General features: G+C 39.9%; 1 protein-coding gene and 1 long non-coding RNA gene across 4 annotated transcripts; both read left to right on the forward strand.

The window, feature by feature from the left end:
- The first annotated feature begins 1,293 nt into the window (after nt 1–1,293).
- On the forward strand, nt 1,294–111,434 carry BMPR2 (bone morphogenetic protein receptor type 2). 3 transcript variants are annotated; one of them, XM_061378029.1, is made up of 13 exons: nt 1,294–2,366; nt 56,416–56,589; nt 57,842–58,021; nt 84,439–84,549; nt 85,062–85,153; nt 87,192–87,422; nt 91,268–91,382; nt 93,112–93,272; nt 94,993–95,140; nt 96,089–96,225; nt 99,859–100,031; nt 101,088–102,367; nt 104,061–111,434. In XM_061378029.1, the coding sequence occupies exons 1-13, from the start codon at nt 2,291–2,293 to the stop codon at nt 104,306–104,308; spliced, it is 3,126 nt and encodes a 1,041-aa protein (XP_061234013.1). In that variant the 5' UTR covers nt 1,294–2,290; the 3' UTR covers nt 104,309–111,434. The 3 variants fall into 3 exon arrangements, with proteins under 3 accessions (XP_061234013.1, XP_061234021.1, XP_061234004.1); XM_061378037.1 differs by lacking the exon at nt 104,061–111,434 and adding an exon at nt 103,715–103,795; XM_061378020.1 differs by having other exon boundaries at nt 1,297–2,366; nt 104,058–111,434.
- Nucleotides 73,109–74,636, forward strand: LOC133225456 (uncharacterized). The gene is made up of 2 exons (XR_009729167.1): nt 73,109–73,873; nt 73,941–74,636. It is a non-coding gene; the product is annotated as an uncharacterized LOC133225456 (long non-coding RNA).
- Nucleotides 111,435–120,358: the final 8,924 nt, after the last annotated feature.

Below are 120,358 nucleotides of genomic sequence, written 5' to 3' on the forward strand. Positions count from 1 at the left end.
AAAATGGTGTGGGAATTCAGGTACAGGGAAACATTTCCCATAACCGACCCTTCAGAGAAGGCCGAACAGGAAGGTACCTTTTTGTGTGCAGGATGTTGTTAAGAAGCTTTTTCTATGTTACACCCAGTAAAACTTGTTTGAAAGAGCCTTGCTAGGCCAGAACATCAGACGCTGCATACCAGTCACAGCTCTTCAATCAGCCAGTCAGCTGCTAGCCTCAATTCTCTCTTTGGTCCTGTGTAATATAGCAAAGGTTAAAGCATAGAAAATGCTCAGCGGGATAACTTGATCTTTGTTTTGAAATCGTAAAATCTCTTTAAGAAGCAGATATGCTTGGGAGAGTCAGGCAGAGCTGTATGAGCTGGGGAGACTTGCCTGGGTGCAGTGAGGAGCAGGAATTATTGCCAGTGCTTGTAATGGAGCTCAGAACGTATGATGCCAGCAGGGCCAGTCAGGATGGGGCTTGGCACAGCCTGGTCTAGTGGAGGGTGTCCATGCCTGTGGCACGGGGTTGGAATTAAAGATCTTCAAAGGTCCCTTCCAGCCCAAACCATTCTTTGAGCAACTTGGAGGAGTGGACAAGCCAGCAGCTTTGGGGTTTCTGAAACGAAGGCCATGGTGTTCACAGGCGATGCAGTCTCAGGGCCTGCCCTTTCTGTTAAAGGCGGGTTTGTGATCCTGGAGCTCACAATTCCCGCTGACAGGCTCAGACGCTTATCCCGGAGGCTGCCCGGGGGTGGCCGCCCGCGGCCTTCCCGGGAAGGGCTGTCGGGAGCGTTCACTCGTGCAGGCGCGGGGAGGCCGGGCCTATCTCATAAAGCCACCCCTCGCTTTCGGCTTTCCTACTCGTGTCGGTGTCCTTTGCCTTACCGACACCGGCCCGGCCCGGCCGGCCGCGGCCCAACGCCCCCTCCCACAACATGGCGCGTCCCCTCGGGTCGCGTCGCCCCACCACCTTTCCCCTACCAGCCCTTCTGTCCACGAGGGCCCCACTCTACCTACCTGGAGGCCCACCTCTATGGTCAGGGGCGCGGCGGCGGGGGGCGGGCACTGCCCGGCCCCTCCATGTGACGGCGGTGGCGGGCGGGGCCTGTCCGGCGGGGGGCGCGGCGCGGCGGGCCGGGCTGGCGGTTGGAGCGACTCCCCTTTGTGTCTGGAGCCGGCGGGGCCGCTGGTGCTGTTGGGGCGGGCCGGCGGGAGGGGGCGCGAGCGGCGGCGGGGCGGTGGCAGCGGCAGCGGACCTCCGGCCCTCGGCACCCGCCCGCAGCCGGCGGCGGGCAGGGGAAGGAGAAGGAGGCGGAGCGGCGGGGAGCTGGCAGCGCGGAGGGGCTGAACCTTTCCTCGGGCGAGCGGAGACTTGAGGGCTTAGAGGAGGCCGGGCTAGGCCGGGGGGCTGCCTGGCGCCGCGGAAACTCGGGGAGGGAGGCGGAGGAGCGGGAACGCCGTCCCCCGGCGCGGAAAAGGGCCTCGGCCGCGCTCTCGCCCGCGGAGGGCAGCCGGGTGTCCTCGCAGCTGGAGTCACCGAGGAGGGGCCTCGCTCCCGCAGCCCCGCGATCCGGGCCCCACCTTTGTCGGGGTGGCCGGCGGTGGCGTCGCTTCTGTGGCCGGGGGCGCGCGGTGGAGCCCGCCCGGCGCGGGAGGCAGATGGGTCGGGATGCAGCCGCAGCACTCGCCGTGAGAGCAGAGCAGGTCGCGCCTCGCCTCGGAGAGACTGAGAGGATCGCCGCCGCCTTCCCGGGAGCGTGAGGCAGCGAGCCGGGGCGGCGAGAAGACAGACAGACCTTTAACGGGATGGGACGCGGCTTTGCCGTGAGCCCGTAGAGCCTGTGGTGGCCGTGCCCCGGTCAGCCGGCGGGGGCTGCTCTGACTGACACTGCTGTAGACGCGGGCTCGCGTCTGGATATGTTTCCTCCTCAACCGGGCTGTTTCTTCGATATCGTGAAGCTGCGTGGGAAATAAGCCTGGTTCCCAGCTCGGTCGGGAGCGTGCCGCCGTTCCCCGGCGGGGGGACATGCCTCGGGGCTGGGAGGCAGGAGCAGGCGCATCCCCTGGGTCCGCGGAGCCGTGCCGACTCCCCAGGCATGAAGGCAGGCGGGTGTAATGGAGTAAGAGCGAAGACGGCTCCTCTCATCTGCCATTTGCCTTTCCAGACAGGATTGTAAACCGAGAGAGTCGAGGAAGGCTGTGCGAAAGAAGGAGGAAATTCCTCTCGTCGGGTTCCCACCCCCCCTTTCTTTAATTTCTTTTAATTTTTTCCCTCGTCCTGCCTCGAACCTCGGCTTCCCCAGGTATGACTGCCTCACTGCAGCACCTTGTGCTGGTGCTCCTGCTCTCCAGTGCCACCCTGCTGCTCAGCACTGCGGCTGGTAAGTAGCCAGTGGGTGTAACGAACTGGCCATTTTGGCAGAGGGAGATGGGGGTGGGGTCGGCTGGTATTCGGGCACATCTGGGTCTCCTTAAAAAGTGGTGTGCATCTCTTCCAGCCCGATAAAGTTTTTGAAACCCCGATATATGTTAAGCGTCTCGGAGAATAAAACCTGCTTTATTGTGTAAATGACCCGCATTCAAGACGTATGCTTTGCCTAAATCTGCATTTCTTGTCTAAGAACTTATTTCAATTTTGGAAAAATACATAATCTTTTTGTTTTGCATACCTCGCCCTTTGTAAGGTAATGCAGGAATTTTTAATATATATTTTAATCGTCAGCAGAACTGTGCCCGTTTCGCTGTGGGATCTTTGGGCACAGCCATTTTTAATTTTATCAGCATTGGTGCTTTTAGGGGCCTTAAACATGTGCTGCAGTTTCAGACCATTTCCTTTTCTTGGAAGAGGGATCTGAAGCAGAAATGTGGGTATTCCTATCACAATTATAGAACAGTAATACAAGACTCCATTGAGGAATGTTGAAAGGTCTTGAAGAGTATTCTTTTTCTAAAAAAGAAGTTGTAAGCATGTATGTTAAGAGGTCCTTATTCATCTTTTTGGACACACAAGCCTATTTTTAATTTTGCTCGGAAGCTCAGTGTCAGCTATGTAGGATGTTTGGCCGTGATACTGCAGGAGAGATGTGTATTTGTCTGGCATCCTTTGGTTTTCTGTCATGGTGACAAGATTAGCATGTTGGAGCCTTCCGAGTGTTACCCAGCTTTGTTAGGCACTAATACCGATTCCTCTTTAAAGTGTGAATTTCCCAGCAGTTTTGGAAGAGTCTTAGGACTTTCGTGTCTTTTTACTAATGGGGATTTAATTTGCAGTGCTTGCCCTTTTTTTTTAGTGTTATTTTTGTAATGTGTATAATTCATAAATGAATCTTTGTAAGAAAATTGCTGCATCTTGCTAAGATGACCCACCAAGCTGGTGGCAGTTTCCATGTTCCATTTCAGTGAGGTCTTAAACTGGAATTATTTGTCAAAGTTGAAGATACTTGGTGTCATTAGGAAAATCCTGTAAATTATACATGTTTAAGCAGTTTCTTCATCACTCTGACTGGCTAGTTCCTGATTTTCTTGCTTTGCTTTTTAAGAGGTTTCTTTCAGGAAGATATTTAAATGAAAAGATTGATGCTGCCTGTATCACCCTGACCTTTGACTGCCATTATTTTAGTCGGATGTCTGCAGCGTCTCGCTGTGGTAGTTTCTGAGGAGTGGTTTCTTTTTTCTTTTTTTTTTTTGCTTTCCTTTTTTCCCTTTTTTTTCCTGGAGGAAGGGACTTCTGAAGGTCAAAAATCTCAGGATTAAAGCACATATTAATTAAAATGCTCAGTACCTCAACTCTTCTTTCAGATAGGGTTTTTAACAAGTGTAGGCTTTTTTTCCCCTTTGTGAAAAGTCCGGTGAGTTGGTGATTTCTCTGCCCTGCTGGAGAAGGGTTCCTGAAGGAGCAAGTAGGGATTTGAACCAGGCCAAGGGCTGGGCAGGTGCGGTATGAGCCCATTTGCACGATTTTGCCAATTCACCTCAATCCTGACCTGGCAACAGTATTCCTGGTGTTTCAGTTCTGGTTTTCCCTTGTTAAAAGGGTATTAATGATGCCAGCTTGTTTGGCTGTTTTGTGAATAGGAATGTAATTTCCCACTATGATTTATTTCTTAATTGTGAAATTTTAACAATCCACATGTTAAAAAACCTTGCTCATAATCCTCTGTAAAAGTAATTACATGAATGATTTAAGCTTTAGTTAAAGTAACTAATGGTTGATTTTAAGTTTACACTGTATTTCAGAAAAAAATATGTCTATACATGGGGAAGCTACACTAATGTGTAATTCTGCCCTTTTATGTTCATGAAAGAGCCAACACTCTTTCTTCTCTTCCCCTCCCCCAGAGTATGAACTGTATGCTCCCATCAGAGTGAAAATGCTGCCTTTGTAGCTTTGAAACCCCCTATCAATTCTTACTTCTGATTAGTGAATGGATACTATATCAGCAGTGTGTAGAATTGAGTGTTTATAAATGCAAAGTCATGACATCAGAGGGGAAAGTATTTTCATAACAGGTTTGTAAGTTTCTGTCTGGAGGAGAATATCTGGACCTCCCTGGGGAGAGAGCTCCACAAAGACCTGGGTTTATTATGGGCAGGAAAGGAAAGATGATGACAAAAAAACAATCTGAACAGTGAGGCTTAGATGACAGTTTGACTCATAATCTGGAATAGAAATGAAGAAAGAAGGTGGTTCTTCCTTCACATTTGTAATTGAAGATACAATAAAGAACTAGCTCTGGATTCAGAATTATTTGCTGATTATTAAGGGGGAAGTATTATTGGCTTCCTCCATTAAAATCTTAATAAGTATCTGATAGCTCTGTACTTAGATCATATATTAGCTCTTGTAAAGAGAAACACTACCGTGAGAATATTTTACCAATACTAATTTTAGGTAAAAATTTGAGGGGGTTAAAAAATTATATTGGGGAAAAAAAAAGGTTTGTGCTACTTTGTTCTTTATTTTTCAAATTACTTGAAATATCTCTTTCTAGATAGTATGAGACATATTTATGTGCCCTTATATTTCAGAGGTTTCACGTTAATTCAATGTTGCTTGTGAGGGCTGTACCTGAAGCCGATGGTTGGTGAACCTTTCAGCTGTTCCCCAGTATTGCTAAAGAATTTTGTTTGGGTGTTTGTGTAGACCTGATATTAAAGATACAATCTTTCCCTGCTTCACTTGATTGCCTTGTGTGATATGCAGTACTAAACCACTTTTCCTTCTTTATACATACCCAGGGTAGACAGCATTCCATTGTCTAATGTGTAAATTGTTTGCGGAAAGTATGAAGTGAAAATTAAAGCAAACAGAATATGCTTTTATGTTTGGGAATCTTTTCATAAGTCTCTATCTGTGTGGTTCAGCAGGGCCTCAAGATTTTCAGTGTGAATGGAATTGCATAGAGGTTGAAGTATTTTTTTTTAATGATATTTTAATTATTAATTAAAATGAGTGAACTGAAGCATCTTTATCCAATTCTGTCTTGCCAGTTACTTTCGTATCTCAACATAATTAATTTAAAATATGAATTGTGTGACATGAGGAAAGGCCTCCTTTGGCTATTCAATTAGGATTTTCTAGTTCACTGTTTTGAATTAGTAATTGACTTTTTGTATCTTGCATATTAAACAGGGTTGTTGGGGGTTTCTTTTTAACCTATCTGCACCCCATTTTCTGCTTCTCATTCAGATGTAATTAAAATTCAAACTTGTTTTTCTGTTTGACTTGGGAGCTGTCTCAGAAATAGTAGCCTAGCAGATAGAAACAGACTGTTTGCTTGAGGAGCACGACTGGTATGCTTAATGGATAACCACACATACAAGTGCAGCCTGTATGCCAGACTAGGGCTTCGTTAAATGTGTGGTTGTATAAAGAAATAGTGTGGCTCTGAAAGCGCAGGATTCTGCACAGAGCCATTTACCCCACTGAGAAGAGCCTTTTTTCCATTAGGTAAACCAGCCTGTATGAACTCTCTGATACTTCATCTAAGCTGCTTCCAGTTTCCAAGCAAACCTCCGTACTTCTGTACTGCACTGTGCAGTGTAGGCACAGCCTGTGAGGAAGTGGAAGCTACACTCATCCAATGGCCAAGGAGCCCAAATTTCAAGCCCTGAGACATGGCATAGATAACCTCGCTTCAGTATGAATGGTTTTACCCTCAAAAGAATCAAGGTTGGCTAAACTGTCAGCCTATGCTTCTCTGGTGAAGGAAGGCAAAATTCACTTCACCTTGGACAAAAAGGGAAGCGTAGCTGTGTTTCTTATAATTCTTATGGTGAACTTTGTATAAAGTGGTTGTTTTGATAACATCTCTCTAGCGTGTATTATGATCTCTAAAAAACCTTCTGTTGACCATTACACCATTGTGCCCTCGCCCTTTTTATGTTCCTAAGGTATTTCTCAATAGTCTGTATAGTCAGTGCCGTTGTTTGCTTCGCAGATACCACCTTCCGCTGCTTTTCTCCCCAGAGGGATGAGAATGTTGTTATGTTAGGTTTCTTCAGAAATGTTTTATTGCTACCAATAGAGTGCATAGCTTACTGTCACTGGAGCTGTATTGTATTTTGGACTCAGTCTGACTGCGCCATGAATATGTGCTGTCATTTTCAGAGCAGAATCTAATTTTCCCAGCCAGGGCTGTAAATGATGTGTAAAGTTTCATTTGGAACAAAGTGTTTATGCCCTGAATAAAACAGCCTTGGTGTTGGGTATGACTGGCATCTGTGCGTAGCTTGCAAGCAGTTTTAAGCATTTATTTTATTAAGCTTGTAGACTTGGTGGAACTGCTCAGTGCTTGAATTTGAATTAAAAATAAGTGAAATGGAAGAACTGTTCTCCAAACACAAATGTTTCAGTACTCAAAATGATTTTTTGTGGGGTCCTTTTTTTCTGGTTGATACTGTTCTGGGTTTGTTTTTTTCTTTCTCTGAACCATAAATTTACAGAAGTGTAAGGCTGGAAGTGATTTCTGTTTCCTCCATGGTCTGGTTGCATAAGTACAGATAACAGCATTTGCCTAACATCTCGAAAATCTCCAGTGAAGAGGGATTTTGCAGTCTGTCTAGGTAGTCTGTCCCGTTACAGTGCTTAATGATCATGTTTTTCATAATACAACAGTAGTAGTTTTTTTCCCCCTTCTATTCTAATGTAAGATTGTTTAAAATACACCTAAATTAATATGTGGCAATGCATCTGGACATGTAGTGGTGGAGTACATGCACAGACACTTGGCAGGGAGCATCAGTCTGATAAGTTTGTGTGTTGAACTTGGCTATAGGAATTTGAGGTTATGATCAATGCTTTAAAATGAAATTTTTGAAATTTAAAAACTTGTGCTCTTCCTAAAATTTTGATTACTGACGGTACCCTTCTGCTGGTGGTTGCAGAGGTGGAAGCTGGTCTGAGCAGCAGGAGTGGAGTCTGTTAGGTGAGCTTGGTCTGGGTGTGTGACCAGGAGGAAGAAAGGCTAGCAAGACAGGAGATATTGGGAGGAAGGATTCAATCTTGATTTGCAGTGGGATGAAAACCAAGGTGTGTTAGACAGCCAGACAGAGATAGTGTGTTAACTTTGTCAGACTTCTTTGCAGTTATGTGGTGGAATGAAGCTTTTGTGCTGGGGGAGAGAAAGAAAGAATAGTTGTGGGTAGCAGTTTAGGAGATTTTTGTGTTCTGTCTTGTGAGAATGAATGAGACCTCTAGTCATTTAGATAAGGCCTTCATTCTTCTTGTTTTCCTTCAGTCTCCTGAGTTTGGAAACCATGAGGTCTTTGGGTGGTGGTAGCATTTTATTCCAAATCGTCATTCTTGGGTCTGCAACAAAATCACATTTTTTTGTTTTGAAGTGTCTACCTTCTGCAGCTTTCAGTACTTTGTGTTTTTTTCTTTTGTTTCTTACTTCTGTGAGAGAGGAAGGGAAAAAATAGGCACTTTGGACACAGAAGACTGTCATTACCATCTGTGAACCCTTCCGTCTCCACTGTTAGCTTTTGAATCTGCTGGCCAATTTCTGCCATATGTGAAAGATGCTATCTTTCACATCTCTCCAGAGATTAATTTGCTACTGTTTTCATGCAAATTAGGAACTGAATAGAGGAGACCATGTCAAGGTAGAGGTTTCCCAAGGAGGAAACAGCGGAACTCAGCCTAGGTAATTCCCTTTGCTTAGAAGTGGCTGCCCAGTCAGGGTAGGGATCCTGGCAAGCATGCTGGTGCATACACCGCTCTGGACAAAGCACAGTATATTTAGTCTTCTGTTCACTTTGTGTGCCACAAGAGATTCTGGGGAGAATTGGGCATCCCTTTTGTGCAGTGGGTGGGAGTTGGGTAAGAAGTATGGGAGAAGGGGCACATTTATAGGCAATAGCCTGCTGGGTGTGGAACACATTGTGTTTCTGAGACTAGGTAGTGAGCAATCTTTTAAGCTGAACTTCCAAAACGATGCGCAAATCACTTTACTGGATGGCTATCATCCATTTACGACTTCACAGTGTGTATGAGTAACTTGCAGTTTATGGTATGCGTTAATTTTTCACACTTTCAAAACTGGATTTAATTGACTATCCTGATAAAAACTTACTTTAGTTCAGATATCCCACACATTAAAGCTCTTTATCATCTTCTTTCAACGGTGGAGTAACGTACACTTTTCCTGTGGTCCTTTTGACTGTTTTGTTACATACTGTATTTGCGTGAGTCTGTGAGGTGCATTAAAGTGATTTTATTATTTGTGTTAAGCAGTACTAGTGGAAAGGCAACATTCTGGGTTGGAGTAAATGGCAGACAGTGACACAGATAGTGGTATAGTGAACCTCTGAGCTGCTGTACTGTTACCAGCAAGCGGGTTAGGTAGCTGCACAGCAGCTTACTATTACATTTAGCCAAAAGCTGATACTCCATTTATACTCCTTGTTCTGCTAGATATACTTTTTCTATTTTGAGTTGTAAGCAGAATGGGTGTGAGAAAATATGGGTAAGAGGCTTTTTTTTTTTTTTTTGAGATGCCTGTAAGTATAGTATGTCATATATGTTAATTGGGCTCCTTAAGTTATACATTAGAGAATGCAGTACTTAATATCGAAGTATCGGGTGTTGGCAGTGTCATCTGCAGCTCATCATTCATGGCATGAAGTACATTTCCCTCTGCATAAGTCACAAAGGTCAGGTTTACCTGGTGTGAGAAGCGTTAACGTAGTTCAGTGACAAGAATGACTGACTAAACATATTCTGCTGCTCTTGCTTTTGCCTTATCAGACCTAGTTGGCTTGGTTTCTGTTAAAAGTGAAATGATTTATTTCTGCAACCAGAGGGCATGGGTACGAATATTTGGAGCAAAACTCCTAGACCATCCTTATTGGAGAGCCTTACTTAGGTTTTCCGAGAACTGAAACTAATCCACAATCCGTTGCTATTCTGAAATTTGTTAAGACTTTGCCAACATTTGAAGAAAAATAATGGGTCGTGTTACTGTTCCAGCTATTTTCTATAGTAATGATTATATTAAATGATCTTACAGGGGTCTGTTTAGTTGCCCACTTCTAAAAGATGTTTGCCTTTGTTAGTCATGGTGCGGTTCTGTTGTAGTTAGTTTGTTTCTTGATCCACTTGAAAATGAATCCTTCCTTCTGATGCTACCCTTCAGAGAGAAGTCAATAAAATCTGTTGGGGGCTTTGTGTTCCTGTGCCTTGTAAGTTGCAAAAATCTTTGTGTGGTCATGCTATACAGTTGAACTTCACCAGTCCTTTTGTTTGTTTAAAACCTAAACAGGAGACGTTATTTTTCTGTATTTATTTGCAGACAAGGGAACTTCTTAACTGAAGATTAGGTAGGTTTGTGATCACCAGTTATTAAATATAAATTGTCATTAGATTTAGCTGTCTGATATATGATATGTAGAGCCAATATAGTAATCTGAAGAAAACTAAGACTGTAGTAGGAAAATTATAGCACCTATCTTCTTAGTTAGACTGTGGTGTGCCATATATATGCAAAGCAGGCACTTAGCCCAAGAACAATCTTTCTGTATGAAAATAATTTCAGTTGCAATCGGAGAAGGATAAAAGGAACCTTGTAATGAAGTTTGTCTGGATGCCACCACGGTGTCGGTGTCTTATGTTTGCATGCTTAAAGTTCTTTGCCTTTATTTCTAGCTGTAATGGCCTAGGTCTGGGAGCTGCAGCCGGAGCAGCTGCCATGATTGAAATAGCCACACAAGCTTGGGCTGTGCCAGCTGTAACAGGAGACAAGTGCTGGGTCCAGGGCACACACTCCTGTCTCACAGGGCTTGCTGCTGGTATTAGAGTAGGACTCTGCTGAGAAGTGGAAGAACTTGTTCCAGCCTTCTGCGCTATTCTTACTCTGCTTTGCAGGCTGGGATGAGTGACTCAGTGAATCTAAATGAGTGAAAAAAAGATGTGGAAACAGTAGGGTAAATCATTCCTCATGCCCACTGTAGCAGTGTTTGGATCTCTCTCTAAACTTTTTTTATATAGAACATAATGCAATCCCTAATTCTAGTGTCTGTCGCATAGATACAGTGAAGATGACTTGTGATACATACGTGTGTATGTATACATGTGTGAGCATACCAATCTGCTTCACTGGTAAAACCTAGTATTTTCATATTAGCAAATTAGCTGTTTGCTTGGTGTTCTCAGTTTCCAAGAAGTCCTTATAAACAGCTTATTTTGTGTGACTGGTAAACTTTATACTTATTAATTGCATCCAGATTCTACCAGAACCTGTTAAATAATTTCTCTTTTAGTGATACGAAGATGAATCTGACCTAATTAAATTTTAGTTAAAGTTAGTCTGTAGTAGCTAATGCTGTTGCAGCAGAACACAATTATTTGGCCACAGTTGTTTAACATTGTTTCAGCTAAGAATTTAAAATCTAGTCAGTGGTTTTTTTTTCCTGATTTTTTTCAGTACAAACTTAGAAGCATCTTAAATGGCAAATAGAGAGACTTTCTTTGCTTTTATTGTTTCCTGTCAGAGAAGTAGTACCATTAATGAAGCTGTCAGCAAATTTAGCTTCCCGTATTTTAAGAAGTAGTGGAATAGAATGTTTGTGTGCAAAACAAGTGAAACCCTAATTACTGTTTTACTTATCTGTATGCAGACTATGTAACGCTACTCAAAATTGAAGATGTGGCCTTTGGGTACAGGAATATGCAGTCCACATGTGACACAACATAGTAAATGAATTAAAAATGGGGAGAAAGTGTGTAAAATAAGGAAGAATAGTGATACAATAATAATATAATAACTCAAATCCATGGTTTCACTTTGAGAACGCTAGAATTCTTTTTTTTCTCCCTTTCCCATTTGCAGAAGAGGAAAAAAAAAAAGGCAGTGAGGTCCTAAAATCCAAAGACACTTGAATAGTAACTAGTGCTACAATATATGAGACTGGCAAGCATATTCTGAGCATAAGTCACTTCACTGAGGAAATCTAGAGGAGTTTTAAGAGGGAATGCAGTAAAAGGGATGTCAGGTTGGGTCCTGCTGAGGAATGGAAGGGTTAAACGTGAAAGCAGCTATTCAGATGTCATGTACTTTGAAGCAGTGATCAAAACAAAGTCCTTCATCTTGAAGCAAGCATATGTCTGCAAAAGGAGGCAGATACTGTCAAAGTGATATCATGGACAACAACTTGATTTTCTCAGCTGGTTTTAGAAGGGTGGGAGAAGGGTTAGTAACAAAAGAGCTGAGCTGAGAACATAATAAGGTACGCAGATGAATAAAGAATGGGCTTTTAACATGGTGTAAGCAAAACTGTGAAAAGAGGTGGTGATCCAATAATCAGGGAAGAAGAGAGGCAGAAAAGTCAAAAAGCACCATGGTTAGTTAAGATTCTCATTAAAACTGGGGAACCGGTTGAGAAGAATGGTGAATTATGTGTAGCACACAGAGCAGTGTGTATGACACTTACTTCTTCTGTATGTTCTGATAAAGAAGGAAGCTTGCACTAGCTGAGAAAGCACCTGGAAATGCCAGTAAATCAAGAATTATGTCCCCAGGAATTGCATCCGAACTGCATGATGCGTAGCTAGTATCTATCAAAATAGCAGCACAGATTTGCGCTCAAACTTCTGGGAGTGTTAAGAAACCAATGACAACTAAAATTTTAACTTAAAAAAAACCACGTGGCAAATAACGCAGAGCTTTACTCTGTGTATTTTCATACAAAGAACCTGAATAATCCACAATTGTACTAACTGAAATAAGAATTCGTGAAGAATCAGTGCTTTTTATGACTTCATCTCCTTGCATTTGATAAGGATTAATCTTCCATAACATTGTTATTAAATATTAGTGAAAATCAGTGCAGTGTCTTAGGTAATGCTTAGTGTAAGTGATTGAATGGCTATGGAGTTTTACAAATAGTACTTAAGTGTTAACGTTGCTTTACTGCTAACAAGTAGAGATACAGCTCCTCTTTGCTGGCAGGTTTCATGTATTTGTCATGCATATCGTATCTTTTCTGCCAAATTCAAATCTTAAAATGTAGTTAAACCCATGTTTTTCAGACACCAGTGTTTGACGTACATTTAATGACGCTGTTATATATCACTTCCAGTCTTCCTGCAATATGTTCATGCATATAATGCAAAATAAAAACCAAACAAAAGACATTGACAGCCTTTAGCCAGGCTTCTAATTAAAGTTAAACAAGGTAATTCTTAAATACTGAACTTCTTACTGTCTCAGCTAACTTGTTTCCTGCATCTGATTACTGAGGGAAAAAATGAAAATTTATGTGAATGTTCTGTATTTAAATGGAAATTTACACAAGTCACTTTTCCCTTTCTGTGCTGACATGATGCCAGTTGTGAGCCTCTCAGTGTTGCTTTTCTCACTTATTTTTGTCTACATGCTGTAAGCTTAAAACCAGAATCAGTTTGGGACAGTGAAGTTCAGTACAGTTCTATTTTCAAGTGCTTATTGTACAAGATACTGGTGAAATCTCACCACCCTTTGTAGTATCACAGTATTTGGAGTACTTTATTCATTTGTACAGATTTACAGTTCGAGTGGTTTAGTGAGACTATCAGAGAAGTAAACCTATTGCAATGTCCCTGCTTCTGCAGACAAAACTAGACATCCTGGCTGGATGTTTACCAGTGTTATTACAGGACAAGATATTTGTGTCTTGATTCTTTTCCTAGATTTGCCCACCCTTCTTCTACCCTTGGGTTTATTACTCTTTATAGGATGGTTAGAATAAGGATGTAATGAATTTACCTTTATGTTACCGACATGTGCTTTCAACATGTAATTGCAACCAGTTAAAAATAATCTAGGAATGCCATATACAAACTGTTATTACTTCTAGCTGAAATGTATAATAACAAATTAGGATGACGTATGTGATGGAATCTGATAGTAAATTCCTTTGTGGCAATTACATAAAGCAGTTAGTTTCAGCTCTTAATTGATAACACCAGGGCTTGCTTCACTTCACTTCCGTGAGGTGTGGGAATACAAGGTGCAGAGGTAACTGCATTCCATCAAGTTTCAGTCTAGACAGGCACTAGAGCATCATTCATCCTGTACCAAACAAGGAAGGCTAATCACCTTCTTAAAAGTGACCTTGCAGCTAAAGAATGTGCTGTGGTGGGCACACGGAAAGGCAAGTCAAGAGCTCGATGCGATCACCAGCACTGGTTTCTAGAGTTAAGGGTCCTGACTTGCCAGGATGCTAGCTGGATTGCAGAATGTTGATTTCTTCTCATTTCATGGGGGAGTTGGTTTTGAAAGGAATTGTTTAATGAAGTGCTGTGAAGTTAATTGTATTTGATTGAAGGAAAAGCTTGTTATCTGGTTGAGGTGGGAGGAAGCTTGAAGTACACTTTTATAGCTATAAGTATTAGGAAACACTATTAGAGACTCCTCTCCCTCTTTAATTGAAGAGTAGTACTGAGCTTTGATTTTACAAATGACATTTCCAAGGAAAGGGCTTATTTTATTTTTTTTAAAGGGGATGTGTCACTTCTGAGACATATAAAGATTGAAAGGGAAAGTGTGATGTAGCACAAGCTGAGCCCAGTTTAATTAGTTCTGAGGGATTTGTTAGCTTGATTTCTCTGTAGACACTACCAGCATTAGGTGGGGAGGACTGCCAAGGGGAAGAATTGTGGAGCTATTGAAGAAAGTGTGGAAAGGTATTGTCAAGTTTCCTTGGGGATGTGAGAACAAGCAGTGAGTGGCAGATGCCCCTCAGCACAGGAGGCACAAGCAGTGAGATGCATCTTGACAGTTTGAGGATAAATGTTAAGAACTCATGAACAAAGACATGTAAAGGAACAGGGTCAGTTCAGATGAAAACTTAATAGTCTGTCAACTGCTTTGCTTTGATTGTCTGTGTGCATGCTTCTAACCTGCAATAAGTGTAAGATAGCTTTTGGAAAGAAGTTGGGAGTGTACACATGCAATGTTGCTGCAATATAAATAAAGTAAATTCCCACTCTAATTTCAGGTTTTATCTTACCTGGCTTTCTGGACTTTGCTCTTTCTCCCTTACCAGTTGTTCTGCTTGAGCAGGAGAGGATAGTCCTTCCGCAGTTTAAGATCCAAGTGGATCTTAGAGAAGGGAATCCTCAAGTGCTGTTTTTAGGAGAGGATGAGCATGATTCTTTAGTTTCGTTTTCACTAGGAAAGCCAGAATTACCTAAACACCTAAAATTATATAAAATAATTCATTATTATACATATCATACACGTCAGACCTTAATTCAGCTGCTTTGTGCATAATTTTGACAGTTCTCAAAGTATTTTTTCTCTGCAGGATTTCTGCCTCGTTTGCGCAAACAGGGATAATTTCAAGTTCTTGCAGAGCGTAGACTTCTGCAGTTGCAGATTTTCCTGCTTCTCTCTTCCCCTTGGATGCTGTATCTCCTAATTCAGAAGTGGTTCTTCATGTGTGCTTTTTTCATGATGTTCTCTCTCCTTCATTTTTACTTATTCCCCTTATTCCAGTGATCATAAAAATACATTTTTATTTCCATTTTAACACTGCTGTCTTAGCACATTTCTTCGTTTTAATGAAATGAGTTGTATCATGTTACTAAAGAGAGATCTTTGATAAGTGCTTAGATCAACTTAGATGCATAAAGGAAGTGCAGAATACTGAAGTTTATTCTTCCCTAAAGGAATGCTTAGCTTTCCGGACTCTTCTGACACACTCTCTAAAAGTGGGGCCCTTTTATTTTTCTGCCTTTGTTGTCTTGCAGAACACAAACTCTGAGGATTGTGATTGACAGGTGACAGATCTTCTGTGAATGTATAATCGTTTCTGGGGAAAATGCAGTGGGGTGAGATTAGAGGCAGCAAAGGACGGTTGTTGCATACATAAACTTGGCTCAGTATAGCCCATGAGAGGTGGCTCATCTACTGAACTTCTTTTAGACATGCATGAGCTTGAGTGAATAATTGAGGAAGTGATTTTAGATACATATTTAAATAATGCTGTCGGAAGAATCACATGGAGTTTTGGGTAGGATTAGGGGAGGGGGACAATTAGGGTAAAATTGTGCAGAAATTGGGCTATTCCAAGTCTTTGGGGAATATACAGGTTCCATGCCATAGATTTCCAAACTGTTTCTCTTGCAGTGCATTTTATTAGAGGGCTCCAGGGCTTCTCGAAGGCAAGCTGGTAATACAGTTTTTTCACTATGTGTAGGAGAAAACCATAATTATTCTCAGCGTTGTCAACTACTGTATGGCAGGGGAGTGAGGGTGTGACAGTTCCAAACCAAAATCAACAGAGGTCCACTTGGGAGATCCGTATCTGGTCATTAGTGTGATAGAAGATACCTTTCCTTGTAGTTCTGCTAGAATTATTTTGAATTCTCATCTTTGTGTTTAGAGTTGCATTGTGCAGGACTGATGAGATCAGGCTTTGGAAGTTAGCTTAGAATGGCTGTAGCCTTTGCTTGCTCTGCCCTTCCTATCCTTCCGGTTTTTATTCACCAAATGTATACAAATGTGAATAGAAAGACTGTCCTCATCTCAAAGTTCTCCGTCTGAGGAAAAAAGAGTTCCTCTTTCCTGTCGCATACCTGGAATATTGTAACATTTGCCCAGTTCTGCTAAGGAGTGCAGAATGTTTCTTTTAGCATATGATAATAAACCTCTCATAGCTTTAAAATAAAAAGAATGAAGCTGGAGTCAGAGTTAACTAGGTCTTCAGCAGTGATACTTCTAGAGAGAAGCTCTTAAATTCCTCTAATGATCCACCAAATACTTGCTTTTGGTCATCAGGAGCTGACAAATCATACAGTGCTGTCTGTCTCTACAGATTTCCGTACTTGAGTTAAATTGTTTCAAGTGCAAATGATCACACCAAGTAGCTGTGCTTAAGGAGCACAATCAAAATAAGTTTATGCCAGAGCTACATCCTCTTTGTACTTACTAGTCTAAGCATCAGCAGCATTAAACACCAGCAGTCTAAATCTGGATCCCCCGGCTGGCCTGCTGGTTCGTGTTCGAGGCCTCACCTCACTCAGGCTTGCTATTTCTATGTGGAACAGAAGTAGATGCGTTCAAAGGTAAAGTTGCCTGCTACCCTTCAGGGCAGAAGTTAGTTTGGAAGTAGTATTCATCTTTTGCTTTGAACCTGTGAAAGTATTGAAGACAGTGCATTGTTGCAAGCAGCAAGTCCAGATACTTTGTAGAAGCAGCTGAGGAAAAAGGAAATAGTAGTTATGGCAGCTACGTAAGATGCAGAAAGGAAATGGGAGCCTCCCTCAAGTGCAGCCACTAAGCAAAATAGTTAAAAATAGCTGCTTTCCCCTTCTAAGCAATTATCTAAGTTGCCATAAATGTTGTTGATTCCTGGGAGCTGGAGACAAGTCTCATTCCTTGGATTTTCTGTTCTGAGGCACCAGTTGTGTTTTGAGAATTTGTACTGCACAAACCGCTGGTTTTTGCAGTACGGATGTTTAAAAGAGAATATCACTGGGGCCTAACTGTGATTGTAATGGAAAGCAACAGAGTAGTTACAAACTGTGTAGACAGTGGCTGGAAGGAGGACCATAGTGAAATGATGTATTTTGCTGTTGCTAGCATGCCACCAGCAAAGAGGTGGCATGCTAACTGACTCCTGATCCGTTGTTACCCACTTTGCTGTTTTGGGTTTCTTTCACTGTGATCCCAAACTGATGTTTTTCAAATGAAAGCTGGTTATGATTGCATAGTACTTAGAGAGAAAAGTTGTGAAAAGTTGTGATTTTATTGCAAAACACACAGTTATTAGATATACCAATTTTTAAATGGAATTTTGTTTTCAGGATGTTTAGAAATGAATTTAATTTCTTACCAACGTTAACTGCTCTGTTTCAATTCTATACAAATAGTTTCAAAGAAAAAACATTTGCATTTGAAATATATTTTGGAGGGTTTACCTTGCATTTTACTTCACTGCTGTTTGAATTCTGCTTAGTTAAACTGATTTGTTTTATTATCATTCCTGACCTCTCAATTGCTTTGATTTGTTACCCCAAGCAGGTCACAGATTCCAAATGTCGGTTCTTTTGTATCATCCACTAATCCTTTCTGTCTGTTTGGTTGAGCTGCTCCTGTGAAGTTTAATAAACAGCTAAGACGGCTGAACAAGTGACTAATAGTTTTTTTTAGTGGTGTGTACAATTGCCCAAGTATGTGAATGCATTTTAATGATTCAGCAAAAATGTGGTGCTTATTTGGTAGGTACATGAAAGATGTTCCTTATTTAAGATGAAAGTGAATTTCTAATCTTAAAATGCACCTATGTTTAAATGAGCAAATCCAAGTGACTGTACTCTGAAATGCTTGCACTGCATTTCTTAGGAGCAGCAGTGGACTAGAACATTCCCTATGTAACCTTTTCTTTTGACAGTGAGTATCCCAGTGAGTTTTTTTAATTGCAAGAAGTAACAGAGTGTAGGGGCACGAGCACATTGCTGAAATCTCATTACTCTTATTTCCCTTTTTCATCTTTGTGATTTTCCTTTGTGTGTTTTCACTTTTTTTTTCCTCTCCTGTCAAATGTTCTCCAAGTGTTTGTTCTGCCTGTGCAGGAGAAAAGTAATTTGAGCCTTAGCATTATCCAGCTATGTTGCTGGAATGTTTTGCTGTCTGATACTAGTATATGTAAAATTACTTGCAGCTCTGCTTAGCCTGTAGATTTTTAAGAAACTCTTAGACAAAGGACATTTAAACAAGTATGTGAAACTCTAAGAGTGTTGGGTGAATTTTAAAGTGCACACACTCTGATGAAACTTCAAGGTAATTGTAGCTACTGTTTTCTTGTAATAAACTGATTCCCATTCCCTTCCTATTTCTAAGAGCCACTATTTTTGCTAATAGTGACCTTTGTAAGTTTTCTTAAGGCTCGTTTTATGTGAGAGAGGGAGAGCAGGGCGATTTTGGTCTTAAAATTAGCGATGGTGGAATTAGGAGACAACTTTTTAAGCCATCTTCAGACAGCTGGAATTTTTAGCTTCAGAATTCCAAAAAGGAAGATGTAGTAGTTGTCCAACATTACGCTATTGCCCTATTAAAACCATTATGAATGGACTATGGACACTGAACTATAGTTTTTTTACTGTGGGAGAAATTTGCTAATTAGGTGCAGATTTCAAACCGTATTAATGAAAAAGTACAGTAGAATTAAAAATATTGAAATCTATTGCATGCAAGTGAATAGTGGATGAAGATAGAAGAATGTATGTTATAATATTGGTTCATAGATGAAGGGAGATGTGTAACCAAAGGTTATTTCAGTAATTTACTGCTTTGAAGCACAAGAAATGTGCAAGAATGCTGATAATGTAATTGGAGATAAACTTTTTTCCTTCCTAATTTTCTTCTGTGGATGAATGCTGAAGATCTAGGCACTAGACTGGTGTGAAGAAAGTTCTCCTCACAAGAACTATGCAATAATGACCTCTTTAAGTATATGAAACTACCCCCAAACACCAAGTTTGAGTTAGTTGATGGAAAAGGTTGAACAGAGGGATTGCTTCCTGCTTCAAGTCCTTGTAGATTTCTTACTAAATCTAAGCAGTTAACTTTTGATGGTAGCCTGACATGTGCACACAGTTTGTACATAATTACCTGTCTGTGCCATAGTATGAACATGTTCCTTCTTTCAGCTCTGTTTTCCTTGTACGTAGTTTTTGTTTTGTATGAAACACAAGAATCTGCAGAGAGCCATTTACAGAATCACAGGATGGTTGGGGTCAGGAGGGACCTCTGGAGATTATCTAGTTCAACTCCCTTGCTAAAGCAGGTTCACCTAGAGCAGGTTGTGCAGGATTGTGTCCAGGCACGTTCTGAGGATCTCTGGAGAAGGAGTATCCACAACTGCTCTGGGCAGCCTGTCGCAGTGCCCCATCAGCTTCAAAGTAAAGTTTTTCCTCATATTCAGATGGGTCTTCCTGTGTTTCAGTTTGTGCTCATTGCCCCTTATCCTGTCTTTGGACACCACTGAAAAGAGCTTGCGACTTCCTCTTGGCACCCGCCCTTCACATATTTGACCTGCTGGTCACACTCTTCCTAATGCAGCCCATTGGCCTTCTTGGCCTCAAGGGCACATGGCTGGCTCATGGACAACTTCTTGTCTTCCAGGGCCCCCAGGTTCTTTTCTGCAGAGCTGCTTTCTAGCAGGTCAACCCCTAAGACGTACTGGTGCATGGGGTTATTACTCCTCAGGTGCAACTCCCTACCTACACTTGCCTTTGAACTTCTTTAGGTTCCTCTCTGCAATTTACTTAATAAAATTGTACCTTACCGTTTTTGTTTCTTGATGTAATTCACTAAATACTGCTGAATACAAATATAAGATAGCTGTTGAAGTAGATGAATTGTCTCTTGAAATCAGACATTTGAAGCATTGGGATTGCTCTGCTCAGTTAAATATTCAGACTCCATGTGGTCCTTTCTCATGTGAAAGATTAAGCCTTGCCAGGGATGGGCACTTTCTTGATCAAACATCTGTAAGCTTTTGTTTCCTTTAAAACAAATATTCTCTGCTAGTGCTATCCTCACGGATGCTCCAGAATAATAGAATTCTTAGTTGCTGTTATTCTGAGTGCCAGATAAGAAGCAGGGAATATATCCTGATGAGATGGGACTGTGTTATCTACTAATTTTTCTGATGAGGAATCGAGGCACAAAGTATGGTTTACTTCAGATTGTCTTTGATTGTCTTTGGTGAAATAGTGCTTGAGTTCTGCCATTCCACGCTTATCCTGTAGCCAGTGCATAATCCTTGTGTCCCCAGTTCTGTCCAAATTGTTTCATCCTATGGGATAAGAAGTTATTTTAGTTTCAGTTTGGAAATTACTGCTCATCTTGTTGGGAAATTGTTTGGTTCCACAAATGTACACAGCTAGAAACTACAGAGCCTGTCCATGTTTGCAAAGACTTTCTCCCCAGAAGTGTTGCACCTTCTTCCATAATGCTGATTCTCCTTATACCATATTTCATATCACTTCTTTGGATGAATTAGAGAAGCATTTAATGATCTTAACGTTTTGAGATTTAAGTTCAAGGATTAACAGGAAAGAGATGATCAAGAGTTCTAAGGAAGAAGAGAGGTAAAACTGAGAAATCAGACTTACAGGCTGTCTTGCATCCAGGTAGCCTGGTGAGAGCTCTCACAAGCTGCCTGCAATAAGGATATAGAAGCAATTAATTCCAAAGAAAAAAAAAATAGAAGAGAAAAAGCTTAAACCTTTATACATTGGATACAAGTTATCATTTTAGAAAAAATCTCTTGCTGCATGCTTTGAACCTAGCAGTTTATTTCCTACTGTTTTTTTTGATGCACAACATTGTGACCAGAATCACAGAATAAATCCTGGCGACCTAGAGGATGAGAGAAGTTAAAAAAAGGCAAGCTGGTTCTACAGAGCAGAGTTACTCTTAAGTATAGACATTTATATACTTTTATATATGTATAAAAATATATAAAAGAATATATATAACCATATACATTTTTATATATATATTCTTTAGCATAGGCATTTCCAGTCTCTCTTTTCTCTGTTTTAGTTGCATCTTTTCCATGGCTTTTGATCTTTCCATTTGGTTTTGACCTCCTTTGCTTTGCTACTTCTCTGAGCAGTGGCACCACTGCTACTTTCTCCACTGGCCTGTCTTCTCTCGGCTTTTCACATACTCTTAATATTTTGGTTTCTTCCTGTTTTGTGTGCTTCCCTGGCAAGAGCAGGGAGCTTAGGAGGGAGTCGTGCTTTTAGTTCCAGTTCTACCAGAGCAGGTGCTTGGTGCTGGAGGAGGAGCTGAAGGTAAGGTAACCTCAGCTCACTCATAAAGCAGCTGAGCACATTTTTACCTGCCTATGGAAGCAGCATGTGCGAGAACCCAGTGTCCTAGAGAGACTATAGAGCACGTCCAGTGCTGCTGGTCTGTGAAAAATTGAGTTTCCAAGCTAGCAGCCTGCTGTTAAGTTTTTCAGAGGCCTGTAATTTTGGTACTTTGTCAAGAAAATGAGCAATCGTCCCTCTATTCCCCTTCCACTTCCCCAGAAGAAAAAAAGAGCTAGCCGCAAACCAACCAGGAGCCACACCCGTGGTAGAGGCAGCTCGTCTGCCACTTCTTAAATTCAGCTTCTTCCAGTTTTAGAACTTGTCAACAGAATACTTTCAAAAAGTATTTTAATATGGGCTTCGCAAGCTATTTTTTTTTCTAGTTTTATTCTCAGGCATGACAGCAGCATTTTAGCAGACTCTGTTTTTCACTTCTGTGTAAAATAGTCAAACACTTGCTACATGAAATCTGTGTCCACACTGATAGTTTGGGAAATGTCTTAAGCAACCAAAAATAGAGTTCTTTGGAGATGTGTCAGATCCTTAATTACAGGCAGAATTCCAGGCTTGCTTATAATAAATGTAATTATTCTCTCCCCTCTCAATTTAAATTAGAAGTAAGTAAATATAAATAACGTCAACCCAACTGTCCCTCAGTGCTGCCCTTAATTGGCTAACATTGAAAAGATGGTTAGCAGTGCAATTAGTTGAGAAGAAATCCTAAAACTTGAATTTCAGGTTATATATATGAACATACTGAGCTGAAATAGTGTGAAGATAAACTAGAACACGAATACTTGTGGTGATAGTTAGTTTAACAAAACCAAATGATGATAAAAGGCCAATGACAAATCAGACCTGGCATGTTAATGCAAATATGTATAACCTATTTGATGTGAATTCCCATCAGGTCTTCCAGTATTTTGCAATTTTGATAAAAACTTTTCTTCTGCTCGAATTTGTTTTGTAACATTTTAAATAAATTTTCTAAAAATCACAAACAAATCCAAAACAATGCTTGGTAAAATAATTTAATGGTGTTTGCAGGAAGAGATCTGTAACTCCTGGCAAAAAAGTTTTTGAAGATAAGCAAGCACTCTGTTGTCTAATGATAGAGAATTTATATCACTGCTGTTCTGCAACTTGTCCCCACTCCTGATGCTTCTCAAAGAAGTCGCTGGCTGTGACTGCTCTGTCTTGCTTTCTGTTCTGTAAGCAGAAGGACATGTATCTAGGGAGGTGTTTGTAATGGATCTATTCACAAGTTACACATATTTCTGCAGAGCATAAACTTCTTCAGAGTTGCACGTGCTCTGTGAGTTTTACAGTCTTTCTTGCAAATAACAACCTTACATCCCAGTGGAGAGAGATTTTTGCATTCTCTCTCTGGGGCTGCTCCAGTGACATGAACTGTATTTGATGACTAGTTTTACATGTGAAAGATGTAAAAGGCCTGTACAGAAGGAGTAAAAGTTTGTCATAATTCCTTTTGTGAAGACCGTTTTTAATGGTTTATGCAGGTGAAGGTGTGCGGTTGGCTGGTGTGGATGAGGTACCTCCTTGCCCCTCCATATTTTTAAGAGCCTGCATGTGGCAGTTTAGTTTTCCAAGAGGTTTAATGTTTTTTAATTGACTTGAGGCTGTCTTCTCTGGGCACAGGACATGTTGACTCTTAGAAGGAATATAAGAGACTGGCTCAAAGACACGGGGGAAAATCATTGTGGAGTGTCCCCTCCCCTTGCTTTATCAGTGTACTCCATTTGAAGCTTACATTAGCTGTGTTGAAGTATTTACTCTTCTTGCAGGGGAGTTTCGTCCCCCGCTTGGTGAAACATATCTGGGGGTTCCTGCAGCAAGCAGAGACCTGCTCAGAGCCTGCCAGACCCTGCCTATGGGCCACTGACAGGGCTTTGGCTGCTGGGAGAATTCTGGTAAGTGGTTATTTTGACACTAATGTTTTATATTCCCTGATACTGCAGTTCCAGTCACTGCTTATGATGAAATCATGTAACCAGTAAATTATTTACAGAGGCAGGGCTAGATTGGCAGAGGTGCCCTCATTGTGAAGTGAAAGCTCCCTAAAGCATCGAAACAATAGAGAGTAGAATTGGAGCAGAATTTAAATGAAGTAAAGATTTTTGTGGCAGCCAGCCAGAAGGCCAGATTGGGTTTTCTGTAGTACTGGCTGGGTTTGTCTTCGTAATCTGATAATGAAGGCCTGGAAGCTTGTAGAGCTTTCTGCTTTTGTCTATAAGGTGACTAAAATATGTGATTGTTATAGCATCTTCTAATAATTGCTGCTACGGCTTTGCATATCAAGAACTTCGGAGACATTCACAGATCCTCTTAAGTAATATTAGCAAGGTAGGGAGGCAAGGTCACTTCACGCTCCTTCAGAAACTGGGTATGCTGACCAGTTTTCATATGATTGAAATAGTATGTTTGAAACAACTACAGTCTCGCCTCTCCGCCTCCAAACCTGTTCCCACCCTCTGCACCCTGGGCAAAAACCTCACTGAGAACAGACTTGTTAGGAGATTAAAAAGTTGCATTGTGACTCTCATGCGTGGATTCCATAGGCCTCCCAAGATCCCTGCTCAGTCCATATCCTCATCTGAACAGAGCATGAGGCAGAGGTAGCTAGCTGTCTTAGACTGGTATAAGGGAGAAACCCAGCAGAAGAAACAACTGTGTTTTAAGGGAAATTACAGAAGAACCTCAATTTCGGTATTTCATGTATTCTTACAGCTTTCAGATATTTAGTTACCAGCAACTTCAGTTTGTTATCTAGTATTATCTGTACTGGCTTTAGGTAAGTCAGTACATCTTTAAAAAGTCTGTGGAAGTTTCTAGGTGTGCAGTTGAAGTTAACTTTGAGATCAAATGTTTAATAGTATTTATTACTATAACTTCCTTGTCTGTTTTTACAGGTTTACAGAGATTATGGGTATGATATACTTTCAGAAGTTTTGTGAATCTGAGAGAAATTAATTTTGAAGGTAGATCCCCCTTCCTTCCCTAAAATGGCTGCTGAATCCTGCAAACAAACTCTTCTGGGCCTCTCTGAACAGCATAGATAATATATAGTATAGTGTATATACAGGTAGTATATATAAACTCTATAAACAGTAATAGGTATCTTGCCTTGTTTTCTAAACCTTAACTGTTTAGTGTGGTTTCTTCATGATTTCATTAAAAGCAAGCCATTATTCCACACAAAACAGTTGGCATCAGAGCCAGTATACCACTGAAAGAGTATTTTTTCTGACTTGTCATGGCTTATATTTTAGGTAAGACTAGATACTAAATTTTCAAACAATTCTGTGTAACATATCCTTCTGTGAATGAATTAACTTTGTCATATTTAGCAGCTGCATCAGAGCAGTGTTCATTGAATATACAGAATAGTGCATCATAGCTAGAAAATACTGTAAATCCTCACAGCTACAGATAGTCACCTGGTGAGACACAGTCTCTGCATTTCAGTGTCTGAGAAATGTAATCTCTGCTTCTAATGCTCTTGTAGAAGATAGGGCAAAATGAAAACTTCAGGGCTGATACGTAAGCTAGGCAGCTAACTGGAAGCAAAGGTTATTTTTGACTTAGAGAGTAGAATCGTGCTTGCTGTGGTCAGTGCTAGCATCATAGTTTGCAAATGATGTTACACTGCTACCGTTCATACCGTTTTTGTTTTAGTGAGCAGTTTGGGTTGGTAGAACATCGTTCATTGTTATCTTGAAAATCAAGCAGCTCATGAGATAGTCTATTCCTCTATTCCAATATGCAATTCTAGCTGTACTTAACTCTAGGTGCACTTCTTTTAGGTAGATCAGTTTTATCCAGAAATATGTTTCTCTCCTTCCCCCCTCCTCCCCACTTCATTTTTCCCCATTTCAGGGCAAATAGAAGTAATTTCTCTATGGATATGTATTTAATGTGGATTTAAATATGTAACTATGAATATAGAACTTGATTTGTGCACAGGATTTTTTTTATTTATTTTTTTTTAGGAGATGCCTGCAAGTAATGATAGCTGAGATTTGGTCAGTAGGTGCCGTTTGAGGTATTGAGAGGCAAAAGAGTACTTACAGTTCTTTTCTTACTTGTCCCCAGTTATTTGTTGCCTTCTGGCAAGGGTCTTCAGGAACCAAAAAAAGACTGCAGTTCCCGGAGCTGATGATTTAGTTATCCTTCTACAGCAGTAATTCATTAGGAGATCTGTCTCTCCCAGCTTCTTTCCTTCTCATAGCTATGTATTCCTTTCTCTTGCTTGTACTCATCTGGAACCCCTCATTAAGCAGCTTTAGGTCACTAACCTGGCAGAAACTTTGTGTGTTCGTGGGGCTACTGACCTAGTTTTTCTGCCAGACTGGTGAGTTACAGCAGCTCGTGGGCGCTCCTGCTGTGGGTCAGCTCCAGCTCTTGTTAAATAGTGAGAGTGTGCAGTGCTTTTGTACCCTGCTTTGAAATATTCCATGTTACTGGCAATTATTCTGAGAGAGAAATTCAGCTCTGCCTGTTCACTGTATTTATTCAGGAACTTTGGGGCTGTTAGATGTTGAAACAGTATCTGTGTATGCACTTGGATTCTGCAAGTGGCTCAGTTCCTTAATAACAACACACATCTATATACTATTTTAGGTTTAAAGAGCCTGTGACTCTTCCTTCTGCTGCAGAATGTACTGTATTTCTTCTTTCATATTATTGGACCAAAGTTTCATAGCTGCCTACATAACCTCCTTAAAATGTGCATCAGACTGACAGACACAACTCATATCTGTTTGTAAAGCGTGATTCTTCTGGATATGAGGTGAATGATTGTAACAATGTAGAGTATTATGCTATAAATGAATGCTTCAAATGTGAAACTTAGTTTAGAATCTTGTAAAATAATTCAGTATTTGTGATGTGCAAAATAGCTTACAAGGTGTAAGCAGATGAAAGAAATGCATAGTGTGCAAGATCCAGGGGATTAGTTAAGTTCGTAAGGTACAAATGTTTAAGGCTTAAAGAAAAAGGTGCCTCAGCTGCTCTGCATTTTTCCTGTAACAGCAGATCTTCAAATCTGCATTTCCTTCATCTACAGTTACAGTCATCTGCCTTCCAAGGTGAAGTATCCACCTGCTTATCTTTTCATGTTTTAATAACCATTTATGTTAGGTAGATTGAAAAGATGTTCTGAGTGATCAAACGCCTTTTTATCTTTCATTGTTGCCAAGTTCATTCTCATAAAACTAAGGTTATTTTTGTTGTGATACAGTGCAATTGTCTTGGTAATCTGTCTTTATACATCAGTTCTATTTGAAACTCTCCCTCTCTGCATTGCTTTTACCTTATCTTAGAGGAAGACCTGAGATGTTTGCATTGGACTACAGCACAAGTAGTCTTGGATTTCACAGCTTGTGTATAAGGAAAGGCAAGTCTGATTATTGGCAACACTTGAAATTCCAAAGTCCACTGGTATTTGTCCAGGTCATTAGGAATGAAGTTACTCAAGGTCAGCACAAAGAAGGAAGTAACAGATTTACTGCTAAGAAATGGCTCGGAAATATCTGTGCAAAGTAATTACACCAGGAAACTGTATAAGAGTAGGAAGTCTGAAAAGGCCAAAAGCTGGTGAGTTACAAGACTTGGGGAGAATCCAGGCACCTGTGACTAGCAGGGCCCATCACTGTTTTTTTTTCTCTTCAGCTTGAATAATTGTTGCCCAACAATTTGGATTTAGTTTTAGGTGTTTTCGTGTGGGTTTGTTTTCTTTCCCCCCACAAATGTTTGTTTTCAATCACATAATTATGGTAAATTTCTCTACTTTTTACTTGGCTTTTAGGGGTTTCTAGAGGCTTGTCAGAGATGAGTGTAAAGTGGTTTTCAGGAGGGAAATCACATTGCAAGTAAATAATCCTATTAAATTTTAATGCAGAGAGTGTATGGGTGTCTTAATTTCTGTGGGACAGCTTCTATCATTCATAGTTACTGAAATAATGAATGTTTTCTCTGTAGTTTATTTAAAGGGATCTTCAGAGAACCTCTTTGCATATTCTGTCAAAATATATGCAAATGAACTACCCATAAGTCCGTTCACTGAGCTATCAAAAATGTATTAAAGCACTTCAAAAGAATTGAGCCAAGTGAAGGGTTTTTTTTGTCCTGAAGTGCTATCAGTAACCTAGCAGACTCTTCCTATTTCTCCTTTCTTAAAGAAATTTGGAATGTCTTCATCTATTGTTCAGAGGTACTTGGAAATAGGTTGACATGAAGTAGGCAGTGTTGCCTTTCACCTCCACAGAGGTCAAAGAATGAAATGCTGTGGAATTTACTCTGCAAAGGTTTAGTAATTTTACCTTTCTTTGTACCAGTCTATACTGTAATCAGCACAAAGGCTGCAGTTTAAACATCTGTAAAATTCTCATAAAACCAACTGTGACAATGAAGTCAATGATTTTAAGAATAACTTCCCCATGAAAAAGTTCTTGATTTTTTAATTCTTGGGAATGTGGATGGTATCACATAGTGGGATACTGAAACAATCAGCTGACAGTGACAATTCATTCTGTTCTCTAACACTCCTCCCATCAGTGTTTGGTGAGCACAGGTTTCTATTTCAGTGATCTGACCGCTGACTCCACAGTATCGGTTTCTTTGCATTTGTAGAATTGTTGGCATGTTTGGTCTGCTTTTGAAGGAAGCACTTAGCCTAGGGTGACAATTGAAGTGGATTTAAACCTTGACCTGCCAGGAACCACCTTTCTTGACTTCCACCTGCCTTCAGCATGCCGCGTTAGCTAACCGGCCTCACCTTCTCTCCCCTGCTGGCACCAGTGCTTCAGTGTGTAGTGAGACCCTTTGGAGATCTGAATATTCAAAACTAAGCTCCCCCTGCTCCCGCAGTTTGTTCTTCCCCCAGATTGTCCCTCTGAATTGATTCCCTGTGCAGTTTCATGAGTGTCGGCGCTGGTTCAAGAGAAAAGGCAGTAAGTAAGGGAGGGGAAAAGCTGAAATGGTGCTAATCCTACTTCAGTTTGGTTTAAGAGGCAGTGTAATGGCCTCAGGAGAGAGAGAATTATTCCTGGATTACTGAATAACAGGGTTGTCTAGAGTTATTGAGCAGCTGATGAGAAAAACTCTTTGTCTAACCACAAGTGGTCCATGGAGCACTAGAGAGTCAGTAGTTCAGAACTGATGTGTAAAAACCATATTAAACAATTTAAAACTGCATTGCCTCAATTAAAAGCTTGGCTTGAGGGTGGATGTTTTGGGAACTTGATGTCTAAAGAGAGAGATTTTTCTCCTTTTTTCATTCTCTCCTCATTGGTAGTTTCCTTGATTTATAGGAGAAGGAGGCTTGTTTAGGGCACTATATTGTGCTTTTCGGTGAGCTTTGGGACAAGGAAAAAGGAGCTGATTGTGTGTGATATACTGGCTTAAGTTAAGGCCTTTTGAATTTCTGGAGTGATTTTTTTTATTTTAATAAACTCTGCTTCTGTCACTGGATAAATAGCAAGTGGTGTGAATGCATTCCTGTTGTTTTTTTCTTGGTTTTTACCCTATCGTTTTATTTTAAAAGACCCATTTCTACTTGAGAAGCATTGCTTTGTGATGCTTCCCAGCCCTTCTCTTTTGTTTCACGTGGGCCTCCCTAGAATGCTTATATGCTAATCCCTGGCAGCAGGAGGGTAAAGGCTTTTTAAACTTTTGTGTTTTCTGAGCCTTTGGTTACTTAAGATAATAAGAAAATGTAAATAATAAAGGTATGTAAATGATGTGCATAATTATTTGCTAAGAAGTATACTGCAGATATAAAGTGACTATTAGACTACTAATAATAAAGTGAGAGAGACAGTAAAAGATAGTAGGAGGCATTGGAACAACAAACTTGCAGAGCTCTGTCGAACTGTTTCTAGCTCTACTGAATTGTATTTGATGTCTTTTAAAGTGTTAGGTGATGAAAAAGCTAATATTGTTGCTGTTCTAAAAAGCTGCTTGTTTAAATCAAATGGTCAGTTCAATTTTATATAAGCTTATACTTAACCTATTTATAATTTAAAGAGTTCCTGCTGGAGAAGATCGTTCTGACTTTTTTTTTTTCCTTCCCCCCCCCCCCCTTCATCTGTTGCTCCTTTTTGGATTATTTGGTAAAGTGATAGCTGCCTTATGGGCTCAAGCTGTTACTCTGCGGTTTTGCATCATGTTTGGATAAGCTGTAAGCATTACATGGAGAAGAATGTGCAAGTAATATCTTAAAACCCTGAGATTTTAAGAAAGTCATTTGCATGTACAAAGAAAATAAGGGACTAATACAGACTTGATTTTTAGAGATACTGCTGTGAAATAGAAAAAAGTGAAGGAAATAAAGACTATTGTCTTATCACTGTATTTATGATCTATTGCAAACTTGCCTAAATATCAGGTTCAAAATCATAATTCCTTGGGGCACGTACAATGGAAAATTAACAAATCCTTAATGTTAAGCACAAAGGTAAGGATATGCTTATGTTCTGCTGAATACTTGTCTTGAATGTTAAGCCAAACTAAGACGTTTATCTTGTGTTCATAAAAAACGGCTGGGATTTGCATAAAGTCAGATTTTTCTTGGCACTTAATTGTGCCTGTATAAAGTAATGCTTCATAATGGACTTTTATACAGTTGGAGAAGTATTTTTTTTGTGTGTGATATGGTAAACACATTGTTTTAGTAGTGAATTACAGGCATTTTTAACAGCAGCTTACATGTACTAAGGCTGTAATTGTCTATTGCAACCCTAGAAAAAGATGTCAATCTTTTCAAGATAGAAGGAGGTCATTGCTAGCAAAATGTATTATTGTTGTTGTTTTTAATTAAGCTATATTTCATGCCATTACTTTCCTGAAAAGAGCATTGATTAATGAAATTAAAGGGTATTGATTTGCATTTAAAATTTTAGATTGTTTTGACATCCGTATTTGCAGTTGAGGTGGATAGAGCCCATTGCTGCTTTTCTATGAAAGTTGTGATTTGCTGCAGTTGATTTCTTTTTAAAGATGGTGATATGCATGTGCACGATAAAATAGGGTGATAAAAATGAGAAATACTCTATGCATATCTGTGGAAGAAAACTTCTAGAGATTTTTCCATGCAAAATACTGTAATCTCTGAGAGTCCTGAGCTGTTGATGTTCAGAAAACTACTGGAAAATATTATATGTTTGTGTGTCTTAACATCTGAAACTGGTCAGTATTGGAAGTCATCCAGAAAACATATGCAGTGTTAAGTATAGGGTTTCAAAAATACTCTGTTACTGGCACCATGTGAATAGCTGGAGGGAAACTAATATAACAGCCTGAAACCTTTTCATATCCTGAGCAGTCAGCTAGCTGAAATGCCTTTTAACCAATGGGATAATCCTTGTAAATTATGTTCATTGGGTCACTGGGAGAAACCTTCTGTCTCCTACTGAAAATAAAGGTCTTCTGATTATTTTGCCCATACGTTAGGAATGCTGAGCCATCAGTACTGCACATTTTCCCTGTCTGCTTCCTGTTAAACATTACACAACGGATTCATGCTACGAAAGAGCGGTGATACAAATAAGTAAGTGCAATTTTCAAAAGCACACAGTTGCCTTGTGAAGAATGGAGACATGGAAGATGAATGGTCTTAACCTCAAGCCTCAACCACTGTGGTTCTTCGGTGTGTTGTCACGTAGGCACCGGGTGCCATCCTGCCTGCAGTGGGGGAGGTCCAGTTTTCTCTCAGCTCCTTCGCTCTGCTGCTGCTGATCCTGCTGCTTTTCTGCTTCATTACCCTGATGTGGGCATTGTTGATGCCTTTTCACTCTCAGTCCCTCAGTCTGATTCAAAGGCTACTTTAGTGTATCTAAAGGAAAAGGTCTTTCACCTCCTTCTCTCTCAAAATATAGCCTGCATAGCAAATATTCAGTGGTGTGATTATGGAACTTTGTTCAGCTGCACCGTTACAAAGGCAGATTTAAATGAAATCCAGACTAAAATTTTAGTCCAGTTTGGTGAGAAAATGATAAATGGAATAACAGGTTTTTCATGGTAGCAGCTTGCCAAATTAAAGGTTGCTGGATATTGTTAAGAAGAGCTAACATTTTCGTCTCCTCCGTGCTGTTGATTATGCAGAATCAGTGTCTCTTCTCAGATATCCTTACATACAAATCCTTATTTTTGCATTTCCTAGGTGTTAATTTGTATATATTTAATAATATAAAATAAACCAAGTGAGATTATGATGTTAGTACAAACCTTTTCTGCAATACTGTGTGGTGACTTGCTAATTCAATTTAAAATTAGTGACATGTAATACACTAAATCATTAGTGATATTTAATATGCTAGAACCACATAAATGTGGTTTTACATTTCAACTGATAGCAGTGTTATGCACAAACTGAAATATAGTTTATGATTAATGTAGGAATGGATTGGCACAGCAGTGGAAGCTAGACACTGCTTTACCACTTTTGGGTGGATGGACCTGTTATCTGCTGCCTTCCTGTGTTGTTTCTGTCGAACCCTTTGCCGTCCCTTCTTGTACTCTTATTCACGCTCCTGCGTTCGCTGGTTGGATTTCCCACACCCTGTTTGTGCTGTTACTGCTGTTTTTAATTAAATGTTTTGCCCTTGCAAAAATTACCCAAATGCAGTGCTTCACTTGAGAACATGCTATGAAATGCCTTTCATAAGAAAAGTTGTCTTGCCAAGTGTCAGTTGGGAGAAATCTGCATCCCTTTTCCATCTCTCCCAGCAGTGGGGAGACATTAGGCTTTATCTAAAGCATTTATTTTGACTCCACTTCATGCTTGTAAAAGCTCATTCACGTCTTTTATTAGGTACAGTCTCTTGCTGTATTTATGTAATAACAATGTGAAACACATGAATCTGGTTCCCTTGTTCAGCTGTACAAGATCAGGCAGTAACCCTCTCCCTTACCTTTGGGAAAGGCTTGCTCCATTTGGACAGGGCTTGCCTGGGTGGAGGGAGCAAGTGCCAGTCCTAACCTAGGATTTACTTGGTATGTTCATTAGATATTCCAAACAGAATGTCTTTTAATGTAAGCTTTGAAGAGTAAGTGCCTTCGCTAAATACAGTATACTCACTGCACATATATAATTTATCTGTGTAAAACAAAAAACTTGGGCTGAGAACTGCTTTCAACATGGGATGGCAGAGGGAAATACCAGTGATAAAGGGAGTGAACTTACATGTTAGTTTTGAACTTGGACAGTGCTGGCATTGAGCCTGAGGAGATAGGATTCTTTGTTAGTTCGTTGCTGTTAATTTGCTAAACTTAAACTTTTCAGGTGGAACTTGGCTGCCAGTAGGATCTGAATGTATGGTTTCACTCGGGGTACCTCCTGTGTGCAAGTTATCTTTTGAAAGGAAATGTTTTAGGCCTTGTTAGCAAGGATTTAGGTTATACCCTGTAATGTGATAGTAGGTCAAACTCAAATTACAATTTTAATAATGTTTGCAACTTAATGTAGAGAAAAGCGATACTTTTTATTAAAAAAAAATAACCCCCTAACCCAAACAGGAAAAGGTCACTCCATAACTAAATGAGAATGAGCACTTTCTGTGTGTACTTAATTATATTCTGTTTTTTTTAACTTGAAGCTGAATGTAGAGCAGCTGGGAAGCAGAGATACTGCTGTCTATTGTATACTTAGATTGTAGTCAGTCGGAAAAGGAAATAATGCAAAATACACATGTGAAGCATGAAAATCATTGTAATTAAAAAATGTGGCAGAATGAGTGGTCATTACATTCTCAAGCAAATTATATCAAGTGGTGTCACTGATGTGTTATTGTGGTATTTCTTTAGTTGAGAACTTTGGTACTTGGTTCAAAGGAAGAATCTCTTCCTGTATTGTAGAGCTTGGTTCCTGTCATAGTGATTTTTCTTATCAGTGATGCTTAGAAAATAAATCAGAATTTAACTACTACTAATATCTATATGTGTATTAATTTCCAAATATTAACTATGTAGCTGTATTTCTAACAATTTAAATTAGAAGGGCTAAGGACTTCTTTTGAATCGAATGTTAGCTCTCTTGAATGGCACTATATGTAAACTTTGTTAATTATTGTGATGCTTTAGCACACGTTTTTCTTGGGAAAGAGCCGAAGTGATACTGGATTAGCTGGGATGTAAGATATTCCAGAATGCCTGTTTGTCTCTTTATTTTGGGAGTAAAAGCTGTGCTGTCAGGCGCAGCTTTGCCCGCTGTTCTTGTCTATTTGATGAAGGCTGTTTGCAGTGCTGGAGAGGCGTCTGCAGTGCCAGGGAGTTGCCAGGACCTCATTAAGTGCAGCTTGGACCAGAGCCAGGCATTCAGGGCAGGGGAGCCTCAGCGTTTTCTCTTGCAGCAAAGAGAAGCAGTTCAGAAAGGGAGGGGAAGAAAGAAAAGGCTGCTTCACCCATCAACTGCTGTGTTTTATATTGCTAAAGGGGTTAGCTAAGTTCTTGGAAATAAACTTTAGGCCGTAACTTCTGCAGGCTGTTGTAAAAGTTGAATGTGTTCCCTCCTGTCCCCTTGCTTCTCTTTTTTGCGTGAGACACAATAACAGTAACAGGATGTTCAAAGGTCTCTCTGTACTCTTAGTAAAAGTGGCTGCTCTTGTGTTGTATTCTAAATCAGTTGAGAAACAATCTATGTTACAGATGTAAACATTGCCACCTCAGAAAAACGTGATGTAGTTTTCACATTTCTTCTGTTTTGTGAGCTGTAAATTATTTCCTAAAAAGAAATATTTCAGTCTGTTCGTTTTCTTAAACTAGAAATTATTGAAATAATTTCTATAAGACATAAAGCTGTCTTTTCACTATATTGAAAGTATAGTCTTTCTATCAGTTATAGCAAAAACTTAATTTGTCACTTTTCTGGACTGCTCAGTAACTGAGGCAGTGGTAGTCCAGGAGATGAAAAAAGAACTTCAGCACCTTTCTAAAGTGAAGTTCTGCTACCCAGAAGGACTTTCAGCTCTGTTGCCCGTTTCTCCTTCTGCATTTACTCTGTGATTTTGAACGGGGTAAGACGTAAGAGTTTCTAAAAACACAGTAGGTCTGAGAAGGGCCAATATAAAAAGCTTTTTGTTTAAGTGCTACCCGGCTGAATGTTTTCAACAACTAAGATGCAAAACTGTGCCCTGAGATATCTAAGACAACCCAGCAGAATTTATTGCAGCTGAGCCATTGTAATGTGAATTGGTTTCAGCAATGGATTGAATGAGTGGGTTACATGGATGTGTCTGGATCTGTCTCTTCTTTCTCTTGTATTTTACCCAAAAGTGCCCCAAAAGCTTGCAGGGAGGGTGGCAGAGAGAAGCATGAAAATGAGTTACAACCTGCTGCCAGCCGGGGCTGTCAGCTGCAAGAGGTGGTTTGCTCATGTTAGCTGACTTGTTTTGCAGATTTGCAAAACCAACTCTTTTCCAGACTTTTCTTTAGAAGTTACACTCTCCTCATCACTGTAACAGTTTATTTAGGAAAGTGATGGCATTCTTAGCACAGCTGGGGAAACCTACCTGAGAAATAAATGGTGGCTTTTGTTGATGGTTGTACTGGGTATCTGGCAAAATTTATACAGTGCTGCTCTCTGTTTTGAGAACAGAACCTGATAATGAGTCAGAATATTCATAAAACCAACACATGGCCCCTCAGACTCCCCAGGACTTGCGATTTCAGCAAAACCCCTTTGTGGAGATGCAGTAGACAGACTGTCATGCAGTTTACTGGTTGAGGCCTGTAGTTAGCTTTCGGTATAGCAGGGAGTAGGTTTTGAAGGTAGTTGTTACTGTTTTTCAGACGCTGGGCTTATTTAAACTCATGGAAATGCTATTGAATGAGATAAATTGTAGTGAAGGAGACTATATGGTGAAACACTGCTGTTTGTACAGCTGCAGATCAGCTAATAGGGACATAAAGAAGCAGGCCAGAGTGGGGATCTGAATAGTCCTATATTGTCTGAAAACTGCCTGCATCCTTAGTTAGCTGAGCTGACTATGAAGGAGGGAGGCAGCCTGTCCCATACTATGTTAATCACTTTCTTGGGAGCAGGGCAAAGCAAGCAGCAGTACTGCTGAGTGGTTACAGTTAGCTTTTAAAACAACAATTTGTTTTACAATGCAGATAAATTGCCTGTGTTGTCTGAAAGAAAATGTGCTTCTTGCTTGCTTTTTCAAAGGGATTTAGGATTACTGTAAGGATTGCACAAACTGATGTTGAGTCAGTGCAATGGTACTGTCTTTTGCTTGTATGTCTTAGGAATACAGGGAGAAAGAAAAGAAGAGAGTAATGAACACAGTCTAGTCGGCTGGCACATCTCTTTGGTAGTTTAGAAGGTTGTAGCGTTCCTTGACATGATGTAAATCATGCTGCAAGTCCTCAGAGCCATTTTTTGTGACCTGGGGACCTCATGCTGGTGCTGCATGCCATCTTTATAACTAAAAGTAGCTGAGATAGTTAGAAGGAAGTACTTTCATTAAATTTCATTAAAGCACTTTGTGCTTTTTTCCCCAAATATCCACAAGTGAGAAATTATTTCCTTGAACATGTTTAGATAGCTCAAAAAGAAAAAAAAGTTTTAAAGATTCTGTATAATTAAGAGCTGAATCATCCCTAGTTAAAGTTAGGCAGACACATATAGGTGGCATTTTTCTGTGCCTTGATGGCATGCCAGAACTGTGTAATCAAATTTGCATGTCTGGATTTGCATTTAGTAACTAAAGCTCCATGTATATAATTTAGAAAATAATTTTTGTTTAGATACTCTAATCTTAAACCATTAGATAATGGTTTAAAAAATGCTTCTTGATGTTCTTCTTGGTCTCTCTTAGTTGCTTGCAGGTTAAATATGGGTACTGCTTGAACTTTTTCTCAGTCCTGAACTTCGTGTCATAGGACATCCACTGGAAATTGCAGACACTCCCTCACTTATGGTGTTTAAAAATGAAAAAATACTCTTCATGAAAAATGATTAGAAGTTCCTTCCTACACATTTGTCAAATGACAGTGGCAACTTAAACCTTTTTCTTGCACTTTTCCCTACTAGTGACTGTCAGAGTCCTCCCTGCAATAGATGGACTTCACAGGGACTCCAGATAGTTGGCAGCTGAGATTATGTTGACTGTTAAGATCCAGGGCTTTAGAACAGAAATAAAGATGTGCATTCTATCCGGTATGTTTCCAGTATGGCCTGGACAGTACTGGTTAATAACTTGGCCTGTGTTGCCCTCCATTATTTTCAGAAAGAGAATTCATACTGTCCCCATTTTCCTATTCTTGAATTCTTCAGGAGGTGTGCCAAAGAAGCACGAGTATTTGGGGTCAGCTAGGAAATGGTTTTTCTTCCACTCATAAGAGCTGAGCCATCTGTCAGCTATAGCAGAAACTTGTGATAAGAACTAGAGAAAGCATTCTTCAATGTATTGGTATTTGTTTTCATTTTTGTGAATTGAAGGACAAAGGGCTGAATCTCCAGGGCGTAACGATGTTACTAGTACATAACCATAGTGCTATTTGAAAATCAAGGCCTGCAAGAATCCTGTAAATGCTGACTTCTGTGCTGCCATAAGCAACGGTAAGCTGCTTGCCTTTCCTTGCACAACACTCGTTCAGGTCAGGAAGGTGCAATAAACATTGGAAGTTTATCTTAGAACTGAAGGATGGCTTCTGCAAACTTAGGGATTAGACAAGAGCTGGATAAATGTCTTCTTAATAGTTTTTCAGAGAATTTAGCAGGAATTTTCATTGTTTTTTTCTTCCATGTGTTTTTGGCAGTGGGAATACAGTAGAGAACTGATGCATTTTGATGGAATATTAATTTTTCCTTGAATGTTATAATATCAGTTATAATTCGTAGTGGCACTGAAATGACCTTGTGGTTGTTCTTGCTTCCACAATGCTGAATTTCATGCTGAACAGTGGAACCAATGAAAAAAAAAATCACAATGATCTGTCACGCATCCCTGGTTTGCTGTTTAAAAGCTATATACCAATGTGATATCTTTATTCCAGTCTTTATTCCAGTCCTGTGTCTTTTCCAGGTTGATAGGCAGCAGGTATAGTGAAAATGTTACAAAATACTCTGCATGTGTAGTGAGTTAAAGAGCTGGGCTACGAGAGAAGTCTCCCGTGGAGGGTGGAATTCTGGCTCTGCTGTATTATGTGGCAAAACTGCCACTGACTTTAATGAGGTCAACCCTTGGGTTGTGAAGGGACTTGAATAAATACCTTGCGTAATTTCTTTTCTTGCTCTAGTGATATTTCACAGGCATTTGAATGCAGATGTCAAGATATTGATTGCTTTATTTGTTTTCAGAACTGCAAAAATAGGTGAATTTATCCTTAGTCTGTGTGGTCTTTACAAGAGCAAATTCTGTGGCAGATGTCCCTGCTGGTCTTTGGAGGCTTTGTAGGAGAGGCTCCTTGTAAAAAGCAAGATAGACATGGCATTTTGTTCCATCTGGAATCTGAGTGTGTTGCATCAAGGAAGCTTCAAGAGCTGCAGTTGCTATAGTGATGCTTGCAGTGATGTTTTTTCAGTACTTATTTGCTTTGAACACATACAAAAAGTAAAGCTTAAGAAAATAAAAATTGACAGCCTCAGAATCATTTAGCTTTAAATGGTGGCTTGTGTGGACTCTTTTAAATCAATTTATGCATATGAAGAAAACTGTATAAAATGTAAAGAATGTCAGTTCTGTTCGTCCTACTGCCAAGAGTAAGTTTCGGTTTTTAATAGACAAGATTCTTGATTTTTAAGATGCTTGTGTCAGCGTATGCTTCAGCAGAAGGCGATGGGGGTTTGAATGTGTAGATCCCATAGGATTCCGTTGTTTATAATGCTTTATAAGCAGACGCTGCTGTGAGAAGCTTATGTCTGATTTTAGATTAAAACACAGCAAGACACTGCATGTTGCACTGCTTCCTTTCCTCCCCTGTTCCACTGCAACTGGTCTTGGTCGGGAAGCCGGTTGGCTCTGCTGAAGAGGAGAAGAGGGACCACCACAGTGTTTCTCAGCTTCTGCCCTGACATCATCTCTGACTCTAATGCTGCTATTTGGCACTTGACTGGAATTTAACAACTTCAGTACAATTTAAGTGTAAATAGTTACATGTGTGTACTAAGAAGTTATAGAAGTGAGAAATGTGGATTAGATCTGGTGATGGGACAAGCTCTGGCAGAATTGAGAGCGTCATGCTTGTCAGACATCCTCTGAGAGCTGCTGTGCTGGTATTAAGTAGGAGGCTCTTTTAAGTAATCTTTTCTTTCAGTTGTAAAATCTCTTGTGTCTAATAAGCACCTCTTCTTTCCATTGGAGTTGTTCTGGCGTCTCTGGCCTTTACCCAATGTGCTTTCATTTGAACTCTTAAGAAATTAGTATCCATGAGGTCTTTACATTTCTGTCAAATTTGGTTGAAAATAGCAAGTGGGAAGTGTTTTATGAGCTTTTTGCTCTCCTGCCATCTGGTGTCTCTGGGTTATAGAACAGACCTGGTTAAGAAGAGGAGTGCCAAATTTTTTGAGCAGGTTAGAAACAAACCAGTACAGGAGGAATCTCCATTGCCGTCATTCTTGCTCCAGTGCTGTGCCCATCTGCTGGTTAACTCACATGGGCCCGAGCTCTTCTGGTTTTCTTCATGGATTTGGCTAGCAGGAGTCACCAACAAGGGTCTTCTACAGCGTGTGCTTGTGCCAGTCCTATTACTGTAGCCCTGCAAGGTCTCTCGAATATCCTCACCTTCTTTCCTCCTAACTCTGGAGTTACACAACTGCTATCCCATGAAATGAATATTCATTCCCCTGGATAAGGACTTTGAGAGGCACTTTGTAGTAATAGGCGAGATGACAGTAACTAGGGTAGTTTTCATCTTTCTTATTATTTTTGATACACACTTGGATGCAAGCATGAGTTGGTTCCTGTCTCTGTTTATAGTCAGAATAAAGACACAGTGTAATGACTTGGGTCAAGAAATGCCAGAGTGTGGAGGTCAGGTCAGAGAATGAAGAATTCTAAAGAAGCAATGGAACTGCATATCGTTTCAGCGTAGTGCATGTGTTAGTATGGGGGTTTCGCTGATATATTTTGAATGGTTAAAGAAAGGGGAACTAATTTCTTCACTGTGGACATTTATTTTGGGTTGAGATTAATTTCAGCCTAAGTATGAATGAAGAGAGTGACGGTGGGACCTGGCAGCTGCTCATAGGTGCTGTACCTACAGAGTGACCTAGAAAAAGGTGTATTGGTGCTTATGGGAGAAACTGGTGTCTGCTGTCAAATGCATCATGATAAGCAGATTGAAAAAAATCGGTGAGAGACTGAATGCTGTAGGACTTTGAAAGGCAAGATGGGAAGTACAATGAAGTAAAGTATTAAGGGGAGAAATAGCAAGACTGAGAACCTTACTGCTTGAGGGATGCAAAAGGAACATGAAAGGGAGCATAAAAATCAACTCTGCACTGGAGGAAACCTACCTATGTCTTTAAATGTTTTGGGACAAATTCTGCAGTCACTGTTTCAGTAGCTTTCTGAGTTTGAACACTATCATTATAATGATGGTATTTTACGAGTAAACTCCGTGTATTCAGAGATTGCTTAATTTCATCATACTTGTCTGTGTTTTTCAGTTACAATTTAATTTTGCAAAGCCTGTGAACAGTTATGTCTTGTTAACATTCTGTAATGTTGAAGATAACCTCAAACCTGATTTTCATATGGAAAAAAACAGTTCCTTTTGTTTAGGACTTTATTTACATTTTTCCTTTGCTTCCTTATTTGGCTTTGTGTTGAACTGAAATAACTTCAGCTGAAGGGAATGGTGGCTGTCTGCTGAAAGACTTACTTCAGACATAGAGAAATCAGTGAATGATTTCTCTACTCATTGGGTAGAGAAAGCTTAGTCATGACTAAATTAAATTCCTCTTTTCTTCATCGCTGGAACGCTCCTTTCCATTTGCAACTGATGATCACTGGCTTGCTGTCACTGATGGGAACAGTTGCACATTTTTCCTGTTGGAGTTTATTCATTTGCCTTTGCTGTTACCCTGCAAAGATAACCTGGTGTGGATTTTTGTTTTCTTGTTTTGTGTTCTGTTCTCTCTACAGAGAAGAGACTTGCATACCTGCTAACATTTTCATTATTTTACTTCCAAATTTGCATTGATACCTGTGTCATACATCCTTACGGTCCGGTGGTCTTGGAGAGAATTTATATCATGCTAGCTAGAGGTTGGGGGACAGGAGAAAGGATTAATGAAGTAGACCATGAGCTGCTATTTTACTTCGTTGTGAAGTCCAACTGATTCTGGTTTTAGGAGCATCATCACTTTTATTTCTGTTAGTGTTTTCTGGTCCGTGAATAATACAGTGACTGGGTAACGTTAAAACCCACATCAGTCAAAGTATTTCCTGTTTTCTCGTCCTCATAGTCCTTGGCAACCTGCAACTATCATTTAGAAAAAACAAGATGTAATGGAAAATAAAGCTTTTAAAAATAAAGAAGCCAAAGATGGTGTGGATGAACTTGGGTGTAGGCCCTCTTAGCAATCGTTAGTTGGGTTGATGGATAGGGAGGAGGATTTCAAGAGCTTTTATATAGGGGTGAAAAAAGCTTGCAAATCTGAGAGGTTTACCTTTCAGTATTATGGGATAGAGACAGCAAGCAAGATTTGGAGAGTAACCATATTGTAAACAAAGAAGCTGAGGATAAAACTATGGTAAGCTTCTTTAACAACTCTGCCTCATTCAGACACAGCATTTGAAAACTGTGAATGGCTGTTGTTTCATCTTCTACAGAGGACGTTCAAAGACCTTTAAATCCCCGGAAGGTGAGGGAAAGAAGGCAAACTAGGGAAGAAGCAAGTAGGGGAGGAATAATGTATCTAATCTAAAAGCTTTCTGGAAAGCCGTGTTTTGAATAACCAGTGCATATTTATGCTCCTGTACTTACCCCTAGGCAGTTGGTCCTCTCTTGAGTGGCTGTGAAATTCTGATTTTGGCTTCCTCTGAGAGAGGCCATATCAACAGCTAGAAACTACAATCAAGATGATCCTGTTTTTCTCCCTGTACAGGAATCCTAGGATTCAACATGTAATTCCAAATGACGTAGACCAAGCCAGTGTTAGTCAAACCAAACCATATGCAGCAAAAAAATGCCACGTCCATGCTTCTTATAATGAGATACAGCCTCTACTCTGTCTGCTGAAATTACTTCTTTTGCGAGTTACTAGAGGGGTGACCTCAATTGCTTGCTAGTCTAGGGTTTGCTTCAGCGTCATCTGAAAGGAGTGGTTTTACCAGATAAATGAATCACTACTATTATTACCTTCCACATCTGAATTTTCTTTATAGTTAATAAATCTTGAATTTCCTTTATCCTATATCAAGTTAGAGTGATGCAAACATTCTCCCATTACCAATAGTGCAACTTGTAAAGGTGTTGAAAGAAGACAATGCTGAAGTATTAGTAGATGCTAGTAGAAAACTAAAGATGTTTCCTGGTTTTTTTCTTTTTGTTAGCAGTGCTGTAAACACTTCACTATCTTGTTAAATGCTGGGTTCTGCTCCTTTCCTGTTTGGTAGTAGCTCAGTCTCCAGTCAGAACAATAGTTCTTTCTCATAGCCTTAAGAAGGAAAGTGTTTGGGAAAAACAAACGATTTGAACACTCTTTATTATTAAAGACACTGCTTTTATTGAGGGCTATTGGAAGTTTATTTTTTGTGAATTCTTCTACACGTGAACTGAAAAACTATTTGAAAATATTTTTAATATGAACCTGTAACTTCTAAATTGTTCAATTTTTCTCTTTCCATGGTTTTATCCTAGCATCCGATAAGATGTGAATTTTGGCATGGGTTTAGTTTTAGGAAGACTTGGAGAGGCAACCGGAAAGTCAAACCTTTGCTGCTCAGTATCCTTAGCTCTGAATGGCAGGCAGTCTTCTGTAATTCTCTTCACTTCTTCATTTCATCAGCTTTTACTGTAAATGTAGTTTATAACTCAAGATTTTCTAAAACTTCAATGTGATCTATATTCCATAAGTTTCTAATTTTTCTTTGTTTCATAAATAAAATGAGTTAATATATTATCCTGCCATACCCTTACCTCTGGCAACAATGGAGTATTCCTGAAAGCACTTTCCAAGTAAGCTAGCTGTCTACAGTCTATGATAATCAGCTGTAATGGCACATAGGCAGCTGGTTTGCTAATCCTTTGATTGCAGTATTAGTTTGTCTCAGAGCCTGAAAACCTGTCTGATCCTGCAAACGTGTTCAGTGAATATTGTAGAATAAATCATATCTTGCCTTAAGACTCTAAAACACATATTCATGTTATTTTCACTGTGCTCCTGGGTTTTTCCCTTTCTTGATATCTGTGTTTATGTTAAAAGAAAAAGCCCACATGCCTGTTCTAAAGCTTTTTAGCAAAAAAAGAAATTGAACTTAAATTCATTTCACATTGGCAGGATTTGTCTTCTAATCACCAGAAATTGTTCTTATCTGGCTTATCACCATGTCAAGTAATTCAGGCGCTGATCAGGATCTCTTATTCAGGGAAAGATTGCAAGTAAGATTTGCCCTATACAAATCTATTTAAAAGAACGGGGAACTTTTTATCTATGTGTATCATATCTAAAATACCTAATATTCTATACAACACTTTATTTTTAAAAGAAACATAACTTTAATAATGCATGTGCGAACATGAGTTTTTCCATGTTAAAATTTAATTTTCATAAATTAGAGCCAGTTTGCTAGAAAAATAAGTACATGAATTAATAAACCTGGTCTGAATTCCTCTAAGTTGCTATTTAAATGTTTACTGCAAGTTATATTACTTTCTATTGCTTCTAGTTGAAATTAGAGAGATTTACTTTATTTAGTTCATAAATGATACTGTCAGCTACAACTGAGAATGTTTCTTGATCGTAAGGGGTTTTTTTCTCCAGACACCTAAACCAGCTAGCTACTATTTGTTCAGTGTCCCTATGATAAATGTACGTAACACTTTGTGATTTTGAAAGACAAAGTATTTCAAAAAAGGTGAAAGCGTAGCGGAAGAAGAAGCCTTTTTACTACTAAATTCTGCCATTGTGAAGCCTCTGGTTTTTTTTTCTTTGTTGGATGAAATTTGTCTTTGTTCCTTCCTTATTATTCCCAAATGTCAAGATGCTATTTGTGCTCATTTCCTGCCATTGAAGCATGTCTGATTCAGAAAAAAGTGTGAACTCAAAATCATGAGAGTAACGTGTACAGGGGGAAGCCCCCTGCGCAGTGTGGTTCTGTGCTCACCTCTGGAAGAGCTGGTTGGTGGGTTAGGCTTGCTAGTGATCTGAAGAACCTGATGGTTTCTGCTCATCCTATCTGTTTTGTCTTGTGAGATGTTTTAACCCGTGCTACCTGGCGTGTTGGGTGAGGAGTTAAGATGGTCTTCCAAGCATAATTGTAGTCATCATCTTCACTTGTGTGATGCAAAATGTTAAGCAAGTTGATTACAGTCTTTGCTTTGAGTGTCTGTATTTTGGGAGTGCCCTTTTCCATGTTTCCTGTCATTAACATCAACAAAGATAATTAAAAACAATCTTGTACTGTTTAAAATTACTTTTTTTTTGTTTTGTTTTTGTTTCCTTGTCCCCAGAAGTTTGTTTCTTTGGTGTGACGTCGTATACTTCAGTACATGAATGCCAGTCATTGAAACAAGCGTGTTCAGTAATTTGGGCTTGTCTGCATGTACTAACCATACCCTTTTTAACTGCATAAGTTTAGAAACCAGAAGTTAATGAAGAGCTTGTCTTGACTAGACACTGATTTTTCCGACTATACAAAGTTTGCAGGAGTTAGCTTGTATCACCTTTTTAGCTGATGAAGTTAGTTTTGGTGCAGCAAAGATTTAAATGGGAAAGAATGCATGGAGAAAAAGATATGAATTGATTTTTAAATAGTCCAAAGCTTTGCCCATAAATTTCTAACCATTTAAAGCACTGTACCACCAAGAAATGCATGAACAACGACCTCTGTTCAGTGAACTGATAGCCTTGAAGTCTAGCAGAAGCAAAAGTCAACATTTTCTGGTTTTGCTCAGTTCAACAAACATCCATAAATACCTTTAGCTCACAGTTCTTTCCATACTTTCTTTCTGTTGTAGAACACAGTGTAGGAGTGTTTGAAGTAGGTCACAAGTTCTTGCAGCAGCAGCCAGTCTCTTACTAGTCCTTGATAATACTCTGTCCTCTGCATGAATTGGCTTTTACCTTACACTGGCTAAATTAAGGTGCCTAGGGAGCTGTTGTGTTGACTGTGCTCTTGACTCGAGGTGACAATGATTTGTGGGATATTGTGGCATACCATTAAATACCTTGATGATAAAGGCTTACAATGGGTTTTGAACTTAAACATACATTCTTTGAGGCATTCTGAAAAGGCGAGAGGCCCAACATGAAGTATGTCAGGGTGGAAGCTAGTTCCTGCCTTTTGCTCCTTTTGTCATTTTTTTCAGAGTTTAAGGTTCCCAAGCCAAATAATTATGCTTCTGCAGGCACTCAAAAGATAATAGAATGTATATTACTGATGGTAAAACATGATTATGATTATTATTTTGGAACTTAATTTCCTTGCAGCTTCAGATCACAGAATGTTTGCCAGTTTTCAAACGTTTCAGCGTATTGCCAGTAGTGTAAGCTTCCTAAAAATGTTTATGGGAACAATTTTTGTAATATAATATAAAGGACAAGCTGTAGGGGTGCTATCTTTCCCGAAATCTAAGCTACTGAAGAGTTTTCAAGAAAACATACACAATAGAAATGGTATCCCTGCTTACTAGAGAAGGGAGTGTGTTACATGTGGTAGGGGAATATCCAGTAACAGACATTCTTCAAGGGAATCTAAAGTAGACTCTGAAATAACAAATTTTGCTCTGGGAAGTTTGTTACATCTAAGTTTGGGGAAGAAATACCACATCACTAATTCGCTTTACTTTTGCTTTTGCTGCAGTTTCCTGTGTTATTCCATGCAGATACTTCACTTTGACAGCCCAGATAAACAAAAGCCAGACGCTCATACCCAGAAAAAAAGGTCCCTGAACTCCAGTCTAGGGCAAAGATAAAGAATTTGGGCTTTTCCAGTTCTGTGAATAGACACTGGCCTCTGGAAAAGATTATGTGTGACTAAGGCTGTGATGACTTCTGTTCTGACATAATTGCTAAACAGTAACATGAACATCCTTATTTTTCTCTGAATGGAGATGCAGTTGTTAAGGAAGTGAATAAATAAATAAAAAAAAAAACTATTGGAAAAATGCTAGGTTTGTTTAAATCCTGCTATATGCATATTCATGCTTTCAGAAGGTTAAATGTAGGCTTGGATTTTTCCAGGAGACCTCGTGAAGTTGAATGTCCAAAATCTCAGCGAGTCAGTGAAAACTAGTTCTTTCTTTCCTTATGTTTTACCAGAAATCTGGGCTTAAATGACCCTTAGCTTGAGTTGGAGTAATAGTTAAATGAAGTGGAAGGTGTACTTTAAAGCTGGCTTGCAAATTAATTTTTGTGGCAAATGTATAATTTTCTTTTGCCCAACATCATGAGTCTGTGAGTAGATTCTGATCTGATTCAACTATGTGTAAAGACTGGAGTTCCTGTTTGCTCGTGGGGTCAAATAGCAATCATTTCATCTTGAGACAAGCAGACGGTGCAAACTGGACAGTGATCTGAAGCTGCAGAGATGCTTTCTGCCATGTGAATCCACACAGAAAATACTCTCCTTTAACTTTATTAAAATAGTAGAAGCTCTAAGGTTATCACACAAAGCCAGCATTTGGAGTCTAGAGTAGATGGGTTTTATACTTTGTATTCCACTAGCATATTTAGGTTAGATTCTAACTTAAGTAAGTGTTAAACATATTCCATGGTTTGACACTTTCATGATATTTAATGGTTTAATAATTTAAGTTTTATGCTAATTTACTTCTGGTTTCCAGTATTGCACTTCACAGCTTTTTCAGAAGGCTCTTTATGCTTGGACCTTTACATTTCCACAGAGGACATGCTGACTGGATTTTCCTTTGATATGGAATGTGAAGGGTTTGGAAATGACTTTAAGTTGAAGTCTGATGACAGAGACGAGCACTTTAGTGCCAACAAAGTGAATCTTAAAATGCCATGACATTTTACCATTTTTTACAACATTAAAACCCCCTAAACCTGCTGTAATCTCTTCCTGCAAAGCCTTTCACTGTTTCTTAAGTGAAAAGTTGTGTGATAAAATGTCGTCAGTCTTGCGTAATCGTTGAACTAAGATAATGTTATCATTTTTTAACAAACCAGAGCGAGGTTTTCACTGCTAGTAAGTGATATATTTAGAAATTTCATACTGGACAGATTGATAACCTTCCTCTACTCCCTGTTTGTTACACACAGTTTGTATAATGCTGTATTGTTAAAAATCAATGGTAATTTAGCATAGGGGAAAAAGATGGAAGGAAGAAACCTGCTGAGCTAGACAGGCTTACACAATAAAAACAAATGTCATTTTGGACATTCTGGAGGAAATCTTGTAAGGCAGGAGAAGAAGTTCTGATTAAGGGCCAAAGTAGAAGTAGTCAAAGGTCAGCTTGTTAGGGCTCTAATTGAGGCCTCAGGACACTTGGCTTTAGTTCTGTAGTTTGTCCTTCTCTGATCCTGGCTTAGTCATTGAGATATACCCTCATTACAGATTCAGCTTGAACCTCTTCCCTTATCGGTTGAAAAAGGGTTTATCCTCTTGATGTAAACCATGAACCAGTATTAACTCTGTTGGTTCAAATTTTCTTGAAATTCTTGAATTTTGTGTGGCAGGTTTAATGCTAGAACAAAGATGTTGCTAGCTGTCTTGGCACTGCATCTTGTGCTCTTGATTCTGGGATAATGAGTGACTCTGATGAGGCTTGCACAGCGAGGTGGTCTGGTTATCCTGTGACACATTTAGGAGGTTGTAGAAGTAAGGCAGTGACACGGTTGATGGGTGATAAGCTCAGGTATTTTTGCATAAAATCTGACAGTGTTTGGGGACTACGTAATCTGTCAGCTGCTAGCAGTAAATCTCTGCCATTCTGCTGAGGTCCTGCATCGCTCCTCTCACTTAAGCTGGGCTCTTCTAAGGTAATGCTTTCTTTGAGCGTAAATTTGGGGGAAAGGAGAACAAGGCCTTCACTAAAGAATTGGAGTTGACTATTTACTTTATGGCCACTCCATACCTCTCTATTTGAATTAATTCCAAATTTTAAATTCCTGGTGCGGTGAATGCATTGGGCAGAGGCATATAACACTATTGGCTGTGAGGGGACCATGTGTTGGTGGCCCTGTGGCAGTGAGACTGTGCTGAGAGGGTCAGTACATCCAAGGTGGGCCCAAGAGGAGTCCACAGACCGTGTACCACAGTGGTGCAAGGCAGCAGTACCTGGGTGGGAAGTATCAGCCTCATGTGAGATACAACACAGCTGCTATGTGATCTAGTTCTGTTTTATTCATTTAGTGCTAACAGAGCACTGGTACTTCAGAATGAAGCTGAAACACCAACATTCTAAAGTACTGTTGAAGAATACACAACAGAACAAGGTGGGTGCCTCTGTCACTGTTGGTAGTGTTTATCAGTAGATAGCAGTGTGTTAGAAAGGGAGTAAGGAAAGAAAAGATATTTCAGATTTACTTGCTTCCTTAAAGAAAAAAACTCAAGTATATCCATGTACAGAAAAAAGACGCTTAAATTTTCAAGTCTCATGCTATTTTGATAGAGAGGGGTCTTGTAATGACTGCAAAGTATTTAGTCAGCTGCATGTGCAGTCAGTCACTTTGAAATGGGTATCAATACAAAAAACCGTTTTAGTTTTGGCACTAGTTCTAAATCAAAGCTTGGGTCCGTGTCATTGTCAGCTTTTGAAACTGTGATGTTACGCAGCAAAAGCAGACAAAACCAAAATCTTCATCAATGAAGGCTAAGGACATACAGTACTGTAAACAGATTATTCCAGACTTTAACACTGGGTGTAAACTGTAAGGGGTTTATTGTCAAAATATGTTTTGCAGTATATCTAGAGGAACATGATATGTCTTAAAATGTAGGAGTTGTTTAACGATTGTGAGATGAAATAAACAACTTTTTATTAGAAGGAGGGGAAAGCTTATGATCACAGATGTAAATTTCTGAAGCATTTTTCTTTACATTCTTTCTGCTTTCCTGGACATTCCACTGTATTCTGTCATGCAAATTTCCATTCCTTCTTATCCATGTCTTTATTAATCTAGTGGTTGAGTTTGTGGATCCCTCCTTGAGGACTTCAAGCATAGGAGTTTGCTGTAAGGCAGTAGGTTGTGCAGTCTGCCTGACTAAGGGTTCCCTGGCTGTGTGTTGAGCTGTGCTTCTCCTGACTTCTTGCTCAAGAAGTCTCAGCCGTTTCTGGTTGGTTGGTTTAGACCTTCAAGCTCTCATCCTTAAGCTGACAATATATTTCTCTTCCTGACCGGTCAGTGCAGCTCTCTGCTGGGCAGTTGTTGGGTCAAACACACTAGAAAGCAGAGTACTAGAAGTGTAAATAGGTGGAAGATTACCAGCAGTTTAGCTTTTTCCTACCACTGTAAGTTAGTATTCACTGGGGTCTGTCTCTAAAAGAATGACTTTCAAAAGACGCCTGTTTGTGATACTTGTGTATAGGCATTTAGAAATTTTTGTAATTAAAGCCTATGAGGAGAAGATGAAAAAAGCAGCAGAGTGCTTGCAAAGTGACAGTTTCCTCAAGATTCTGTTTCTCTGTGCATCACACTAGAATTTGGCTATTAGTAGTTGAAAGGCTATACTCAAAGGAGCCTCCTGATGTGCATTACTTCAGTCGCCTTCTTTTAAGAGTTTGCATTATGAAGACACGTGCTATCTCATAACCCTGCCTCGAGGGTGATGATGTTTCCCTGTATTGTGTAAATAAAAGAGCTCCACAGAGAGCTGACAAGGCCAAAAGAAAACAGGTTTTGTGTCTATGGCTCTTCCGATGGAAATCTCACTAATTGAAAGGACAAGTTACAGGTAGAAAAACCTTGAATCTAAAAAAAAATCAGTTGCAGCCTAATGAGGTTCCCAGTTAAATGTATGGGGCCTGGATTTAAAGAGATCTCATTACAGGCAAACAAATGCTCAGAAAGCTCTTTCATTTCTTGCTTTTTTTTTTCAAGTCTTCACCTCTATGGTCATGAAGGTAGTTGGATGTAATTACCAACATGGTATCTATGGATGTGGTCTGTGATGCTAGCAAGCCTGTTCTTGTAGGTTATGTGCAAGTTCGTCTTCTGACTGTTATCTTGGATTCTTCTATTATGAATATAGTGTCACAAATGTACTGCCTGGCAGTAATTGTAAAGTCACAAATGTTTATTTGCTTATTATTTTTAATTCCAAGAATTAGAATAATTCTTCGTAGCATTTGGGTAACATTTGAGTCCCTTTTCCTTCCATTTCTCCTCCCTTCGCACTTGATGCAAATTCCATGTACTGCGTTGAATAAATGTACGGTCAGGAAGCGTCGATTAAGTACTAATGGAGCTGACTTCCTATGCTATTAATGAAAACATGACTCACGTTCTAAGGATTTGCAGTTGGATTCCTGTAACTTTTGTTATTTCTGTTGTAATTGTTTTCTGTAATTATGTTTTCCTAGAACACAAAGCGATCATTAGAGACCTGGTATGGAAAAAGCAGTAACAGCATATTTATTTGTTTAAACCCATCCTAGTACAGATGAATTGTATATTCGTAGCACACAAGATTTCTAATACAAGCAGTAAATGCATGTGTAGTTTTCTTTTGATCTTTTCTGTCCAGAAATCTCTTTAGTGGAGAATGAAGGCAAATACTCATATAGTAAACATATCTCAGGGTGGGTTTTGTAGCAAACCACTAAACACATCCACAGTTCGGTTATCTGTGTGAATCACTTCTCTGTTCCTGAGCAGTTGGAAATAGCAGAAGGGTTACAGGGAGAAAATATCGATAACATCATTCAAGTATTTTTCTTATAATAACTTGTTTTTTCAGCTTTTTTGTTGACGGTAGAACTGCTAAATGTCAGGATTGTAATTGTATCAAAACCTGAGCTATATGCCAACAGGAAATTCCTGAGGTCCTGGGGCTTTTTCTTGAGGCTGTGTAGTGGCATGGGGATGAACTCCATGCCCCCCCGAGCACTGCAGCAGTAAGAGTAAGGCACAGGGTGGACCTGGGACGCTACAAGCAATTCCCAGTTCCTTTATGATTTCAGGAAAGTAATTTAATGTAGCCTGTTTCCCCATTCTCCTTTTGGAATATGACATTAAGGTTTCACAACCTGCTTCAAGCTATGTTAATGTGCGTGTGGTGATCGGGCACACCAGTAATGGCAGCCAAGCAAGAAAGCTAAGAATGTTCAATGTTTGTTAGATTACTTCCTGAAGCACCCACACTCAGTTGTAATGCTGCTTATGTATTAAGCATATTTTTGAAACTGGAAAGTAAAGTGTATTTTTATATAAATATAGGTATAAAATGAGGTGAGTTCAATAGACCACATGTTGTAGACGAGGTCCTTAGTGCCATGGGTTAGTGGTGGCTTTGGCAGTGCTGGGATAAGGGTTGGATTGGATGATCTTAAAGGCCTTTTCCAACCTGGTTGATTCTGTGATTCTGTGTTTTTCTGGTTTATGATAGGGAAGTGAAGAGCTTGCCCCACTCCTGTTGTTTTTTCCATTGGTAGAACTTCTGGGAACGGTGCCTTCCCTTCTTGCCTTTGTTGGAAATCTCTGCTGGATGAGAAGACAGAAGTTCGAGTTAATTTCATTATGTTTTTATTGAATTATTTTTGACATAGTTTTTCTGGTACAGAAGTTCAGGAGGAATGGAAAATAGGCATTTCATTATAAGACCTTCATGATTTGTTTACTTTCTGTCTTTTTCAGTGTCAGCCTGCCTGTTCCTACTACAGCTGTCTGTAGTAGCAAACTTTTCAGTGGTGTGTGACATGTAAGCCTTCAATTGCCATTTGCTTGTTCCAACATCTTTCTCGTAGTCTTTCATTAAAGGTGAATTAGAAAAGACCTGAATGTATAATCAGTTCTATGTCATGAACAAATATAGTTCATTATGAAATTTACCTCATAAAGGTAATAAAAGTACCAAAAGTCCTTCTCGTATGTTGTGAAAGAAATAATAGAGATGTTTTCCAGTTTTGGAGGTAGCCTTTAATGTGACTTTCTCCTTTTCACAGTCATGATTTTCATACTTCTAAAATCACACTTTTGTCACTCACTGATTTAATCAGATAATTGCATTTAAGTAGAGTCAACTCTCCAGAGCTGTCCCTACCTCACCCCCACCTCACTCCACCAAAAAAAGTCATTGTTGCTCGTTTGATTCAACAGACTTCAGTCTTTGGGGGAATACATGCATCTTTGGCAGTTTTTCTGTTTGTTGTGCTTTAGACCTAATGGTGAAAGAGTCATTATAGACTTGCACATCTGCAGAGAAACTGCAGTCCAAATTAATTTTAATGATTTCACTGCAGTTATTTTTGTGATGCTTAACTTGTGCAGGAATAATGAGAGGGATAGCTTGGAAGGACATGTAAAAGAGTTGAAACAATGTGATTTCTTTTAGGAAGAGCAGGGCTCTGAAGGTACTTCAGTCTTGCAGCAGATGTCCTGTGAAACCTGTGCTGCCACTTATTTTGGTGCTAGGTTTTGGTTTTGTTTGTATGCTGGGACATTTCATGTCTGGGCAAATATACTGAATAACTTGATCTGGAAATGGCTTCTGCATTTTCACAGTTTGGATTTAAACTGCTGGTGTGTCTTGGGTCTGTGAAATCTGTAAGGAAGGGACTGCTGCACAGTGACCTCTTCATGGGTCCTTATTATCTGGGGAGCACTGTCTGCAGGGGCTTTGCCCATCATTTTTCTGACATGAGTAATAAATGAATATATCAAATGGATCAGCTCAAGAGCCTCAGTTTTCATAGGATAAATAAGTTGTGTATTTTAATTGTGCATGTTCATCAGTAAAGGTCTTAACATTAAGATATTTCCTTGGGTTGGATCTATTTGAACTGCAGGCAGACAAGAGAATCCAGTAGTTCCAGTCTTACCCTACTATTTCATCTGGCTTGGAGATAAAAAATATCATGTAGCCCAACTGAGGAATATATTTTTTCTGTCTAATTACTACACGTTGAGTATCTTGAGACCTCTGTCCTGCAGGAATCGCAATATAGTTGAGGTTGGAAGGGACCTGTAGAGATCATCTTGTTCAAACCCCTGCTCATGCTGGGTCACTTGGAGCCAGTTGCCCAGGCCCATGTCCAGATGGCTTAAAGGATGGAGTTTTTGGAAGAAGCAGCTTTGGAATTGGTTTCAGCTAAGTTACTGTAGAGAGCATTAATAGCTGCCCTTGCACATCACAGATGCAGAGCTCCCAAGGGACAGGTAGATGTATTTCAGCTCTGAATGCACCATCATAGCTGTTAGCTCCCATAATGACTGAAAACTGAATTAAGAGGTCATCCATGAGGAGCACATGTAAATGTAAATGAGCAACTGTATTTTGCCTGAAGGATGAGATTTCTGTTAGAATAGGTAACCTTTAGAACAGTCACCCCAGCACTTCAGTGTGTTTTTGTAGTAGTATCTCCGTTTCTTTTGGGGAAGGTTTAGGGTATACTCATCTGTGCTGGAGGTTGCTTTCAAGGCCTGACTTAGAAGTATTCCAATGCTACAAGTTTTTAGAGCTGATTAGTTTCCACTGACTGGAAGAAGGGAACCTGACTGCCAGATTCCCAGAGCAGGAATGTGACAAAGTCATGCAAAGAAATTGAAGCAGCTCATCTATTCTGTTGTTCTTCAAGAGAGTTTCTGGATGTCTGAATGCCCTACCCAATTTTCTTCGGCATTACAGCTTCCACAATGAACCTACAGAGGCCAGAGAGAAAAATAAAGTAGCTTTTGTTATGTGTCCCCTGTTCTCCAGATGTTCCATGCCATCAGGGAAGGGGCAGGGGTCAGCCGAGTATTGCAGTGGGTACTGCTCCCACAGGGGTTGTACTACTCTAAGTTATAATCGAAGCAGGAATGTGCAGTGATCAGCATGAAAACTGTAGTTGCTGGGTGAGTAACCTTTATATTTTGCTGGAAAAGTTTCCCACTGAGATCATCTGACATTAAATTGTGGCAAGTTAACTTGCATTTTTATTAGTTTGCTAGAAAACTGATACAGACAGGCACTCAGGTGGCGAGCAGTGGCTGTTGTACTTTCTCATGCTTGACCCTTCCTCCCCTCTGCAGGTATTCTTATAGGGCAACACATGTCTTTACATCAGAAAAGCCTTTGGTAGCAACTGCTATTTTCTGTACTGTATGGTTGGACAGCAGCTAGCACAAGTTAGCAACTTCTCTTTTTTGAAGTGTCTGCTGCATGTTCTTGCCTTCTAACCTTGATCATAAAGGATTTATAGAAAGGTGAGGAGACCAGAAAAGTAGGCAATTAAAGCTATCTATGTCCCTGCAGCACAGACATGTTACTTGTAAGTGCATTACTGAGAAGAGAACAGAAACAAGAGGTTTCTTTGCTTTTTCTTCTGCTAATCCAGAGGTTAAAAGACTTAACTTATGGAGGTCTTATGAAAGTAGACTTTCCTGGAATTGCTTTTTAGTTTATACTTCTTTTCTAACCACAGTTTTTTGATAAGGAAACCAAATCTCTATGGTTGTTCTATAAATTCTGGACTTCTTAAATTAATTTTCACAATAATGGGCTTATCTTGCAGCAGTTTGAGCATTCTGTAAACAACCAACATCTCAGATGACCTTAGTCCCACTCAGCTATCACACACAACTGATTTAAACCCCTTTGTAATGTCCCTCAGAGGAGATACGTTGTGTTTCACAAGGCCGTGTAATTCTGTCCTGTTCTCTCTTGAAAATTTCCGTTCTGTGATAATTTGTTTTCTCCTTTTGATTTTCAAAAAGTTAGTCAGCTCCAGGCCCCTTACAGCACTGGAGTACTGTCCTTTCATACATTGTTTCTTGGCCAGTCCCATGTCATGGAGCAGAGAATGTAGGACAGATGCTTCACGCCTGGCATACTCAGCTGTTCCTGAGAATAAAACTACTATGTGCGACTGGCAAGTACTGCTTGAGGCAGCATATGCTAGCTGTTAATGTGTGACCTTTTTGTCCTCAGTAACTTGACTAAGTGTATTCATTTAGAAAGAAAAAAATTAGATATGAAATTTAGGTAACTGAGTTTCTCAACGTCAGGCCGCTGCTATATAATAAATATATTTATCACTTCAAAACTCTAGTTCCAGGTGTAAAGTGTTAATTGTACACTGACTAATGTGCAGAGAGGTGTGTGAGTAGATAGCATGGACTGCTGGCCAGGTTATTGGAGTACATGGAACAGCAAGTGATTGAATTGCAGCAGCTTAAGAAGTTCCTGTCTCCTGAGCTGAGAGTTTTACCACCACTGAGCTGATACACAGCTCAGCTGATCACACATGTACCCTAGCTAGGTTATGCTATTTTAATTACTGCTTCCACAGAATAAACTGGGAGTAACTGACAGACTGCTTTTCTGGATGCTGCAGCTATCTGTGGTTGTCTTGGCATGAAAGAATTATGGATTTTGACTCCTTAATGAATAGTAACGGCCATAGAAGTGAGACATCTGTGAGTCTTTTGGTTTGTCTTTCTGTTGCCCAGTCACTGTGCAGGTGACACAGTGAAACACCATTAGTATTTATTTACTTTTTTTTCAGTAAGTCTGCCTTGCTGAAAGATGGCTTCTTTGGGGCCAGTGCTGCAGAATGATCAAGTAGATAAATCCTCCTTGAGGAGGTATTTTATACACAGACCATACCTTTAATAATTTACAATTACATATGCTATAAAGTTCAAAATCTGCTTTCCCAGAAGGCCACCTTGCATCTTTTTGTTACCAGTGCTTTTATGGGAGTTAAGGAACTGGATTAAATCTAGTTGCTGAGATACAGAATACAAATTCTTACTGTGATTGGAGTTATACTGCTGGGTAATACTAAATGCCTAGCTTTCCATGCATTTTATGAAATCATTCAAGGGAAGAATGAAGATATTCTATACCAATGTAGGATTTATTTATCTTGGACTTGATGCCTTTCTGAAGAATTTCTTGTTTGAATGTGTTTACTCTTCCTGAAGAAATGCTGACAGAGGTGTATTGGCATGTGTGAGTCCTTTCACTGAAGTGATATGAACAAAAATGTGTAACCATGTAGGTAAAACATACGAGCTCTTCAGACAGGACATTTGTGAAGTACACTGATTAAATATTCTTGTACAAATCAGAATATTTTTGGGGGTGGTTTTGGTTTTGTTAAAAAAAAAACAACCATTTTTTGAGATGATAATGTGTATTTATTATTGTACTCACTTTGTATGTTTTGTGATGTTCCTGCTGGACATTCCACAGGGAGACTTTATATGGGAGCATTGTTCCTGTTTACAGGCAGTGTTTCCTGGAACTGCTGGTCAATCATATGGGTTTTACTCTGCTGTTGGTATTTCTGTTGGTGGTCATTAATGAAGTTGTGTGAAAGAGCTCAAACTGATAGGTTGAAGATGTAGCAAAAAGAGATGGGTCAACAGAAAGATAGTGGAGAAACTCCTCTGAATTAGGTAGGCATGGGTTGCATGGCAGTCTGAGAAAGATCATCTTGGTTTAGGATCTGGAAACAATTAAAGCATGTGGTTGCTGAATAAACCAGGTAACAGTTGCTTAATTTACGCTTGAGAACAAATGATGCAGACTGTGCAGTGAAATTTTTATGCTTCACCTGTGAACTTCAAACACTTGCACATTCATTTGGAAACGTTTGCTAAAGTTTGGGATTTTTTTGTCTCTTTATGAAAGTAACTTCAGGATAGACCTTATTTTTATTTCTGACTGTTGAAGTACAGTTTAAAGAATGGATACATGTAGTTCAGGATAATTTTGAATATGTATTTTCAGAAGAGCTTATTCATACTTTTATTAAGGTTAATATTTTATGCAGAAAATCGCTGACAAAAAACATGTTCCTTTCTTTGTCTAAAGCTACACAGAGTGAGGAGCGTCTGTGTGCATTTAAGGACCCTTATCAGCAGGACCATGGAATCAGTGAGAGCCGAATCTCCCAGGAGAATGGCACAATTTTGTGCATGAAAGGTAGTACCTGCTATGGACTTTGGGAAAAAACACGAGAAGGAGACATACATCTTGTAAAACAAGGTATGTAACATTTCAGTGTAAGTGCAGTAGCTTTGCTGGTCTTTTCACTTGTTTGTAATCTAGCCAGCTGATACAAAGATGCGTAGCTGCAAAACTAGACATTTTGCTTGTGCCTTGTACAAATGCATAATTTTAAACTTCCCATTTAGCAATTTTAAATATGAACACACAGTTTGTTTGAAATAAATGCCTTCTAAAATAGATCAATGCACAGTTGAGTCGAAACCACTCAAGTTGGCTGTTACTTAGGCTGTCCAGAGGAAGATGGCTTTCTTGACTGTATCTCAGTATATGTATTGATTTAATGATAAATTTAGAAATGTGTCTCATTAGAGTAAAAATGTGTATTCAGATTGATTGGATGTTGATTTGCAAAGGAAATTGCAGCTATAGCACAAACTGTCCCATGTCAATACCGTCATTCACAGCTGTTCTGCAGGGAGGGGTGAAAGGTCTTGCCTTCAGAAATGGGTTTTGATTGCCATTCTCGGGCACTCTGTTCTTGGTTTCTTGGATAAGAGTTAGTGTAGTATAAGGCTTAATGAAAATTGTTTTTTACCAGTGCAGAGATCCTATGCAGTTGTACTCATTATTGTTGTTTCTTGTTTAATCTGTTGGAAGAAGCAGTCTGACTGCTCACCTCTGCCCCCGTGCTGCCTCTTTTCCTTCCAGGCATTTGTGCATAAATGATGCTTAACTGCTGATGACCATACTTGGGAAGAAACAATTGCTGCAGGGATAAAGAGCCTGCATCAACCAAGAAATAAGAGTCCAGTGATGCTGACAATGAGGAAGGACAGAGTTTTCAGAAATCATGCAAGAAGCACCACACTATAGATGCATTCTTGTGGCTTAACTTTAAGGAGGGAGCTAGGTCACAATTCCATCTAGACTGTGGGCCAGAAGCTGGTAGTATTGTCTGTGGTATCAGAGAAATGGGGAAAGGCATACTTCTGCTTAGAGACTTAAGAATTCAGGTTTTGACTTGTTGAGGCTGACAGCTGGATACCTCTGATACTGACTTTCAGTACTGCCCATAGATCTCCTTCGCTGTGATGAACTGTGAAACAAATTCTTCAGGTTTTGGTTTAAAAGGTGGTAGTGAAGTCAGACACGCAAATTATAACAGTTTTCACCCCACTCTAACATTTAATTAAATAATGGATGGGTTTCTAGAGGTGTGTTTAATTGTCCATGCAACAGGTTTAATTTTATGCCTTCTCTAAAAAGAATAATGTGCCTCTTTTTGCAGGTTGCTGGTCTCATATAGGAGACCCACAAGAGTGTCACTTTGAGGAGTGTATAGTTACAACCACCCCTTCCTTGATTCAGAATGGAACATACCGCTTCTGCTGCTGCAGTACAGACTTGTGCAATGTCAACTTCACAGAAAATTTTCCACCTCCTGACCCTACTGATACAACACCTTACAGTAAGTCAAATGTTTCCATCACTGTCATTTCATGGTTTAAATAATTTAGAGAAATATCTTTCTTTCATGGTACTGTAAAATGTGAAGTGTGCCTTTCTCATTTCTATGCAATGGAAATGGCAAACAGAACAGAGCTTTTTCCATATGAAGTTTATCACATTTCTATATTCCACAGTGCTCTGCAAAAACCGAGTTAAATGCTTACAGAAGAATTATTTGTATAGGCAGCTACTGAATGCAGATTACATTTTCCAGAATGGTCTCTAATCTTGGGTACTTTGGTATTTGGATGCCCAATTTCAGAATCCTGTGCGGATATTCAGAAGGATTCAGACTTGTGTTAAAAAACAGGCCAGTAAGTTCATTAACATTATGGTACCTTTGAAAAGTCTGGCGTGTCTATTCAGTCATGCTCCACAGATAGCTCTGAGCGGTGGAACCGGTCTTGTATCAGGCTGTTGAGATTCTCTCAGACAGTCTTACAGTGCTTTGAAATCTGACTTCTTTCTTTTGCATATCTCTGGTAGAGATTAACTTTGATATAAAATTCACAGAGCACTAGTTTGAGCAATGTAGTTTTCTTCCAGATTAGATTATCTGCTAAATTATGTATTATAAAATCAGCTTGGAAAATGGGTCCGAATCAAGGGATCACATCCCTTAAACTCCTATAACAGAAACAAGATTGTGAGTAGCAGACACACTGTTATGCTGTGTTCTAAAAATTCAGAACCTGTAAAGAAGCTGAGTTAGTGGCCTAACCTAAACATTTGGATAGCCTTCTGGAAATAAAAATTGTGAAAGAAATTGAATTAAGGCAGGTACGTAAATGGAGGTGCAATTGTTTCTGTATGGTGAGAGTTCTTTATCAATGGAAAGTGTATTGTGAAGACGTCTTTGACAGTGGCTATAGCTATAGGATGCAGAAAGAATCATTTGTGTTTAGGAATGATATTATTTGAATTAACTTTAACATAGTGAAGATACCAGTGCTTTCAAAAATAGCTGTAGGATGGAGTCCTTGTAAGCAATTTTAGTCAAAATGGGGGTTTGACATTCTAAGAAGAAGAAAATACAAGAAAGCAACTTTTTACTGGAGCAGTACGTACATATAAATGGGTAAAGAAAGTTGATAAGAAATGGTGCCTTTTGGTTGATAGTATTATTTGTAGGACCAGTAAAAAATCACCACTTGGAGTCAGTGCCTGAGCTCAGCACTGTGCAATGCAGAACAGACTCTACTTGGTAATAGTCATCTGGTCCCCAAATGTGACTGGAGTTAGTGCTGTGCAGGCAATTTAGGCAGGAGGGGAAAAAAGGTGTAAAGATAATTCCTTGCCCCATTTTATTTCCTCCAAATAGGAAGCCAGAGTTCCCACAAAATGATTTCTGCTCATGCTTCTCCAAGGGCTGAAATTACAAGCTGAATTAATCTAGTTATTGGCTGATAAGATCTTCAAATGATTTTTAAGTGGAATTTTTAATATTGAAAGATCTAACTTGACTTGCAAAGTGGTGGGGGAAATTAAACTTGTAACATAGTCCTTAATTCACCCAGCTGTAATTGAGTGCTGCTGCATACATTTCTACTGACTCAAACTGTTCTGTGTTATTGTGTCTCCTTCCATTTTCATAATACACAAATTTGGCTTTAGGCACAAGCATAAGCAAAGTTAGGTTGCTGCTTAGCACAGTTGTCTGTCTGCTTTGACTAGGTTAAGAGATGGAGATTGGCTGTTCCAGCAGCAAGCATGGCCTCATTTACCACTCTGGTGTTTTATTTGTAAAGCTCTACTGCTGCTGCATTTGACAGATGAGGCTGCTCCTGGCAGTGTACATGCCGTACATATGCAGCACCTGTGGAGGTAGAGGAAGTTCTAGGAAGCTGGAAGGGTGAAAAAAGAGGGAGGCTGTGGCACACAGACCCCTGCAACATTGATGGCCCCTGTTCCAGGCACTGGAGTCTCCATGGTCCCTTTTGACTCCTTCAGAGCCCATTTTGGTACTGTAAGGTTTAGTTTTGCCATCTCGACATTAAGGACAGAATTCTTGCTTTGGCAAAGTTCAGTTCTTATGGAATTGTTGGGAAGTTTTGAATTACCTGTAGGTGCCTTACTTGAGCACACTTCCAGCCTTTCTGTTATGGTTGTCAGAATGCTTTAAAGACACTAGTAAGTTTAGCTGTACAGGCTGTGTCAATCTATATTACTTTATCTTTTAGATTATTAAATATATTATTAATTAGATTATAAATGTGTAGTTTGGGAACGACAAAGTAAGGCACATGGCCTCCTAGAATTCTATGTATGATCCTGTAGCAGGTGTATGGTTGGTTATGTGAAACCTGATGAATTCAGCCAACAGATAACTAAGCCTTTGTAAAGGTTTCTCTGCTGATTTGCAGTAAAATAACCCAGAATAAAAGTTCCTGGAACAACAAGTGGAAATGGGGCTGTATTTTAAAAACTAACAGAACCTGAGCACACTGCTGATGAACCCGGTCAATTTAAACTTAATTCTTAAGGAAAATTGTAAGTGTTCTTTTAGAAGTATTTCCTTGAAGCTTTATGAAGGATCTGTAGCCAACAGCAAAATACTGTGTGGCCTCTTATGCTAAATCCATCTGGAAAAATAATGGAGGAATAGACAAAGTATTTTATACAGTCTTTTGGTTTTGTGTAGGACAGTTAACAGTTACGTATTGAAAAATGTAGCTAGACTAGAAATGATTCAAAAAGAATAAAAGTTAATTAAGATCTTAATACATTTTAGATATAAGAAATTGTTGTCATAAAATACAGCAATTCTTCTCTTTAATGTTACACTTAATTTTTATGTTATTATTGTCTTCCAGGATGTCAAAACATGTTTAGCTCAAAACCATATCTGTGTAGAATGGAGTATATTTTGATTGATGAAGTTCATATTGGGTCAGGGCATGAATATAAAAAATCCATCCTATCTTGTAACAAAACTTCATAAAAATGAAAAGTAAAATGAAAGACAAAGAGGTTCTTAAAACCATGGATTTGATCCTTACTGCTTCTTAATGTGCAGCTGGTAATTTAAAGCAATCGTACATCTAAGTAAGTCATAATATTCTTCTATCTTAAAGATAATTGTGGCAGATTTAAGTAGTTTTTGGTTGCTAGTCCCTCCAGCTAGAATTTTGCAAATGTTGTAGGATGGAGCATATTCTAGAACCCACAGGCTGGAGGTATTAAAAATGCAAAGGTTCAGATAGCTTGTTTCGTGATGCCAGGAGAAGTAGAGGTTGGAGAATGGTGTTTATTTCTGATCTGAAGATTTGCCTGTGGAGTTTGGAGCTGCTGAAATGTGGAAGTTAAAACAACCTCTCATTCTCAACCTAACCTTGCACTTCTGGTGAAAAACATACTTTGTTATGCTTTGCTAGTCACTTGTGGATGCATGAATTGTTTGTCCATCTTCTATTTTCATGAAAAAAAGAAAAAGAGAAAAAAATAATCTTAACTTCAGCCAGGATGTGTATATACCCCTTAACCCAAGCAAAAAAGGGCCAACTATGGCTTCATGGGTAAACATCTTGAGATGCCAGGGGTGGAGCATTTGCCACTTCTCTGGACGACCTGTTCCAGAGCCTTGCCACCCTCGCAGTAAAGAACTTCTTCCTTATATCTAACCTGAACTTCCCCTGTTTCAGTTTAAACCCATTGCCCCTTGGCCTGTCACTACAGCCTCTGAAGAGTCCCTCCCCATCATCCTCGTAGGCCCCCTTCAGATACTGGAAGGCTGTGTTCAAGGACAGGTTGGACACAGCCTTGGGCAACACGGTCTAGGGTGAGGCAACCTTGCCCATGACAGGGGGGTTGGAACTTGATGATCTTAAGGTCCTTTCCAACCCAAACCAGTCTGTGATTCTGTGTGTGTTTACTCTACTAGCTTGGTCAAATACTTATTTTGAGACTTAATAAATGTCTGCCTCTTATGTCTACAAAATGCTTCGTAAATTCTGAGACTGTGAAGACGAATTCATTAGTTCTACAATCACTCGTAATGGCCATTTAAATAGAATTTAAGTAGCTAAACAGGTAAATGATCTCCCTCGTTGGTCATAGAGAGATTGCTGTAATGAAACATGCGTGTTAAAATAACATCAAGATGAAAGCAACAAAGCCATTTTTAATTATTTTTTTCCTCCAGGCTGCATTCCTGGCACTGCAAATAAATTAATCTTGCAGCAACTGAGTGTTGAGAATATATTTTTGTGTGACAGGTGATGTATTTGCATGATATATGGAAAAAATCCTTGGCAGCAACAGTTGATGTAGGGTTTTCTCCTCAGAGCAACAAATGGTGACTGTAATTTTTAGAGGATTTAGGGAACTTACATTAAATAAGCGCACTGAGGTTCGGATATAAAGAAACTGCTTCATACAGCAGAGGAAGTTGGTTTTCTTTATTCTAAAACACTGATAGATGGGTTTATCTTTCAGTGTATCATCTGGGCCGGTGTTTTACAATGTATGTAAAACACTGGTTTATCTTTGAGTGTATCATCCTGGCCTTTCTTTACCAGCCTTCTTGCTACGTATATAAAACAGGTCTATAAAAGTCTGTCTTTAAGTGCTCACTGAATTCTGTGGAAACTTTGAGGAAAGCTACCATTAAAAAAGAAAAAAAGGGGGGTAATTATTAATACATGTGTCTGAGTCAGGTTAATTAAGGTAGTAATACACAGTTTTCATTTAACTATTGCTTCTGAGAGGCAGCAGTTAGATTCATGTTGTTGTGGGCACATGGCCCAATCTAACTCCCACTGAAGTTGAATGAGATCATGTCAGGCTAATTTTGGAAGGTTGTAACCCTCTTCTCACTCTCAGTTGTTATCTTGAACTGCTTTTTTCCGGAGAGCAGCATCCAGTATTAATTTATAATTGAAATGCATTTACTTCAGCTGGGTTCTGCTTGGAGTACCTCATCAGCCCCACGTTTGAGCTGATCCTTCATTTCTGGTCTGCCTAAGCTAAGAAAATGCTAGGTAAATAAGCATTTTCCCTTATTTGCTCTACTTTTTTTTTTTTTTTCAGGTGATTTTGATGCATAGCAAAGGGGAAATTACAGACCTTTGCAAGGTGACAGATCTGTCTTGAAAGATGGAGGCAGGGCTGATTCATGCAAGGGTTATAACTCGTACCCTTGAAATGAAAGGGAGTCAGTCATGCAGATCTTCTCTTCAGTGAAGAAATAAGGTCTTATATGTCATTAATGTACCATAACTATATTACCATGCAGGGGAGGAAATGCTGAGACAGTTCTTGCAACCAAGGAAAGGTGATAGTATTGCGAGTTAATGTAGGGAAGAAAAAGCAGATACGAAAATTGTTGCAGGGAGCAAACAAAGTATTAAAGCAATTAGCTTAGAAGGTTATATAGAAACTCAAGTGATGAAAGCCTTAGTTTCTGTAGAATTAGTGGAAGGGTTTGCAAGTCACCCAACTAGTAGTGGTTGTTGAGTAACTTCAGTGATGCTCATTAGAAATAGATCTGTCAAAAGCAGAATCTCTTAAAAGATTGTTGGTAGCAGCACTTAATGTCTTAACTTCTAAGACATCATAGTCTCCTGAGATTAATCTTGCATCTTTATTGAATTTAAAAGTAAAGCTTTGATGTGCACTTGGAGTCTGAATATTAAATGTTAGCTGGGAACGCAAAGCCTACGTGGACAGAAAACTGGACATGTACATTTTTCTCTTACAGAAACATTTAATCAGGAAAGTGAAATTGGAATTTTTTACTTGAACTGAGATTGAAAGGTTTCGGAAATGTTTGAAATGTTTTGAAATTTGTTATGCACCAAACCCACAAAATGCTAAAAACTGGGTTAAATAAAATAATAACAAACATGTTTATTTGAAAAAGTACAAAACATTTCAGATAACATTTTTACCAAAATAAACCTTGGGGTTTTATGGGTACATCCCCTGTTGCTTTGTCAAACTGCTGTTTGAGTGAACTTGGTAGGAGAGGTGTACAAGGTAACTGCAGAGCTGTGCCAGCAGAGATTAGTACTGTGTTATAACCCAGAGGTCTGAGAACAAGAGCCTTTGCAAAGTTCTGTCAAAAATCCATTGGAATCTGAAAAAGGACTTTTTGGATGCAAGGCAGGGGGAATTTTGTCTTTATCTTGACATTGCAGTAGTGTGTTTGTGAAGTGCTGGAGCTATAACTACTCTTTGTTTCAGAGGGCTAAAAATATTTTGCTTTTAGAGTCCTTAGGGATCTCAATTCTTGAAGTAGATGTGAACATAACTTTTAGCTTATTTGATAAGATTGTCTGATCTGCAGCTTTGTCATCTCTGAAGTGTCCTGCATACTTCTAGTACTACACAGCAAATATTTCAGTTGAAGGCCTAGAATGAAGACAGGAAACATCCGTATTCTGAAATATAATAAGCGATTTTTGCCACCATCAGTAATAGCAAAACCATACATTTTAAGCAACTAATATCTGTAAATAGGTGATTTGCAGTTCTTGAGGCACTAATTTGCATCCCTGCTGGCAGTCAGTTGCTTATAGTTAGTATGTTTTATGCCCTTCTGAAAGGATAATGATCTGCAAATATCTTGGGGTAATACAAACATAGTAAATATTTTTTTTCCATTTACTGGGAATGCTGAGTGTTGTCTGATTTTCATATTGTTGTATAATAAATTTAATGCATATTTAGCAGATATCTGTTCTGACAGTGCACAATATGGCTTTGTAGTGAAGGCTGTATAGACACAAGGCAAAAGTAGATTAACTCATAAGAATGGGTCTTTGAGAAAGCATTAGTGGAAAATTGGGCTCTAAATAAAAAAGGTAGTAGATAAGGAATTGTTTTGCCTCATGTCAAGGCAAAATGGAGACAGACAAGGATGCTATACTTTCTATGTCTTTATTCACATGCTTCAACATGCAGTGTATAATGTATACAATATCAACATTATTCTAGACAAATCCTACACTGCTATTTGACAACCTCAAATCTGAGAGATACGTAGGAGCTCTCTGGAAGGGAGATTGACATAGCAATATACTTTCTGGGGACATTCTAAATCAACAGGTTTTCTGATGTAGAAGTAGCAATAGGCTTCTAATAACTCTTCCACACGCACCAAAACTTTAATACTAGGTGCTATAAACCTTAACACTTCAGAATGAGTTACGACTACACCACCATGGAAGCATTTATCCTTTGAAGACTTGCAAATGTGGCTAGGTGACTTCCCTCAACAAAGTATACTGCCTGAATTAGCCAAGATACTGTACATTGTAGTTATTACCAAGCAGATTTGAAACACTCTTTATGTTTTGGGAATGTTCTACTTGTCTCTGTGTGCTTTATCGAACAGCATTTATTTTCAGATCAGGTTTGTCCCTGTCCCCCTGTCCCTCTTGTCAGGCTAAAGGCTGTGTCGAAAATGGCTGTGCTCAGAGTCCTCCACTGCTGCAGCCCCTGTCAAAGGGCATTAGCTTCAAAATGCTAGAGCTGTATCTTCCCAGGCAGCCTGGAGGTTGCTGGGAAAGCTGCTCCTCACAGTCTCCTTTCTCCTGCAGTGTTACTCTAGCAGCATTCCTCGTATTTGATTTTTAGCATGGCTCTACTCTGGTTTTCTTTAACAATATTGGAGTGAATGGAGTTAAGATTAGAAGGAACCAGAAGTCTGCACAGTTTGCTTGTAAAGCACTGCTAGGTGCTTCCAGCTACTACTAATAAATTTCCCCCCCATCATTGATTTTTTTGTCTGTCTCTGGTACAGTAGTGGTGAGAACAGTCTTTGTCCACAGACTACTGACGTAGTAAGAGGCAGGCTAGGGACTGGAACTCAGAAGATTGCTTATAAATACTGGGTCTGATATTGGTTGTTCAGTACTATTAACCTTAGATCATGGGAAACCTCTCATGTCTTTCTTGCTCCTTAATTGGACATTTTCAGTAAGCCTCATTTGTTTCTGTCCTGTGTGCTAAGCTTGCTGACAAAAATCTAATCCTATATTTTTTTGTCCCGTGTATTTTACCCCTTTGATTTTTGGAACAGATACAATTTAGGGAGCAAGCGTTAGCTTCTTGGCATCTGACATACACTTAGAATAGCCTCCTGTTAGCCCAGCTGGTTTGCAGTCTTACCCAAGTTGCATCCATAGCTCAGCACAGTGGAACTCAGCCTCCTCAAAGGAGACTGGAAGTCCAGACAGACGATTAAATTAAAAGATGTTGGCTCTTCAGAGCTCGTCATTAATCACTGCTCCTTTTTGAGTCTTTTTCAGTAAAATTTTTTTCTTTGTCTGGACAATAATTGTGATCCTGAAAATCCAATACATTACTTAACATTGATTTGTGGCTCCTTCCTTTACGCTATAGCATACACTGCGTTTTCAGCCAGGACACTATCTGGAGATACAACACTAATTGTATTTCAATCTGGCACAATCTTAGTAGCTATAGGTAAATAAAGCATTTAGTTTTTAGCAATGTGGTAAGTTGTTTCTAAGGACACTTGAATTAGATTTAGACCAAGTGTTTGAACAGCTGGAATAACGTCAGTTAGATGTCAGGCAGCTTCTGCAGAGGCTGGTGCAGAACAGGCAGAGATAACCACATTTCCCCCCAGGCCAGGGAACAGGAGCTGCTGGGCAGCACCATGTCAGTCCGGCTGCTGGGTCAGGTCTGGGTTGCAGGTGCTAAAGTCAAAGGCTGAGCTCAAGGACTGTAAACGTGCACTAAATGATTGTTCTTTATGTGATTTGATTTCTTTTTATTACTTGTGCAACTGTACTGTTGGAATATCTTCTATTGGGAGTATAGAAAAGGTTAGGAGCTCTACTTGATATAAGCTCTAATTGGTCTCTTTCTTCCCATATATCAGACAAAATATCTATATGTGGATGGATACTGGGGATCAGGGTTTTAAATTTGTTTTGTTTACAAGGAAAGACATCTTTTTTATTAATAAAGTGAATGGCAAATTCAGGTAAGCGCCTCAGGTGTCTGAACTGTGTACCTGTGACTAACTGTAATTCTGAATGAGAAGTTTCATAACTAGGCATCTAGATTCAGACGTGTCATCCTTGAGTATAGATGTCTCCATTATTTCTGAAGAACTGAGCTGTCAGGGCTGTTTAGAAATCATAGCGATCTGCGGTGATCTTTTGACTTTATGGCTAGCGGAATCCATGAGCTTAAAAGGAAAGACTTCATAGAGCATCCAGGAGACCAATGCAAGTAGGAAAGCATCACCTTAGTGTTCTCCTGGTCCTGTAACTCCTGATTATACATCAGTTGCATGTGTTTTTCAAGGCTGTCATGTTCAAGACCAAATAACTTCTGTGATTGCTGTCCAAATAGGAGAGGATGATAGCGTATTCACTAAAATCTTGATGAAGATTCCCATGGATATAATTGTACTATTGAAAGGCCTTCAAACAAACAGAGATTCGAATTGGTCCCAAAAGTCTGTTTGCTTTTGCGTGGATTATAAGAGTTTACTCTTGTTTCGAGGGCAGATAAGGGTGAGGAAAATTCCTGAAAATCTTGTAATGAGATGTGTAACTACTGCTGTATGCCTGTATTGAGTCTTTCTTTCTGTTGTTTCATTTTTAGCTTGAAGTTTTTGTGATGTTACTTGTCCTAGTCACATTGCAGTTTTGTTTTCTTTCTATGATAGGTTTGGGAAGGTTCCTTCTTTATGTACAGAGATAGCTGCTGTTAATGTTTACCATTCATTATTATTATTTTTACTGGTTTGTATTTAATAAATAAAATGAACAGTAATGTGTTGCTATGGATACTAATACGTAAGCATTGGAGTTGGGAGGCTAAGTGGTGTCTATTTTTGTGTGTGGCAGCAACTTTCCCTTGTTGCAGTTCTCATAAGGACTGAATTTGTGATGGGGAATCTCACTTTTAATGCCACCTTTTAGGAACCTGCAGAAGGTTTTGTTTGAGGTGTGTGCGTGTATGTATATTTTTAAGCTTCTGTGCTTTCAGTATCAGAATAGGTATGGATCTTTCTAATTACTGTGTCATCAGATTTATGTGGATAGTCCATGCATTTCTTTCTCAGAAGTCAGGTTTTATTGTCAGTTTTTTATTTTGGATACTAAGATACTTATTTTATTAACACAGTTAAAAATTTGAAAAAAATCAGTATATTCATTAGCCTTAAAATCTAATTTATAAAATTGTGCCTTATTTCAGTTAATTTGTATCAGGTATTTTTGTACAAAATTAATTAATGGAAAAACGTGCTATGTCTAAAGAGGAGAAGTTAGAAATTCAATCTCTAAGGGCAAGGAAGGATTGAAAGAGGCAAGTGTGAAGACTTTCTATTGTCTTAGCTTTTTTGCTTGTGCCTTAGCTTTTTGCCTTCTTTTAGAAGTAGAAAGTGATTTTTGACATTTTCTGAGTGATCTGAGGAAGGACTTCTTTTTCTCTGACACCTGATACCAAGTTGCATTGAGACTGAATAGGAGTTTGTGATTCAGTTCTTTTAAATCCCCTTGAAGGTTCCAGTGAGGTGGATTCGGTGTTGCATCACTACAGGTTCATGCGTTTATTTTGAAGTTTGAGCCCACAAAATATTGCATGTATTTTTCTTGGTACTGGACCAATTATTTCCTAGCAGTTCCTGAAGTACCTATAGATGACATTAGACAGCTTTTGACTTTGGCCTGGAGTTTTGCCTTCCTTCCAACTGGCGGCATGAAGCTTGTTTAGAAACTGCTTGCAGGCTTGTAAATACTTTCTTAGAATAGCAAAACGTTCCTTGTTCCAGACATTCACGTTGACTTTAAAACTATATATACTTTGAGCAAGGTTAAGGTATCCATGCGTCCTATATAAAAGCACTTCTCACTTTTGTTACACTGGGACAGGAAATACGAGTGTTGGAGCTGTAGCAGTGAAAGGGTTTGCTTTTAGGGTTTTCCCCCCTATGCCAAATCAAACTGTTTAATTTATCTTTGAGTGATGGTTCAGAGCCCTCTCTATGGATCTCTTCACAAACTGAATGCATGTATGTGAGAATACATGGCTGGTATTACTCTAAACAGCTGGACCAGCTATAAGGAGCCACCAAGATCATTGTTGCTTTGTTGTTGTCCTATTTCTACTGTTGAAGCATGAACTCACATGAAAGTAGTGAAGGTCCTTTCCAGCCCTAACTATTCTATGATTCTATGTGGGATGCAGAAATAGGACTTTAAACCCCAATGACTTAGTACAAATGTAATAAAGCACAAGTAAAGGTTTTATATAGATATCCATTTGACATGAGAGTTTAAAAAACCCCAAACATGACAACACACACAACCTCAAAAGAAACAAAACCCCAAAAGAAACACAACCCCAAAACCACTACCCCCCCAGCAAAAAGCCCCAGACAAAATAACCTTGGGGTGTAGAAAATACCCACTTTCACACCAACATGAACTCCTGAAAGGCAGACATCTAAACTGCAGCAAATATAAATTGGTTATATTCTACCTGCTGTTCTGTTTTCCTCCATTTCTGTTCTCTGAGGATATTATTGCAGTGAGTAAGGCAAAATGAGTGATGGTGACTGAGGCACACTTATAAACATTCTTCCTTTGAATACAGGTCCAGACACTGCTGCTTTGCACTGCTTTGGGAAAGCAGAGAAAACTTGGTGAAAGCTTACTGTGAAATAAAGCATGGAAACCACCAGAAGTGGTAGATGAATAATGATGGGGGAATATACGGAAAACGTTTAAACTGGGCTTTGAAAATTATTTTTAATGATCCTGAAGAGTAACTTGAGCTTCTCTGCCCCATCAGCAGTGTCAGCAAATCAGTCGTGCACTTGTTAGCTGTGCAGATGAAACCAGAAGCGTCCACTACCATGCATAGGTCTGGGTGAGCGGAGCACTGTACACACCTATGTTAAACACTCCCAGCTGCAGAGCCATTCACAGCATCTTTAGAGCAAACTAAATGTGTGTGGGTGAAATAAATACAGACTGAAACTCAAAGCATTACACACCCTGAGTGCTGTGCCAGGAGCTCCGGGATGGATGCTGTCCACAGGCCTCGCAGCTCATGCAAACAGTGCTTGTACAGGGACACTCACTGAGGAAGATGTGGGCTAACCCTGCTCAGCTTTGGAGGAGATGAGTTCTGTCTAGCACTAAGAGAATAGTTAGTATCTAATAGCAGTGGGAGAGAGTGCATCAAGGGGAAGGTTTTAAACTAACTTGAGACATCAGCCGTATAGCTCAGGTTTGCTACAATTAGTTTTCCTGGTTTTATGTAGTTAAATGAGATTATTATTATTTTTATCATTTTATCATAACAGAAAATGTCAAGCTTTACTGCAGGGAGAAAACTTTTATGATAGTTTTGGAGTGTTAGATATCTGTTATGAAGAAAATAATAATTAAACTTTGCTAATGGGGAAAACTCATAAACTGAATCCCTAATTTCACTGAATATTCCAGAAAAGACCGAATGAAATAACGTACCAAATATATCATTCTGAATAGCTTCTCCCCTCTGCTGAACTTGACTACACTGAGCTAGTGTGTAAATACAATCTGCAGAAGACTGTGCAGAATAGGTAGTGGAGGTGAGCACATTTAGTAAGAGTCTGGCTGTGTGGTCACCATGTTATGTTTGCTGTGGAACAGAAGTTTCCTATAGTATGGGGGAGTGCAGTGCTAAATATTTAATTAGCTGAGCTCAAATGTCATCTTAAATGTTCATCAAAAGACATGTTCATTTCATGCTTGCATGCGTACATGCTAACTTGTGAGTTGGAAGGTGAGCATAAACTGGTACATTTGGAGATTTATAGCAGGCTGTGTAAGAACTGAAGTGATTGCTTTTAATCACTTGCAGTTTCTACTTATTCAGGACCTGCTGAATGTTCAGGACCAGCCTAGCATGTTCAGTGCCACAGTGGTGCCTGAAGCATGTCATGAATTTCTTCACTGCTTTAATGTATTTGTAATCATTGTAATGGATTATGTCAGTAGCAATGGCTTATTCCCAAAAGTGCCGTTGGCACAATGCTGTTATGACAGAGCCTTTGAACTGAGATTGGAAAGCAGGCTTCTCCATTCGCTCTACATTATTATTAAATGAAATAGTGACCAGCTAGGTGCTCCTAGCTTCAGGTTTTTTCTTCTGGAGAAGCCAGTACGTACTTGCAAACGCCTTTTGAAATTTGAATATGGGTGTACAGCTGTAAAGTAGCTATCTTCTGTTTGGTGGAAATGTGCTCAAGGAATTGACAACTTGCTGCATTATTGCAGTGAACTGGGCTCCAGGCAGACCTTTCCTGGATTTGAAAACTTGCAGAAAAGGGAAGTTTAGGAAGAAAAACAGAAAGTACATTTTGTAAGCATCATAGAAATCATAGAACACTTGGATTTCCTTTTTGAAAGGGCAGACTGGGAAACAGAAATCTTGCTTAAAACAACAGTGGGATGGTACCTGCTCAGAGGCATAACTGATGTGATACCTGCCACTTGTTAGAAGGGGTAAGCAGAGAAAAGAAACAAAAGGATTAATCATAGTGCAGCTGAAAGTGTCGAGTTGATTGAATCTTCCCTTTCAAATGGCAATTACAAATCCTCATTTTCATCCTGATTATGCATTTTCACTTTAATAGAGCTTATAGAATTGCATGTTCCTAAATCTGATTTCTTTTAAGAGTAGTGTGAGAATGGTGGGCAAAAAAATTCAGAAGCCTCGTAATGGGAGTGACTTAAATTTTAGGTGACCAAAGATGTACTGGAAGTGAGCAAGTTTCACAGTGTCTCTGCTGAAATCTAGACTGGCTTTGATGGTGTCCAGCTGGGAACCAGAAGAGTAATTTGGAAGCAGTGGCTATGACTGTTTGTATTTTGTGATGTGTTAAAGCAGGAACACCTGTCAGGAAGGAGTCAGCCTCAAGTTTAATTTCACTTTGTTGTTTCACAAAAAAGATTTCTATTTGTTTAATGGGACTTGAGGTTTTTGCCGTTCGTTTAACAGGATTTCATGGTACACTCAGCCTTTGAGTAAATCAGATGGACAGAAGCCTTTTTTGTATTCATTTTGTAAAAGTCTGCTTTTCCCATTCTAATTTCTATATAGTATTTGTGTAAATAAGTGCCCTGTAAAGAAACCAGTCTCAGTCTTACCGTTTAATTGTACAGTGTCATTAAAACAGCTGGAACCAGTACTCGGGGCTGTGACAATTCCAGGGCCTGATTGAAGAAAATTCTTAATTACATTGAAAATACAGTTACAGAAACTGTATCATTGAATATGCCAAAGTTTTGTTCAATCTGTGAACTTAATCTGGCAATCATACAGATTCTGGCATCGTTAACAAATCAGTTCCACGGGATTATGAAACATGTCCCCGTGACCTGTTCAGATTTGTGTTGCAATATTTATTCCTGGCTTGAAACAAGTTTGTTACTGTAGGGCAGACAGAACGTGTTAGACAAGTGAAGTCAGCTGTATTTCTCGTATACCCACGGTGTAACGCAAATTGATAGCTTTGATACCAGCCTTCGTACTTGATTGATGTATATTTGTTTTGGCAGGAGTGCTGCCTTAGATATCGTTCTTCCTCCCCTCCCATGGTCTCCCCCATTGGCTTTCATGCACAATTCCCTGCTCAGCATAACCGCAGTTGTGCAGCACAGCTGTCAGGGCACCGCTGGGCTGGAGCAGGCCCCTGGGAGTAGGAGGCAAGGGATGCTGGAGCTGGCACTCTTCTGCTACAAGAAATGAACATCAAACGATGTCTGCATTTCATCTGAAATCAAGCACTTAGATCTGTAGAAGGATTTTGCATAAGTGCAAACTAAGGATTACCATTTATCATTATTGCCTTTTTCATCTTCATGTTATTTTAAAATAATCAGAATAACCTTTGAAGTTAGGGAAGGTACTGTTTTTCCCATTATATAATGCCTAACGTAAAACACAAAGAAACAAAATAACCTACCTAAAATCAGGCTAGTCTATATCAGAGCCAGAAACGGAACACAAGTTTCTCTTTGCTTTATATTTCAAGTTCTGCAAAACTTTTCTTTAGGAAGAAAAAAAATTGCATATCTAACATATGTGCTTGTGTGCCTTCATACAAGACGCTGTTGTCTGTTTGATGAAGGTCGCTCCAGCTGATGCCTTGCAAACAGAAGCTGCATGTCAGTGGAGACCTATTGATCTTGCTGGGGTTCTCCTGAGGTTAAAGCCTTTCTCCTCACCTGACCATTCTCACTGTTTCAGCTTCCACCCTGCTGAAGGCTGGCCATGCCTTTGTCTCTGGACTGCTCTGTTGGGCTTATCAGGTTTCCACAGCCTTTTCTGTCCTTTATTTCCTTCTACTTAGCGATGTCCCGTAATATCTGCATCTTGTATCTGGGAAGTATTTATGAGCAGGAGATTCTTCTAGCCCAGAAACCAGCTCAGTCTGCATTTAAACAAGGATAGGGATAGAGGAAAAAAACCCTTTCTCTGAGGTCTCTCAGGAAGGAAAGATGGCTTTCAGCAGGAGCCAGGAGTGGTTCAGCTGCTCCACTGACCTCCTCCACTCACTGGCATAGATATAGGGGATTGCAGCACAGAGAGAGTAGTGCCTTCAGTGATGGCACTTTGCTGGATAGGAGTGAGAAAGACCAAGAGACACTGATGCTGATTGAATCTTGAGGAAAAGAAGGGAAGATACTATTCACTGTGTTCCTCAGCTGGCCCTGAGTTCCAGCTTTCTGTTTCATCACTCAGTTCCTTCTAACAATAATTTTGTCTGAGAAATACCTGGTAAGATGTTAGAGGGTGGAGAAATGTAAGGTTTATTGTTATCTTGGGGGTTTGGAGCTTGATGATCTTAAGGTCCTTTCCAACCCTAGCTATTCTATGATTCTATGATCTTAAAGTTATAAAAGTGTTTTAAAATATTTCTGAAGCCCAAAAAAGAAAATCTGGTAGAAGTTAGAAATAATATGGCCATGTAGAGAAGATGATTGGGAAATATGGGAGGGCATGAGGGAGGATTAATGGAAAAAGGGGACATGTACTGCATGTACTTTCATGTTAGACTTTGTCCTTATAAACCATAGTAGGAAGAGCTAGAGCAGATGCAGACCTTTTGGAATATCACGGGTGTTATTTGAATTGGCATTAGCCAGACAAACACAATCTTCAGTAACCATGAATGTTTCTAAAATGTCAGATAGGTTTAGCTCGCAGCTCTGTTGCACATGCCTTTGGGTTTAAAATTAAAAACCTTTTACATACAAGAATGTGCATTACACTGAGTTGTACTGAAAGTGTAGGAAAACATTCTTCAACTAAAGAAGTAGGAAGAGCTAAGTTTTAATACTAAAGTATTTGCTGCACTCGAGGATTACACTTGAGGATTATAGTGTTAAGCTGATTTAGGACATTAGATCTGAAGGACTGGGACATAAACCACAAGTGTAATGAAAGATTTTGCCAGAACTCATTCTTACCCTGTTTGTCTTGGTCTTGGGTTTTTGCTTGAACAGGTTAGCTGCCTAAGTTTGCACTAAAATTTGGCTTTTGTTGCACTTTTAGGGAAATGACTTGGAAATAAACACCCTATATAATCATGTCCATTAAATTAGTTAATTTTTCGTCATCTGTTGCCGAGGTTGATAGGAAAAAACTACTCCCGGAGCTCCTCCAGGGTTCACCCAGCAAGCGCCTGCTGGGACAGGCCCAGCCACCCCACGCTGCTTGAGCTTGGCTCAGCCTTCCCTCCAAGGAAACTGCTGGCAAGGAGGGGACGTGTGTTTGCAGGAGTGAGAGGAGCACCACTGGTTGGTAGACAACATCGCTCGCTGGGCTTCAGAGCTCTTGAAGACACAAAGAAATGCATGTGGGATCAGAGCTGCCTTTTCTGAAGGATTTGAGAGCTTGGGGGGAAGTGTGGGTGTGGGGTTGTTTGGTCACCTGTGTGAGAATAGGCATTTCAGCCTTTTGATGTCAATTTTTTGGCTCTATTTTTTGTGCCAGGGAACATTACAAACACGAACTGTTTAGCTGTTGAATCTGTTGGATTTAAAATAACTTAAAATAGCTTTAAAGAAACTTTCTCAAGTAATCCCTCACCCCCACGCCCCCCAGTTGCAGCACATGCATTTTTTGATCCAGTGTGTTTACAGAGGCTGGAAGAATGCCGTTATGTTAACGCCAGTGTTACTGTTTTGTTTGGTAAGGAGGAAGTCCCTTTTGTCCAAGACCAGTATAAATGGGATAATGTAAATGGAAGGGTTTTTCCAGCTTTTTTATTAAGAAATGTTTTTTTCTGACTATTTTATTTCAGCATCGAAGATGTCCCCCATATGTGCTTAAATTAGATTTCCATTAAGCTTGAAGGCAAGGTTGAGGTGTACTAAAATGCAGTTTGCCTGTAGAAGCAGGGAGTTTATTTTATCTCTGTAGTAACCAAGCATTTATTGGTATGTAGGAAACTTCAGGAAGATAATCTAAATTGGGGTTTGGTTTTGAATTGCTATTTGTTTTATATCATAAGTGTCTATTCAGTAGTGTTAGAAATGACACCGAAGATGTTGAAACACACAAGAAATGGTAGAAGGAGAAATTGTGTTGGGTTTGTATCAGCTGAGGAATTATTGGAGTACAAATGTGACAAGCTGCTAATTCACCTCTCTGTATCTAGTCATCAAAGAAGGAACTGTTGGGGATTGCACAACCCAGTTCTCTGCCAAAGAAATTGCCACATATGCTTAATTTTTAAGTTTCATCTATCAGTGCAGCCTTCAGTTTTCAAAACAAACAAAAAAAGGCAAAGCCAGCCTGGCTCTGGATCAGGTGTTGAATGGCAGCTGGTACCCCAGAGGAGGACTGGGGTGTCACAAGGGATTCCACCCCTTGGACCACCTGGCTGCTGGGGCAGAGGGAGCCCTTCTCTTCAGGACAAAGCCCAGAAAGCTCAACTCCAAACTGCATTTCCTGGCAGCAGATTTGAAAGAGAGATCTGCCCCCTAAAGCTCTGCCATCGCAAGTGACTGACTCCTGGCTGTAGCAGGATTCCTCTGGAGCATGTTACGGAAAATGAATTTTACAGGCCAAGCTGCATGATGTTTTGAGGCATTCTCTGAGGAGGCAGCCGGGATGGATCTGTGCTGCATCGTTGCCAGGTCGTGATGTTACTGCAAGTCTCATGAGAGTCTGGTGCTGTCTTACAGCCCAGGTTCCATACAGCAATGTGATTATGTGAAAAATAAGTTAGAAATTTGGCTCTGCTGATGTGTTGAAAGACATGAAAAGAGGTGTCATAAAGTTCATGACAATACATATATGAGATTTTATATAAAAAAAAAAGTTTAAATCAGCCAAATATGATTATGCTAAATGCAAAGTGGAAACACATTGGTGACTGTTTAAATTTCTTCAAATAACAGTATGATTGGAACTAAATGCAATTTTTCTGCTTCATCTAAGCCAATAGACTAGAAACTGGGGATTTGCTTTTAAGTCCAGGGAAAACATCCGTTTTCAGTTATGGGAGAAAGTTGCCTTAGGGTTACTGGTCAGTAGGATTATTTTGTAAAAGAATGTTGCACCATCTCCCACAGAAAAAAACAGTCCCCATTGTGCTTTTTATCTGCCCAATCATCGGATGCTCAGTCCTCTTCCATAGAAGAATTTCTTGCTAAATACCCTGTAGATTCAGGTGCCTCCAAAAATTGTGTGTGAAATAAGTGTTCCTTACCTGAATTTTGGTTTAAGTATTGAAGGTGGTCACGTTGATAGGTATATTTACATTTGATACTATCTTGTTACAAAATGGGCACATAGATTTTTAATTTCATTAGTAATTTGTCAAGCGCTTACAGAAGACTCAGCCTCACTTGAAATGGACAGGCTCATAAATCAGAATTAGGATAATGGTTGTTTTGAAACACACACCTATAAAAGCTGAGGTGAACAGCAAAACCAGTTTAGGTGACGCTATTTTTTTGTTTCATTGCTCTCAGCATATGCATAGGTTTAATGGAACTTGCAATTAATTGTAAAGGTCTGTAGAATATAACTGTAAGGAATTCAAACCGTGTAGTTGCAGCTTAACTAAAACTGTGGGCTTAAATGCACTTGGTTAAATTGGTGTAGAGAGCTGTCTGATTGGGATTCTTGTTTGCATTTATGAAAGTCCATAACCTATGTCCATGGTATCTACTAACATATTTCTCATTACAAGTTCTCTGGTTTGGTGTTTTTTTCTTTCACATCTTGTTCCCTGCACTAAATGAATTTAAGATTCACATTGAATGGTTTGAGTTATTTTGGTACAGTATTTGTATTGGAGGCTTTCTTGTCAGTGGCTCTAGCATGATGAAGACTGAACAGTCTTACTGCAGGACAGTGGATCAGGAATGAGGTAGCAGTCAGTTGGAAAGAAATGTTGATCACCCTCCAGCAAAGAAGAGAAAAAAGACCTGCTGAGGTGTTTTGGTTTGGTTGGAATGTGCTGCTAGAATGCAGTAAGGGTTGAGGGCTTATTTTACACTTTGTGGAATATTCCTAGGACAAGTTTGATACAAGCGATGTGTAGACAGAACAGATAAACAGATTGTGACTGAGATCTGTGGGCTCTTGGAAAAGATGGCGAATTGTATATATTTTCCAAGGACTGAGATCTTATTGCTGGCATGAAAGTTGTGCAGGGCCACTGTGAAAAGAAATGCGACTTTAAACACAAGTAGAATTAATTATACTTGAAAAGTCTTTTCCAATCTGCAGAGCATATTTACAGTCATCTGCAGCTGAAGGCCATTATTGCCCCCACACTTCAGCCTTCCATCTCACGCTCTGCTGGTGGTGACTGAACTGTATGGTTTTCCTCATTCTTCTGATCTTATCCTCAGTATCATTGAGATTCCTTAATGGAAAAGCAACTTCTGCAGCAGATTGCCAACGAACATATTGAATCTATCACATCAAAGAAATAGTTGTAGAATGGCGTGAAGACTCTGCTTCTTTTTAAAGCTGATCTGTATGGGCAGATCTTTGAACCCTCTGTAATTTTACTGACTTTGATCAGAGTCCATACAGCTGTAGTTGTTTTGAAGAATCAGATGTTGCTGTTATGCTGTGAAGGTTAAAGGATGGTGTTAAAGGATGGTTCTTGCCATACTTGTTGAAGACTAACATTGCTACTTGGTTATGTGGCAATTTAAATAAATGCTAATATTTTTGGTCCCTATCAGCTGTAAGACCACTTGGTCTCTGATATATTGGTACCAGGAATTCTGTGGGAACACGGGTAATTACTTTTAAAATTGATTTTCATTGTATAGAATAATTATATGTTTCTCTAAAATGTTGATATACAATGCTTATCTGAACTTAAATACACACATGGGTTTTGTAGAATTATTTACTACTCTGTGACAGATACACACATACACAGCTGTGAGTCATTTACATGAAGAGTAGGCAGATTTCTGAAAACAGAATGAAAAGCTTTAATAGCAATATAGAGATGTGGTAGAAATTTGTGTCAAATGTCCTTTATTATATGATCACTCCCATATAAATATATAGCATTGAAACAACATTTCAAAGCCTAAGGTTTCATATTCAAACATTTGAAGATCAGAAGGAAACAACATAGTTGCTTGCACGGTTTTAAGGCCATCTCCTTGTGTGTGTTTGTGTTGTGATACAGCCTTTAATTATGCAATCAAATTTTTCCCTATGGGATTCCTAGTTTTTCAACATGACTGACACTCCCTGTCTTTTACCATGGCTGTCTTCGGATGTCGCATCGTAACAGTGACCTCTGCAGTTTCCCAGGGGGCTCTTTGACCATTGCCATGTAGCACCTTTGATACAGTGGTAAAGAAGAGTTTTCAGGACAGCTTTCACCTGCTATAAGGAGGAGTCTTGCCTTCCTTCTCAGTTCCTATTCCATTCACTTCATAGCTTGTAATTTTAGTAATAGTATCGGGGCAACACTCTGCTGAACGGTGAATTAGGAAATGTGAAAACTCTGCATGGGTTCCTCACAGTTCATCAACCAGGCTGGAATATTTTAGTGTCACAGCACAGGCTTTGGTACTGGAACCGGCACAAGTAGCTCTGGTAGTGGTGAGTTAGTTGATGCTTTCTTTGGAGTGGTCCCAGACAGGACATACATTAGGGTGGAGGGAGCTAAGGGATAGCTGTCCACAGGTTTCATTGTATTTGCAGATGGGAAAGGAAGACACAGGAATCACGCATCCTCTTTCAGGCTCCCAGGGAGCTGTTCTGTATGTTTACAGACCCTTTTGCCATTGACCATTGTTACTTGGCTTTGCCTCAGTTTCCTTTGATTTCTCAAAATGTTCTTTGGTAATAGGATAGATGCTGATGTTTAAGTACGGAAACAAGGAGCATACAGAAGAGGATTTCACTTTTGAAAGTTAACTTACAGAGAAATAAAAGAAGCTTTTTCAAGCATAGGCACAGATTGGAATACTTTTGCATTAATTAATATCACAAGCTTAATGTTTATAATGGGAAACTTAATTTGAAGGGAAAATATTATTCCTCCTGATGCCATTACCACTGTCAGTGTTCTTCGTTCTCTGTCATTCCTGGGGAAGGTTAGGAAGGCAGCAGTAGACAACCTCTATGTGTGGCAAATGGAAGCTTAATTAAAAAAGACTGAATTTATCAAAGACATTGTATAAGTGTTTGGAAACCAAAGGCAGTGATGCCTGAGAAAGGAGAGAGAAATCTCTCTGTGGTAGAAGTGCTTGTAGGGAGTATCTGAAGTGTAAGGCTGGGTTCAGCCAAATGCCTCACTTCTAACCAAGTACTAGAAGCAATCCCCTTCACAGTCTGCTCTGAAATATGTTCTCAATTGTTTGTGTATACCTTTGGCAAAATTCTCTCTGTATACAGGAGCTGTTGTACTCAGGGTTTTGGGAGCCAAAAACAAGCTCTTTATTGGTGGTGAGGTCAGGATGCTTCTGGGGATGGTGGCTTGTTGGTTACCAACTGCTCCCCAGCCAGGAGGTCGCCTCTGTTCTAATGAGATGTGCTTTGTTTCTTTTTCTTACAGTAGAATAAAAGGAAAAGACAAAAAGACTGTTACGGTATTTGCTGTGACGCTTCTTTGTGATAGGATCAGTGGACTTGAGGCAAACGTTGACTAGTATCAGAATTACTGGCAGAAATGTTTCAAGACAGTGTGTACATGCTGGGTGCCTTTTAAATGGCATCCTCACACTGCTGCTTGAGAAGTTGCTAACCCTGTAAGCAGTGCGCTTCCTTTCCCATCCAAGTGAGGTAAGAGGTTGACTCTCGTGGTATTTTGGGCCTTACAACAGTTTCTGTTAGTTTTAATTTTTTGTTTGGTAGATTTTAGTTTTAGATCAGGGAGCCTAAGTGGAAGTTTGGAATAAAATCCTCACATATAAATAGCAGTGAAACAAGCAACTACACTAACCTCTGCTTTCAGTTACGGGATCTTACAGTTGTGGAAGCTTAGCTGATATCTTCTGTGTACAAGCAAAGGCAGAATTTGGCTCAGCAGTCAATTCCTTAGTCATTGCATTTTCTAGAGTCTGTAGCTAATTCTGCTCAGCATATGCTATTGCTTTTTTAGTGCTGTACATTGCTTATGGAATAGTAGTGAGATACCAGGGTTCCTGGTCTGAAATTTGAAGCCAGTGTTGGACAGTTTGGGTTTTGTTCAGTTTGTATTTGTTACTAAATAAATACCCAAATACTCGTAATGCTCTCAAAAACTCAAATGAGTTTGTTGAATAGTAGTTGTGCATGTTTGAAGTCAGTTTGTAATATGGCATGAAAGAATATTGAAGTTGTAGAGCAGCTGTCTTGTCATTATAAATAAACATCAAAAGCAGAGTCCACTGATTTGGGGATGGGGTTGTTAAGAGTTTCAGATCAGCGAAGTCTTCCTTCAGAAAATGTTTGTGCTCTGTGGTGTGCCTGGAGCTACCGATAGGAAGTGTAATATCAATACATTTTCATATGAATTACCTAATCTTCAGGAGTCACGGTTGTTTCAGGCAGCAGTTCATGGGAGAAAACATGGCAAGAGATATGTATACATACATGTTATACATGCTTATTTTTAAAACGCCCCATGTAAAGGTCAGTAATTTCTTCTGCTGACCCACACTGATGTGCCTGTGGGTGAGTTAAAATGCATCTCCAAATAATACCAAGCAAATACAGGTTATGTGCTTATGTATACAGAAAACATGTATTTTACTTAAAAGGAGATGAAAGAGGCAATGTTAACTTCTGCACGTGCCTTGAGAGGTCTGCCTAGTTTTGGCTTTGCTAGCATTTCTCATCTAGGAATTTAAAGGCAAGTTAGAAACTGAGCTAAAGATTAAATGTATCCAAAGAAAGAGATGGTTTGAAAAGATTAATAATTAAGAGTCTCGCTCAGCTTTGGAAGGTTTTATAACTGGGTCTTTAAGTGTCATGTCCCTTTTGTTCTATTTAAGAAAGATTGATAATCTGACAACATCAAAAGTTGTCAATTATACAAAGCATAAAGGACATATAGAAATAATACTTTCTGTGGGGTTTTGGGGCCATCTGGGCTTTTTGTCGTTGTGTTTGTTTCATGCATCTCTTTTTATGTAAATTTTGAAGTAAAAGATATGGAAAATGAGTAGCCATCATATGCAGCATTTTAGCCACTTGTTGTTCTGAGCTGCATATTACCACTCCATAGAGATGTTCACTTACCCTTATTAAGAAATCTGTCTTTATTCTTACATTTCTAAGTGTTGCTCAACAACCTGATAGTAGTAACTCACACTGTAGGACTGATTTGGCTGTTGGGACATTGACATTAATGTCAAATGTTCATAAGAATTTGGAATTTGCTCAAGAAAAGCCAATGTAAGATTTGTTAAGAAACAACCTTGCTTAAAAAAACCAAAACCAGTCTTTCCTGTGGAAGGCCAGGGAAGTTGTTTGAGGTTACCTGGTGGCTTCACAGCTCCCACTTAAAGGGAAAAAGCCTCCTGAGGGATTGATCCATCAAGGAACAAGAAGGCAACCATGCTGTTTCTCTGCATGTTTTTCTTCTGCTGATCAGCACAAAAAGTTGTTATTTGGAGATTTTCTAGTAGCTCTCCAGCCTGCATAATGCCACCATTCACAAGCTTCTAACAGGAGAAAGAGCAAGTGTGCCAATGCAGCCAGAGCTGCTAAATAGTCTCTTGCTCAAGATGCTCTTGCCCTGGTGCATGATAGGAGTGGAGGAACAGCAGAATCCTGTTCAGGGTAGAGGAGCACTCTCGTGATGAAGGCATGTTATTAACCTTTTAATTGTAAGAAGAATTAAGTAGAGCAGTCAAACTTAGGCATTAGATAGCATTTGGCAAACAGTGGTGGAAATGGTTACTCTATAATTAGCAGTGGGAAGGCTGTAAATGGCTGCACCCTAGTTGCGTGGTCAAAGAAAATACAGCTGAGGTTACAGCAAAAAGCTCAGCCCCTCAAAACCTGCATTTGCTTCATACCTACCACTATCTTGAACTGATGAAAGACCCACCACGTGTAATGTGTTTTAGAAGATAAGCCAATAAACTGTAAATTCCATTGATAAAAACATTAAAGTAAAAATTAGGGTTTCTCTGCCAGCAGTTGTTCAGCTTCTTACACTTGCGCAGTATTTCATATAGCTTTGTATGATGTAAGTTTCCTTTGTGATATTGTGGGGTTTAATATGTATGTGTGTATGTTTTGAATTCATAATTTAGGTGAGAACTGTAACGTGTGTTTTTTAATCGCCTTGCAGTACGAGCCCCAGCGCTTACTCCACAGTACAGTTCTCTACGACAACAGCTTATTTTCTCAGTGAAACTTAATTTACCAGACCGAGTAGTGATGGTATTTCTTTTGATGGAACAAATTTAAATGTGATGGTGCCATGATTATCACAAGCTCCCTCTTCCTTAAATCAGTTTATCGAATATGAGCTGCGTGTTATTTTGCTGGGTGATTTTTCAGATACCTTTATCACTGAAACTCCCGCTGGTATTTGTTTTACCAGCTTTTTATTATTTCTTGTTACCATTATGGTTATGTAAAAGTGGAAGTTGTTTTCTTTTAGATTTGCTTTCTCTTCTTATCTGGTTCTCTTGTGTCTGTCCACACTGGGAATTGGAATAAATGAATCATGTTTAATTCCTTCTAAATGCAGTTCAAGCAAAGCGAATTTGTCAGTTTATTCAGGTAGCGTAGACTGGGAAAAATGGTGTTGCATTCTCACCTAAAAATTTGCCTGATGTTTAAGCCTTGTGTGCATTTTCTGTTTTGTGGTTTTAGCATAGTTAGGTCTCATTAAAGTCTTTTAAGAAGTACTTTCAGCAATATATAAGACAAGTTTAAACATAGATCCCAAACTTGGTTCTGAAGCCAAAGTAAATGAGTCTTGTAGTGCCACATTCCAGTGATTCTGACATCAGAGGAATATCTGCAGTAATCCATTTTTATATTAAAGTGGCTGGATTTTTATATGCCTGCATGAAGCAAGTCTGGGGTCTGACATAGAATCATAGAGTGGCTTGAGTTGAAAGAGCATCTAGTTCTGGAGAAGCATGGAGATAAGCATTCAAGACACTAACAAGTTTTTTCATGAAAACTTTTTTCCCCTCTGGGGAATAAAAAAAGGTAACTCAAGATATTTACATTTTGACAAAAAAAGGAATGTTATTTTTAAAAAGGCTCGATAAAACTAGTTATTTTGTTTAGTGCTTTATTGTTGTTTCAGGTTTCCTGGCACTGCTGCAGTGGAGATACCTCTGCATTTTTGTGAATTAAGAAGTGAGAATTATGCTAAAATTGAGCACTGACCCAAAACAAAACCCCAAAGTATTTTGAACTATTTATACAAATGGATTAATTGCCTAATAAATGTTGTAGGTATTTGAATACAGAATGTTCAGTTTTCATCACATTTGCAGCATTAGCAGCAAACTTCCTTGAGATTTTTCATTCTGGGAAGAATAATCATCAAAAACTCCTTGTAAAAGCTACAAACCTGATTCATACCAGGAAACTGGATTCAGGCACCAATTGCAGAGCCAGGACTGCATCAGCTTGGCCTTGTATGGCTGGGCTGAACTTGGCCAGCTAGAAAGAAGATTCACTTTCTGCTGTTGGTGCCTCTCTCTATGGTGGCAAGGGAAGACTGGGAAAAGCTGCCCATGAATGTGTGCTCAGCTGTGTTTGAGCTGATAGCTCTTTTGCCATCCTTAGATTTTAAGAGAAAATAGCGTTTAGTGCAGTCTCTTACAATCCAGAGTACAATTCCCCCCCCCCGTTGCTGTAATAACAGTTACATGTTTTGTAGTGCTGGTCCTTTCAAATTTACAATTAAAGAGTACTTATCTTGTTTTCTTTCAGATTCTTCTCATTCTTTTCATCGAGATGAGACTATAGTTATTGCTCTTGCATCTGTGTCTGTATTGGCTGTTCTGATTGCTGCTCTGTTCTTTGGATACAGGATGCTTGCAGGTAGGGTTTGACTTTTCTTTGATTATTCCTTTTTTTAGTTGTTCTTTTGACTATTTCTCAAAGCTACACTTACGTCTTCTGCTCTCCGCAGACCCTATGATATGCTTGTACATAATGCTTCCCTTTCTCCTCTCTCACACTTTGTTTGATATCCCATTCATATGGTGGTATGGAGAGGTTTATCATTTCTCCGCTGGGATTTTGGGAGCCATTTTTCTTCCGAAAGACCTCTGCTCCACACAGCTTAAGTGAGGTTGTAAACATGCTTTAATTTCCAGTGGCATTCAATTATCAAAATAGTTGCATGGCAGATAGCCTTAAGTTTGTAGCTATCGGCACCTTCACTGCTGCTTTTACTGACTCTGAGAAGATTTTACAGGATTCCCTTTTACATGTTATGTCCTTGCCTAAAATGTGTATTTCTTCCAAGTCCCAGGTAAGTTGTATTGTTTTCACTTGTAGCATGGCAAAGAAAGGAAACTGTCTGATTCTCTCCCCATGCCCTTCCACAGGAGACCGTAAACAGGGTTTGCACAGTATGAATATGATGGAGGCAGCAGCATCAGAGCCCTCATTGGATCTGGATAATCTAAAGTTGTTGGAGGTAAATGTTCAATTCTGTTACTTAATCTTCATTTTTATTCAGTGTAACACTATTGGTCATACCACTTCCCAGATACAGTTATGGAAATAAATGCATCAGTGCTCCTGTAATGTTTTCTTCTAAATGACATTTGCAAGGTGAAATTAGAAGACAAAAGAAAAAGAAAGGTTACCACAGTTACATTTTGCCTGCTTTTGCTGGTATTTTTGTTGGTATTGGTTAGAATACGTTCTACCTTGAGAATAAAATATTGAACCCTGGGAGGTAATGTAGGAAATTGGAATGTGCTGTATTTCAGCATTGCATCAAAAGATCAATCTTTTTGTTTGACACAGATGGCTTTAAGTACAGTATCCAACCACAGTCATTTGAAATGCTTTAGTAACACTACTGGAATATAGAATTTACTGCAGGTAGGCAGTATATTGCAGTAGTGGTGCATTTATGTATAGTCATTCTTCACGGTAGGGTACTCTCTATCTCCATGGCAACTAGAAGCCAACTAGAACTTTCTACTCAGCTTGGTATGAGGCGTATCATTGTACAACAGCAAAATGTTACACTCTAAATTGGTATGCTTAATAGAACTTACAGAATGTTTAAAAGCTTTTAGCCAGAAAATTAATCAGTAACATGACTGAGAGAGATTCAGAGTATGGTACTTTCCTTTGCCCATTAGAAATCACGCCTGGAGATGCAGACTGCAAGCATGCAGTGTGGTCTGGGCTAATGGTGACAGCAGACTAATCAGCAAAGAAGCTTGGGTGCCTTGGGCCATCAAAAAAGTACTTGAGGCAAAGTTCACAAGAGTGTAGCAATGCCTGTTGTAAATGTGTGCAAAGCCCCAGGTGAAATCACTCATGCTGGTATGCAGTCTTGGAAAAAGCTGTGACTTTGTTGGTAGAAAGATCTGCTATGAGATCTCCTGTCCTCTTAAATCCAAAGGAGCTGATTCCTCACCCCCAGTCATAGGGTGTTACAGAACAAATTGTCTTAACCTGTGCTTGCCTTTTCACATCTCTGTGAGTAGAATACATTCTGAGTTTGTACCTTGAAGTGATTTGCTGCTGCTTTGCAATCCACTGACATGGAAGGATTGAGAAATGGAAAGTCTGTCTGGTAAAGGATGCTTTCCTGTTGAAAACTTTCCCATTGGACAATTCTATCATCCTTAGAAACATTACTTCCGTAATCCCTTCTGATTTCCATTCATTCTCCATTTGTAAGTATGTAAGAAAGTAAAAAGATACTGGTCCGTGAAACCCTTACAGTTTCATGTCTAGGTCTTTCTGGGCTGAATATTATTTGACTCAAGTAAGTGCTTAAATTCTCATGTAGTTAGAATTTCTTGAGCTTTAGAAACCAGGATTCTTCTGAAGGTGGTCCTACGTTTTGGTTTAGAGAAGAGATTGCATCTTTCTTCAGTTGCTATGGAGACAGGAAAGGCCATTCTCTGAAGACTGTCTAACATAGTGGGGGCTAGAATAAGGATTAGCAGGTAGTAAAAAATTAATTATTACTTTCTTTTAAAAACTCTTTACCTCTTTTTGTATCTGTTTTCACTACAAATTCATATGCATTTATTACCACCCTAAAAGGTACACCTTATAAAGCTATCCTAAACATAAAATATTCATCTTAATGTATATGATCTCTGGAGTTAATTAAAATTGATCATGTAAAATCTATAAATGTAAGCAAAAGTTTAAGAAGAGAATTAGCAGCACAAAACACATGGATTTTATTGATTCTGTATATAAAACTGTTGAATAGCTTATGTATGATTTATTCACTGGTTATTCAGACTATAGATAATTTAGTAAGGTCTAGGTTGACCTATGCTGATGTTTCCAGTTCCAAAGTAGCTTTTATGACAGTAATCCCATTCTAGTTTTCAATGCAGAATATTCACTATACTTACTGTTACACTTCTAGTGTATGTCAGTATAAAAGTTGGTGTACAGTCTTTTTAGAGTGAAAACTTTGGGTTTGTCTTCATTTGTTGTTTAGTGAACTACTTATTTACATCTGTTTGCAGCTGATTGGCCGGGGCCGGTATGGAGCGGTGTACAAAGGTTCCCTAGATGAACGTCCAGTTGCTGTCAAAGTCTTTTCTTTTGCCAATCGTCAGAACTTTGTCAATGAGAGAAACATTTACAGGATTCCACTGATGGAACATGACAACATCGCCCGCTTCATTGTGGGGGATGAGAGATTCACTGCAGATGGCCGCATGGAATATTTATTGGTGATGGAATATTACCCCAATGTAAGTGCTTCAAAGAAATCAATTGGATTGGTTCAGATTCCTGAGAATAGCCATATAAAAAGGATGTACTTTAGTATTTGCCAGTGCTTTTCCCTGCTGCTTCTTGCACAGTAATGTAAAAACAATCCATACAAATTACAATTTTAATGAACTTTAGTGTGGTTTATTGTAATACCCTTTAAGATTTCCCAGTTAGTTCAATCAAATGTAGTCTTACAAAATCTTCGATTTCATATTTGCTCTTGTTTATGGTGCAGGTTTCTTCAGTCAACGGTGCAATATTCAGGTATAGAATCTGAAGGGTTATTTTTACTTAAACATTATTTAATTTAAAACTTTTTAATATTAAGGCATTATATCTCTGTTAAGGTAGTTACGGTCTCAGTAGCGACTGAGTAAATGGTGAGGGTTTTTTTACAACGAAACACAATAGATAGTTTTCAAACTAGCTTGTGGTACTGTAAATCATGTTGTGTTTTTATCCTGTTATCTTCCTTAAAGCTTTCTGTGGCATACCTTATTTATTTAGCTGTACTGTATATTGATGATGTAGGACAAATCTTAAGAAGGCAGCCTTACTTTCCATAACCATATCTTCATGAGCCATATGTTCATATCTCCTTAGCCACCTGAATGCTTACATCCCACAAATTTATGGATTTGAGTTCTTAACACTTTGTGTGTGTGTGCACAAATAGAAACAAAAATGCTTTTAAAAAATCTAGCAAAAATGTGAATTGCTTTCATGAAAATCATAAAATGTAATGTATATGGGTGCTATGTGTATGAAAAAGCAAATAATTTGTCTTGTATATGGGAAGAACTTTAACTGTTCAGTTAAAGTATTTTGGTCTCAAGTAAGGGAACACCTATTCCTCCAGTGTATAAAGGTGATGGCTGAAGCCTGATGTGTTATGAGGACAGTAGGACAAAAACTACTTATTCAAGTAGCAAAAAGAAGCAGAACAGTAATAAATGGCAGTAATACCAGACAGTCTTAGGCTTTAAGTATGTGCTTGTGTTGAAAGTTAAATGCATAAGTGTATATAAATATCTAAATATGTATGCAAATTTAAGGCAACATAGTGCTTCACAAATATATGAAGAGTACCTGAACTGAAACTTCGAAGTGAGAACACACTTGGATCATGGCACCTTGTAGGAGATGGGCATCTACAGAGAGATTGCAGAAACTGGAAATGACCATAGAAGAAGCTCAGTTTTGCAAAAGCACACCAGTACTGGCCTGCTCTGGCAGAATAGGGTTATTGTCAACTAATTGAGTTAAGTGAAATCAAGTGTGTATTCTGCTCCTGGGAGGGCATGGCATGACTGTCTTAACAGCTGATCTGGTTTTGCCGTTTTCTCGAATGAAAGGCGTTTCAGCTGAAATGTAATTTGATCACAAATTGTGTCTTGTTGCTTATATAAACAGGAAACGTTAATGATCTGATTACATGCACAGATGATTCTTCTGTCATCATATTATCAGGTTCTTTCTCAACGTGGTATTAAGAACAGCAAGATTAGTCTAAAATCAATCCACTAGTGGCTTGGAAGTCATTGGAAAAAGTTCACAGCAGGTGTAATTAATACACAGTGTGATCCTTAATTCAGGGAGCAGATGTTCTGCTGTATGTGGCACTCACAGCAGAGAAGGAAGCCTGCTGTGGCAGCACTACTAAAAGGGAATTGTACTGTTCAAACTGGAGCCATAAATCTTGTTTCAAGAAAGAGTAACCCATAGAAGGCGTGCAGATGAAATACTCCCCATCCAAAATATCATTCTCCCTTGAAATACTTTCCTTCTTAGAAATAGGAACACACAAGCCTGAACATTTTCACACAGAAAACTGCTTGTGGTGTTGCCTTGGTGAAAGCAAAACTGATAGGTTTAACCCAAATTGTGTTATTATCCAGACGTATCTTGAGACTAAAAAAGTTAGTGAGCAAGTAATAAAAGGAAAGATACATGTATTTATCAGCCAACGTGCTGCTCTGATAGTACTCTGAGGTGTGGCAGGTGAATAAGCAGAGAGTAAGTTGCAAGGGATGGCATAGTAGGAAATACGTAATGGTCACAGAATTGTCCCCCCAGTAGTCAGACATTCATGTCTTTTTAGAACAACAGAAAAACTGTTGTAAAACACATAGAATCTTACTGTTAAAACCATCAGTTGTATCAAAAGTTATAATCAGAACATATGTCCACAATTTAACATGTAACTCATGACTCTGACAAGAATAATCTTAATTGCAGGTATGTATCTCTCTCTAAATCTTGAATACAGCTTTTCCTGATTGCCATATTGAACTTCACCAAAAGCATAAAATCACAGCCCTCAGCTAGCTTAAAAATACCTGGTGGCTATTGAGCTCTGCAGCAGAAAGGTCTTGAAGTTGGTTTGACATCATCATGCAGTGATTGATTCCCAATCACACCATGACAACAGTTCTGTGGCCTCTCAGAATGGACTAGAATCTCAGCCCACTAAGCCAAGAAAATCTGTTACTGCACCCAAGTTGCTGGCAGTGAGAGGCCAATACAAGTGTTTATATTTCTTAAAAAGCTTTAAACAGTAAAGATAAAAAAACTAAAATTCCTTATTTCTAGGTGGATTCTCAGGGGTGTTTTTAATTACCAAGACCTCTTTGAGATTCATGTAACAGCATTTTAAGCAATGATAAAAATGCTCGTGTAAACCTGTATAAGTGACATTTGTTCTGTGCTTTCACCAAGGACATTACCTGTTTGTGGGTTCCTTCTTCTGCACAGGCAAAGTCTGCAGAGCTGTAACTCTGGTAATTTCATTAAGGAGTGTTATGAACTTAGTTTTAGCATTGGATTAAAATGTCTGATGCCTTGATCACTTTGAATTCTGGTGTTAGTGTGCCTCCATCTGAACTGTGCACGTGTTACACACCTGAATGCCAGCTCCAAGTGGCACACACCAGACTTTACATTTGTAAACCAAATGTTACATAGCTAATTTTTTAATGAAGTGGTTTTAGTTGTAGCTATGGTAATGTTACACATTGGTGCATTTTTAAGATGACAGATATAAACAGGGAAAACCAGGGTAGTTTGTAGTTATATTGTACTATGTATGCAGAGCCAACTGGATGGCTTGCTCTTCATGCATGGGGATTTAGTTTGTTTAAACTGAGTATATTGTCATTGGGGGTTGTGTGCATAAAAACTGCTCAAAGGTATTAGAGATGACAGGATCTGGCTCTTGTTTCAGATAGCAGTCTCTGCTTGTAGAAGACCATCACTGACAGCCATCCTTCTGGTTTTCTTGGAGATTCCACCACAAATTACTAAAAAATCCTCCATTTCCCACATTTAACCTCTTCAGTGTCTCCTATTCTGAAATGCCTGTGAGTTGTTAGGGGGTTTTGATACAAAAATAGTTTATAGCGGGGAAGATACCAGTGAGAGATGTTGAGTGTTCTGTAAGTGCTGTTGGCTTAAAGGCTGCTATGTAGTAATTCAGGCTGTTACGTCTGCAGTCAACTACTTCTCTTGTTCAGTAGAAGTTTTTCAGAACAACAGGTGGAGTGCATGCTGTGCTTTGGGTTTATAATTAATCTTGCTATTCCTAAAGGCAGTCCCTGTTATTTGTGCTAAATTTTCTGTTCCACTTTAGATAAACCAAACGGTAGCACTAGCAGTTAATGAAACTTTGGTCCTGTCTTGTGTTTTAGAACATCCGGTTAAATACAGAAGCAGTTGCAAGATTACACCTTACAGGAGCAATGGATAAAACTGATTCTCATAAAGATTCTGAGTTATTCAACTGGACAATGTTTTTAATTCTTTGTTTTGTTCTGGGTATTTTTAGGGTTCTTTGTGCAAATATCTGAGTCTCCACACAAGTGACTGGGTGAGCTCTTGTCGTCTGGCGCACTCTATAACTAGAGGCTTGGCGTACCTGCACACGGAGCTACCTCGAGGAGGTAAGGCCAGGAAGTTGCCAAGATGTTCAAGATACTCTTTTTTTCTATCAGGTAGTAGATGCCTGCATTTCTTTTTTCTCTGTTACAGTGTGGTGAGTAGGGGATGATGAATGCAAATAGAGATTATTGAGAACTTCTGATATGTTCTTTCCTTCTGAACAATCCCATGTTGTGGGCTCTGTCTGTGATACTTGTATGAAAACATGGAGTAAGAGCTAGCAGAGCCCTAGAGAAAGACAAGAGGAGGAGGCAGAATTGTGCAGAATTGTGCAGTGCTACTGTATCATGGCAACAGATTACTGAAGACCTGAAGCGCTGGATGTCTGTCTAGCAGAGAGCAAACAGATGGGGTGTTCTGTTTGTGTTTGCAGTTCAGACGCATATCACCAAAGCAGTTTTTAGTTTGTGTATGAACTATATATATACACAAAGAGAAATAATTAAATCTTCTAACTCCACTGTAGTTTATCACGTCTTGATTTTTGTCTAAGGGTGTGGGCCTAGTCTTTGCTGTGTACAAACAATACTGATGGATTTTAGAGCGAGGTGTCCCTGCCCATGGCAGGGGGGTTGGAACTTGATGATCTTAAGGTCCTTTCCAACCCTAACTATTCTGTGATTCTGTGATTTTTAGTGTTTTATTAGAGCACTGGATGTGACAGCATATGGATTTATACCTTGATTTCTCTGCTTGCATGCTTCAGCCAGCATTTCAGCAGCTGAAGTATTATGATTATAAAGCAGATACACTGAGATCTGTGATGTCTCAGGCTGTGGAATATGGCCTGGCACTGAAGCGTTAGCTTCTTGGCAGTAAATAAAAAGATGATGTCATTAATTCTACATGAAGGTGCTAATGTTTGGATTAAAACCCCAAACTATCATCTCAAATGTTAAGCATCAACTCTAGCAAAGAATGACAACTGAAGAGGCTGTTAAATGCGCAAGGCTGAGAACACCTAAATCAGTATTCTCAGGTGCCACTGAAACTGGAGCTGTCATCTTAACTTCATCATTTTAAAATGAGCAGACAGGTGTGTCCATTAGCAGCCAGCAAATGTGTAAATCTTCCATCTTAAAGAAGAGACAGCCATAGGCTGGTCTGTCAATGCTAGGAGGGAACTCATGGAGTAGAATAAATTCCACAGTAAAACTGGTTCTATACTGCTGGCTGCTTTACCAACAAAATAAGTCGCATATAAACTAGGAACAACTGAGATTATTCTTTGGAAAAGATGAGATCCCTTGCAAGATGGACGTTTTCAGCCTCTCTGGAATAATATTGTCTAAGTATCTTCTGAATAGGTGCCAATTCCAATCATAATGTAAATAGTTGGAGCTGTATTTGACACAGGAGTGTAGATATGAGAGAGAGCATTTGGAATGGCTGTCAGGGCTGTGGCAGCAGGTCTGTGTTCAAGTACACGATGTCTCCCCTGCCAAAATCATGCTGAAATATCCCTTGGAAAGGAGTTTCTTGGCAAACACTAAAACTGTATATAGCATTAGCCTAATATATTGTATAGCTACAGTGAAACCCCGAATGCCAGTCAATTTTCTATAGCTAACATGCTGTGGAGCTCATTATAAAGAAGCAAAAATGTGAGCTTTCTAAAAGCTACGTTGATCTTCTATTTGTAATAGCCGAGTAGACATAATGAGGTGTTCTCATTTTGCCAAACAGTAGAACTGCTCAAATAGTAACAAGCACTTCCATATGTCCAAATAGACCATTACAAGCCTGCAATATCCCATCGTGACTTGAACAGCCGTAATGTCCTGGTGAAGAATGATGGAACATGCGTAATTAGTGATTTTGGGCTTTCCATGAAGCTGACTGGAAACAGACTGGTACGCCCAGGTGAGGAGGATAATGCAGCCATTAGTGAGGTAAGTACACATGAGGATAAAGAAAGAGAAATTATAGTAACATTGAGAAATAGGTGGTTTTGTTGTTAAAAGGTGAATGTTAAGGTGGTACAATTTCAGTAAGGAGAAATAGTTGCAATATGGATGAGAAGCGGCTAAAACCTTGGTAGAAAGAATCTGGTTTTGTTCTCAGAACACTCAAAACCAAACCTAGCATTTTGAAAGGTGATAGACTGTCAGTCAGCCCTGGAGGCTGAAGGTTTCTGTGTAAGATGCAAAAAGATGCAAGGTAGGTTTGGTTGCCATGTTGCTTGCAATGATGTGGTACAGGTCCCTTCAGTCTTATACTGGAAGTATTAACTGAAGACTGAACATTCTTTGGTGGTTTTGATGTTAATGTTTCTGAGATGGTGACATACTGCATTTTACATCCTGCAGCCATTCCTCTGTGTGTCATCTGCAGTTTTCTGGACCTGGGAGTGTAAGTGCATGTAGAAAGATACGACCAACTGAGAAAGAACAGAGACAATAAAACAGGGAGTACTTGAAAGAGTAGCTTCTGGGAAAAGATGAAAGTATGAGGGTTGTTTAGGGAAGTAAAGACAAGAGACAGGTCTTCAAATATGTAAATGGCTGCTATGAGAAAGGAATAAACTATTTGCATTCAGTGTGGATAGGACAACAGGTAATGGCATTATGTTGCAGAAGGAAAAAATTAGGTTAGTTATGAAGAAATCTTTCTCATCTATAGAAGGCAGCCAGGGTCTCAAATGGACTGCTGAGGTAGGCTATATAGAATTAGCATCATTTTATGAATTTAAGGAACAGATTGGGGAAACATCTGCTAGGAGTGGGTTAGAATGGATTCTGGGCAGAAAGAAGAAATTGATTTCTTAGGCTTTCGTGATGTGGTGATTCAGAGAGTGGGGGTTTTGTAGTTTTCTTTTTTGTATAAGCATAAGTACACTGGCACCTGAGTATAGGCTGCGGAAATACAGTGAGACTCTTAAAAAATAATGGTTCAGCATATCTGTTGGTTTTGTGCTTTTACAGAGAATGCTTACATTTCATTCAAATAATGTGTTTTCCAGTGCTAATCACCTTCCCTTAGAAAACAGGTGCTACATTAACAATACCTAATGCACAGGTCCTCTTTACAGATCTCCCCTTACTGAACAAAGAAACAGGGAAACCACTGTTTGAAATGCAGGTGTATGGAATAGTCCTGTGACAAAATACTGTCCTACAAGTACTGATGAGTGATTGCTCTAATCTAACATATGTCATAGTGGAAATGAGTAGGTATACTGCAAGGCTTTTAATAGCCTTTGACTGTGGAAGATGTAGGGGAGAGCCTTGCTGACAGTCCAGGGATATAGAGAATAAGTTCCTTGTTCGGCAGCATCCTCTTCCATTATGATCCATACCCTGGTGTTAACAGAGTAATTTCAGGGAAAAGAAACATTTCTGTTATATCGTATTACTGAAGAGAACATTGAGTAAGGGACAAAATTGTTTTGGTACATGCAAAAAAAGTGATAGGGTAGGAGAAGGGACTTATTATGACTCGGCTCCTGATAAGAGTGTAGAAACTGGGGACACTGATTAGGAACAGAACTGCTTTTTCTTTGTGTGTGGAAACTATCAAAAAAGGTGGGATATTTAAAATATATAAATCCTAATAATAAATTGAATTTGGAAATTGCTTCCTGATTCAGAGCTTTGATTTTCTGTTTTCCAGGTTGGTACAATCCGCTATATGGCCCCAGAAGTTCTTGAAGGAGCAGTGAACTTGAGGGATTGTGAATCTGCATTGAAACAAGTAGATATGTATGCGCTAGGCCTTATCTACTGGGAGATATTTATGAGATGTACAGACCTCTTCCCAGGTAACTAAATGAAATGGAAAACCACACAATACTAGAAAGTGGTACTAGCAACCAAAGCTACTCCCTAGCCATGGCTTTCTAAAGTGAAGAAGGGAAATAATGTTCTCAATTGTTTTTGCCATTAAGTCGGTGCCATCTAGCGTTCAAGATGATTGTTGTCGATACAAAGTAATTGAGTGTGGAGCACGGTTCATGCTCAAAAGATTTTAAATTCCCTGTTTAAGCAGTTTGCAGGCCTCGTGGTAAGTATAATTTGAACATTATTATCAAGCGCTTGCAAACACTGAAAGCTGGGCTTATGGCAAGGGCAGTACTTACCAGTTCTTGAAACTGATCAAAGTGCCTAAAGTGTGTTTCAGACTTCCCTCATGAAAGAATAGATGGGAAAGTGCTGTGACTTAATGTAGCCTTTAGGCAGTCATACTTTTATTTATGCTACTGGCATTGAAAACTCAGGGAAAATCCTGCATACCTGTAACATAAGAGGAAGTAGTCTTTTAAAATGTAACACAAGATTGTATCACAACCACCACCTTCTTCCTAAGATAGAGCATATAGAACTAGTTTCACATGCAGCATTCTCTGTGTAGTAGAACTGCTGCAGTTTGTGTGCACAAATCTTTCATCTCACTGGGATTCCTCTGAAATGAAGTATATTAATACAGTCAGTAGTGACATTGCACAGAAATTAGGTGTCATCCTCAAGCTCTGAGACATTCTGAATGTGCCACTCAGACAGCAGAGTTTGGAGATGTTATCCTCGGAGACATGGCTGAACAATGCTTAATTCTTGCAATTAAATCACCTGGGGTTTTTTGAAGTTAGACTTTGAGGGAAAGTGGAGAACATCTCAATAGACAACAACTTTGATACTGGGTTTCATCACCCGAAAGCCCTTGCTCTGCCTTTTATCAGTGTTTTTTTTTTCTTCCTTTCTTTTGTTAACAGGGGAATCTGTGCCAGAGTACCAGATGGCTTTCCAGACAGAAGTCGGAAACCATCCCACTTTTGAAGATATGCAAGTCTTGGTGTCTAGAGAGAAGCAAAGACCAAAATTCCCAGAAGCGTGGAAGGAGAACAGCCTGGTGAGATAGAATCTTTTCAAAGAAACAATCATTAGGGTGTAGTCATTTCTTAAAAGCAATTTTTTAATACATTCTTTCCTTTGAATTATTGTTAGTAATTAAGGAGTGGGAGCTGCTTGTGTCTGGACCTAGTGGATATTCAATTCTGGTTTAGAAGAGCCACTCACATGAAAGCTGCATTTCTTTTAAGGAAAAATACTTTGGTTATTATCAGATACTGAAGTGTGATACACGAAAGACAACTTGTTATATTAATTGTTAGACAGTGTAGTATTATACATGAAGTGCCCATATGTTCTCTGTATGCTGGATGAGAAACGTAAAAGCATTTTCTGCCTTTGACATCTTATAAACTAAGAACACCCTAAATTAGTTGGCAAAAAATGTAAATATCCTCTTCCAGAACTAAAATCTATACACACTGTAATGCTTTTTCGGAAGTTATATAATCTTCAGAGTTTGCAGATGCTACAGCTTCTAGCAATCATTTCATTATAACTACATTAGGAATTTTGTGTGGCTTCGCTTGATCTGCAATTTTTCTTTTCAAGACTATAAACATAGTGATGTTGTTTTGCATTAGTATAGCTGTGGCTTAGAGCCCTGCTTGCTGCTGCAGGCCAACAAGTTATGGCAAGTCAGAACTCTGCTGAAAGTCTGTGTGCTTGCTTTCATCTGCAGCAAAGGTGAGGTAATGCTCTTAGTGTGTGGGGGTGCCTGTCTTTTATTAAAAGCAAAGTGAAATGCAAAACAGTTACTACTGGGTTCCACCTGATACATCCTAACTTGTTTAAGCTAAATTAGTTGGATCGTGAGTATGAAAACAATATAGTTGACTCTTACTTTAAATGATACTTTTATTTATTCCCTTACTGAAGTTACACCTTGCAATCTTCAGAGACTTTGCTAGTTGATAAGTATGTAGCTACCGTGCAGATAATGGGGAGCCTAAGGCCTCATCTGTGCTGGTACTTGTAAATATGTATGAAACAGTTTTCAGAGAGGAGCATAGCCTCCAGTATTAGCACTGGTGTAAAACATGTTGTAACTGAGTTGAGAGCTTCATAGAGGAGTTCTTTCATGACACAGTTTTGGCCAGCTGGTCTCGGCTGGGGGAAGAGAGAAAAAACAATCCACACCCAAACTCTATGGGAAATCAAGCAGCAACTGTTTTAACTATGGCCATGTTGGCAAATGCAGTGTTGGAAGAACCAAGCTCGACAGCTTGTTTTGAAGACAGTTATGACTAAAACAGTTCAAGGAGGTTTGTTTTGTTTTGCAGACTACCATTTTAAATGTTAATTATGGCCTAACAAGCTGATAGACTCCAGCACTATTGGATGATCCCCAGATTTAAACTGTCTCGCGCATTCTTTGTGTTGTCACTGATGTTTCTGCAAAAATTAAACATAATAATTAGTGATGAGGATAATAAGTCCAGCTCTAAGGGTGGATCTGCATCACTGCTTAAGAAAAAAGAAGAAATAAGCAATCCATAGGTCTCTGATGTGCATCAAGCAACCTACTCCACCCTGTGCCGATCTGGGATAACATCTGAATGAGCGCTCTAGGAGAGATAACGTAGAAAACAAAGCTTCAAATAGCCTCACCCTGGACCCAAGTCCTCACCTGCTGTATCTAATGCATGGGATGAAAGGCTTCTGTCCATTATTTAAAGCTCTGCTCTCTGTTATAATCTCCGTTGGATTATAACACTTTCATGCAAATTTGTCTATTGGAGAAATTTATTTGTCCTTTTCATTTGAGAAATAAAAATCGATGCTTTATTTTGTAGGTCACATAATTAAGGCACTCAAAAGATGTGGAATCCTAAATTTATGATTACCTATGCAGTCTTAGTTTGCTTCCTGAACATATGTGTTATGATACAGACCTTGATTAGCGGTATTGTTTTTCACAGTATACATCGGCAATCTAAGCAGATGATGTGCATAAAATAATTCAAGGGCTATAAACTGAGATGTTAGTAACATTCTTCACTCATCTGCCAGAGCCAGAGCAGAGCCCAAGCTTGACTTCAAAGGTCAGGACTGAAGGATATTAATAGAAGAAAAGAATAATGTAGATTTCCTGTCCCTTCTATCTTTTTTGAGTGCTAAAATTTCTAAATAATGCATTTTAGAATGGATCTCTTTGAACCTGAAATTAATAGAAAACACGTTACTGTGGTAAATGTGAAGCTCTAGAACTCTGCTTCTGTTAACTGTCTGTACAGTCATCACTGTGCTCCTTTCATGATCCTTAAAACATCAAAATGAAAGGATCTTTTAGAAGAGACACTATATTAAATTGAGCACTGGGTAAATTTACTGCTGGTGAAACCTGTAGGGGAGAGGGGGCAAGAGGGGAGATTAGGGTGTTCATTAGATACATCATAATTGTGACTAAATGAAGTTCTGAAAGCCAAATGAAGGCTTCTTATTCTGTTGGAAAAAATACATCCCAGTACACTATTCTGCCACTGACCCTGAGAATGCTTTTAGACTTATATTCCTTAGCTAGGAGGGGTGTAGTTGCTTAGGCCTTCCTTTACCTGCTATGGGAAGGGAGATAAAAGGTTTGCTTGTGTGGGAGCTTATCCCCACCTGTGCAACCATAGCTGCATTACTAAGCAGCAGTGGCTTGCCAGATGTAGGTGATGCCAGGAGCCTACTCTGTGAATTAGGAGCTCTTGGCTAGTATGCAGAGCTAGTCCTGGCTTTCACTGCCAGAAATGGACAAGGCAGTTCTGGCACAGAAGCAGTCAGCAGGACCCACTGAATGCCTCAGTGCCCAACTGGGACTGTGCACAGTCATTGGTGCTGGAGAGGTTAAAGCTTGGCTGTAGATGTGAGATGTTCTGGCAGATCATATCCTATTCCTGGGCCACAGACTGGCAGCAGGAGCCAATAAATCTCTGCCTGTTTTTTGTACTCCGGATGCAGTGGAAGCAAGAAGCGTTCAGTGCTTGTAATTTCAGTTGTCTCCTCTCCAGGTCTCTGACCATATGGCAGCACATTTTGGAGGTCTTGAGCTCTAGTTCTGACTGCACCATTCACCCCTTACTGTGATCCCAGGAATGTGTGTGTGTTTGTGTTTCTCCATCTGTAAAAGAAGCAATAATATTCTACCGTAGCACAGACAAATTCACTGGTATTTATGAGGCATTTGGATGTTAACAATGGTGAACAGAAGAAGAAAAGCATGATGAAATGCTGTGTTACTTGCATATACAGTGTAGGGAAGCAAGGCAGGGACCATTAGCTGAATTGTGGGGATGACAATTTCCAGGGTATCATCAGTCCTTAGTACACAGCTTTCATAAGGCAGGGAGAGTGAGCTGAGCATGAATACACCAGAGAGGGCTGGCTGCAGGTTGTATGGACATTGGTGAATGTAGCTTTTCCCAAGTAACTGTCTTCCCAGTTGGTGTGTGTGTGAACTATGATAATAGTCCTGCATATTTCTGATACTAAGGTAAATTAGTTTTAATTGAGATTGTGTATATTCTGTTTCTCACCAGCTTGTCACTATTTTCATGTGTACAGCATGCTGTCATAAAAAAGTAAATTAGAAGCACAGTATGAAGGGAAAATAATTTAAGATAAAAGGGTTTTATTTGTTTCTTGGCAGGCTGTGAGGTCTCTTAAAGAAACAATTGAAGACTGTTGGGATCAAGATGCTGAAGCTCGACTAACAGCGCAGTGTGCTGAGGAGAGAATGGCAGAACTCATGATGATTTGGGAGAGAAATAAATCAGTCAGTCCAACCGTCAACCCTATGTCAACTGCCATGCAGAATGAGCGGTAAGAAGAGAAAACGTTTGGTTTTAGTCAGCAGCAAATGCCCAACGCAATGCTCAGCTCAGCTCCAGAAAGGAAGCTAGAGCTAGCTTGGTGTTTCTGCAAGCTTGAAGTGGGGGTGTTACGTGAGCTAGTCTACATATGGGTATTGTATGACATAATTCTGAGCACTTGTGTTCTTAAGATCTCCCTGTGTGTCCTCAGAATTAAAACACCTTTTGTGCAAACAACCGTACTTTTCACAGAGGGGCCTTTTAAACTGGACTTAGGCAAACTGTCTAGACAGGCTTGCAAAGATATGAAGTGACTGAACTCTCTTTAAGGACTTGCTAAATGATGCGTAAAACTGCTTTTTAAAGTGTCCTACTGAAAACTGAATTTGCAGGCAATCTGAGCTCAGGAGATCACTGAGTCTCAAGCCTGCAGCTTTTCAATTAAAGAGCTGTGGGACCATCATTTAAGTCATCATTATTCTCACCCCAGGGAGAGAAGTTCTGTGCATTCTCTTCTTATATATGATCCAGAGGGAGTGAGAATTTGCAGAACTGACATTTGTGCTTAATAGTATGCATTAGCATTTGAGAGCAATGTTGCTGTATATAGCAGAATTTATTGTCTTAAAAAATCTTGCAAATCGTAGAATACCTCCATTGTTGAAATACTAGATTTTTCATTGTTTAAGACCTTGTGACTTTTTCCTAGCATCAGTTTCTCCATCTTGTGTGGTTAATTCTTGTTGTCCTCCTTCAGTATCAGTTCTCTGCAGCTAGAGCAGTACCTTAGCAGTGAACTGGACAAACAGCATACTGGACGAATAGACAAAAATTACTGTTAGCTGTATAAACACCATCCGTGACAATATATCTGTCCTAGTAAAACCAATTTTCTGCTACCCAGGATTTTTCAAGGATGTTACTGAAAGATCTCAGTTTATACTGTATCTGTCCTTAGTTTATGCATGGAAAGAAACAGACATCCAGCTCTCTTAAATGAGAAGCTTTGTAGTATGAGGTGATTTTTACATATATGATCTTACTGTCACTTATTTTTTTCTTAAAGGAATCTGTCACATCATAGACGTGTATCAAAGATAAGGCCATATCCAGATTACTCTTCCTCTTCCTACATTGAAGATTCAATCCACCACACTGACAGCATAGTGAAGAACATTTCTTCTGAACATTCAATGTCCACTACACCATTGACTTCAGGGGAGAAGAACAGAAACTCCATTAACTATGAGCGGCAGCAAGCGCAAGCTCGAATCCCGAGTCCTGAGACAAGTGTCACCAGTTTGTCCACCAATACAACCACCACCAATACAACTGGCCTCACTCCTAGCACCGGCATGACCACCATATCCGAAATGCCTTATTCGGATGAAACAAACTTACATACCACAAACGTCATGCAGCCGGGTGGGCCCACCCCTGTTTGTCTGCAGTTAACAGAGGAGGACTTAGAGACAAATAAATTGGATCCAAAAGAAGTGGATAAGAACCTGAAAGAAAGCTCTGATGAGAATCTGATGGAACATTCGCTTAAGCAGTTTAGCGGGCCAGATCCACTCAGCAGCACTAGTTCCAGCTTGCTTTATCCACTGATAAAGCTTGCAGTAGAGGTGACAGGACAACAGGACTTCACACAAGCTGGCAATGGTCAAGCATGTTTGATTCCGGATGTCCCATCTGCTCAGGTGTATCCTCTACCCAAGCAACAGAACCTTCCGAAGAGGCCTACAAGCCTCCCCCTGAACACCAAAAATTCAACAAAGGAGCCACGGTTAAAATTTGGTGGCAAGCACAAATCAAACTTGAAGCAAGTGGAAACAGGCGTTGCCAAGATGAACACTATCAATGCTGCAGAACCTCATGTTGTGACAGTTACCATGAATGGAGTGGCTGGGAGAAGCCACGGCATAAACTCTCATGCTGGCACAACCCAGTATGCCAATGGCACGGTGCCGTCTGGCCAGACCACCAGTTCGGTAGCACAAAGGGCCCAGGAAATGCTCCAGAACCAGTTCAGTGGAGAGGATAGTCGGCTGAATATTAATTCAAGCCCTGATGAGCATGAACCCTTGTTGAGGCGGGAGCAGCAAGTTGGCCATGATGAAGGTGTTCTGGACCGTCTAGTAGACAGGAGAGAGCGACCACTGGATACTGGCAGAACAAATGCCAACAACAACAACAGTAACCCGTGTCCAGTGCAAGATGCAGCTACAGTCAGTGTCCAGAATGTAGTGAGAAATCCTGGGCAGACCCAGACTAGAAGAGCACAAAGGCCTAACTCGCTGGATCTATCAGCCACAAATAGTTTGGATAGCAGTAGTATGCAGTGTAAGTGCCTGCGGGACTTGAACAGTTTCCCTGATGCTTTTTTTACTTAATAGCTACATCTGTCTGGTAGAATAGAAAACACTTCTGCCTCTGCTGTCCCTCCTCAAAGCAGACTCACTAAACCCCATAGAAATTTAATTTCTATCAGCACAGTTGTCATCTCCTTGATAAAGTCCCGTTTCCATCAACTCCACCACGTTAGGTCACTATCTTCCTTCCACATGCGTGAAATACATCTGTCTTTTTATAACCTGTCTACTCTGACTGGGAAGGGAGTAATTTCTAACTTTCATTATTCCTTGCAAGGCACCTACCTTGGCAGCTGCAGAGTGTATTGAAAAAGCTTCCTATTTTTTCCTTCGGGGGCACATTATATTTCTTTTCCTTGTTTCTCCTCATTCTCTTAAGAGTAGCTGGCTCTAAGGTACATTGATTAAAATAGTTCATTATAGTAACTACTGACATGCTTCATTACTTTTAAAGCAACTGGTTTGATTGTATTAGCCTAGCCTAGACAGAGGGTCAGGCATTCTCTGCTTGGCTCCAGCAATCCTTCATTAGCTCACCATGTACATATTAAAAATTAATCAAAGTAGTTAGAATCAATTTTAATAGACTCCTTCAGAATAACTGCCTCAAGAGTTTTATGGCCAAACATCTAAGAGGTTACAATGGGGCCCTCCTTTTTACAGTAAGAATGTAACCATGTAGTTCTAGTTTAATTAGGTGCATCCTCGGAGTTTGACTTTGGGCCTGTTGAAGCTGTGGGAAGGGCCTCCTAGTGTGCATTTTAAAATGAATTGATTTCCAGTATGCACTGCAGACTCTGAAAGGTGCTTGCAAACCTCTGGCTGTGTTTAGGCAGATGCTGTGATGCTACTGAAATAAGCTGGGAAGCCAGGCAAGTTCAGAAAGAAAAGGTTTAGAAGGAAACTAGAACAAACCTTTCAAGAAATGTAGCTGGAAATTCAGGCAGTGAAACATGTAAGCATTCATTTTAAGTAGGAAACCTTAATTTTTGTCTTACCATGTTGAACTGACATCTGATTGAGGTAAAGAAAACAGATTATTGCAGTAACTCTCTTTGGTTGAAGGTTATATGAAGTAAAAGGGGGTTTTAACAATCAGATTTTTGCTGCTAAAATTTTATTATGATTGAAGTTAAGTTTTGCAACTGAGCATACCAAATGCTGACATGATTTTAACAGAGAATGGACCATTTTGTCTTCAGGTAAAATGCTTTGCCAGGTGAAGTAGGATATGGGGACCTATGGTTTGGTTATACTATTGAAAGTTCAGTCTTTGCCGTCTTGTCGTAGCCACGTTTTTTTGTACCTCCCATTACAGGTAATATAAGATACTATGATTGCAAAAGCCCCTCAAATGTCAAATGCTGATTCTGCTGTTTGATGCCAATGTGCAGTCCAGGTAACACAAATTACTTCAGTGAAGTAATTTCTGACAGAGAACAGAATCTGACCCCTTGTTTCAGTGGCAGCTACTGTAGGTGATGTATATATCATGCCTCTGCCACGCGGTCGCTTTTGTGTGATAAGATTTTGTTCTGTTGTTCTGTTCTGCATGAGTAACAACCCTGAACTCTCCAGCCAGATCTTCCTTGTAATGCTCTTTTCTACTCTGTTCTTGTTTTCTGTTTGGGTTTTCTTTTATTTCTCTCTCTTCCCTTCAGTAGGTGACTCCTCGCAGGATGGCAAATCGGGCTCAGGAGAAAAGATCAAGAAACGTGTGAAAACTCCATACTCCCTGAAGCGGTGGCGTCCTTCCACGTGGGTCATCTCCACCGAGCCGCTGCACTGCGAGGTCAACAACAACGGCAGCGACCAGGCTGTCCACTCCAAATCCAGCACTGCCGTTTACCTTGCAGAAGGAGGCGCTGCCACCACAATGGTATCTAAGGACGCAGGGGTGAACTGCCTGTGAAATACTTCAAAAGCCGGCAAATGACCTTTTTGTTTTGCATTATTTGAAAGAACCATGCGGAAGACATTTTAAGAAACTGCTTTCTCCTCCTGTCAGCAGCCCCCTCCCAAGGACTCGCTTTAAATAGATTTCAGCTATGCAGAAAATTTTTAGCTTATGCTTCCATATAATTTTTTTTGGTTGTTGTTTTTATTTTTTCGGAACATTTTTGCACTTTTGATTTCGCCTTGCTCGAGTTCAGTCTGTCTGTCCCGACCACGGAATATATATATGTGTGTAGCAAATGTGGTGGTCGCAAAATATTTTTGTAAGAAAAAAAAGGTAACAAAAAAAAGTATTGCTGATAATCAGTTTGGACCAGTTTCTTACGGTCACTAAGATCCGAAGCAGACTATAAGGCAGGTTTGACTGCAGTGGTGTCTTGTTTAACCATGTTTTGATTTCTGTGCACAAGCTAGTCTGTATATTTCTATGTTACAAGTGTATTCTTTTTGGAACCCCCTGTTTTTCTTGTGTCATGTTGAAATGTGCAATAGTCTATAGTTCACAGTATGCTTTATTGAAGAGTGTGTTTCTAAAACTGCCACATGTTCCCCTTTTTGTATTTGTTCATTTTTCCCTGACAGTTGAGCAGTCAGCCGGTCATGACAGTGAACTTTGCACACCGTAGCCAGCCTGAAGCAGCTGGCTGTATCACATTCTGCTCTGAGGTGACAATGCATGAATTTTCCCCAACTTAAAAGGGCTTTTAAAAAGAAACAAAAGAAGAAGAATCTGAGCTCAGTACCATTCCTTCAATCCTTCCAGGTCAAAACGTGTTCCCTTTATAGTAGTAGGTGCCAGCCTGTGAAGTTCTGAGTAACAAAACATTGAACAAATGTAAGGAAACTGTCAGCCATTCTTTCCATTTTATCTTGTGTGCAGTTTCACCCCCTGTATTTATGTAAAACCTGACTGAGATCACTGATGTGTATATTGAAAAATACATTGTATTCAGAAATCTCAATAACTGTCATACCGAAAAGCTCTAGTGAAGGCAGGTTGCGAGCGGATGATGTATTTTGTTTACAAAGAGGAAAAATCATGAATCATATTTGGCACAAAAGAATTCTGTGGTGAGTCACAAATCTTTCCTGATTTACCTCCTTACAGACAGTCTGGGGTGAAATGAGCCCCATTACTTACACAGGTAGGTGCAGCCTAATTGACTGTTGTTGCTGAGTTGAGTTAAACTTGTCCTCCCTTCCAAGTGCTTAGAACCCCCAATTCATCTTCTTAAGGTGTATTGCACGCTTTTAGAACTCATGGGTCTGAGCGTTGGCGAGGGAGGGTTGGTGTTCCTTCCCTCTGCTTAGACCCTTCTTTCAGCTGTATGCACATCAATTTTTAGGTGTCAGTGAACATGAATGTAAAATCTGTTGAGGTAAATCGTTCTTCCACCATCTCAAGTAAATCTTACCCCTTTTTCAGAATGATTGTTTTCACTCCCTTCTAAAAGAAATTTAATTTCCTCATTGGTCAGGACTTCCTTCCACCTGAGAAATACTCTTTCTGATAGAGAACATTTCAGTAAGAACTACTTTGATGAAAAAGACGTAACGCATGTCAGTCTTTGGTACTGACTGAAGTTTTACCACTTGATCTGAAAACCGATGCTGTTCAAAGAAAGAAAATCTATTCAGTCAGCCTGCCAAAGTCCTGTGGCAGGATACTGGCAGCAAACAATTGCCTCCCCCAGCCTGTCTCCTTTCAGCTGACTGAAACAGATGCTCTGTGCTTTCAAGCTCATTTGTTTCCTTGCTGTTACATTATTTTTTCCCCGGAGGTAAACTTTGCCAACCTTGTTCTATATCTGATGATACAACAAGCATAATATATGCCTTGATATATCTGATTCTTGCTGTTTCCCCAAATCTTTTGTTTATGCTTGATTGCTATGATTTTCTCTTGTAATGTTTCTTAGGTGCTCCTAGATATCTCCAAGAGATATCTATAAATCCATACTTCGCTTAAGTGTAGCTGTAGAAATACAAGCCATGAGACACATTATGGGCTCCCTATGCTCCTGAAGCACCAGTTCAAGTAGTACCTTTCGTCTCTGAGGCATAATTCTGTTACCCATCTGTATGCAGAGTCCTATCTCCCCTCTTCAAAAATCCAGCCTTTCTCTGGTTTTACTTTTAATTCATTCCCTGGCTCCCCATCTGCTGCAATCTCGCATCCCAGATGTTGAAAACCTGCCAGTTGCTCAGCTGGGCTTCAAGACCTGAATCACGATTTTTGGCATTCTGTTCAGAATGCTGGCTGTGGTTTTTCTTCTCTTTGGCCTTCTTTGAGTCTCCGGTTGAAGTACGGTATATTGTTCTCTGATGATCGTTGTATCATGCATATTGAAGATGCTTCGCTCCTTTCCCAACGACTTTTTGCTTTGCCTTGCATGTATCATCCATCAGCATTTCAGAATGTGGGCTGAGAAGAGTATTTAGTACACTTAGCTAACTTGCAACACTCTGAGGGAGACAAGTGATTTTTCTCTGACTACTACTTCATTTTGCTAAGACAGATCTGCACCAGCCTTCTTCTAGCCTTCCTTTTCAGGCCCATCCTTTATAAGGAATCCAACTTTATGCTCGATGCAATCAAAATAATTTTAATACCAGATGAAAATGTTCTGCAGTTTTCCCTTAAACACTCTTAAAGCAAACATGATAGTTTTTGTTCCTTTATCTATTTCTGTCACTTGCTGGAGGGTCTCTGGGATTAATTATAGTTAGTAAGAAGTATTGGCTTTGTAATCTACCATGGATAAATATAATCTGTAACATGATAGAAATACGTATTTTATCACAAAATACCAAACTGTGAAAAACTACTTTTAAAGGTCAGTCAAAACAAGCTCTTGAGTAGGTACCAAAATATTGTGATTCTGCACAGCTAGACGAGATCAGATGAGCAGTTTGGTTCTAATGCTTAATATAGTAATGCCCTTTGTTTGTGCTCACAGCACATAATCCACAGATACTTTCTCTGTAAATTAAATGATATTGAATTGTATCTCATGCCATGAGGAATCATCCTTAACCAAACAAAATACACGTAAGAGAGACTTCTACAGACCAGACACATGAATAGTTGATAAATGTAATCAGGGGAGATAAATATGTTTTATTTCTTTGTGGGTTTGGTTTTTTTTGTTTTGTTTTTAAGAGAAAAGGATAATGATGAAAGTTGATAATTTTCTATCGATTTCTCATGTATATTGCAGACAAGATAAATATAGCAAAATGAAAATAGAACGATAGTGTAAATACTTATGAATTGTGCCACTGTCAAATAGGCAACAGTAGAATATTTGCTATGGTAATTTATAATGTATAATTCAAGTAAAATGTTAGAGCAAACATTTGTGATGTTTGTGTATATAAGCCAAAATCTTACTGGTTTTAGGAAACGATGTGCTAGTAGAAGCCAGAAGAGTTATTAGGTTAATGCATTGTCTCTTTTTCTGTTTCCTATAGTAGAGATCCTCATCAACATAACATGGTTTCTAGAATGTGAATTATAACCATTTGAACAGACATGCCTCATAGTCGGATTTATTTTCTTCTAAAATTGGTGTTTGTAAGTCAGACTGTCACACTTTCCCTGAATTCCCTTATAATGCTCCACAGCTTCATGTGCTAAGCAATTCTGATGAACAATACCTCTCTTGAAACTCCAAGATTAAATTGCACAGCTAAAAGTAAAGGAGTTCCTAATTTAAAAAACAGCTGATACTGTCATCTTTAGAATATTCTCAGAAACAAAGAACGTTTCTGGTTTGCTTTTTTACTGCTGTTCATTTGTCTTGTTTCTATATAAAATCACCTCATTTTCAGATGCAACACAGTTTCATTATTTTCAATGCAGCAGGGACAAAAAAACCCAAACCAGACAACAGAAACCCCCACCCTATAAATGCATTTAGAAAGTATATATCTTCCCACCTGTCAACCTTCTCTAAAAGGAATCTTTAATCTTAGCTGCCTCAGAAAGAAGAATAAGGAAGTTCTGTATTTGTATGGAATAGATTATTGGGCCAAATTTAGTAATAATGAATTGTTACTTAAAAATCTATATGTATACAATTGTATATGCCATCATTTCAGTGTTCAGTGCATTCTGCTCCAATATTCCTTTTTTACATGTTAAAATAGTCTGCTAATACAACATTGCTACATCTATGTTCAGATTTCAGGAAAATATTCAGAAGTTCATGGAGATTATGGATGATGGAAACTTCAAGCCTAATTAGGGAGAATTTTAAAATTCATATCTGAAGTCAACACAGGAGAAATTAGTTATGCTGTAGTTTTTACTTGTATAAAAATAATGGCAGTTCCCATTGTGGAAGCAGGCTGGTTTTAAGTCATGAAAGCTATAACTGCTGAGCACAGTAGCATACACATGACCTGGTATCTAATTGGAAAATTGGGGGTATCTTATCAAAGAAAACTGAAACAGGCCTGATTAGCCTATGACAGTTGGATCATAGACTGGACAGCTTAGTTTTCTGCATAAATCTGAATTACTTGAATTCTTCTCTTTGGTCTCCCACTATCCATATTAACAGGTAAATACATTGACCTCCTTGTCTAAATATTCTTACTACATTTTGTTCGACTTTAAGCCTTTCTTCAGTGAAAAAGCTATACATACTGCAGTTGCAACCAAATACGTATTTTTAATGTAAACTCTGTATGTATTTAAATGCATATGTACGCTGTGCATAAATTCCAGGATCAAATTCTGAGTTACAGCATCAGATGGTAGCATTGGGAACAAGTATAATGTTCTTTTTCATGTGCCATTTTTTAATTGCCTTTAGTGCATCAGAGTAAAATTGGGCTCAGAGTGTGACATACAGTCCTGTGGTGCAAGATCTCCGGGGACAAATCATTGATGGTTTAGGTGGAATGGATTTATGAGAGAGAGATGGGAATGCACATGACAAACTCTATCTGCAGCTGAGTAATTTAAGGTGCCTCTCTTAGGGATCAAAGGGTAACCCAAAATTCTTAATACATGCTCATTTTTACAAGTTTTTTTAATGTACTAGCGATAGTTGTGTGGTTGCCATTTAAACCTAGTATTTTAGTCCAGTAAACCCAATTACATTTTAGGCTTCTATATTGTCATATAAAACTGTAGCTGTAGAAACACATCACTTTTTTGATATCCCCCCCGCCCCCAGTAGGTTCAGTTTTGATGTGAAGTAGTAACAAGTCAGATTTCTCATTTTGAGGTTTCTTCTGTACTGACTAAACTGGTAGCAAAGCTGCTGCTTCTGCAGAGGGCACATTTAGGCACTCCAGTGAATCACAATGGGAGTTATGTTTGGCACAAGTGTAGCTGAGGAAATCAACATCTATGCGCCTGGCGCTTGAGCCGAGCACTGTTGAAATCAAAGAGGAGGCTGCCATTGACTGCTGGCGGTGGTTTTAAGAATATCTGGTGAGGATTAGCCCTGGGAAAGCTGAAGTGGAATATGGGACCACATGGGTGATGTTTTGAGGGGAGTGAGCTGATGCATGGGCTCAGGCTGGGTCAGTACCAGTGTGGCTGTGGTTCTTGTTAAGAAGGGGAACTGCACCAGTGGGAATGGAAGGTTTCAAGATAAATCCTTACCTGCACCAAAGCCCTTTAATATTGATCCGAGCTTCATGCAGGTCTGATTTGGTGACTGCTGCGGTGCGTTACTAGTCTGAATTACTTTTTATAGCCATTCCTATTTATTTCACTGTGGTTTAATATACATATGTGCATAATAAGCAGGAACTAGTGAGAGTTACGTTAACTTATAATGTAATTGTCAGATATTTTAAAAAGCCTGTTGATGAGAAGTAGTGTAAATCTGCAAGTCATTCAGTTGGTTAACTTCAATGCAAAGATCATGTTTTTGACAGACGCAGTAACTCACGGCAAGGAAGGACTTCTTCCACATTCTTGTAGGCTTCTGCAGATAGATTACAGGAGCATACATCCATCAGGGGCATAATATCTTGCCTGGTGACTTTTAAAGCAGAAATAATTAGCCTTTATAACTTCTTTGTTCCAAGGTCTCCCAAAAGTAGCCCGATTTTTGTAGCCCATTCACTTATTTTTAAGACAGAGCGGAAATGTGAGGTTTATTTGTAGAGCACTTGATTCACTTTTTTTGTGCTTCAGAACTGTATCATGAAGTATCACACTTCAGTCTTGTTTATTCAAAAGGAAATAATAGAGTTCATGTTTCTGTAAAACATCACAAGGACAAGGAAACAGAGACAAGTCCAACTTAGAGCTGACTTTCCTTTGTCCCTTTTGTATTTCCTGACTGGTGACTCTTCTCTCTCCTTCACACTGTTGAAACGTATTTAAAATGGTTTGTATGTAATGTTTCTTGTCTGCTTTTTGTCTCTAGAGGAAAGTGTGCTCTATTCACATTTATATAAGCTGGAATCATATTTTACAGTTGCTGTCGATGATTTCCTCCCCAGACGCAGCGTAAGAGGAAAATGAACATGGCAAGGACTGATTTCTAGGGTTTGGTCTTCTGTAAAAGCTGAAATAAGGAGACGTAAAACTGCCATTTTCCTTGTGAAAGACTGTAAAGAAAGCATTACTTTCTGAGCGAGCTTTTCTGGGGAAGGGGGGGAGAAACCCTAGAATACGGAGTCTCATCAGAACCCTTTTGTTAACGGGTATTTTTGGTTTTCTCTCAAATAGCTGAGAAAATATCATGTATGAATTTATAAATAATTGCTTTCAGTTATTTCTTTTGTATAAGCTGCCCAATACCCTTGCTATGCTGTATAAGTTGTGTTTCATGGAACAGTGTGAGTATGAAATAAAAAAGCTAATTTTGGGATTTTAAATCATCTGTGGATGCCACTATGAAAGCTGACATTGTTAAAGCCACTACAGAGTTTTCTATGAATACTTGTAAGAATTGCTTTGTTATATATAAACCTAAATAAAGAGATTGTATTGATACAGAGACATTGGATAAGAACATTTAAAAGGCTATTCTTTAGGTCTAAAAGAAAAGGCTTGCTGTAAAATGGTGCATTATTCCATTTATTAAAGATCATATTAATGACAAAAAGCACATTCTTTTGTGGGTTTTTCATGGTATTATCTGTTATAGAAATGCTGCCAGGAAGAGGAGGAAAGCCCCTGTTGCAGCTGTGTTTTATTGGTTAAGGATAAGGAACTGCTTCATTACCAAGGGCTGAATAGGACTTTGGGACACCTTTGGCATGTGACAGATCACGCACTGCTTTGTGGTCGGAAAATAGTGTGAAATAATTAGGGCTTGTTGCTACATTAATGCAGTGCCTCTGACTGCTTTTTACCCATTTCACCAGTCAGCCAGTTAAGATGCTTGTTACTGGCACCTAAATGCAGCGTGGTAGGTGTTTCAAAGCAGTAGGCCATCCATGGCCTCTTGTCATACACTGTCTGTCTGCTAAGTGTTTAAATGGAGAAAAACAAAAGGAAGAAGAAAACTAAGAAATAAAACAGGAGGCAAAGGCATTAAATTAAACACTTCTTCACTTTTGGTTGGGCTGCACTTGGATTTATGGCAACCCAGCATGTGGGAGGACACAGCAGGCAATAACCTTTGCAGGTGCAACGAGGACTAAAATAGCAACCCCTATCCATCCCACACAAACTATTGCAGTCTTTTCCCTCCCCACGAGGAGACAACGTCACAGCGTTCTTACAAGCAGGAGCTTCCTCAGCCCAGAGCTGGTGTCCCATCCAACACCAACTAGGAAGAGATTGTAGGTCCACCTGCAAATTTCCCCCCCTGACCCAGGAGCTTGCCTGCTCTGCCCTCCCGAAGGTAAGGTGCTGGGAACAGACAGGCCTTTTCTCCACTGCAGCCTCTTTTGGTTTGCTTCCTGGTGTTTTCCAGTGAAGAGCTCTTCTTCTAGGTCCCCTTCTTCCAGTCATGCCTATGGGGAGCTTCAAGGTGAGTCATTAATTGGAATCACCCCCATACAAATGGTAGATATGCTGTACCTGTACACAGGTGATGCTATTCATTTGATCCCATCTTTCTCATCTCTTGTGTGACCGCTGGTAAGTGTGAGGGAGTTAGCGTTCCATGGTCTGAGCGGCAGGATGCTGAGGCTTTAGGGCATGGATGCTTGTCTATGAGAAGAACAGAGGGAAATGAATACAGAATGGCCCTGGGAACTATCACCCCCACTCACTAAGTTACCTTCCCTTTCTACACAGCACCAAGCGCTGTTCTGTGGGACCCCACTGGTTCCAGCACTTTCCATTATGCACAGATTGGTTGGACACATCCTGCATCTCAGTTGCTTCATGGTTTGTGTCTCCTCCTTTCTTAATTCCTGTTAATTTATTTTCTATATGAACACTGATGATTTTCACAAGCAAGTAAGAAAGTGGTGCAAGTGTTAGACCTCTGTGGCCAAATGCAAAGGAAGAAGGGAGTCAGAATGTGGGTCTTCATTTCTGGCTGGCATTAGTAAGGAGAAAGCAACAAACTGAGGCAAATAGCGTCTGGTCAAGCATCTGCCTGTATGGTGAATCACCTCAGCCCCACGAATGAGTCTGGCTACAGAGAAGGAACACAACAAGCCTCCCTTCTCCTGTGAGCAGGAGGCAGACTCCATGCTCCAGGGTGGATCTGCAGCTACTTTGGGGGTTTCTGTATTGGAGCCCAGGACAGTTACTGACAAGGAGCAGGTTCCTCCCTGACAGAGAGCTCTGTGCTGGCGTGCAGTGGCTTGCTGTTGGCTCAAGATGCCTGAGCAACATGAGCTCACAGGAAAGAGACACTGGGTAGCCAGGTCTCATTCCCTCCCCGTGGGGCTTTAAGGATGGGCCTACAAAGCTCTTTGTATCCAGAGATCTCAGTGATCCCGGTGGGAGCCAGAGACCTTTGAAGTCCTCTCAGGAACAGCTCCAAGGAAGTCAGATTTCCCACGAGGGTGTAGCCAGGGACACCAGGAGCGCTGGGAACCGCAGGAAGCTCTTGCTTCCCTGCGGCACAACAGGCCCGTTCGTTTCCTGCTGCCCTGCCCTGTGCGGCAGCTCTGCCTCTGGAGCAGGGGAGAAGGTGGCAGCAGCACTGCAGCAGGTCAGGGAGGGGTGCTGACCCGATCAACACAGGAGCAACAGGCGCTGTGCCCATTCCACCTTCACCAGCGCCCGGGATGGAGGGGCTGCTGCTGCTAAGGAAGCTGAGAAGGAACGGGGGCAGCCCTGACTAAAGAGGTAGATGTGTCCCCCACCCAGCAATTACCTCTCTGCCGACAGCCGACAGCAAGAGCAGCCAGGTCCTCCCCTACCCAGCAGATGTGGCTAAGTTGTGTCCTCAGGGCATCTGGGAAGCCTTGACCCAGCTCTGCATTAACAGAGTGTTACTGGTGAGCTTTACTGATGTACTTTGTACCGGGTGCGTGAGCTACTCAGGCGTAAGAAACGGTCTCCTCATAGAGTTCCCTGTGTGACCTCATATTCTCACCTCGGCCAGCTCTCTCCTGCAGAAATAACAGCCACTTGTATTCGGCTTTCGCTTTGCTAATGGGAAATGAAAGTAAAACAACAATAATTATATTCCTCTTTGTTCCAGAGCAGTGATGCAGCTGCAGAACGCACTTTGTAGAACGCAGCCACGTCAGTCTTCCATTTGTTTCCATTCAGGGCTTTTTCCCCCATTTACTCCTTGCTAATTCTGATGTTATGGAAATTCTCCACGTGCAGGAGATTATAGACATCTGCTCACTGCCATGACCCAAAGCACATTCTGTTGGGTAAGGAGGTTAATTTTCTGCAGAAAGGAAATCTGGGCTATACCAAAACGTTTCAACCTGTATAAATTCATCTCTTCGTGTTAGTCTGAAAGATTGTAGTTGTCCATCCAACAGGGAGCAGAAATGGTTTGATTCCTAGAATTTAAATGGCACACTCCGGCCTTCTGCTTTTATGCCAGGGGATCCTCTTCTTTCAGCTCCCAGCACCATAGGAGAAGTCTGTGGGAAATCCACAAGTGGTGATCTGAGCTGAGGTCGTGCTGTGGGGATCACTCGTGCCCCTTTTACAAAGACAGCAAATAATGCTGCCTGAGGACAGCTGGGCTGTGCAAGATGATGGAAGGAAAGCACATTGGTGTTTACTATGCAGCATCTGAGCAAATGGCATTTCTAGATGGGGCTTGCATGGGCACTGGGAAAATGGTAAGGATGCAGATACTGAGGAAGGTTGGAAATGCGTGATCCAGCTGCATTTTGATCCCTGATGGGAAGGGCAGGAGCTTCCCAAGGCCTTCTGTCACGTTGCAAGCAACTTTTGAGAATGAGGATGTACACCCACTACAGAGCAGACATGGTCTGGGCATGATGGGCAGCGTCTCAAACACACGAGGTGCATTTGAGGGAAGAGGAAAGATCATGGAGGAAGGGTAGGGATATTTGTTTCAGGCATCAGCAAAACAGTAGGACTCAGTACTTGTCTTTGGCCTGATTTCTTTGTTGCTCCTGTAGGGCATTGTGATAAAGAGGGTACAGAGGTGGTACAGCTTATTTTACTGGTGCCACTGCTTGCTTCAGACCTGCAAGCAGCTCCTGAGAATGGTACGGGCTTTTTTGCTTTCCCCTTCCATTTAGTGCAGCCTTTGTTTGTGAGAAGTTCGTGCTATAGGCGATCGCATTTCCCACTCAGAATGACCAGAAATATGGTTTCCATAAGCTACTTTTAGGCACATGGAACTGTGTGCGTAAGAAGTAAGGTTAGTTTGTGCTCTCTTCCTGGTTTTGCTCCTGATGGTTGTTAGCCTGTATTTTTTTTGCAATGACTGGCATTTTACCAGCCTGCTGTAATACATTTATATATATTTTAATTATATATAATTATACCTGTTTTCCCAATTTTTTTCTCCCCTTCCCCATCTACCTCTCCCTTCCCCTTTCCTCTTATTGGAAAGGCAACAATTGAGCCCTGCAGATGTGTTGCAACGAGTAGCTTCTTGCACCTCCAGGTCTGTGGATCTGTGGAAAAGTCAGATCTGCCACAAATCACTGTGGCAGGTTGGAGCTCTGACTCTGGCACGTGAGGTCAGTGTTGCTGCTGCACACATTCCTTTCCCTGATGCAGCCAAGGTGTATATAAGTGGCCAGAGAACCTCCTGCAGGAGGGAGGCCTTACTGGATCTCCACTGAGGTGGAAAGAATCCATTGGGAACCTGTGTTTCTGTTGCTATGCCAGGAGGTTTCTTGCAGGACCTTTAAAAACTCCGAATCAGGCCTCAGAAACAGCTGGCTTAAAATCACTATTAAGCAGGGTGATTTTATTTGTTGTTTGCTTCTGGAAAACCAGAATGCAACTAAATCATGTGTTTGAGCTTCCCCCTGTGATCATGAGCGATAGAAATGTGCTTTTAAGACATGGGCAAGCAGAAGATCCCATGTGCTTATATGAGCTATGAACTGAGACTGAAAGCGAAACACGAAGCATTTGAGCCAAACAGAAGCAAGCAGTAGTATCAGAAGGGCTTGACGTGGGCACTGTGTTAACCCAAGCAGAGCACCCAGCCACAGGAGGTACTCACAGGTTCTCCTGTTGCAAACCAGCAGTGGCCAACAAGCTGCAGGCTTGGGAAGCCTTTCCCTATTGCAGTTTGGGGTCCAAGAATAAGAGACAACCTGCAGGCTCACCACTGTGAATCAGCAGCCTAGCTGTACCAGCCACGACTGCTGGAGGTGTCTGCATGCCTCTGCTGAGCAGTGTGAGGCTTGGGATGCTAACAGAAGTGGGGCTTAGGGCTTTGCCCAGCTTTCTTTCCTCATCTCAGAGATGACATCCACTCTCACAGTGATGGCTCTCCAGCTATCCTTGAGGCAAAGTCAGGCTGAACACCAGGTGCAATGCATGAGGACAGGATGAGACAAACTGATGTCTGGTTGAGATGTAACCAAACTAGTTAAGAGCTCCCCTGGCACCCATGGCTGACTGCAGCAACAATTCAGAACACTGCTCAATCGGTTCTAAGTAGATGATTTCCCAAATCAGAGAATCCCATGCTCCCACTTCATCACACGCTCTGCTAAAGTTAATTAGCTTAACTCCAGGGCTAGTACGTGTATGTGGAGAGAGAAGCAAAATCATTTTGTCACTGCTTCTCAGTAGCCGTTGTGCTCACAGCCATTGGAATGGCCATGAATAAGCCATGCCAATATGCTTTTACAATCTCCTTAGCTTTTCTAAATGTTATAAACAGAAGCAGAACAAGATTTTAGGCCTGAATCAGAATGAGCAAACCCTCTTCTTTCCTCTCTTAGGTGAAAAGTGTCTGTAGTTCTGTGCCTATTCATCACATATACAGGATGTTTATCATCCTACAACATGGCCATAAAATCCACATCATTATTGAAATTGATAGTGTCAATAAGTGAAATAAATCTTTTACAGCATATAATCCCATGTGACTCTATGATTATACTTACAGGGCAGAAATTGTGCTGGTGGCCTGTAGGAGCATTCAGTGTTCAATGCTTGTAAATCAAGAGCTTCCTTCCATAGTTCGAACACATTCTTCTCTGAGACTAGAAGTACAGAAATACGTTACATCTCTATACACAACAGAAATAAAGACAAATCTCTGTATCACATTTGCAAGCTCTGGAAATAAGTGCTAAAATTATTAAGGTTTTGGAAGATAATCTTAAAGAAAAATTGCTTGCTTCCTGAAAGAAAGGGAAATTTTATTGCTGGAGGGAGGAACTGAGTGCAAATTATCATCCAGCATCCTTCTTGCAGGATACCTTGGGGACACTAAGCTGTGTCTTGTTTCAATGGACTCAGCCACCTCTCTCAGTGTTACCAAACCCTCAGGTTAAGAAATGTGGTGGACACGTGGCTTTTCTGCTGCTCTCCCCTCAGCAGAACCCAGTAACAGCCGCAGTCACTCTCATCTGGTGAACCACACATGACTCCAGTTGCCCCTCTCCTTCAGCAGCTGGACACTCACAAGGTTATTGCTTAGTGTTGCTGCTGCCATTTAACCTGTGTTCAGAAAACTGGTCTGTATATGTGGAAAAACATAGAATCATAGAACAGTTAGGGTTGGAAAGGACCTTAAGATCATCAAGTTCCAACCCCCCGCCATGGGCAGGGATGCCTCATGTCACAGGTAGGTGAATTTAGCATTGTCTTTTAAAGAAATTAGCCTTGTACTTCTCTTGGGTGGTTCTGTTCGCCATGAACACATGCTGGAAACATCTCCCAAGCCTGCAGGTAAGTGTTGCATTGAGGAACTGTGCTGGTTTGTCAGAAATATGTTATATTAATGCCAGTGAGGCACGGAAGCCTCAGGATGTTATTTATGTGACAACTTCTCTTAAAGATTGTACTTCATAAAGTGCAGCAGGAGCGCGTTCTGCTTTGTCTTCTGCTTATCACATGTAGTTTGATTTATGGCCAAGGTCCCATCTGTTGTTTTTTATTGTTTTAATCTTAATACTTTATTTCAATCTGCTTGCCCACTCAAATCCCACCAGATATTCTGGAATATTAACTAGGATCTTACAGGTTTTGTGTGAAGCAAATTCCTTTATATTTCTCCTATTTCTCACATGGCTCCCGCTGTTGTTGAGCACCCCCATAAACAAGCAAACCAAGCTCTCTCTGCAGTGGAGGGATAAGAAACGCAATGGAATATCCTGGGGCATAATCTAGTGTTTAGATTAGACTCCCAGAATCTCTAGTCATTCAACCATCAGTGGTGCGTGCAACAACTGCAGGTAAAAAAAAACAAAACCCCAAACAATTTGGGGCAGTACACTGCTTCTTTACATGTGCTGCTTTGCATTGGTTTAATTTTGGAGTAAGGCATGAACATATTTGAAGCTACTTGGATCACAATAGTTTTGCTATTATCACCATTACTTCTCACAGTACGTTTTCATATGTATTCCTATGAGCAGTGAGCGGTTCTACTCATTAACTTCCAGTGCTTCAGTACAACAAAACTCCATCAGTATTCATTGTTTTGATAGCCATACAGTGGGATGTGGGCCTGTGAACTTGGCTAAACCTCTTCAAGCTTGTTTCTCTGCTTTTCCTTCAGGGTCACTATTTTGACCGCTTCCCCGACTTGTTGACATCCCTGTTTTCAGCAGGTTGCACGCTTATTTGTGCAGCTCTCTGTGGTTTATCAGCCAGCCTTTGAGTGCATTCTTGATGTGCTTCTAACATGTGGATTTACCTGTTTGTACCCTCAGCTTTTACTACACACCATATTTTAGGAACGAACCAACCCCTTGCTACAGTAAGGGGACATCTGCCATTCCTAATCTCTCAACAAGGACTATGTTAGAAAGCAGTACATATCGGCAGGCCCCTGGTTTAGGTGCTGAGTGCCTCCAGGTCAGTGGGAGGTGGGAATGCTCATCACCTCCTGTGGGGGCACTTCAGCTGTGACTGTGCAGCTCCCGTGGGCCAATGGAGATGAAGATGCAGGAACAGATCCTGACTGTAGGAAATGTGTTGTTCAGAGCTGGCCTGGACGGCGTTTGGCAAAGTCTGAAGGTAGTAAGGAATGTGACAGCTCAAACAAAACCCAGAGCTTGAGAGGTGTGAATTACAGGGAGAGTCTGGGGGAGATCTGGATCCAAGTTAATTTGGGACTGGGGTTTTGATTTAGGTTTATTTGGGTTTTGGGGGTTTGGGTTTTTTTAAAGTAAAAAGTTTCAAAACCATTTTCAAGTAACTCATAATCCTCCTTTAGCTGTCTCCATTATTTCTGTAAGGTGTAGGAGGAAGATCTTGTTGTAACACATTTGTAACAGTTTAAACAAATTAACGTATGAAGTACATTAGGTCTGAGTACATGACTTTACAAGTTGAACTTTCACGTCTAGAGCAATATACATAAATGCTTTGCTTTTTATTGTCATAACAACTGTGTGGAGCAGTGCCATTTTTGCAGTGTGACAATATTGTGGGAAGTACTATAATTGTCACAGATATCTTCTGCATTCAAAGTCGTGACTTGGCTCCATAACATGCATCATGCAAATAAACCTGAATCAATACCTTTCATTTTTGGCCTCTTCAAAACAGTAACAGGAATCAGAATGCGTTTGGAATATTTAATGCCATAAACATATATTTATGGAACACTGCTTCCAAACGACCATAGTATTTCTGGGGAGGATAAACTGTCCAAGGGATGAAAGCCTGCTGAGCAACTGCACTGGCACTGGCAGCGGGTGCTGTCACAGCAGAGAGGATTGCATCTTCTGCTCTCCACTGGGAATTGCAGCAGTGCTGCATAGGTTAGCCTGCTGTAGGATAACTGTGTGCAGTCCTGGGCTGCTGTCATGGTGTAACCATAACCCAGCAGGCAGCTGAGCACCACACAACCACTCGTTCAGTCACCCCCCTCACCACAGTGGGGTGGGGAGACAATCAGAAGGGGGAAAAAGTAAAATCTGTGGGTTGAGACCAAGGCAGTTTAATAGGATGTAAAAGGAAGGGGAAATAGTAATAATAATACTAATAACTACTAAAATTATGCACAAGCTTGCTCACCACCTGCTGGCTGATGCCCATCCAGTTCCCAAGAAGCAGACTGTCCCAGGTCACTTGATAGAGGGCTTACCTCAATCCTATACCAGCTTATAGTTTGGAGTATGCATTCTCCAAAACCCCACTCCACCTAAGAAAGCTATTGTAGCTCCTTGTAGTGGTGGTTGCTCCGTCCTGCTATGCTACAGGCCCTATTACTACTATTTAGAGTACCTGTGGGCAAGCATAAAATGCATCCATGCTGTTCTTTTTTGCCAGTTTGGTTTCTCACAAAAGGCTCTTGACTCTGACAAGAGCTTTAACCTTCAAGGCCTGAGGCAGGCCCATGTGCAGGCATCCTTCAGAAGGGCACATACATAATCTTGCTTTTCAGGCTTGTTAAACTTGTGGGCCAGCAGGCTGGAGCTCTTCAAAGGGGAAGTTGAGGCTTTTTAAGCGAAGCAGACTTCAGTCGGAAACAGC

Source organism: Neopsephotus bourkii, unplaced genomic scaffold, assembly GCF_033783945.1.
Source record: "Neopsephotus bourkii isolate Nb327-2 ecotype Australia unplaced genomic scaffold, CSIRO-AGI_Nbou_v1 NB_196, whole genome shotgun sequence".
NCBI lineage: Eukaryota > Metazoa > Chordata > Aves > Psittaciformes > Psittacidae > Neopsephotus > Neopsephotus bourkii.

Coding starts and splice junctions, on each gene's coding strand:
- BMPR2 (XM_061378020.1), top strand. CDS start 2,291: ATGACTGCCTCACTGCAGCACCTTGTGCTGGTGCTCCTGCTCTCCAGT. Junction 96,226..99,858: donor CGTGGAAGGAGAACAGCCTG/GTGAGATAGAAT, acceptor GTTTCTTGGCAG/GCTGTGAGGTCTCTTAAAGA. Junction 102,368..104,057: donor GGATAGCAGTAGTATGCAGT/GTAAGTGCCTGC, acceptor TCTTCCCTTCAG/TAGGTGACTCCTCGCAGGAT.